Raw genomic sequence first — 143567 nt, forward strand, 5'->3', positions numbered from 1 at the left:
GAGGAGAGCGACCGTTTTAATGACATTTCAAAAGACAATCTAAACGACACCGGGGTGGGTTGTCGGGGGAATTTTCGCGACCGTTATTACCCGTTAATTTCGGAACGGTCTGGACCAGGCCGCTCTCTATCATTCTGGCCATTATCAAGCGCGAAGGAGCGCTCGTAACGTAATTAACCGCGGGGGTTACGTCGGGGCTGATTTGTTCCTAGCCGTGGATATACGGCCGGTTCTCGACAAAAGCGCGGCCATAAAAAGAATCTTATCGCGCGGCGAGCCTTATCGCGTGAAAGACGGCACGTTTCGGGAATTCTGCGTCGTCGTACAAAGAGGGGTCGCCAGCCCCTTAAGACCATAACGTTCATGTAGCCGCTGTGTTGTAGCTTTCCGAGGAAAGGGACAACAAAGATACGGCGGTAACGTAACGAGAAAACGGACAGCGTCTACCCAGAAACGTTGACACGATCTTGCACAGTCGATCTGGAGGATGGGGAACATTATTTATTGGTCGAGGGGCCAGCCCCATGCAGATCATCCCCTGAAATGTTATTAGGCTCGACATTGATCCAGTAAAATTTTATTTGAACCATACTGACGAAAATTCGGTAAAATTGTTTCTCATCTGCGTCATTGAGGGTGTATTTATGAGTAACCCTTAAGCGATCGCAGCTGTTGGTTAAAAATCATTCTAATTAAAAAATTAAACGAACTTCGAAAAAACGCACTAAAACGTATGAAATATTTCCATTTAATTTATGTGAATACACACGAACTTAAATACAATACAATCTTTTTCCGGATGCGGCGCAAAATTGAAAATTTTCCAAATGACAAATGTTGCTGATTATGATTTTATTGGAATATGGTGAACTTGGAAATCAGTAGGTGGCAAGAGAAGATACATTAATACATACGTGAAATCATGTAGAAGAATTTAAGGATTTTCGTAATTTCCATTGTCGACAATTTTCATTTTTGCGCCGGCTCCGAAAAGATTGTATTGTACTTAAGTTCGTGTGTATTCACATAAATGAAATGGTAATTATTTCATACCTTTAAGTGCATTTTTTCGAAGTCGGTTTAATTTCTTTTTACAAAATCTGTTTATTTCACACTTTTTAGTGGAACGAGTAGAATTTGTATAACACCGTAGGATGGTTTTTCGGTCTTATTGGTTAATTGCAATAAAAACTGCATAGAATGAAAAAATGCAAAATTTGTTTTCAAGGGACCAATCGGGAGACATACCCTACAAAATGCAGAAGGTTTCGTCCTAATTGGTCAATCAATCTCGGAGTAATCGGTGAACATAAAAGCGAAAAAAAAACAAAAAAGGCACATACAGATCGAATTGAGTAACCTCCTTTTTCGAAGTCGGTTAAAAATTATTCTGTATTAATTGTAAGACATCGAAGATAAAAATAGATTGGAAAGGAAACTATGATGTTCTACTATGTTCACTGTTTTTTTATTTCATATTTCACGTACTCATTTTTATAATAAATGCGTAAAGTGATTATTGCAAGTACTACGTAGTCAAATAGAATAACATGTTGTCTCACCGATTATTTTTCCGATAGTTCATTCGAACGATGTCCAACCCTGCCAAGCTGACATGGTCTTGTGCAGCATGGATTTAGGGGGTCGGATTATTTATTGTCCGAGGCTGAGGCCACGTGCCGGCCATGCAGATACATCCCTTAGCATAACCGTAACTAAATCGACCGCTCGATAAGACTGGATAAAGGTGGCCCACTTGTTACACCCCCCAACCCTCTGACAACGCACCCCGAGACTCGTTTATCCCGAGTCGAAACGTCGAATATCTATTACCCGGCCTGTATCTCTGAGAAGAGACTCTCCACGGGAAATTCGATCCAGATTATCTTCGGTGTTTCCCCCATAGCGAGAGCTGCTCCAGCCGGTTTCCCGCGCCACCCTTTCGCTCGGCTCGAATCAGGGCTGCGAGAAAGTCCGGCCCAGCTGATCGATGAAACACTAGATAGCGTCGGAGATTAATCCTTTTACTAGTATTTCATTGGACGATCGAATTCCTCGCTCCCATGAAGAGGGTGAAGAATTAGGGGTGGGTGGTGGACAAACATACAGCCTCTTCAGCCACCGATTTCTAAGCAGTTGATGCTACAGGCAGTAATATTCATTAGTTAATTGCTTCAACTATCAAGAATGGTCAAACTTTGTAACTACTTTAAAAATACAATACGATTATCACCTATTAGTTGTTCAGCGATTACGAATTGCTGTTTTATCAGCCAGAAGATTTACCCTCGCCAAAATTGACGATGCAGCAGGTACAAAGGAAGGTCGTGAAAGGCGCAGCCCGCGGTATCGATCGCTATCACGACAGACTCGCGAATTATCGGTGCGGACGTGTGCACGCGAGAGGGGTTGATCGAATGAACGAGCGTGTCACGTAGCTCGGTCGTGTCACGAGTCTGCAATCCTAACGAGATTCACCCTCTCTGGATCGGTATTGAGCAATTGTTATTCAAAATAACAAATAAATCCCAAAGAGTCATAACTTCTATCGAAATAGTAACAAACACTAAAGCTCTCAGTTCCTCTCACTCCGTCTCTGTTGTCCCTCCTGTTCCCCGTGAACTTGCCCGGTAACGGTGAAAGCGGCCTAGGTATAGTCTGTGGGGGCGCCACGCGGCTCGACGCGGTTCTCTCTCTCGAGGGTGGCAGTGTGCCGGGGGTGGTAGCGTGCCGGGGGGTGGCAGAGAGCGTTCGTTTCTGGAGCAGACGAATCGATGCTCGTTGCCCGTCCTCCCTTGCAACGAGTTCAATGTCTCGCCCGGGCCGGCCGTAGCCCCCGCGGTCGTGGCCGTGGCCGTCGGACGGCGCCCAACCACCCCACGCCCGACAACCCTGCCTCATGCCGCACCTCCAACCCCTCTCAACCAACCCCCGACCAACCCCCGACCACCTTTCCGTCTCAGTCAGCCCGCCGCCGCCCGCGCGCTCTTTTCTGTCTACCTTTCGGGCGCGGTTCCGCCGGTTTTTGTTTTCCCGCAGCCGGGAAAAATTCATGCGTCCGTGCTCTCGTGCGTACTCCTTCGATCCCCTCACGCTACCAGCGGATGTTTGTTCCAGGCTGCCGTCCGCTGATAGTTATTCAAAATGACGTATAAAGCAGCGACGAATCCATTCAATCTAGTCGCGAGACGCCGACTACGCATATTAACACGTTCCCTACACACGTCACCCCTTCGTGACCATCGAGATTTTGTATTTTATGTCGAGCTAATGAAATTAATTTAGTACGTGCCGTTAGATGAGATTTTCACTCGTAACATTCAGTTCAGGTCAGGTCACAATGCATGAACAATTTTTTCCAGGTTCTAGATTAAATCTAGATCGGATCCAAATGCAGAAAGTATTTCTTAAGTTTTCAGCACGCGAAGCGTGTCTGCAAACGTGTAATTCTTAAGGCGCTGTGGAACAGATGTTGCGGAAGCTCGCGGAATAACAGTGACTTCTCTGTTATTTCGACGTCTACCTCGTTGTCATTAATGCGTCTGTGTTTGTATTACGTTTCATCTCCAACCTACCCCGTAGAAGGACCAGGGGGGAGGGTGTTCGGTACTTTTAGATTGCACGAGGCTCTCTCTCTCTCTCTCTCTCTGTTTGTCTATAATATACTTCGGGATCATTCCTCTGTCCGGGCCTTCATTTTTCTACCCGGCATCTCTCGAGTACACCCTCGTCTCAGCCCCTAACCCGTTTCAACCCTTCCTTCTCCCTCGAACCGATCGCTTTCTCGTGCTCTCGGATGCTGTTCGTCTTTCTCCGACTGGCTTTCTCTCTGCCGAGAGCAATTTCTCTCTCGTCTCGACCTTCCTTTCGCTCTCGTTCCTTAGCCAACCCCGACGCTCACCTTCGCTCGGTTTCCCTTTCACCCCACCCACCGCCTCGTACCCTTCAAACCCCCGCGAGATGGCGCAGCATCTCACTGTTTAACCCTGCGAAGCCGAGTGCCGGCGACCTCGCGATCCACCCCCGCACTCACCCCCGTGTTTGCCGGGAGTTTGTCACCGTCCTGAACAAAGTCTCGCCGATATATACACCCACACCTCAACCCCTCGAACTTTCTCCTGCCACCCACGAAACCCACCCTCTGCCGCGATCTATTTCGCACGACACGCGACTGCTTCACTTTCCCTCGAAAGCTCCCGAGCTTTTTGCATTTTCTTCCGAAAGCACCGGGGAAACGATCTTTAGACGAATCTTTGCTATTTATTGCAGATCCTTGTTCTCGATTACGCAAACAGGCAGAATACTATAACCGTTACAATTATAATTAATTATGCAAGGGTTTAAGAAACACAAGTGACGAGTGAGAGTTCATCGATTACGCATCATAACGGCTACGAATTTCTAGTGGGGGTGGAAAAGGGGTGAGTCAGACAGTCAGCATCTTCTATATTTTCGCGAAAGTATGTTCGCGATTCCGTAGAATTTTGATAACGATACGATCAAAGTTTCGCCATAGAGCACTCGAAGTTCTTTTCCAGGGGATGGGTCGAAAGGTAGGGGATGAGTAAGACCACGGTTCTGGACCTGCAGGAAGTTCGACTCGGTCTATCGATGTGAATAATACATACCATTACGACGGACAGAATTGCCTTGGTTTCGTCTCCCCGGGAATCGCGGGACACATATTATTACGATTTCGACGGACTCGTTTCGGACGAGAACTTCTTCACGCAAAATAGACTCTCTCACGCTGCTCCACATCGTCCCCCATCCTCCATATGGAGCATCAGGTTCTATGAAATTGATTATTTCCTGCGTCCCTGTAACCGTGTCTCGCAGCAGCAGATGTTCCGAGACATAACAACACCATATTTCCATCACCCCTTCGCGTAAATGGAACTGATTCGGATGATTGATTGAAAATATCACGGTATTACCTTGTTCATCCGTAGAAGAAAGTAATCAACACAAATTCGCGAAGATTTGTAATTTTCTCTTCCCTAAGAAACTTTTATTGCATCAAGTTTTTAATACTAAGATACGAGTAATTGAGACTGCTTGCAATATCAGAAATATTTTCCCGGAAGAAGCAAACGAGACAAGGAATATAAGTATTGTTTGCGACGAGAAAGGGGGCGTAGCCAGCCGCAAAAATGACAAAATAAATACTCCATGCAAGATTAACGCCTTCGCCTCGATATTTTCTTCGCCATGCCGCTAATAAATTCACAAAGAGCCCGATACAGTCTTCTCTCGCACTTCCAAAGTTCATTCGTTCCACGCCGAGCAAACAGCTCTGGCAAGGAGGTGCCCGTTTTTGCAAAATTTCCCGGGCTACCAATTTGCATAAATAACCGAGAGAACGCCGGCTGCGCTACGGAACAGGGCGGAACGAGCGTCTCGTGAACCACGCGCGTCTCGATCTTCATTAGATCTTAATCACTGACTTCGTTAGGCGTCAAAGCAGTCGATCCTTGCACCCCCCACCACTGCGACCTCTTCTCCGATACTTCCTTCACGTTCTACGGTGGCCTCTTCAATATTAAATTCACCTCTGTAAACCCTTTACCTTGTTTTCGCGAAATTGCACAACAAAAAACATTTAAACAGCTTCCTGAAATGTTGCCTCTTGAAATCTCCTTAGAATAATCCGGAAATTCTTTGAAGTTTATAGACTTAAAAGAAAATAATTTTCTTCCACTATATCTTGACTTCAAAAAGTCCGTGAATAAAATAAAGGCAACGCAATCGATAGAAATGGGCATTTTCTGTATCATGGTTCCCAGTTCGATCACAAATTACCCTGTACAACCCCGGACTTTAACTAGAGCTGTCTCGAAAGCGAGAACAGGCAGCTCCTCCGCACAATCACAGATTTAATGTCTATCAAAAAGAAAAGAGGAAAACGGGCCTCGATGGAAGGTAGACTCTCTCTCGCCCCGTTATTTCCCGCCCTCCCCTGGGACCAGGCTACAATTTCGCCGGTGAATCCACAGGACGCCATTTGTCTCGTGAATTAAGTTTACTCTCTTCTTTTCCCATATTCAACGAGGCCGTCAGCCTCAACCCCGTCGCGCCTTCTTTGACAGGAGCCGAAGGGGTGGCAGAGGCTGAACAGAGACGAATTGATATCGGCCGCTTTTTTCGAGGCTGCTCGAACCACTTTTTTCCGTGGAGCTAGTCGAACGAATTATCTTTCCGAATCGTTAATCTCTCCGCCTGGAACGAGACGACGTAGACAGTTCCTGCGCCCCTGTTCCCTCCTTCGCTGATAAAAATGTCGCGCCCACCCCCACCGTTTAATTATTTCGTGTGGCAAGCCTGCGGTAACTTCATCGACTAGTCAATACAATTCTATCCAGTATTCTGGATTTTTTTAACTCGAACAGATTTTTAGACAACACTTTTCTCAAGACAAAAAGCTTTACACGAACGGAAGATTGAAATTCCAGCAGAAATACTTAGGCAATTGTGCCGAGTACAGCTTCCAGAAAAAGCAGCGGCGGCTGTTTACGAAATTTGATTCAATTCGATTCAAATTGAATTCAGTCTCGGTTTAGTGCGGTTTTCACCGTCCGCCAAGTAGATGCAGACGTCGGTGGTCAGACCGGGGCGAATCTCCGGCAAATATATTAGGAAAACTTTGTCCGCGCAAACATCGCGAATATGAATACTCGGGAAGGGATTGTTATTGCGCGCAGGGACAAGTAAATATTATTAAAATATTCATGACAAGTGCGAGATGAAAACCGCGGACCTCGGGATAAAACCGGGGGCAGTTTCGTCGACTTGAAATTTTCCCTGGCCGTTCTCCCCCTTCCTCTCATCCTCTGTCTCTCCTTCTTTTTCTCTCTCACACGCGTAAGCTCTCCTCTTCGTTTTTCTTTATTTCCGTTTTCAAACATACCGGTGTACATTCTATCGCGCAACGAACTTCTTTATTTTCCTGCCGAGCCCCCCCGGTATACAGCTGCTGCAGCAACGTTTTATCTGCAGTACCTTTACGGCCGGTTTTACGATACTTCTTTGTTTCGTCGAGCGTTCTACCCCCCGGGCTGGATAATAAAAAAACAAACGCAGAAGCCTCGGAAGGGGGCAATAAGAGGGGGAGGCCAAGGATTCGCCGGTGTCTTTGCGACTGCATATTCGCCTGATATCGCTATAATCGATGTGTTAATGCGTTTACGACCACCAAAATGCCACGCAGTTAACCTACTGAGGACAGACGTCGCCATTTTTTTTTTAATTTTAGCATTTCATATCTCAACTGAGATCTATTTCTGCTGCACTGAAGTAAATTACAGTAACGTCGACATTTTGACATCAAGATCATGCATCTAACTCTGGAACGTTTCCCTAACATTTGTTGAATTTTCATGATTTTTAAACTGCATAGCAAAGAGACAAAGAATGATTTTTCGGGACCGTTTAGGCAAAGAAACGATCGAAAAGCGGTCTCATTCTACATCGATGTTCACTATTGTCAAGACGGTCGCATCTCCCGCGGGAGCCCAGCAATAAAAACGTCCGCTCCAGGACTTCAATAACTAGATCCAGGACGTAGGATCCAGGAGAAAGAGAGAGAGAGAGAGGCCACTCCCTTATCGGTGGCGGCGGCCGGGCCGTTCCTTGTGTGTGCTCGCCTCTAATCACTTCCAGTGATATTAATAAATTGTCCCCCGAGGGCTGTATTTTCTTTCGTTTTCTCCCCGAGGCTCGGCGACGATGTTATTATTGTTTGCTTACTACGAGATTGGGGGCTGCACGGAAACAGTATTTCCATCGAGAGGAACCCGTGACGAAAGAAACGAGGGATGCCACCCCCGCAACCACCCCCGAGGTTTGCGAATGTATTAAGTCGCCGCGAAAATTCTGTCCGACGCAATTCCTCCGCAAATTCCATCCTCGAAGCGTTCTTCTTCATTGACTAATTTTTTTCAACACCCCGGTGATCATTTCCGAACAACTTCAAACATTAAGCTTATGTACGATTTCTGTTTTTGTTGATTACATTTCAGAAAATTAACAAAGAGTAACGCACATTGGTGTACTTCATTAGAGCTGGAAATAATACAACTGTTTTCGTTAAATCATTTATGAATATTCCCAACGGTGTGGGGATCGGTTCGTTTGAGAAAATGATTACGAAGAAACAGTTATGGAGATGGGATTGTTCTTCGAGCAAATGGTTTGTGTATTCAGAGGATTATGAGAACGAAGAGCTGGCCTCTCAATTTGCGGTTCCAGCAGAGCAGTCGTCGGCAGCATAAATCGGGATCGATGGTTTCCGTGGTTCGCTGATGGACTCTTTACACGAACGAGAGTCGCAAGATCGGGACAGAAGTTCCGCGGCGCCACGGAATACTTCTGCTAGTTTTCGTGGGCCGTGGAATAACGTCGACACGATTTACGGCTAGGTTTGCTCGACGTAATAACCGATTTAAGCCCGGCCCCGCACGCCCTAATCCCGAGTTACGAGGACCCGGCCCGACGATTTAGTCAATCGTACCGCCATAATAATGTCGTAATATCGCGTCCTGCACCACGCCGGAGAGATACGACGGTAAGCCAATAATAAACGAGTTTATTGTTCGAAACAGTGCCGCTACAACCGCCGTTTTGTGGGGACGAATGCCGAGATGAAAAGGGTTGCTGCCCGATACCTCGAACTTTCCAGAAGCCCATCCTTCTTTTTGATAACTAAATATTCGGAAAAAATTCGTTGATAGTTGTTCAACCAAATTCTTTGTATTTTACGATCCGATACATTCACGAGATTGAATAAAACCGTGGATAACTACTGAAAAAACTGAAAAATTGGATACGAGGACTAACTCACGATCTCCAGCGATCCGAAATGTTGTAGGCGAAATTCACATTGAGAAGGCCTGCGAATCGGCTCAAATTCGCGAAGAGGGTGGCTTTGAAGCGTCTCGTGCGGAGCTGGCGTGTTTCGAAGCTCGTTAATTGGGTGATCGGCAAGGAAGGGTTATAATCACTTTAGTTTCGCAGCGATCGGTGTTTCCGCAGGGTGCTGCCGAGTGTCTAGCTCGTGTGGCTTACAATAAACTTTCCCTTAGCGTTCGTATTGAAGCTCTGTGGAAGGGAGAAACGAAAGAAGAGAGGTAAGCAGTAGAGAGACCATTATTAGATCTATGTTTCGAGCGTTCGCGTGGCTCTCCCGAGGTTTACGATATATTTAACCGACTTGGGGCCTTGGCGAGAAAGATCGTTCACGGCTAATTGCTTCGTCGGTTCCTCTTCGTTTCGGCGGTGGTCTCGGCGGGCACGAAACTCTCGTAAAAACCTCGAAGGCTCGAAGGGAAAGAACCCGAGGCACGAGGACAAGCTGCGCGATAAAAATTCGCCGTGTCGATGGGGCAGACGGGGCACGCACGATAATGGCCACTAAAGTTGAAGCAAAACGCTCGCGGGACGCGCGGCCCGCTAATTGCCCTCGTAAATCCCTCCTTTTCTTACCGATCCAAGCGGTTTTCCCGGGGAAAAGTTTCCTCGATCGACTCCTCCGGCACCTGCGGTTTTTAACTTGCACCCCTTTGTCGCGGGGTGGTGCGTCGTAAACGATGAAATTTATTAAGTGCGTTAATTAGCCTCCGTGGCGCGAATAAAACCGTAATTCGAAGATGAGCCTGTGCTGTAAAATGTATAGAAAATGGCAGGCGAGTTGCTTAACACTAAACCTACCATCACCGGTCAACATAACCGGTTCCAGATTTTCTGTTTCACGATTATTGATATAATAAAAATAATTTCATAAGAAATGATTGTATAGATATGTTTAATGGAGCACATATTACAGTAGGAGCTGCATAAAGTCTAAATAAAATCAATCTTGCCATTTTTATAAGGGAACACGTACCAGCTACTTTTAAAGCTCGGTAGGTTTAGTGTGCATCATTTTTCAGATCGTATACAGTGCATACTCTGTGGTGGGAATTAATTGGTAATTCGAGGTCAGACCTTGAAAAATATATTACAAAAGAGCAAAAAAGATGAAAATAAAAAATAGAGGGCAAGGAATTCAAAAGTTGACTTACCAGCGAGTAACGAAAGGAAGTTCCTGAGTAACAAAAGAAAGTTTCCAGGTAACAAAGGGAAGTTTCCGGTTCGAAATTAATTCCGCAGACTCCGCTACAGGATACAGGATACACATTCAACCGAATATCATGTTCCTCATCAGCAGTATTCGCTAAAAAAATTCGTTGAATGGCTAAAGAAGGGAAAGAGAGCCGAATCTCTATTTTCGCAGGCTCGCAGCCTTTGAATAGACGCGATAAGGATCTTATAACCATAGGGGGAGGCCAGGATGGATGGCAGGGTGTTGTGAAATATAAAGTAAACTACCTGACATTGTCGCGATACGAAGAGGCGCATCGCCGCTTGAATATTGATGCACCGGCTTCCGAAGAGAAGATGAAAGGGGGCTGGCCGTCGCTTTCGCTCGGGCTTTTTAATAATGAATTCGAGCCCGGATTTTCCCGGGAACGCTTCATCCCCCGTTTCCTTTTCTCTTTGAAATCGGGAACCCAGGAAGATTGATTATCCCTACGAAAACAGGTACAATTCACTGATAAATCAAATACTTTTAACCCTTCGCGTTTTGAAACCCAGTCAGCAACTTGAATGTGAAGAGAACATCAATTTAAGATGTGACAAGATTGCTGAGCATTATGATAAAGTCCTAGGAATTTACAGTGGGTGTAAAAAGCATTCGTATGCCCTTTAAAATAGAATAACTTTTTTGTAATTGTACCAAACGAGCTGATTTTATGTAATCAATTAGAAGCATTGGCTTACGAAATGATATGCAAAAAAGATTTTCCAAATAATTATAATTAACAAGGTTACATGCAAAAATATTATAAAAGAATATTTAATATATGTGTTTTGTAGATCTATAGTAGTTACACACATGCTGAAAATTTCATTGAAATCGATTTACATACACACGAGCTACAAGCAGTTAAAAATGGTGAAAAATCGTAGTTTTACACGACTTTTGATCAGTGTCTGCTTAAAATCCACAGAATCGTACATCTTTCGATGCGTGTCGTTTTTTCCTGCGTCAACCGATTGATGAGGGCCAAAATAAAAAAGTTTTAAAAATGCCTTTTTTATTTTTGCATGTAACCTTGTAAATTATAATTATTTGGAAAATCTTTCTTGCATATCATTTCTAATCTTATTCTATTTTAAAGGGCGTACGAATACTTTTTACACTCACTGTATGTTTCAGAAAATATATATCAAGACCGGATGAATCTAGGGCCAGAAAGGGTTGAACAGAGTGATTATTTCCGTAAATAATAAATAAGCAAATATATACAGATCTCTGGAAGGTGATCCGATAGAAGATAAAATTGTTGTCAGGTGTCGCGACGCCGACGTACACCTAAAATGGACATAATCGCGTCACGGGCTTACACCGCCGATCCTAGAACCACACTTCCAACCCCAGATAAGACTGCTGGGCTTCGTTGTCCGGTTAACGTGATTTCATGTCGTCGACCTGACGGTCACTGACGGTCTTCAGCGATGGGCAGCCTTCCTAGAATTTAGGCTAATCAATGGGCCTGCCTGAGAAAGTCGAAACTGTACTCTGTCACGCGATTTTTCAAACGGGGATGAATGAGGTGGTTGGGAGTGTGAGCTGGGTAGTGGAATAATGGGGATTTTATGATTTACTATCGTAGAGCATTTGTCTGATAGGTTAACCCCTTGCTTTACAATATCGAGTCAGATAGAGCGAATAGAGTCTAATAAATATGTATGCTATTCATTTCCTTTAAGTCGAAGTGAAATTCTATTTTGGTTTTGTTAATGTAAAGCTATTGGAGAACATATATACAGATAATTTAATAAAAAATAAGATATCGGAAATATCATGTAACGCACTGAAATTACGAAAAAATTTGTTTACAAAAATTATTTGGTATGAAGGGTACAATCATATAGTCTAATTTTTTTAGGACTAGAATGGTGGGGAGGAGGGATTTCAAAGTCAAATTAAGTTTTTAAATGGAATGTCCTATTTTTTATACCATAGATCGATAGAGTATCAAATTCTGAGTATAATAGTGTTGACCTTCGTATGTCCTAAACCTAATAGTTAACGAGATATTATCCAAAGAAGAAAGAAAATTGTTTCGATAATATCTCGTTAACTATTAAGATTAGGACATATGAAGGTCAACCCTATTATACTCAGAATTTGATACTCTATCGATCTGTGATATAAAAAATAGGACATTTCATTTAAAAAACTTAATTTGACTTTGAAATCCCCCCTCCCCACCATTCTAGTCTTAAGAAAAATTAGACTATATGATTGTACCCTTCATATCGAACAATTTTTGTAAACATATTTTTTTCGTAACTTCAGTGCGTCACATGATATTTCCGTTATCAGATAAACGATACACCCTGTAGGCGTACAATAGATACAAAGTTTCTCCTTTTTTAGGGAATTAAGAATTACAAGAAAAGTTTTAATAACTAAAATTGTAAAATAAATCGTAGGGCAAGGGATTAAATGTAATTTATGCAGGTGGTGAGACCTGTTAGTGAATGCTGAAACTGTGAAAGGCAGCTCTGGATCGATGCTACCGACGATGGTAATGGAAAGGCACTGGGGTTCTGGTCTTGACTGCCTGGAGACTGTACCACATTCATCGAGTTCGAGACTTTTCAGATTCGTCGGGTTCCATAGACAAATATTATGGTCGGAATTATAATTATAATCCGATTTATGTCGTGTTTGGGCTTATCTTCATCAAGAAGACAATTTCAATTGATAACTGGTGATATTATTACGATTACGTTAATAATACAATGTTGCCTCTGATGCTAAATCACCACTATATCGAACGTCGTAATCAAAAATGTGGGAGTTGGAGGATTAAGTATAATATTCCATGCCATTGCCACGGTCCACAGGAAATGACTGACTGCATCTCGTGCACCGGAGAAATCGAGAACAAAAAGTTCAGTCTGTAATCTCTCAATTGCCTTCGTATAAATCCGTTCCGTTTTTGTTCACCGCTTCTGTTTGTAAACAATTATAATCGCATTTATTTTAATTTAACCTTAATTACTGCAACGTTTCGCAACTTATATACTGCATTTTCCAATGTATAAAAATCTACGTCAAAATTATTTGTTTGTTTTCTTACCGTCGAATGATCGCAAAGCGAAACGAACTTTCCGTTCGACTCGATATTGAAAAAGGTACAGAAAAATGTGGCAAACGGGGAATAATTGGTTTGTCGGCGTAAGTCAGCATAATACATGAAATATTTAGGTATCGAGGTATAAAATGCGTCGTTAATTTTCGCGTGAAAAAACATGTAGGTTGTCGAGCTGTCACGTCGCCCGGAAAGGTCCTGTCGGTATTTTCATCAGACCGGCTCTCATGGTCCAGTGGCGAAGTAGGTTCGCGGTTCACGCCGGTCCACGTGCGATTAATTTCATTACGTAACACGAAAATGATACTCGGACAGCGAGAAAATAACAAGTTCCGCGTGATAAGCGACGTATTTAACCGCGTGGGATTTGCGAATATCGATCCGCGATTCAGGGTTTCGGAATTAGCTAATTAAGCTTGCGAAACACCCTCGCTTCCAGCACCTAAATACCTACATATTTCATGTTCACGCTTGTTTACAACCGCGAGGTAATTACTATAATTTTTCCTCATTCTCCCATAAATATTTAACTAATATTGCGTTAGAAGAGAATGCTTCGCTATTAAATGAAAAAAAGAAAAAATACATTAGTGTTCTTAGCGGTCCAACCAGCAATTTCGTGGGAGCACAAATTCGCAGTACAGGTGGGAATCGAGTCTGCGAAAACGCGAGAGTTTAATTAGCGATCTGCTTGGCTACGTACCGTGGCTATTATTACGGTGACCGGTCAGATTGGCTCATTCCCGGTGGAATATCTAATCCCGATTACGTTACCGGCGCACTAATTATCGCAATAAACTGTGTCTCATTAAAATAATTACTTTCCTACTTCTACACCTTGCAGAATTCTCTGATCTAATCTTTTTGGCCAGAAGGATCAATCTTTTCTGGAAACGGGTTCCAATCGATCTTTGATAAAACGTTCACAGTCGCAAATAAGTTAAAGATTTCTAATTTAATTTTTCCTATTAGAATAGTTGCATTTCTGTAATCTAATTCCTACTGGAGAAAAATAATTGAATAGTTGGAAAAATTAGAGATTTTTATGAAAGGTGGAGTGGGGTAAGTGCGTCAACGGGGCAAGTGCATTAATTGGTTATCTTTATTATAATTTGAATGAAATTTCTCTAGCTTGTATTTATTAATGTAGTATAAGCTAGTAGGAATTCTTCTACATAGATGTCGACCAAGAATAAAGGTGTATACAATGCGCATCTACGCACTGAGAGATACGTCGATATTCACTTTGACAGCCTACGGTTTCCAGAAATGCTCAAATAATGCGATCAAATGGAACGACGTAACTTCCGGAAGAGCCTGATAAAAAGCATGAATGCGTAATTGAAGGCAGCAAAATGGACGTCGCTCAAGTGCCACAGAACATCGTCGACCGTCGCATAATCCGATCACCAAAGTTTCCCCATACCGAACCAGGGTGTTTACTTATTCGCCGGGCTTCCGATAAACTCGTTTCGGTGGAAACCAGCGAAATGCACGGGCCGGATGATCGATTGGCCGTTTGTTCGGCAGACTGGAAGTTCGCGATACCGATTTGCGCGAATACCATGGGATCTTCAGGTTTGTGTGAAGCTCTCGAGTCTCTCGTCGAATCATGCGGGTTTTTACAGTCGGGACACGAACCGGCGTCTGTGATTGCCGATTGTTGCTTTCCCTCCGTATCTTCCCGTTATTAACCGCTTTGCCGTCCCTGGCTCGCAATTACGTCGATTCGCGGTAATTGTATCGACTCTGCTTCCGGTCTATTGTGCCCTGGACCCTCTCGTGAGATCTTCTCCGAGATAGAAACGAAGATCACTAGCCAGCTGAGGCCTGAGAGAAATCCTTGGTGAAGTTCGAACTTGGGCGAGAGGAAACTTGAACACTTGTTTCATTTTGAGGAAATGTTCGGGTGAGAACGTTAAGAGGAACCTAGGATTTGTTCAATTTTGAAGATAATCTAAACTACAAAATTGTTAGGAAAATTCGTTTAAATGTTTTATTTACCTGCAGCGATAAATAAAGATAAATAATTGTGAATAAAAATCGAATGGAATGGTTTGGATAGTGCCGTGTTCAATTTCTTTAATTTCCCATCGAAACAGGCGACGGGGAATTAGAAAGCGCTGTCAGAAGCGATTCGAGATCGCAAGTAGATACAGACGACTGTGGCCAGACAAAGGCTCGCGCTCCCTCGAAAGAAAGGCATTCATAATTAAAGCGGTGGTGTTTCGAGCCGGACAAAGTGGGTCCCGAAGATCTTAATGATCTAATGGACGTCTCGTTAATCATTTACCGTAGAGATTAGCGAGGCTGACTCAGCCGTAGGAGTTTTCCGAGTCGCTGAACGCTGTCGATGCCATTTCCCATGGGGCCGAAACGTCGTATTATCCTTCCGGCTTTGCTATCAAATGTCTATTTGAGTCTTCAAACGTGTAACCTACCGAATCCCACGTGGTCAAGAACAAAACCACGGCGAGGACCACAGTTTCACTTTTTGTTTTTGTTAAAACACTGTATTCTCAAGAATACGTCCTGGATCAGCATGATCAAGATTTACGGTCTGCTTTCCAAAAAAAAAAACGATTACAAACAATAGAAACCATCAAGATCCCGCAGGGAGCCGATTCGATTTCCAGTCGAGGACCCTCGCAACAATGTATTACAAGCAAATCGAATTACAAAACTGAAAGCAGTTGAGACTTGAAAGAGGCGCTCACGTGACGGAGTTGCTAATATCGATTAGCATAAAAATGCGCTTAATAATTGCAAGAAATCGTTGCCCATTAGTCGAACCGCGTATCATCGCGCGATCTAACCAGGGAATCGGCGTCGAACATGATCACGGATCGTTTACCAACGAATCACGAACGATCCCAACGTTCGATAGCGATTTTCCCGCGGTTCGTCGATCGACCCACTTCCGGGCTGAATCGGTTTTCGAGCGATCATCACGCTTGGATCGTGATTTTGAAATCAATTTCCTGCGATGGATCCTTACAGCGAGATAATCCGCGCAATTACGCTAACGAGACCGTTGGATTCGTTCGATAGCCGGTGGCAATTACCTAATCGCGCAAGATGGACGCTAGTTACTTGCATAGTTTTACCACTGGTGCAAATCGAACTTTCGCAAGCGCTGAAAAGCAGGGCTGATCTCACTGTTGATCCCCCATGAATTTTTCAACTCAGCCAGACGTTCGAATGTTATAGTAATCGCGTTTTCAGTGCACCTGCGATCTCCTTTTCTTGTTACACGCTGTTCATTACACACCACTGCTTTCATCGGTCTCTAACACGCTGTGAAATTCGATTCTCCATGGATTAGGTAACGCTGATTGCAGAATTTATTTGTGCAGCGGCTATAGTGATGAAAAAGAGAGTATGTACGTGGCTTAGTCTGACGATTATGCGGAGTGACGTTCGTTTTTGCTGGACTCCGACGAAAAGATCGGTGTTGGTGGTTTGCGTGTAGTCTGACCATAGAATAAGTGGAAGTGGTGTGCGACGGACAGACAAGATGGAACTCAAATGTGTTTCATGATCTAACAGTGAGTGTAATATGATAATCAAAATGGTAGAATTGAGGTACTCCTTTGTCAAGAACGCTTTTCAACAACAATGTGTTTATTGCACCAATATTATGTACAATTACGGAAAACATACTACGCACTAATTAATAGAGATCGGTCCGCGATCGATCCGGATCGTGGAGAACGCAGTATTTTTCACCCGAACCGTCAGTTCAATGGTTTTCAAGTGCATCGATGGTGGCGGCAACGACGCATGATCGCGATCGATCGCGATCCGATATGACAGCCGCGCGCAGGCATGCGTGAAACATTGCTCACGCTTGGGAAATCGCGATCGTGTTACGGAAACGCAGCGAGCCTTCGAAGATATCGTTCGTTTCGTCGCGATCAGGATCGACGGACCGTCTACGCGTATGTACAGCCGATTTTAAACAGATACCGAGAACCGGTGATCGATTATAGATCACAGGTGGTGTTGCGAACGTAATCGACGATCGATTCACTACGTTTAAGATAGCGAATCGCATCTAATCCTCGAAATCGGATTCAATTCGAAACTCACAATTTGGTCAATTTTTTCTTTGATACTGATCGTAATGAATAAAATTTTCGGAAATAACTATAGAAAGAGAGAGAAATTCATTTTTGCTTCGATTAATTTGTATAAATTGAATTCTTTGGTTCGTCGATCGATTATTCTTGCCAGATTGATCGAGGCAACCACGCTCACTGTCCACCGCTAGTTGTATTAATATATTAGAAATCTATTAGCCTGGCCAAGAGTGTCCTCGCGCAATTGGCACTCGTGTCGCACTAAACAGAACAACGTATACAATAATTCTCCCTAAATCCACCCCCTCGTAGACTCCGAGTGGCGATTCTTAATGAAGATTCTTCGAGGAATCTTTGGAATCGTACCCTTTCCCTATTAGCGTCGCAGTGGATGTGACATTCGAGGTTCTGGATCCTATCCCATTCCAGTCCCTCAGCTGCCCGGTTAATAGTAGAAGAACCTGTAAAATGCTGAAACACAGAGGAAGATTAACCAGGTGTCAGTACAAATTATTTCACATAAACAATTTAGAGCCATTTAAAACCAGCTTCGAACAAAGTCCAGTTCCAAGTGAACGAAACAGTCACTGCTCCTCCGAATAAACCGCACGCGATAACACAATCGCGGAGCGCAAAACGCAGGTTTTAAGCGCAAAACGAGGCACGATACCATACTTTTTTTCCAGTCGGAGGACCACGATCCCCTATTCCCGCAGCATTCATGCTCGCCAAAACGAAAAGCCCGAGCTCCCAAACAAACCGAACGCATCCCCAAACAAAAGTTCTCTCATTTCCCGAGGCCCCTTTGCTCTCGGGGGCTCCTTCACCCCGACAGGCTTTCGATCCAACCCTCCCACGAGGGTTTGCAACCCTGCGAGAAGAGAGAGTCGTCCGCCGGCAAATCCCGTGTGATTTTCATCTACGATTGCTCGGCTAACTGGCAAAGTCCCGTTTCTGCTGGTAATCGCCGGGACACCTGACCGCCCGGTAATGAGAACTCAGGCCCGTGCCACTTCAAAGCTGTTAATTAGAGGACCCTCGTCACCTAGCCTCGACGACCCACGCGCCGTGCCGTCTTCTTCTCCCTTTGATTGGTAAGTGCTCGGTTTTCTGGCCGCTGAACCACAACGCGATGCCGACAATAAAGTTAACCAGAGACCGAAACTGGGAGCAGGTCAGGCTCAATTTCTGGTCAGAGGGCTGCATACATGCTCTGATCCTTAGCCTAACTTGTTGAAACACCTCCCTTGCAGTTCTGCAATTTTTATTTCATTTTACAGAATTTTTTCCTCACAGTTCTGCCATTTCATTTATTTGCACGAGGTCGAATGTATCGAATTTTGGGCCTCTTAAGGGTTGTATGATCAGTACACTTCGAAACCACGTTTAGAAATGTTAGCGACCGGAAGCCAGCCGAAAGACACATTGCCGTTCGCTCTCATAATCGACACCTGAGATTTATTTCCGCACCGATCTGTTCGCGGCGATCGCGCGCGAGTACTGACAACGCGAGGCATTGTTCGCGACAACTCGTGCGAAATCAGACGGCCCCGGGAACACAGGTTTTTTCGAAGACTATGCTTTTTGTACGCCCTTATTGTTTGTGGAGCTGGGATTCATGAGAACTGGGTGGCTTCTTTTAATAGACGACGCTGACTTCGAGGCTCCTGTGTCTTGAACAGAGACGGATCGAATTCACTTTTCACTGTCTGATAAATTCCGGACGAATCTACTTAGATTTTTCGAACAAGTTTATCCGGATATACTACGAATCTTATTAAATTTTGGATCGAATAGATCAGATTCAGATGAATCGCATTCAACTCCATAAAATTTTTACCGAACAGGACTGTTGGTAATAGTTGGCTCATAATACACGTTCATATGATGTCATTCCCGTAATAAATCTAAAATGCTCCCCTAGCAATAAAACATATATTTACCGAACGCAACACAGCGCCAACAACAATCTCTCAGACACTTGACAGTTGTCATTCGATACTTGACAACCCAAGAATGCGTACAGAGCATGCGGTAACATCAATTGAACACGTAACGTTCCAACGCAATATGTACTTAAAATTCAAGTAGATTGATTGTTTCGCATGCAACAACTTGTTACGTCGCTCGACTGATTGAAACTGCATTCGTTCTTCGTTTCTCTAACTCGCTTAGTCTTATGGCGTTAAATTGATAGAACGGTAAAATGTGAATATACAAGGAATCCGCGACATTCCAGAGATAGTATACCGCTTCATATTTCGTAAGAGAGATTTTATAGGACGTTATAATTAAGAAGACAGTTACCGAGAAAAAAGCCGATAACAAACACGTTAAAACGAGCAACCATAGTAAGTTTCGATTCCGGAGCAGAGTGATTCGAGCGGATCAACGAACCTGGACGAGCGATTAGCTGGAAGTAGCCGATTCCGTAATTCGATTCGCTGTTATTACACGTAATCACGGTGCACGCTAATGATTCAGGCGAGCGGCTCGTTCCGAGACTATCGGAACCCCTCGGATTATCTGACGAGTGAAACTAAGAGGAGGGGATGTGCGCATGGGGTTTTTCAGAATTATGCGGGCAGCGGCTCTTAAAAATTCATAGGGGATTAAATAACCGTCCGTTACGATTATTTCAAATTACGCCCGGGCCGGTCGTGGTCCTTTCACGCGGCCGGTAATTCGTTAACGGCACCGTGGCTCGCGATAAAGGGAGCGACCGTTGGCCTAATGACGCGCAATCATGCACGCCGCGCGATTATAAATCCTGAAATTACCGGGGACTCTCGGACCGACTCATTAGGCCACTCGTAAAGCTGAGTTTATGGCCGCGGGAGCCACGCTCGATGGAGAAAGAATGCAAATCCAATTCGCTTTTATGAACTATTACGCGTAAATGGACAGCGTCGCCGCGGTTCCGTACAACATGGACGGAAACGGGCGTCTGTCACTGTCCTTTAACATTAACTATGCATTTTTTCATCGGATGATTATGCTTCAAGCGCGTGTACACGTGGATACAGAGACGAATTGTTCACGGGTGGTCTTATTTAAACAATTTCTCACTGAGAAATGGTATGAACAAATTTTTCAATCATTTGTTGCATCTACGATCTGTCAGGAAAATCAGAATTTTTCATACGAAACGATGAGGCAAAGACAGAGAAGCGTTTTCGAGATCGTTCAGAGACCCAAAGCTCGAGACCGCAGAAAGTTGAACTTGACCGTGACAGTTCGAAGCCGTTGATCTTTCTCCATTTTCGGGAACCAGAGACCTTGTCAACGACCCGGCTAACCTCGTAACACCTGTTACGCCACGCGCACAGGCTCACGTAAGGTTACGCGCAAACGAGTTTAAGTCACGAGGCCGACGAAAACACTTTCACTGACCCGGCACAAAGCGGTTTCTCCGGACCGAGTGGATCCCAAGGCTGCCTCTTCCTCGGGGAAACCGGTACTCACATCCTTCTCTTCCGCTACACTCTCTTCCTCCTTCCTAGCATCCCTATTTAAACGCTGGGCAAATTTTTGTAACTAGTCAGGGACGTTCGACCACATTCTGGTTTCCCTAGATCATTTTCTGAGGCAAGAGAATTGTTTAAGTAGATTCTAAGTCTCCTGAAACATTTTTTGGGCAAGAGGAATTGAGAAAAATGTCATTTTCTGTAGTAAGTTTTTCTGCAGATTGAGAATTATGCAAGACTCCGTTGAGAGTAGTAGAATTTTACTTGAAACCTTCTTTAAGTGCATAACGATTGCAGTAACTATGATTAAGGCAGCTCTGTGAAACCGCGGTAAAATGACACCTTGCGGTCGTGGAACCGGAAGTTCTCGAGTCCCCATTTAACACCTGAGCAACGTGCACTCTCATTCTTCCTCATACTTTCGTACAAGCGTATAAATTAATACAGTACCATGAGGTCATACTATCCAGTTGCAATTTCTCTTTCTCTCGATCATATGTCAGAATTCATTCAACTTCATTTACAGAATGTTAATTGAACGATTATCTGTACATTGAAAGTTAAGGGATTACTTCTGGTGTTGTGTTTGTTTTAAGGACGATGAGAATCAGGGATCTTTATTATGTTTGCCTTAGTGAAATGTTATTACAGAGAACGACTTACCTTCTCTTTGTTATATTTACAACGTTTTATTTACAGTATAACTTAGCGGCGCTTTGTACAGCAGCTTGCTCTTAACGAACTACAATGAATTAGCACAGATGTGTACATGAATTAGTGCGTGACTGGTTGACAAGTAGACTGCGGATGTTGATGCGGCTACGAGGTCACGGGGATTGATTTACAACAACAGGAATCAACAATGAATCTTTTCATTCTCCTCAAGGCTCTGTTACCGTGCATAATTTCTTCAACTTTGTCGACCCCAGAAAGATTGAGCCTCGGAGCAGTTCTTTTCGAAAGAGAATAATATCCTCACTAAATCAAACTTGAATAACAATTTTTCGACATGCAAACAACACTGGACGATTTTCTGGATGATTTTCTACTAAAGGAAAACAATTTTCAGAAGCACAAGCGACACCAAACGATTTTCACAAAATATTCTGCACAATGTGAGGACGCTCGAGAGGTCTTCAGTCTCTCCAGGATCGAGTAAACGAAATTCTCGATGGGGAAAATCGCACAAAATCCGCAGTTCAGTGACAAGTTAGCGAGAAAGTGCTGATTGCTGTTCCGTTCACGGCTCGCGGGTCTGGGAACTCTTGCGGAAGAAGGACGTTCAAGCAGCGACAAGGATGAATCTTGATTTGCATACGCCACGATCTTCCGCGTTACAAAGAAGGAGGTGGTGGCATTTGACGTTACTAGCAAAAGAGGAAGAGGTCTCTCGACCTCGACGGGTTCACGATCGCGAGCCGGACGGCGAGTTGTTCGTGGAAACGATCCAAGGTTCGAGCACGACCTCCGTTCAGATCCCGGACGTCGTGCTCGATCGCTGGAGATCGAGTTGGAGAGGATCGGCGATTCTTAAAAATACCGAAGATTTCATTCGTCTGCTGTAAGCTTCCACTCAAGATCAATACACCCAAATTAAATTGATACTTCAATTATGTATTACAAAGCACGACTTTCACTTGGCCGGGCTGTGTAAGAGAGGATCTTTAGATCTAAGTTTGCAGAAAGCTCAGCAATCTACTGATAATTATATTTAACGAAAAACTAAATGAATATTAACTATCTACAATTCTATTAAATCAAGGACTAAATGAATAATATTGTGACGATCCCCCCGGAAGAGACCAAGCGACTATAACTTTAATTCTACCGTAGATAGGGCTAATTCCCACCATAACACGACGTCAAACGAATGAAACCTTGAATAGTGCAACGGTGGAAGAAGGACAGGTGATTTCACGCGAGTGATAACAAATAAATAGCGTTTTATTCACAAGTTAGGTGCACAGGGGTGGCGAGGGGGTGTTCGCACGTTTCCGTGACAGTGCTATTGAATAAGGGGTTAGTTTCCACCCCCTGATCTCCCGCCCCAAAGTTACTCCTCGGCTGGGTGAGTTTTTGGTGGTTCGTGTCAGGAGCAGACACCGTGTTGCGCCCTTGTTGTGTCCTGTTCGCTCACTTCGCCCACACGGTTATGGTAACACAAGCGTGTTTTTGCTTCCTACTGGCTCGCTGTCTCTCTCTCTCTCTCTCTCTCTGATCCTATCCAATTGTATCCGATCACCTATTTACCTTGGTTGGGTGGCACGAATCCGAATCCGCTCGCGCCCGCGACCACTCCGCTCGTGTCGGCGCTGTTCGGCGGGGGTCCAGGTGGGAACAGCACTGGACCTGGGGGCATGGGCAAGCTCTGTTACAAGTTTCGTGAGTGCTGAAATTGTTTGCATATTTTAACATCTCTGCAAACCACCGTACTTTCATCTCTGACCTCCGAAGTAGGTGCTCTCTCATATTTGACTGTTCATTTTTCTGCATGTCGAACTACAGTGCCTGAAATTTCCATGAAGCCACCACGCGCGCGGGTTTTTTTTGGTAATATCTTATAATTATTCGGTACTTATGATAAATTTGAGTATGATTTCATTTTAGGCATATTAAAAACACACATATGTCGATTGAAATAATAGGAATAATGTTTATTTAAAAAAATAAACGTAAATATATAATTTTATATAAAGTAAACTGCGAAATTTCCACAAAGCCACATATTTTTTAAATAAGTAGGTTCAAAATTAACAATAAGTTCTTTTGTATTTGTATGCCATTTCTTCGAATAACTTCGAAAATACGATCCCATATCCATATGAGCATCAATGGATGCCCCTTTTCTTCACTAGTCAACAATTGTCCTGGCATTTTACTAATAAGACATTAAAATATAACATATTACGATTTCAATAAATTTACAGATCTACTTTTATGCAAGTCCTTACTTTTCAATTTCAGTTACACTTCTTTTATTGTACCTAGCTGGACATATTCACTCAGAATCTACGCACAAACTAAGTGGCTTTATAGAAATTTCGCACTTATACTTCGCTTCGTGCAGCAAAAAATGTATACAGACCCAAAAGGTGAACATTTCCGAGCAGATACTCGTTGATTTATGATTAGTATCAACTAAATATAATTGTAGATGAGAAAAAGTAGTAAACTTGACAATATTAAAAAAAAAAATATGTCAAAACATAGGTGGCTTTATGGAAATTTCGGGGACTGTATTATACAACTATAGTGGTACTTTATTTATCTAAATGAAATCTACGTTCACCAGAGTCGGTACAGTGTACAGACGTCGTCCTCGAAGTGTTAAAAAGAACATTCAACGAACTCATAGTAAAACCTGTTTGACAAATGTAAGACGGTGCTTCTGAAACTCTTTTGTGGCTCTCCTCTGTAATTCAGTGGCTTTACGAAAGACTTTGATCGATCCATCTAACGAGCAAATATTTTCAAGCAACGGTTTATTAAATATTTCTCAATTTCCCGACATCTCCGGCGGCGGAGAGATTAATGGAACGCTCGATGCAATGGTTCAAGACACATCAGTCATCGCGGTACATTAAACGTCGTCCATCAGCCACTCCATTAAGCCACCCCGCGTAATCCTGCAGTTTTCATTTCGACCGGATCCCAATCTCCGCTGGAATCTTAATTAGGAACAGAAATTTTCGTTCTTCCCACGGAAAAAGAGCGCGGCAGCGCGGCATTTCATAAAAATTCATAAACCAGATAACGAGCTGTCAAAGGATAATTGGTTGTAATACGGAGCCGCTGTTCCGAAACAGACCGAAGAGTCACGCCGGGTTTCCGCGATCTAGACAGCTTGTCGAGAGCCCCGTAGATCCCCCGTAGATCTTTATCGAGAGCACGCGAGCGAATCGGCGAATCGAGCCGCACGCGACGAATCGTTCGCGAAATCGGTTTGCGCAACGATCGCGGTGGCCTTCACGATCGTTGCCCGAGCTTGATCGCGATCGATCGCCGATCGTTGGACCCCCGCGACGATCCGATGTCTTTTGCGAATATTATATGCTTGCTCGATCACGATCGAGGAGCGCCGGCGGTTCACAACGGTGTTTTCGATGTTCAATAATTTAATTGGTACACGCAAGCGAATTGCACGACGTCGATTTAAGGGCATGTGACTTTTAATTCATTTATTATTATTTGTTATTAACAACGATTTGGAACTACTCAATTCTCCAGCAGTTATTTGATCATTCGGTGATAACAAACAGGAGAAATTAACAAAATTTGTTGCTGGCTCAGAATTTACCGTGGCTTGGAAGATTTCGATTTCTTCAGCGATATCTGAAAGTCCCCAGCAGATGTACGAGTTTGTTGCACGATCTGGGAAGTTATTTACCGATGCATCAAAGGGGAAAGTCTTCAAGGAAAGCCGGTGGAAATCCTTCCCAGCCGGGAAGCGAATCGTGATTATTAATAGAGTCGAGTATAGTCATCGAGATTACGGACAATCGATGCTAATGGTGTAAGCAACACGTAGGAAGCTGTGTTCGTGTGCCAGACCACCATCGATGTTTACCGATTCGTTGCGAAATATTGACTGGATCGATCGATCGGATCGATTAAGGGGAGCCGGTGACCTTTCGGCGATTGCGCGAATTGAAACTTATGTAAAAATTCTGATGCTCAAGTTTTATTTTTAAACAGAATCTTTGGAAAGGGAGAAGTCTATGAGGATTTAGAAATAAATCTACCGTGTGATTGTTACTATCAAATTGCTGATATTTATCGGGAAATGAAATTTTTCTAGTCTGAGATCACAAAGCTGAAGTAAACATGAGCAAAAGACTACATTAAAACAGGTCGGTCTACAGAAATACGGTAGTACCTCAAAACTTTCATTGCAACACTCTATTTTCTCTGTATAACACGTTTCCGCGCAGAAGTTTCATGAAACAAAATTTCCTGTATCGATATACCCGCGGCCGATTAAAAGCAACGCAAATAGGAGCGAAATTCAGTGAAAGTTTCTAGCTGATTCTGTCTGTAAGCTTGATATAATTACAGCACAGAACACCGCAGCCTAATTGTTGCACTCTATAACGCAAAACTTCCGCCAACGGACGAAGCGTAAAACGCAAGAGAGAAATAAAATCGGAGTACATAGCTTTTTTTTCGTTGTTTCTCGCGCGTGTGAAAATGAATTCGGATGCTGCGGAGGCGAGATTCGCGGAAAAGTTCGCACGCTAGCTGCACGTGTTACACAACACAGGATCGACCAGTTTCAGAGTACGGCTCGGCGTTTTGTCAGCGCCACTTTCCCGGCGATATTTATTGTAGGTGAGTTTGAACTTGGCACCCATTCTGGCACGTACACACGCGCTCTCCCGCGTTCCACTCGATCGCAAGGATCGCGTATCCTGGTTACGTGTGGAGTGTGCACTGTGCAGTCTGCATCGACACGTGCCGCAGTAAATGCCAGATCGATTGAGCTGACCTTAGGCGGTCGCGGAAAAAAGGAGACAAAAAGCGGCTGGGGCAATGGAAGGATCAAAACATCCTTTCCATATTTTTGAGAGAGGCGATGTCCGTTCTAATATTTTTTAAAAATTTATAATTTATTTTGAATTCGTCATTTTACGCACCCCTGTTTGATCGAGGATCTCTCATCCCTGCAGTTTGCCTCAGGTATGGGCCGAATCCTGCGAACAGTTGACTATAGTCCTGCGCTGAACATACCGCCAGCACGGCGAACACGAAGACCAGCAAAATTGTCTGAAACAGACGTGCAATAGTTGACTGTATTAAAAATAACTTTTAGTAATAATCGCGAAAGAAGAGGCTGTCACTACGAGTTGTGAAATTCTCTTTTTTTTTTATTTTTGAAACAGCATAGCCGTTCTCCAAGAATGAAGGAATCAATGTCAATGGATCAAAATCCGTCGAGCTCGGTTACATAATACATTTAGCATTAATAAAGTAAAAAGCGCGGAACGGACCATCATCTCTCACACCGATGGCATTAATTAGCACCGTACCACGTGCCACAGATTTCTTCTGCTTCTGAACGCATCAAGGACCGCAGACGTATTATTCAAAAGTCACCAATTACGCATCCTTGATGGGCACCTTTCACTTGGATCTGTTCTTTCTCAATCCGGTGAACAAAAAGCGATTCTCCGTTCGAAATCGCGAACAGAAGAGTCGTCTTCCATTCTGTTCGAATAGGGATTGCTCGTTTTGGTTGGTTTTAATTAAATCCCCCTCTTGGGGACGATTTAACTTCACGGTAGCTCAAATATCCGTGCAAGGAAGCTGCTGTAATTAATCCGGCAAATTCTGGTAACAAGAAAAATTTATCAGCTTTGTTGCTTCGTTAGCCACAGTTGAGAACGATCGTAAAACCGTGGAACTGGTCTATTTCGATGAAATGGCTACCTTTCGATGAAATCGCTACATTGCGTGAGCTACCTTTCGATCAAATTGCTACCTCTCGATCACTGAGCTACCTGAGCTATCTTGCATACAGGGTGTAAGAAAAACGAACTTGGAAAAAATCGAGAAACGACTGGCACATTGTAGGAAAATTTAAAAATTTTGTTGAATTCCTCGTACAAGTTTGTGTGAGAATTTTTCACGTTTCTAATAAGTAAAGAACCGTAGCAGTTCGAGAAGTAATATACTCAGCAAAAATCATTTCTTTGGCTCGGAAAATTAAATCGTAGAATAATACATGATCTCAGAATTTCTCATGAACCTACATTTTGACTGAAAATAATTTTACGACACGATATTTTCACCTGAGAAAGACGAAGCTGTCAGCCTGAGCAAGGAAAGAATTTCTTCAACTTGGAAAACAACACACGCTCTTTTAATTGTCTAATAATTTAGGGATCAATGGACAACAATTCTATACAGAGATTAACGTGTTAGACACACTACACGGTTTTCACTCGACAGAACGGACAGATTTATTCCGCACTGATTGGACACCCGTTAGGCTACCGGGTGCAGCATGCGCGACAATTTTTACGATCGGTTCGTTGGTCGGTTAACAATGCATGAAAATTTATGGGCCAATAGCCGAGGAATAAAATCAGCGGTGTAAGTGCTCATTTGGCGGCCGTTAGTCTCCTCGAACATTTCTATCGTATCGAAAGCAGCGAGTGTCTCACTGGCAGCTCCGAGAGAGCTCCTCGTAAAGCGCGTTACTTAATAAATTAACTCGCGGGGATGAATTACGACGAAACATTCCCGGCGAACGCCGTCCATTACGGCGTAACCGGGCTTGTTTAAACTAAATCCGTTCCGATTGTTAATTGATTATATTCCGTCTAGCGAGTGCTTGTCGTAAACGGTGATTGATGGTCTCGACACAGGACGCTGATAACCAGGCGACTATTTATCGGTGAAAGTATTTCGTGGTGCAATCGACTAACGTTTCCGAGATAGTGAGGCAATTCTCGACGATCGAAGGGAAGCATCGAGATTTCACCGAGCATAATTTCCTACACTTTCAAAGAGTCAGAGAGAGAGAGAGAGAGAGAGAGAGAGAGAGAGAGAGATTCGAAAATTTAATTACCTTGTGGACAAGTCCGTCGTTTCGACACTCTCGAGGAACGGCGAGATGAACATTTTACTTTCAGGTGCTCGTAAAATAGAAAGAGGACTTAAGGAAGACCGGGTCCGCGTCGTAAAAATGACGCAAACACCCCGAAAGACCGAATCGATTCGTCAATCCGATTTCAAGCCGTAAATTTCCCCCGTATTTACGCTCGGAGTTAGGGCGGATTTGAATCCCCATCCCGGTGAAAAGACGATCGTCTTATTTCTTCTTTTCCCCGGGTGTCTCTCGTTACGTAAAATCTGATGAAACCGTTATGCCACTTTACGGTCCGGCTCGTCACGGATTCCATCGACGTTACCGCTTGGGAACGAGCCCCGGGAATAATTGCGCGCTCACATCACGACGATTATCGAGATTTGCACGCACGTTCATACTTCGATCGCCCGATCGAAAGCAAGGTGAGCTGTGCCACGTCATCGCCACGCGATTTCTTTCTCTTGTCACAATGTCAAGGCGATTAATTGCTGCCCCGCCACCGCACCGTCGGGAATGATAAAACGATCGTGACCGATGCTGTAAACCCTTCGAGACCTGCTCGATTGGCTACTGGTCTCCTACGATCTATTCTTGTACTGCAGCTACATCGATCTTTATTTGCACCTGGTGCTACTGGGCGCAGTCCAAGGAAGACAAAAGGATTTTTATAAATTGTACTGAGGAGGTGGTGCAAACTAGTACACTGCAATGAACGTAACGTAAGCAATTAACTGGATTTACTGACCCTATGTACAGTCAGAGTTGGGCAAAAATTTAATCAACGATTGACGACTAAATTTCTACTTCAATCGTTAATCGCAATTAACAATTAATATCCTAGTTTAGTTGTTCACACACACAATGCGGTTAACGACTAAATACTTATTAATACTTAAAAAATACTTATTAAATATTATCGTCAAACGCATAATTGATTAATGATTAACTGCTGAAATTTCGAAATGAAATACGGAATCAAAACTGTATGAATACTGAAAAAAATGTAAACTGAATTTAGGTGTATTCATTTGGTCTATACAAACTCTGTTCACGTGCTTCTATGTCTTTTTTCGACGATTTCTTTTCTTAATCAACGATTGACGACTAACATCATCAATTGATTGAATCAATCGTCGATTTTTCGATGATTTCCTTTTTTAATCGTACACATTAATCAATCAATCATGATTAAAATTTTAATCGATTAATGCCCTACTCTGTGTACAGTGACTCGAATTAATATTCGGATGCTCTAAAAAAGACGGTAACTTTTTTAATATTGTACAATACGATTTGAACATTTTTGGGAAGCTAGAGCAATTAGTTTACTACAGGACGTGAAAAGAAATTTTTTCAAAAATTGCAGTAGATCGGAATTGTAGGAAAAATAATAATGTTGTATTTTACAACTTTTTTATGTGGGCCAACATTGAAAATTTAAAAAATACGTTTTGTAGATCTGTGTCAATTATATGCACTGTGGAAGTTTCATCGAAATCGGTTGATGCGGGAAAAAACGACAGGCATTGAAAGATGTAAGAATCCTTAGATTTATGTATTGCAGTTAGAGGCCAGAAATCGTGAAAATCTGCAATTTTTACCTAAACGTTTGTAGCTCATTGCAACGTCGACCGATTTTGACGAAATTTTCAAAATGTGTTTAATTCACACAGATCTACAAAACGTATTATTTAAATTTTCATTATATGCCCACATAAAAACAATTCCGATCTACTGCAATTTTTCAAAATATTTCTTTTCACATCCTGTAATAAACTAATTGCTCTAGCTTACCAAACCAGTTCAAAACGTATAGTACAATATTAAAAGAATTATTGTCTTTTTAGAGCGTCCGAATATTAATTCGGGTGTATGTTACGTGACCGACATGAGATTAAAATGGGTCGCCTATTGCGAGAATAGTGCCCAGTGAATTTACTTGCAGCAACCGCGGATGATGTTGATTGAACCAAGGAGAAAGACGGCGTAATGATACGTCTACGGGGCTTCGAATCGTACTCTGTCGTTGATTGACACCGGGTTTAATTACCGATCTGGGCAAATAAATTCCCCAGTTGTACAATTTCCGTCACTGTGTACCATAAACACAGAACGGCAAAAGAGCGTGCAACATTCCATCGATTTCCTTGAAACGTGCACTTTGGAAAAATCAACGAGGCAACACCATTACGCTGAATTCCTCAACTGGACTGCACTATCGAGGAGGTTGATTTTTCGTAAAAATTTCCTAGAACCGTGAAAACCATAAGCCACGGATCGGAATAGTTACGCAAGAAAATAGTTAGTAGACAGGAAAGCAAGGTCGAGGCAACGGGGTGAAGGCAAGGACTGGATCTGGGATCCTAGCGCGGGAAAACAGACATAGATCGATCCATCAGCGACGATCGAGTGTAATTTTTCATTCATGTATTCCGCGCCGTGTATTCCATGGAACAAGACTTCTCACGCGTCGATCGGGAATAGAATCAAGATATTCAATGGAGTTTTCGCCGCTCGGGAGCAACGGTGAGACTGTGACTAATCAATTAGGCGAATTACGGAACGGTTCCCAGAGGATGGATTTCAATGAAGCGCCACCTAAAACGCGGCGGAAACTATGGTGAGCTGCAAGGAGAGTCACGCGCTCGTTGTGGGTATACCAAAGGCACGAGGTCGCCCACAAACCGCGGCACACATGTGCGTGCACCGTGACGGCAGATCATGCTGCCGTGATATCTGAGCCAACGCGCGCCGATGATCGCGAGGAAAACTGTTGAGATTATGCCGGGACTATGTTTGTGCCGGCAAACTATGTAATTTATTCCTGGCAGCGTTGCGAAATAATTGTAAACGCTTTTACACACACACAGTCGATCCAAAAAACGTCCAAGCACGCTCCAAATTAGGACAGCCTCTCCAAAAGTAGCCCAAACAACTTCAATTTCTTCTAGAAGTGTCAGATACATTAGTTTATTGCACAACGAGCAGACAGATCTTGAGAAAATTACCATTCGCAGGAATTTCGTAATGAAGATTTAGGTATTAATCGTCAACAGTGTCGGGAAACGTTGGTCTTTAATCTGAACAAACCGACAGGAACTGGTCGAAAAAGAGAAGGTTTGTAACCGGAGAACGCGTGTTTTCCGCTGGCGGATTAATGGGCTTCGCACTCGGATCGATTCGACGAGGGCACAGGTTCCCAGCGAAAGTTTTAGGTGAATGGTTGCACGGTGGTGCATGAGGTATTCGGTAGGTGTGTTTATTTGATGGTTATTAGATCAGATGCTTGGAAATATGTTGGTAGCTTTTAAGTTAGACTCCCTGAATGCTATCCTGAAACGACTGGAATGAATCCTGGATGAATCTGAATATCTGACTGTCTATCGACAACAGTGGCTCAAAAGTAATAAGAAAAACGCAATACACCAAAGAAATTGCATTTTCTCAACAGGGATCGCGACCGAAGTCGCTTACCTTTTCGATCGAAAAACGTGACTCGCATGCAGCACCAACACGACCCACATTAACATTTCCTTACTTCGCGGTATACCTAGAACTATGCTCACTACTTCCTATCGCGAGTAGCTTATCTAGAACCAATTTTAATGACCGTCGGAAGGAATTTCCTCAATAGCCGAATGCCTGTAGCGATCCAGTCGCTGCGAAATTTTACTTTTACTTAAAATAAAGTCTGGCATATTTGCCTAGTGCGCCAATACCGTTCGACATCGAAAGTGCATAACACCCTTTCTTTCTGTATCGCTCTAATCGCGATGGATATCGCCTCAGAACTAACTGAGCGGATCCAGAGGCCGACGTAACGATTACTTTCCCCGATACCGATCTCCGCTGCGATTTATACTTCGATTTATACTGGTCACGTGAGTGTGGCTATCGGAGCGTCATACAGAAACCGTGTACTACAAATTTCAATCGAACACCACCTCCGAAATCAAACGAAATCTTCGTCCATCAATCATCCACTGAAAGCTACTCATGAATGATACATTCGCTCGATAACAAGTCGACAAGTCACTCGACAATGCAATTACGCGATCATAAATCCCACGAAAAAAGCGGAGCAACCAATTTAGATCGTCGATTAAATTATCTCCTCTATTAAATATCGAAAACTTGAACTCATAAGCGAGATAATGACATTGAAGTCATCGATCGAGATCGCCGAACCTGTCGGCACAAGAGAAAGGCCGACTCCTCGTGAAAACAATGATCTCTATTATCGTGGACACAACCGTATGCGTTTTCTCGAGTTTCTCCGTGCATACGCGATGCATCTCGGGTACATAGTAGTTAGATCGGCACATGCAGCTGCACTTCGACAGACGCAACTTCCGCGTCTAACACCAAGAGAAACTGGCTACCTCCACGCACATTCTGCATCATTAATAGTACTCGATGCAACTGGGTTTATTAGCACATGCAAACAGGTTGCACCGGAAAACCGCAGACCGATTGCATAATCAATTCCATGTTTATCGATGAAATTTTCTATTCATTTTCAACAGTACTTTCAAAAAAGAATTTCGCCGAGCAAAAATCAGGTACTTGTGGTTTGCACGACTTATATAAATAGAGAAGCCTCGACCTGCATTATGGATCATTAACATCAACCGATGCAGCTGGGTTGCACCGTTGCACAATCGATTTCGTGTTGTAACAGTACCAAATTTTCCACCAATTTCCAACAGCACTTTCCAAAAAGAATTGCACCGGTAAAAATTCAATCCGCTCCCTGTTCGCGTGATTTAAATAAATAAAGAAGCTTCCACTTATCGACGGCTCGCGAAATTTTCACGCGGCTCATTAAATCGCCGTTGTATTAGTTGACGCGCGAAGTTTCTCTTTTTATGGCCCGAACGCGAATTTTACGAGGATTTCGAAAGCGTGGAGGATTTTAAAGTTGCTTGTCCCTTTCGGCAGACTCGACGTCTCCGATTTTTCTGACCCTCGGGAATGCGCTCCCGAACACCGGACTCATTCTGCCCGGCTGACAATAGCTCGTCGAACAGCTCATTCGCGCCCGTATCTTTGCGCAAGCCGGAATGCACATACGTTACATGCACTTGGCGCACCATTGTCAACACGCCCACATTGTTCCAGCGAAATGTATTATCTCCGTAGAGCTCTTACATTTCGCTCGATCGCCATGGGGGCGGTCATAAACCGACGCAAAATGATTTTCTATTTTTTTACGGCTAATGACGACAGTCGAAATAATTAGGAAACGGTCGAGCCGATTTTCACAATTTTTTTTGCGAAGCGACGCGGATTTTGCAAGCTCGATTTACGACACCTGCGCGTGAAGTTTCTACAGTGAAGATACCACGCGCGCGTTGCGTTGCAGCGATGCACTTGCACTTGCACAAGGCGTCTGATAAAAATTCGTCTGACTTCCACAATGATGCATTCCTGCACGATGATTCCGGCTAGGCAACTGTGGGGTGTTCAGCTGCATTTCAACGTGTTCTAATTTCTACCTTTTTTGCGATTCTGTTCGCATATTTTTGCACATCTGAGGTAATCTATGGAGTGCATTGAAATTTTTCATTTTTACCACGCTTATATTATTAGCTTATCGAGTTATCGTTGTTGTTGTTGTATGCGTCAAATCTTGTAATCGAATTTTAAACCACTTCCTGATGAGTTAGAGACTTGAAACTTTAAACATAGCTCAGAATTGGATGACAACGAAAATTAAAAAAACAAATTTTAAAAAAAATCTGTGCGTTCACACCTCGTCGCGCGACACTCGGTAGTACGTCATCGTGTTCAGCGATCCCCACTCCGCGCGGCAGCGCTCCCTACCGTACTACGCGTTCCCACTCCGAATCATCTCTACTCCACTAACCCATTTCGCACCGAAGGAGCTCAGTCAGTGTGGTGTTCCGTTCATTCAGTTCCATTTCGGACAATTTCGAACTCCATCAAGAGACGTCGTCTCTCGGAGTCATCCCCTCATTCTGTCTTGTGTATTTCCATATCTTGCGTTTCCACATATCTTACTATTTCATACCAGTATTACTATATCTTGCGTTCCATTTAAAAAAGACTAAAAAGTAGAAAATAAAAAATATATAAAAAAAGACCACGCTTATATTAAAATGCACTAAAAAGGAGAAAATAATTTTAATATAGCTAAACTATATTGTTTGGCTCCACGCTTTTATTTATAGTCACTATTGTATAAAAAAATTATTTTCTCCTTTTTAGTGCATTTTAATATAAGCGCGGTCATTAAAAAGTCTTTTTATATATTTTTTTTCTTTTGTTTTGCCAATTTGCACACGACATGAACATACTAGGACCGATTTTATTCGGCAAAATTGTGTCAGGACAGGGCGACAAATGACCAGGGAAACAAACGTTCTCTATTTCACTAGATCAGCCGGAGAATTTCGTTTAAGTACCCCCAGCGTCGAACAATAGCCGGTTCGAACCTCGAACCTCGCTACAATGGGTCTTTGTCTCTGTGTACTCTCTTAATATCCTCGGAAATTGTTACGCGGGCATTATACAATTTTCTCCGGGGAACATAACGAATTTATGCAGGCTCTCGTTTCCCCAAGCAACCAGTTCCGTAACGTCGATCCCGGTTTCTCCTCGTTCCTTCGCCGTCGTTTCGCTCTTTTAAACGCATTCCCTCGAATTTTCTGAACCGCCGACACGTCAATCGCTCGTTACAATCTTGCATCACGATCTTATTCAGGGGATTTCGTTTGTTACACCCGAGAAATTGCTTGTTGACCATTTCTAGCTTCACTTTGCCCATGGAGTAACGAGGTGAGGAAATGACGATCTCACGATCAGTGCCAATTGCCGGAGGATTTGCAAACTTTTGCATTTTCGATGATCGGCTGGTGTCCGAAATGCTGGAGAATTTTTAGAGTGAATATTATAGTGGTACCAGTGGCTCCTTGAAAGTTGTCACTTCACATCATTCAAAATGAAATTCCACTGAGAACTCTCTTTGACGAAACGTGAACAAGTAGATATTACAGGAGCGGGCCATTCTCATACTGAGGGGAATAGTTCGAACAAAACTAGTGAAAGTATCGCATCCCCGATGCAACTTGATGCAACGCATGTGTCGCTATGCAATCCGCGGGGTCTCGTCCTTGGCGTCGGGCCAATTATTGCGGGAAAAGAGGGCCAAAGGTGCTAGAAAACGAACGTCTTCGTAATTAGAAAGTGGAACACCTGGCCTCTCCGCGTTACCATTGAATTTCTGTGTAACAGACACTGCTTCGGATTCTAAACGCGTTTGCTTCTCTTTCCCCGTGCCGTAAATCAACATCTGAAGCAACTTATGGCTTTGATCGGTGCCTTTTGCACCCTGTGGCATCTAAATTACAAGCTTGCGTGCCGTCGCGGCGTGTAATGATATTTCAGACGTCTCGAGACATGGGAAATGGTAACAGTTTGTAGAACTTGCTCATTACATCGAATTTGCTGAAACTGGTCGTTACAGAAATAAATTTCTAGCAAATATAAGACACCGATGGTTTGTCCGAGGGAATTAAAAATTGCACAAATGTGCAAAGTGTAGTACTATGCAGCTCCTTTCCTTTTCCAGGCGTAGTAAAGCCGTTCGAAGGACCGTGTCAGATTCCATCGTCTCCAGTTACTAGATGTTTCATTTAAATTCGCTCGGCTATCAAAAGGAATTTCCGGGCTACGGGCAGGCTAATTGGCAGATCAATCTTGTCCACAGGTGAGTATTTCAGACCCAGTGCACCGGTTGCAGCATTCATTACGTCATCATCCGTGTGAAAGGGGTAAAGCTGATCCCGAGGATCGAGGGAATCGAGAGAGTGGGGAAGGATACTTCCGATCGCACGTGTCGTCACGGTTCGCGGACCATTGGGAAAAGTACCATTTCTCCGAGACGGAACCAGAAAGAAAAAGAAAGAAAGAGAATGGTCCAGAACTCGCCACCATTCACCGAAGATTTTTGCCGACGATAGAACGTTTCAAGAACCTGGACACTGACTTGTCCCTTCTATTCCACTTTATTCGCCGAAGGGCAAAAATTCCGGGGAGTTTTTTTATGCTGGGAGAAGGGTATCGGAGACTGTAATTGGATCCGGGGGATTTTAGTAAAATGTGGATCGGAAAGTTTCACTGCTACGTGGAAACTCTGATCGAAGACTGGAGGACAGTTTGAAATCGTTCTCGGAAATATAATAGAAGACGGGGTTAATTGAATTAATTGTTTCCGGTTAACTATCAGTAATCTCATATGATTAGATCGATTGTCTATGAGGATTTTTGTATGAAACGTTTTTAATTATTCAGTGGAGTTTAAAAGACCTTCAGTGGTTTTTAAAGGAGTCTCAAAACGATTGAAGTATTTAATGTTCATTTTTAACGACTTGGAAAATGAATGTAAATCTTGCTTTATGGGACACGAAACAATAGTAGCGAGATTATAAATGTTTATCTGGATCTTTACATGAATCTCCGTTAAATAGAGAGATTACGTTTGCAACGGCGTGAAAATAAAGTGAAAATAAAGCGATTTCTTCGCTATAGCGAGGAAAGTAGACACAAACGAAGGAGAAAACGCGGAAAACAATGCTCGCACCCCGTCGGGAAACCCCCTGGTGACGCAACCTTGTGATTTACAGCTGGAGGATCGCAGTTACCGTTTTCCCGATGAGGAGAAACAAAAGTATGATAAAACGCCGATGAAATCGGCCTTCCGGCCGTATGAGTAATCGGGATCGGTGCGCTAAGCACGATTTATGTCGACCGATGAATCGTTCACTTCACGCACAACAGGCCCCATTCCGCTTCTCACGAACAGCGGAATCAAACCGCGCGAACGTGTTTCCGCTCGTGATCAACTATTCGACTGTAAGAGTACCTACGAGCAAACACCTCTGGAAACGAAACCACGGTTCTTTTGATCTTTCGCCGGTTATCGATTAATTTCACTTTTAGAATGCAACGTCGTTTTTTTCGCGTTGCAGTGGAGACAGTTATCGCACGCCAGAACGGGGAGAAAAAAACCTGGGTAAAACCACATCCGCAATCGGCGTGTAAAAACGATCGGAGACACTCCGCATGTTCTTCACGCACCAGATCCCCCGAAATCGGTCGGAATTGCTCGCGGATTTCGCATATCGCCGACTGAAATAATAGTGATCGTTACAACGCGAACCAGGTTTAATCATATGCGACGCGAGGGAATGCATTTTTTGTGATTGCCGCGGAGCTATTCGGTAATAGGGGACACTTTTACAGCAACGAACTCAGAAGTACGTAACACACACAATCTCTTTGTAAGTTACTAGAAGAAAATCATGCATCAAAAACTCTCAAATTCCCCTCGCATTTCTATGCTTTTAAATTCCACCCACTCATTCCTGTGACAAATGCATAAAACCTGCAGTCGGACGATGAATCATACCGCACCACAAACATACGTTTCCACAGCCCACCCCTCAGTCACAAATCTTGCCCAACAGCACAAAAAACAAGAGCCCATAATCAAGGTAAAATAGCGAATTCGAGATAATTCTCACCGCAACGTTCATTTTCTTGCAGGTACAGATAAATCTAAGATTCCAGAAAATATTTCTTACCACTCGGTTTATCTTTTTCGAATCGCCGATTGGCTGCAGACAACTGGAGTGACCCCATTCAGGGAATCCCTAAGGTAAAAATTGAAGTGTTCCGCAACGATGCTGCAAACGATATCGTTCGGTTTGTTCTGGCTGTTTTGCCGTTGTTTGTGAAGTCACGCACGAAAAACGCCATCGGCCGACGTCCTGGACCAAGTTGTCAGCCTCCGGTTCTGGTCACGCGATCACAGGATTCGATACCGCGTTGCGAAATGCGCGATCGCGCGGATATTAATCCCCGGGAGCGAGTTAACACTTTACGAGACGCGTCGAAGTGACAGGAATTATACAACAAATTCATTTCTCTGGATATGTATAATACTATCGAGAAATGGTGAAAAATTTAAATAGACACATTTCTATCATTTTTATAAGGTGATGTAAATTAGTGACGTTTAGTGCCAAGTAGATCTAGTGTTAACGACGTCATAGTGTCCAGAGGTTTTTCCGAGACTCGTCCCGCCTCGGATCAACGCGGAACGACGCGAGGACTGGTTATGCAAAACGGTATTAGCGCACGTTTTGCAATATAGCTATGGCATGGCAGCCGGAGAGGCAATTTGGAATGAATAGATTGAATTTATTAGAGAGCCACCGTGCGCGTTAACCACTTTTCCTGCGCCAATCCTGCGCGAACGTCGATATGCCTCGCTTTCTAATGGGAACTCTGCGAATTCTGTGCTCGTATGACAATGAGTGTTCGTTACGGGTGATTGTAGTAGCCTCTCGGACAATCTTGGAACCTCCTTTAAGTAAATAAATTTTTATATTACACTCGTTACTCGTGAATCGTACAGAAAGCTTTTATTTCGCATGGAACGAACATTTTTTAGTGCTGTATTAGGTAAACTAATATACAATGAAAGAATTTGTATTGTTCAGCTCGCAGAAAAAATGAAATTTGCACCTGTTCTGAAACTGATTCATTCAGGCTATAGGTCGACGTTTCGGTTGAATTTATGAGGGAATTTGCGATTAGCTGGGGATAGAGAGGCGAATGATTCACGAGGGAACGTTCTCTAAACGGTCTAGTCGTCAGCTGTGAATCGTCTTCCTGACAGACGGTTTGCTACTCGTTATTTATTGCGCAACAGCAAACGTTGCACCAGCCTGGGGCAAGGACGTGGACCAGTCTCGCCTCTGGCTACGATCCCGTGAATGAACCCGTCGGGTTTGCGGATTTCCTCGCTCGTCCGTTCAACTTCGTCCAATCACCCCCTCCAAACAGCCTCTCCTCATTAATCCGTTTCTTCATCGTGACTATCTAGTAATTGCTTCGTCGCGAGTAATCAGTAATCGTTTTATTTCACAGGAGCTGAATATAACCAGAGAAAGCGTAGAGAAGCATTCGCAAAGGCCTTGAACGATCGATAATTTTACTAACCAGCGGGATAATGAGCTTTCTATCAGAATTGATTAGCTTTTTCATCGGTCGCGGTGATTACACCGTTTAGTTTAATAAAGACGTCTTCAGAAGTGTCGATATTTGTGACCTACATAGGTAGACACATGTTCTGTAGCCACGCTAATAGCACACTTTATTTAAATTTTAAATTATGCTGCGTGATTCTATTCTGAGACCCGGACGACTCGCATGAAATCGCCGGAGGCTGAAGAGATTCCTCGTTGACATACAAAACGAGAGGCGGGCAAACAAACATCATCAGAAGATTTTTGAAATTCGATAAAATCTCAAGAAACAATCGAAAGTTGGCACTCTCACAATCAAAATTATTTAGCGAAACCAAAATTGCACAAAAATTCATTTTTTTATCTTGACAGGTAAAAGCATTAATAAGTAATGAATCTCAAATAGCAGATTTGCAGACTTTGGTGAATTGAATAGTTCGCTGTTAAAGAACCTCGTTTGTAAAATTTTCACTTGTCTCTTTTAATTACACCCTTGACAGTTTCTTCGAGACCATTAATTACGATGCTGAATATAGATGAACAGGTAGATAGAGCAACGTTGATCGCGCGGGCGTAGTTTTCGCGAACCGAGACGAGACTCCAGAAACGAGAATGTAGAAAGTCGCGTCGGAACTGCACACAGGCCCTGCGTTTTGCACGCTTTTACATGTTCGCGGAGGAGAAGACCGAGTGCGATACTGCTCTCGATTTTCTAACGAGCGATTCTATCTTTAGATCGACTAATCTGGTTGGATCAAACCCGATGTTCTACAGACGGGCAACAATTAAGCCACTGATAATTTAGGGCCTGCTGACAATTGAGAAAGTCTACCCAACGTGAAAGGTTTTGCACCATCCTGTCTATACGATAAAGTCTAGCAAAGTAGTCCGTTGCTATTTCCAATATTTAGAAACGATCTGGGCAAATTTTCTTTAAGATTCTCTTATGAAGAGAAATGTATTCTCTTGCAGTAGACTAAATATTTCAAAATTGGTCAATCTTCCCAGTTCAATTTTTATTAATATTGAAGCAACAAGACTGTACTTTCAATTAGGCAGGAAGAATCACACTCCTAAATTCAATTTTTTAGAAATTATTCACTCCCTGTAGATCATGACAATATTCTATCTTTATATTCACAGAAAATTCTCTACTTGGGTAAAATCCCCTGAGGCCGACATTATAACAGCAACGTGACTAAAGCTTCCTACAGAAGACATTTCTAGCAACACAATACGACTGAGAAAAGCCAGCAGAAAGATGCCAACAGTATATAGAATATACTAATAATTCTGATGGATACAGCTTACGTAAAGTCCAGAGCACACAACATCCATACAATACGTCATAGTATCCTCACTTGTAACAGTCTCATCCTGTCCGTTTAGGTATTTCGTAGGCAGCCTCTTCAGGGGTGCCGGCCAGGACACCTCATTTCCCGAACGACCGGCGAGAATGATCTCTCCTCGAGAATCTCCGATCCCGCGTGCACCGATCGGCAATCATATGCGTCGCGGAAACCAAACCAAGTGTTAGACTCTCCGAGCGATCGAAGAGAACCAAGAGCCAGCCGGTGCTCACCTGTGAGCTCTATCTAGTCCCGCGAAAGTCTCCCCCACCGATTTCTCGCTTCGACCGCCCCTTCCAATTAAATCGCGCGATCGCAGGCCCGAAGAGAACCCTTTCTCAACTGTCCGTACACCTCTCTTGCACCTCTTTCAACTTTTTTACACTTTACTTACGATCCTCATGGCGTTCCAATCCGTCAAAACTGTCTGCAGCTCCTAATGGACACTTTGCTGGACACCAGCGATTGCGTTGACAGTCAACTGTCGTCCCACGAGGTTGAAGAAGGATGATGGTGGTGTGGACTTGGTGGAGAGGGGGATGAATGGTGCTTTATGAACCTCCTACCACGACAGACGTTTGGATCTTTGGTGGACAGCAGGTAATGTTGCCGATAAAGGTGGATCGTAGGTGTATCAGCCACGCTTGCCGTACAGGGGCCGTTTGACGATGGGTGGGGGCTGTTCCTGGGACTTATATGTCGCCGCTGGAGGCCACGCGACGCGGCACTTTTTTCTCCAACTCCCTCCCAGACCTTCCTGGATCCTGCAAGCCCCTCTAGACACTATGAGCCCTTGACGATGGTCAAGGTGAGACGAGCACTATCTGCCTCGAGGGGACACCACGCGACCGATCGCCATTTACCGTCAACTCGGCGACAAGGCTGCTTTCTTGGAGCATCTGAATACACGTTTCCTGGCCAGTCTCTCTGTCGATCCCTCGGTAAAGGTACTGTTGCTCGCGTTAATTTTACGACACCGTGCTAGGTGTCTTTGTAGGGTAAACTGTACTATTGCTGGCACTGCAGTAATTATTGGCACTTCTTATTTATATTTCAAAGCAACGTTGTAAGTTTTCATAACAGAGTTCCATATATGACTGTTGACAACGCTGGTACATCCAGTAAGACAGACAGATGACCACAGTGCAATGTAAATAGTGTTTTATTAAAATATTTTCGTTACAAGTAAGTGTACTCTATCACTGTATAACTTATAATTTCGGACTGTACTACAGATGTAATAATTGCGTATATGTTTAATTATAAAACAAATAGCCTGTTTAACGTTTACTTTTTACTGTGCCAATGACTATACTATTTGTCTTATGATTGTTATTCACTGAATATATTTTATAATGAAAGATTTATGACTCGTAAAACTGTTTGATTTTGCTGAAAAATCTCTATTAGTTTATAATGATACCAAATTAAGCTCGTTCAAACATCTCAAAAAAAGATAAAACGCTTTTTACTATGATTTTGGCTTGGGGTGCCAATCATTGTACAGTTTACCCTAATTGCTATACTGCGAATCTTTGTGGAAAATAGAAATCTCCTGCGTAAGCTGCAAGGCCATTTAGACATTTCTTTTGTTTTTCTAATCATTTTAGTAAAGTGAAAAATATATATTGGTACTCTTCAGTTCTTGTAATCTTTTCACTGTTTTGAATAGCACTAGCAATTGGAGATCTTGGTGTAAAGACACCGTGGTTAATTGTTATCAATTTTGTGTTACACGGATAATCAGCACATAAGTTATTGCTGAGCTCAACGAAGTACGTAACATACTCTCACTAAAAACTATTTAAATATTCAGACAACTGCATGAACAAACCCGGAAAAACCTCTGTTCATGACAGCGCCAGTCTCCCGGAGACAATAAAGTGCAGCCTCTCATAAGGAAAATTGTTGCAACTAAATCGATTCAATTTATTCCCGTGAGTCAACGGTAATCACGTACCATAATTTGCCTAATCGAATCCACGCGTAAGATCAACCAGAGCAGTAAAAACCAATGAAAAAGCATCTCCCGTCATCTAGGAACGCGAATTCCTGGATTACGATTGTCATTGCAAAATCAAATTAACGCGGATTACCCACGCGATCCCTATTAAAAGGATCGTTAGCGATGGTGACGCTTCCGAGCGATTATAGTCATCGTGATCACGATAGGAATCCGGATCTGTGAGTGTAATCGATGATGTCATTCCGGTAACAAGAAACTGTGGTCAAATTTTGTTCCTTTTCCTTCTTGAACTCTGCCAAAAATGAACTTACAATTACGATCTCGTGGAGTTCGTCGCTTGCTTACAAATATAGAAATCTCCTGGATGGCATGGTAACAACCACGGATGATAATAATTAAGATAGTTAACGTATGATTAAGATAAGCCATTGTAGAATGTGTACAAAGAATTTTTTACGTTGGAAAATCGTTGGGCTCGAAAAATTTCATTTTCTGTTGTACCTACCATGTAATGTCGTATTTTTTTTGTAAAATTAAAGTATTATAGTAAATCAGTGAAATAGTCACCATCCTCATCAATGACTTTCTGCCACCTAGTAAGTAACTTCTCAATTCCTGATCGGTAGAATATGGATGGTTTGTGATAAAAAAAAATGTAGAAAGTCCAGTTTTTAGCTCTTCTACATTTCGGAATTTTTTCACTTAAAAAATGCTGCATTGACCTGAACAAATAGAGTGAATAAGGTGGGTGTGATAATACTTCCCAACCTAACTCTTTGATTTTGTTTGAGTCTTATTTGCAAATAGCATACATTGCCGAATGTGCACCTCTTCTGGATTTGAATCGGTCATTTCGCACATAACCTCTAAAATAACAATATTTTTGTACAAAACAGCACTAGTCTCCTGAACCTGCAGCCATGTACTCAGCAACGTAGGTGTACAAAGTTAGCTGTTATTATCAGTCAAATGTTGACTTGCGCAAAAACCACATTACGTTCCGGTCCCCCTAGTACATACAACCGCGTGTCGTCGAGCAATTGCAACATACTAGCAATCACACTTCGAGCTACTTTTTGTAGATTTGAGAGCCGCGTGCCACGATCGTCGTTGTCTACAAGGCGATCGGTGATCGTTGATTGAGACTTGTCGCGGTTTCCGCCGACGCAGATTGTTCGCTTCGGCCTGTGGGATCGTCGGATCGGTGTCATCCGACGACGGTTATCGCGAAACCGGCGGCTGAGGATCTCGTCGGACGGAAATCAGTAGAAAAACCGTCGAGCAACGATTTTCCTCTTGGTGGTTTCGCAGAGACCCGAGATCGGCGTGGCAAGGACGCGTCGTTGAATCTGCATGCACGATTCAAGTCGGAAACGCGATCGATTAGTCAAGGGGATCGCAATTTTGGAGCGACGAGGACGCCTGTCTCCTGCGGCGATCGGTTTTACGATTTCTGTCCCTTCGTTGGCATTGAGGGAACCTAGGGTTCGAGCTATGGGCACCTAATGTCGACGATCGATCGAAGAGAGTGACAGAAAAATGTGAAAGAACGAAACGTGTTATAGAACTTTGTGTTCTATACAAAGGATGAATACAAATCCAATATTTCATCCAAAAACAGATGCTTATGAATGCTGAATAAAATTGCGAAAAAGTATGAGAAATCGATGTTGCAATGTTTTTTACAGCCGGAAATGCCAGTTCGAAGAAAGGGCAAGGAAACGGCCGGTGACGTGCTTCTGGTCACATAGCACACTCAACCTTCGTCGAAAATGGAATCGTCGGCCTTAACCCGATAATTAGCTGGCTTTCAGCCGCGACACGGTGCAAGGATACCTCCGATGCTTTCCAATACCATGGGCACCTGTGGAAGGTTAGTCCTTGAACGATCGGCCAGCCTGGAACTCCTAATTTCGGTTGATCTCGGAATATGGATCCCTGATCATCGACCGTGTCGCTGCTGATTTCTCGCTTTTTCTCCACTCTATCCATCCCTTTACACTATTACAGCCATTCACTTTCCCGAAAAAATTCAATTTCGACATTTTGATATTTTGTCAGCTATTAGACACTGAAAGTTTCATCGATGAAAAATAATAAATGAAACATTTGAAACAGTTATTTTCAGAACTGTTTACAGGTGTCGAAGTGTGGATTCGATGCAAGAATTTCGCAGAAAATGCGAAGCACGCGTCTCGCAGAATGTGGACTAGAGACTTGTAAACACTGAGTTACGCTCGGCCAGGAATCTAGATCAATCGGCGAGTCGCGTGAGCAATTATCCCTGAAACCAGTTCCCTAGGACCATTTGCATACATTTGCGTTCGTTTTTCAAGCAGCGCACTTTCGGTAGTCATCGGCCCCGATCGAAACGACGCAGAATGATCGATTAATCGAAATGACCGAAATTCCAGTTCGGTCTACCTATTACTTATAAACCGGTTGCGCAATATCGTCGCCGTATTCACGTAAATCAAACGCTTTACGAGCGTCCGGTCATTACAACGCGACGGACTACCGTTCGCAGAAAGTGTTCGCATGAAATCGGTAACACATTATATGAATATAATCGTGCGTATTATGTAAATGACGAAATAGAGTGCTCGGGGCGGCTTGGTATCTCAACGAAAATTCAACTTCTCTTCTTTCGGTTGCGACAAAATAATGATATCCAGTTTTTGTCACAAATCTATACACTTGATTCTTCTGTTTTATTTTTAAAATTGCACCCAGTCTCGTTCGCAAGTCCCAGACTTGTCTAGAATTATGTAAATATCTTGATTTGTTGATTTCTGTTCGGAGTTTGAAACTTGTATGTAGAAAATTCAGTGAATATAATTTCAAACAATTTATTAACAGCATACAATTCTCTAGAGATTTTATTCAAAACTAAATTAGTTCACGGCTTGTGGAGCGCCCTGTAATATTCTCAGTCGAACCATTTCATTATGATCCATTTGGCATAATCGATCTAAAACAGCAGCTTCTAACTTCTATGAACAATTTCCCTAATGAAAATAGCTCCCGAGTTACATAGAATGATCTACAAAGATTTATGAACGAATGTACGTAATAGATTTTAAAGAGTTATGAACGATCCGTGGAAGGAGAAGAGATTTTTTCTCGAGAAGGGAATCACTGATCGAAATGATATGGGAACCGCTGCTGTAAAGGATCGTTTGCAGCCAATCTCGATCGAAATACTCGCCGATCGATCGAGTAATTTCAATTACGGTTTATCGCGGGTAATAAGCCGCTAAATTGAAAGTTGAATGCGCGCGAAACAGTTCCGTGGGATCCAACGCGTTTAAATCAACTACCAGTCAGCAAGATCTTATCTTCCGAGACCGGAGCCATTGTCTACTCATTTTTGCTAAAAGAAACTTCTTAACCCCTTCAATCTTTATGTCGATATGTCCTTTTTATTTAATGCCAGGTGCACTGGTCATTAAGAAAAGATCGTATACGAATTAATCAAACATTAAATTCTTTAAATGATTACTAAACGCTAGCAGTGGAATATAGAAAAGTGGTCGATACTTTTGGCCTGCGAAAGGCTAAAATATCGAAAGTATTCGCTCGGACCTTGATCATCCTAAGGAGGCGTCCTTCTTTGCATTTTCGATCCTCGCTTCGTTTCACCTGCGCTTATTAAATCGGCACGAATACTGCTGGATCGAGCAGAAGAGAGAAAGAAAGACGAGGAGAGACTCGGTATGAAAAAAAAGACGAAGGCCGACAGTGTACCGTGCAATTACCGAGGGACGTATTGTAAAATTCTGCGACTAATTGTGCGGATGATCGGTAAGGATCCTTATGAAAGTCTAACGACGATCCTACCGATCGAAGGAGACGTCTCCGCGGAGATCTTGTTGTCTCAAGGCTCGCACAAAAATCATTGGAATTATGAAAACGTCGAACGTGCCTCAGAAAATCGATTTCATCGATCGGATTATCTAATCGGCGCTTCAACGATCGGTGAATGGGGCAACGATTAAATAACAACTATTTAAGCACCGTGAACTCTTTTTACGCCGTTGATCACTATTTATACTCGATCTTACGTAATTTCGTCTCGCCGCGACTGAAACTATACTCGCTACGGACGAAAGTGTCCTCCGTACAAAGCAAAGAAAATCATTTTCATAGCGAGTTTTCTTTTTTTAATAGTGTCGTCCTCGTGGCGACATCGCCGGTGTTCTGATTCACTCCGAACATGCTATCATTGAACGCCTTTTTTTGTTTCTGTTCTAAGTGATTAAGTCATCACGTGGCATGTAAATGGTTATCGGTTATCGATTAGGTTTCCATGAGGCCTCCAGAAGTGATTCGTGTTCACGCGGAAGAATTCCGATTGACGTTTTTCTAAGACCAATGCCGCAAATGGTAACCAGGAACACCTTGCGCCCTGATTTCGTACCGTACGCGTTCCAGTTGTCGTTCTAATTGCATCTTCGGACTGCAAACGATCTAATTATCCGCGAATTGGAAGTCCTCCGTGTCACGTCGCGCTCCATTAACCCGCTGCGACAACGTCCTCGGTCATTGCGATCACTCGACTGTGGATCATGCAAATTTGTGGTTTTCGAGCACCTTTCTCAATGACGGACGTCGATCTGACATTGACGAGTCTCATTGAGAACTTCAGTGCATCGCAGATACGCCGGGAAATCACGTGAGCCTCCATCGATACCACTTTTGTCACTGAGTTCCATTTTTTTAATGTCACCAAAACCAAATGGCAGAATCTTTTGACCCTCTAAAAATGGCGCTTTTCTTTCAGAGTTGATTTGATCTCGATTCGGACCTGATCTTGCTAAAAATCTTGTAAAACATCTTTTGACATTTTAGAAGAAATAAATGTATATGTAGCACTGTAATGAATGCAGAGAATTTTTATCTTGCATATAACTCCGCAGTCTAGTTATGATGAATGGAAAGAGTAAAGATCGCGAGACGACTTTAGTTATGATGAATGGACCAGTCATCGGCCGGACACGAGACAATTAAACTGCGACCTCCCTTGAACCACACGGGCAATCCCGTGATCCTTGATCCGTCGCGTAGAAGCGATCTATAGGAACGATTTATAGAAACGTTCACCCACGTTCGAGAGTTGGAGCAGGTAACATTCTGCAGTGCGTAGCCGAATCTGTTCCGGTTGCGAATCCTAGAATGAGTCATTCAGGCTAACAACTTTCTATCCCGGGCAAGCAAATTTCAAAGAGCACGTATCGCGATCGATAAACTGGGAATTTCCGCTTCTGAAATTGCCGTCCGTCATACTTATCTTCGATCTTGAACTGCTTTAGGACAACATAAAACTGTCGAAAAGTATCAGAGATCCTTGCAGACTATGTACTCACAAAAATCCTTTAAATCAGCGATTAATTTTGCTCTTGATTTAATTCTGGATCGTTGAAGTTGGCGATCAAACGGTGTATTTCCGCGAATCGGGGAAGCAAACTGGTTCGATCGGTAAAATTCGCGACCCGGTCTCGCATCACCGCCGGAAGTGGACGTCTCTGGTTTCCGTTGCAGTCGAATTCAGCTCATGGACGCTCGATGTGCGTGACGCAGCGAGTAAATTGCTAGTTTGTTACTCGGAAGGCGGCGCAACCCACCGAAGACGCAATTAGCAATACGAATGCACCTTTTATGAGGTCGCGGCGTTACCTTCGTTGCGCGACGGGCTCGTTAGCCGTGTTTTCCGTCTCTTTACCGCGCCCTCGATCTTCCAGGAAAGCATTCGATCTTTCTCACCTTGAAAAGGAACTTACTCTGCCGCGATTTCGTCTTCGTATCCGGGGACGCACGCAAACTAACGTCCCTGGAGGCTTTAGAAAATTTTTAATGATTCGGATAGCGATCAGTTTGGAGATTCGACTGTGCACAAGGATGATTGAGGTAAGTATCAGATTTAGAAATTACTTTGGTGTCATCTTTAAGGGTTAAACGAGTCACACCTCATTAAAATTTTATCACAGTGAACAATTTACACAAGGTAGACAATTTTTAATGATACGAATAACGTCCTTCTAGCTTAACTTTGAAGGCTCGACTGCGCCGGAGGACGATGAATGGACTGGATATTAGATTTCGAGGCTATTTTTGGGTCATCCTCGAGGGTGTCACACCTGATAGGATTTTATTACGAACAGTTTACACGCGAGGGACGCGAGATCCTGGCACAAGGACGTCGTTCCGTTGTAACAACCTAATTTCCTATTCGTTAGTCGGACGGAACGACGACGCGACGCTGAGAAAAAGATGGCAGAGGTCCTGCCACGACAGTCAATTTCGAGGGGCGAATTTCATTACCCTTAACGTTTTCGCCCGGAATCCCTATATGCAAACCTAATAGTCAATAACAAAGTTTCTGTATCTACAAGTTCGTCTGGTTTTCTGAAGTCAAGAGTATTTCGCTCCTCTGTGCTTAATAAAGTGAGATTAATAAAGATTTTTACATTTTAACGCGTTATTTCTCAAACACCAAAACCTTTTAAAGCCAATAATGATCTGTCACTGTCATTTGTGTGTCGACTAAATAAATACATCGTTTCGAAGAGTATATTGAAACTGTATTACTCAAAGACAGAATTTAGTGTACTATAATAAGGTCCAAGCCACCAGGTAACTGATAAAATGTTACATTGGCTGTGCTTATGATCTAATGATCTCACGGAATAGTCGTTCAGAGCGAAGTTAGAGGATCAACAGCATTCCAAGGTGGATTAATCGAGTGTTTTCAAACAGTACATAGAGCGATCGCAAACCTGATGTAACAACTCAGTCTCGGGCCCACGGGTAGGCCGAGCAGCAAGCGAATTAACCTGATTCCCGCGTGTTATGCGACTGTGTTTTCAGGCCGAGCGCGAACCACGTGCCTGCGCGGAAACCACTTTCGATCAAACCAGCCGCAACGAGCATCTCATTAGGCTATTTCCGTGATTTACACCGAATCCGTTGGACCACTGATTGTGAGACCATTATCTCATAATTCGCCACTTTATAGAAATAGGTCTAAAAATGAAACAAGAGAAGATTACAAAACATCAAATCCTAGTACTGGTCTGTGAATGATTAATAATGCACAATAATTAATGCAGACGCGAATTCCGCCAAGTTTTTCGCGATTCCAGACCACCAATAAATTGATCCTCGGCCTCGAGGCTCCCCGGACCTCTTAGAAAATCCGTGGATTCGTTCCCCGAAAAATTACGACCACGATTTGCGCGTAGAAAGCCGCCAGAGCCGCTGGAAAATCGTTTCAGGAGTTTTCGCTCGAGGCGGCTCGGTTTATGACAGGCAAATTGCGGGCCAGGTCGTAAAGAGGCGGCGAAAAATGGTGACTGCCAATCTGTGGGGAACGTTGAATCAAAGCCCGTTTCGAGGAGGGAGCCACGCAGCTCGTCGAGCTCCTTTGATTGCGATTTATTGAACTACGCCCGACGAAGACGAGTTTAGTCGTCGCTCTCGTTCGAATCAGCATTCCGAGTACTTCCAATGTTCGATTTTTCACGGATTTTGCCGGTGCCAGCCTCGGTTCATTGGAAACTGATAAGATTCTTTAATCTTAATATAATCTTAATATATATTCGTTCGCTTTGAAAAGTTACCTGTTAGACGATTGAAAATCGATCTTTCTTGTTTTCTAACACTTTAAACGAGACGACTGTTAATCGAATCATAAATTGATCAAAAGTAGAAGTAAATTTTTAACTCCTGCCATTCGAAGTTGACGTAGATAATTTTTATTTTGTGTAGAAGTTCGCAGTTTAATACGAGGTCTCGAATTCTTGAATAAAAAGGAAAAGTACAGGTAGGTGAACTGTGAAGTGAAAGAAACTTTGTTGGAAGCTTTCTACTTTATTGAATCAGTTATTCTGTTTTGTATGGAGTATACATGTTTGCGTTGCATCGCCTTGTATAATGTTTCGAATGCCTAAATAAAAAAGAAACCCGCGCGTAGGTGAAGCATTAAATGAAAAAAACGTTGTAGAAAGCTTACTGTTCCATTGAATTTTTTCAGCGAGTTCGCAGGACCGGATCCTTCGTCCCGCGGAAGCGTTGCACAAACGGTGAAATCAGGATTTTAATAAGTTCGATTCGTGTTCGACAATCGGTGAGTTGATTCGAGTTTTTCCTATAGAGTCGAGCGATCAAGGAAGTGGTTAAATAATAGGGCAACGAATGAAAAAGTTGATGATATTGTAATAACAGCGCCGAAACACGTAAGGTACTAGCTGTTCGTCCAGGAAAAACGATTATCGTGCTCGGTCGTCATGGTCGGTGAAATAATGTACTTGAGAAAATCGAGTGGCCAGACCAAGCCATCGAAATTTGTGTAATAGTAAATTCCAATAGGCCTGTTCTCCGCCTATGAATACACGATTGCGAAAATCTTGGCACCGAGCACCGTAAATTACAACAACGGAGACATAGGGGCCGATCATTGCATCACTACTTTCAAATAAACACGTAATTTGTTAGGAATTAATAGTTTTATCATGATTTTTTAAGCTTTTGACAAATTCGTGCCGCTTTTGCCGTAAAACATAATGTATAAAGCGGCACGAATTAACTGCGCCGTGAAATATATATTCAGCGTCGTTACACGTAGTGACAAAACGCTCAAACTGTTAGCCAAAACCATCAATTGATAATTTTTTGGAACACCAGATGGGGCTAGTGTGAAAATACTAAAAATTAAAATGATTTATGTACAATGTACATACAGAACCTGACAGAACCAAGAAAAATTTAATATTATTAGTCCAGATTAGTCCACAGACGAGTCTGTAATTAGTCGGTGTTTCCGCCACCGACGAGATACTATTAAAGACTGCCAGCTCCTGTGTTATTCAGCGGGACCAGTAAGTGGGCGTGAGTGGGCGCGGGGATAACGTGGAACTTACAGTGATCTGAAATACCACATCGCTAAAAGTTCTAAATAGTGCCAAAACATCGTCTGAAATATGGCGGAGAATGTAATATTTAATAATAATCCATATGGTTTCGTGATAATTCGCATTCTCACCGATGCATCGCGACAAGAATCTCCTCAGTGGTCTTCTTCACCGACAAAATGCCGTCGGTGGCCTTCTGTTTCTCTGGATGGAGCTAGAATATATCCTAGAGGGCGTAAGATAGTATCTTGTGGATAGACTAATCATTTGCTGGTAATTTTAGCTAATAGTTTGAGCGTTTTGCCACTACGCGGAATCGCGTTAAACAAATAATTTTTGCCGCTGTTTACATGATACGCTATGGAAAGAACGGCAAGAATCAATTTGCACCATGCTGGTGGTCGGTTTTTATCGATTTTTTATTATGATCTCGCATGTTGTTCTTTTGAAAATAAATGACCTAATCGCAAAGTTTAATCCTTTAATTTAAATCCTTAAAAGTTCTTCAACCCGAATTAATCCTCCCTTACTTTTCACGATCATGTTTGGAACTTGTCCATAGAGGGCACTGCGAAAAAGGGGGGAGGATAAAAACATAAATATTCCTGTTATATACAAGCAGAGTTTTTGACACAAGCCGGGAAGTCCTGAAAACTGGAGTATTCCTTTGAGAAAGCGTAACAACCTTTTGTACGATGATATTCCATATATTCCCATGTTCGTTGAGGACATCTCCATACACTGTTCTTTCGAGGATTACCAAGAGAATCGTATTAAAACAATATCCAAACTTTGGGAGAACTTGTTCCAAAAACGGAGACATCTGCTATCCTTTTATCTCTGACACCGGGAAATAATTCGGAGATACCAATTTATTTCAACAACCTAAGCATCAGTGAGATATACATTAAGAACTCGAATAATTGCCATTATGCTGTATGGGTAAGAATGATCCTTAACATTGCAAATTTCATACAAGGGCTGATAAAAGTTATACCAGAACAAGATATCAATTTATGAAATACAGTGGAATCTTAATAATTCAAAGATTTTTCCTTTTTCTCGAGGCTTGGGTTATCATGGTTCTATGTATAGACAAACTTATATTTCATTTAAAATGTACTATAGAACTATACCATCTCTTTGTCAGGAAAAATACACTGTGTTTAAGGTATATGGTACCTTAACTCTCTTATGGGTTCTGAACACGTGCTAGTAGTCACTAAATAGGTACCTGTACATGATATAGTCGGTACATTGAACATAATGACTTTATTAATTCCAACAGCACGCTCAGAGTACCGTTAGTAAGTGGCTTAAGATCTACTGGAACGTCTGTCTAAATTTTAAAAAGATTTATATACAAATATCATTCTCGGTTTTAGGTATTACCGTACAAAGGGACAAAACAATATATTACAGTCTCAATGGGAGAAAATGAAATGGGAGAAGAAACGTTTGGTACAGGAGGAAGGAGAAAGTTCTGTTGGTAGTAAAAATATATTTTGAATTATACATATATATATGAAAATAGAGTAACATATGTGATTGTACTACACTTATACCATGCAATAAAGCGTCATTTGCCATCTTGTTATTAAAATAATTTGTAGATTTTTTCTGGTAGACTAGATTCTGCCACGTCGTGGTCTATTATTACACCTAGAGCTGAAATGTCCTCTCGCGTTGCAGTATAAGCAGAATGAGTTTATTGCTGGACATATTGATCTATCAGCAGAATGGGACATTCCACAGAAGCGGCATTGCAATATTTGTATGGATTGACATTTCCAATAGAAATGGTTTGGTTTATTACACTTGGTACACATTTCATTGTAAGCGGGACACTGTTTGAATCTGTGCATGCCTCCGCAATATCTGCAGTTGTTCAAGAAGGAAAGTGGACATCTTCTGGTATAATGATCGAATTTATTGCACTTCTTACATTGCTTGCCAATCGCTGGACAGCTATTTGAATCCGTGTGCTCGTTCCCACATTTGCTGCAATTATTTTGTGTGAGGTAAAAATCCCAGAGGAATGCAACCTGCTTCAGGGTCAAGCTCTTATATGCAGATGAAAATTCAAATGTTGGTATAAGCTTCTTCGCAGCATTGGTAAACTCGGACTCGTTGATCTCTACCCAAATTCTATCTTTGATTCGATCTTCTCCATTCGGCAAGTTCTTGTTTCTGACGATTGCCTGAAAAATCAGAACTATAAAACTGCTAGATGCTTGCAGAACACTTTTAGAAAGTTCGAATTCTCTGTACCTGTAAATCATCCATGTATTCATAAATACTTTCACGAGGCAGCCTCCTCTTCGCTGCGAATACAGAATATTCATCGAATTCTTTGAGTAACATGGTCAGGTTCATTCTTTGGTATCGAGACTTGATCACGGTATAAATCTCCTGTCCGATCGGACCCATTAAATTCAAAAGGGTGTTCTCCCAATCTGTTTGAGTGGATCCTTCTATGGATGCTTTGTACTGTAAGAAAGTCTGCTTCCACAAGCGCCAATTTTCAGAAAAGTCGTTCATTGTCAAAAACGGCTGAGGTGGAGCAACGGATGGAACTATAGGAGCAGGACGTCGTGGAGCAATGGATGGAACTATAGGAGCACGACGAAGTGGAGCAATGGATGTAACTATAGGAGAAGGACGTCGTAGAGCCTCCGATTTGGATTGTTTGTTTTCTGCTTTACTGTCGGAATTACCTAAAAGTATGAAGATATTTATGCAAGAACGAACGGAAAGCGCTGCGCTTCTAAAACCGAAGAAAATGTTTACCCATGTTTCCGTCTGGTACTGTAAAATCTATCAGCGATGGAACTACAGGAGAAGGACGTCGTGGAGCCTCCGAATTGGATTCTTTGTTTTCTGCTTTACTGTCGGAATTACCTAAAAGTATGAAGATATTCATGCAAGAACGAACGGAAAGCGCTGCGCTTCTAAAACCGAAGGAAAATGTTTACCCATGTTTCCGTCCGGTACTGTAAAATCTGTCAGCGATAATTAACCACAGGTTACGTAAACACACCATAGAATATTCAATACACAGTATCGAATAGTCTGCACATTACACACGGCAAAATATTCGGAACCGCTTGCAATTCAACTTAGTCGCCTGGTCTCGTGTTACACTCGCTCCGGCAACTAATACATTCAAATGCTAAAGTAATCGCCCGACGCTACAATGATACTCGAAAAGACGAAAGAATAACGTCTCAGCTGATACTGGTTGACTCAGCTACGTCATGACATGTTATCACCTACAGAACGTAAACAATCTTCGCGGCTGAATACATTGAACACTCCAACAGGAAATTAAGTTAATTAATTTTATTTGAAGATATAATTCTATTCTTATCAAAGAAATGGAGTTCTTTGAAAAATCTGTCATGATTTCTGATCGGTCATCGTGGCAGAATGTGCGTTGCGCTTATCGTTTATCAATAAGAGAACGTCATCAGTTTCGCGAGTCGTATAGTATAGTGATTATAATCAGACGAGTTTGCGTCTCAGAGTGGAGCGTTGCCATGCGTCAGGCGTCTCCGTGGAGATTAGTATGATTGTTGACTTGCCAACACCGTGTTCCTTCCCTAAATTAAGTCTCATAATCGGTTCATATTTGTTTTTATTAGTGCACTATGTCGTTGAGGATAGTGGTCGATTTATTGACAATGGAGTGAAGTGTTCGGATAGGAAAGGTGCACTTAAATTAGAGATTATATTTCGTTCGCTTTTGATTCACATATGTATATACGTTCTCGTGTGAATCCAATAAAATTTTCTACGACATTCATATTTCGTATTTCACATTGTTGTGTTTCTATGTCAGTGGACATATATATAGAAAACTAAAATCAGCTCAATTGAGCACGACACTAATAATTTAAATTTGTTCATTGCATGATTGTTCGTTAAACAGAGCCTAAAATAAAATTGGAACTACATAGGTACTAGATGAACGAGGTGAAAATCCCAGGATTAATTGCGGAATAAATTAAGGAAGGGTTAAAGAACGTATAGTAACAATTGTAAGAGGTCTGAATAAATGTAATCTTGTCATTATGATAAAGCAATATACGTCAGTCCTCTCGGTGCTCGGTAGTTATAATAATAAAGATATTATTGAAAATATGCTTGGTTGAACGGAAGATATGCCAGCAGGAGTGTAAAGGGACCAATACCGAGAGGATGATCTGGTGAACTCGATCGTGCACCGGAAGCTGCGGGAACACGTTGGGGGCCGCATGGATAACAATTACAGAGCAAACATCAGCAAGTGGCTGCCACTTCCGGGCGGTGTCCTGGAGAAATGGTTCGCCGAGTCGTCCTCTCTCGACGACAGAATGGGCAACCTCGCGGAATGCATAGCCTTAATCATTCGGGACATTACAGACGTTCAGGCTTGTGATCTGGAGGTGCGAAACTAACTTCCGCCGCGGCAAGTTCCCCGTCGGCGCACAGTTTAGTTTCTCATTATCAAACCGGATCTGCGCGGGCTGCTCGATTGTTAAAATTATCCGGCCCGTCTCTCAACCCGCCCCCTCGATCCGTGAATTATGCTCGTCTCTTCGATTACGCTGTCTCGCTGGAGAATTCAATGCTCCATTCCCTTAAATTTAATAAAATCGTGAGAAAAAATCGCAGATCAATTTTTGAGCGTTCATTGCAAAGAGCAACTTCCTCCACAAGTTCGCATTAAAATCGACGTGTAAACAAATTGTTTAAAGTACCGACAGAGCACAAAGTGTTAAGTCCAGAGGTAGAAGTGTTAAAAATTCTAGTGATAGAAAATATGCAGTTGCTTCAAAATTTAGGCTGATACACTGGTCTGAATAGCCTGATCTCCGTGCAGATCTACAACGGTGTTGCGAACGACGTGGAGGAGGTGACGAACGGGTACAAATCGATTTGTTCGGAGACCCTGAGCTCGCATCCGATATACAAGTACAAGATGCGCTATTTTCTGACGTCGATGAAGCGGAAGCTGAACGTGCTAGCTCGGTTCAGCCGGAATTTGATCAACGAGATCGTCGATTGCAGGAGCGAGGAGCTGCTCAGAGTCGTCTTCAGGTGGGAACATCGGTTTTCATCGTCACTCTAATGCTCTGTTTCGATTACGAAAGAAAACTGTCACTTTCCTTGAAAGTTTTTCATCATTCTAGATTGGTGAACGTTTACAACGACATCCTCGACATGGACATCGACGTGTCGGACCCGTCGACGAATGTCTTCCACAACGACAGCCCGCAGATGCTTGAACCGCTAAAAAAGATGTCTGTTACCCGGATTTTGCAGGTATACACCTGAATGTAAATGTTATATACACCTGAAGTCTGAAATCACTATAGCAAGACTGTTTGTATCTTTTCTGAACCAGACAAATTATTTTATTTACTTCAATAGTGTGGTTTAGCGTACCTGTAATTTCAAATAAATTGGTTCAATACATTGCTCAGAGTAAATTTTCAAAGATTCCTTAATCTTCAGCAGTTCACATCAGGCTCCTATCTTGATGAGCACTTTGGTGTTAACATTTATTAACGGGCTTTCTAATAAGGAAACGTATGAATTTCCTGTGTAACAATAGTCTCTAGAGAAGCACTAATTGACCGCAATGGTTTCAGATCCTAGCGAAAAATAGGGCAGAGGATTCCTGTCACGAACTGATCGACTGTCTCCTGGCGAATTACGAGCCCCGCGAGAACCTGGACGCGGCAACGACGGAAACCGGGGACGGCGACGTCTCCGAGAATTCGAGTATCGAGATCTACCGGTTCGGAGGACCCTGTGAAAGCAATCTTCTTTATTGTTCCTTCGGCATCGAGTCCCGTTGTTCACGAAGAATTGATTTACAGGGCCCTCACGAGACACTTGACGCCACCGATCGAGAGCTCTTCATCGCGAACCGAGATGGAGATGTCGAACGTCGAGAGCATCCAGACTCTGGTCAATACTCAGAACGAGCAGGTCCTCAGGCTGTTGAACGTCGCGCAAGATGTTTCGCCGCGTTTGTTGGGAAACGACGCCCTCAAGACTGTCAAAGGTTCCCCACAGATTTCAGAAATCGTTCCCTTTCTCCTCCATGTAGTACAACCACTGAAAAGTCCATTAACCTCTAGCATCTGCAATGATATGATCCCATAATTTATTGAGATGAATGATTAAACATTGAGATAAATATGCAGGTGAGACGAGACTGAGGGGCAGCGCGATGAAGAAGGTGAAAAGCTACTATCAGGAAGTCGCCTGGGGCGCTTTGTCTGGGATCCTGGACCATGTGATCTTGTGGTGGTCCCCAGAACCGCTTGCTACCCACCACAGTCACGGGGCACAGCACCTTAAGGACTGGTTGAATCTATTTGTCCAGAGAAATCGCGGTAGTGACCTCAGAAATGTTTTTGTGATAGGAGTTCGATACTTAGGAAGATTCCTCTTCAATTTTCAGTGCCGCAAACTGTAAGGCCTGCGCTGCAGAACCTCTGCGACGCTCTAGGCTACCACGCTACCATCACTGCCTGGGACCAACTGTTCAGACTCGCCTACACATCCGCTTTTCAATGTCAGTCCAGAGCTTCACCTGCAGAGGTTGGTCGCGAACTGGAATAAAACGAAATATAGCTAAAGTTACAGTTTTGTACCTCAGGAATGAAACTTAGGAGACGCTTTGCAGGGTACAGACACGGGCCAGAAGTTCGCAGAGTTGTTTCAACTGCTGGTCAGGCTGAGCAACGAATGCGAGGCAGGTGGCGAATGGGTGATCGGTGCCCCGTTGATGGAGCTGCCTCTATCAGAGCAGATCGTGGTCCTCCATCGACTCGATCATTCGGTGCACACTGTTAGATTGTGGATCGTGCAGGAAGCGAAGATCATAGCCCACACATGGGAACTGGACGTGTTCTTCTTACTCGTGAAGGGTGACGTACCGAACTGCCTTGAGGAGCTTTCTTACTTAAAAGTATTCTAATTCGTGCACGCGAATCATTCACGAACTTTTCCTCCACTCACCACAGCCAATGGTCTCTCGTTTTAGCACGCCGATCACACGAACGAACTGTCTACAGACTCTGTCAGCGTTCAGGTGTACGTCTGCGGGAAGATGAGGGCGAAAATCGTGTCCGAAGTCAACGTTAACGTGACTTTGCTACAAGTAAAAATGATGATGAAACTATCTTCATCCTAAGACGTTTCTGTTTACTTTTGTGTTGCATTTGCAGAAGTGTTCCGCCGAGTGCATAGCCACCCTCGCCAAGATCTGTCGCGTAGTTAGCCTGGCAAACCTGCACATGTGCTTCCCAAGGCCCAGCTACTGGCGACGCGGAAGTAGCGTGGCACCAGCAGCAGCCAGCCTCTACGTAGAAACGTATTTCGGTAGGAAAGTCTTTTAAAACTATCCCCTGAAGAGTTTCCCTCCGCTAAAAGGGCGCGTGCGTTCCATAGAAAAGGTTCTGCTCCCAGTGCTGGAGGTTATCGACGACCACGAGACGTCGAACATGATCCTCAGAATTATGTGCGAGGCGTGGCTCGACTACATATACCTACATAGAATTAAATTCAGGTAAATCCCGACGATTTTGTTGGAATCGGGTTTCTCAAAGACGACGATGTAGCGAGATAAATCAAAATGCTTCACGCATCTCAAACTTATTTTTTCTTGAATCAGTCTCAATCCCCTCTTACTCATTTAAGAACATTATTTTCTTTTAAGAACATTAATTACAAATATCTTGAAAAATAATCTCAGGAGCTCTCCATCTGCAAAATGAGTTGTTTCTAGCATCTTCAGGCTTACTATAGCCAGGAGGAGTAGAGCAGATGGATTACCAAGGGCGGAAAAATGATGATGGTGTGAGACCAGCTTGGAAGACGCTGAGAAAGACAGGGTGGTCCCGTTGAAGAGAGAAACATATCCGTTTTGCTTTATCGGCTGATCTCAGAAATTGGCCTGCTCGCGGCAGACAATACTTCGCTACATCGTCAGCCCCGAAGCATAGTCTTCGGCGGAGCGCGATTTATCGGGTGCCATAAGTCACGGAAATATGTTCCAGCGAGTACGGGGCGTTGCAGTTACTCACGGACTTCGCGTACGTGTCGAAATGGGTCACGAGCTGCTCGATAATTTCGCAGGAGGTGAGAAACCATCTTCTGCAGAACGAGGTCCTGCGACGTTGCGAGGGAGTTGGTCGGCTTCTCTTGAGACATCCCGGAGAGGCGATCTCGATGAAAAAACGACTCGGTATGATACGACTAGATCAAGACCTAGCGTCGATCATTTTTTAAGCCGTTGGAAATGGGCATAATATCTTGCGGATATTCTGGCATCGTAATAACGACAAGTTTGCAACTTCTATCAACTATAACTATAAAATATTGTTTACGCTTGCTCCTCTTCATTCGACTTTTCAGTTACCAGAACGAACGAACGTGGATCTCCGGAATCACCTGGATTGGAACGCATGCCTGCGGAAATGTACGTGCCGAACCAGGAACAATGGCTCGAGCTACGCGCTCCCAAAAGATACACGTTCTGCTGCACCGATTGAGGAGGTCTTTCGATCCACAAATAAACCTTTATTATCGAAAGAAATTCGTTGTCTCCTCTTTTCCAATTTTTCCTGTGGCGGGAACGTAGCGAATCAGTTTTCTTTATTTTGTGGGGGTTTCAATCCCCAGGATTGGGATTGCATCATAAGCACAGACCACCTTGGTACGCAAATTTCAGGAATAGAGAGGTTCTTACAGTGCGAATTCGCAGCGATTTATGCGCGAGCGAAGCCCGGTAAGGGTCGGAAGCCCCTTCCCGATCTTGCGTCAGGTATTACGTTACACGCCCGTACGTTATAAGATAAAAAGAGGCAGGCTGTAACACCTGAACGTCGACCCCTGCCACGGCCAGTGAGGTTTTAGCGACGGGATCAGTCGCGTCTCCACAAATCACCATGGAACCGTCGCGATCGACGCGAAGTGTTGCCCGCGTGTCTTCGCTACGGGGGAACCCGTCGCTATCGATTATTCATTAAGGGCACGCACGTGTGACTGAAAATGTGTAACGAGTGCAGTTCACTTTTGCAATTATCGGGGCAGGGTGATCAGCCTATTATCGGGTTGGTCCACGGTGTACACGTTGATTTTCACGTGACGGCTGCGTAACGCACGTGGCGATATCATTTGTGTATCACAGACTTTTCGTGTTGGGTTTTCCGGTATTAGCTTTCCACCAGCCGATGGTGTTAAATTCTGTTCATTGCCGGCAACGTGAGCGAGATCTGCGATTATGCCTCGGGTGTTGAACCGGGCTAGATGGTAATTAATGTGCATTTTTAAATATTTTTATACTGTCGAACTTCCTACATAAAGTACACATACATGGCCTTTTTAAATAATTTTTTGATCGCATTATTATATTATAAATTTGTCTTAGATCGATTATAAGGAATGAAAGCTATTTCTTCTTCCAATAATGTTACCAAGTTGAAAATAATCTAACAACGTTTCAACAAAGTTTTTCACTCATCCATTTGTGCTATTAATGAATAAAATCCACGATATAGTCATTAGTCTATTAAGCCTCGAAAAACATTGAACATTTTCCTAGAAAATCGTGGGTGCTGTTTCCGGACAAGGTGTTCGCAGTTTGTTATATATTATTCGCGCAAAGCCTCAATCCCGTATTGTCATCTCGGAGGTGCTCTCTAGGTCCCCTCGGGATCTCTATCAATCCTGCAGCCGTCTCGAAAGTGTCGATGATCCTCTGTAATAGTCGAAAGCTTCTCGGCGTCGCTCCGGCACCGCAGGATAAAAACGCAAGGCGACGTCTCGTGTTTCATTACCTATCCGGCCGTCGATCCTCGATTCTTCTTATATAACGCGAACCAGTCGGCGATCGAGAATGTAGAGGTGCGATTCAGTCTGGATAACGGCTTGTCAAGGTGTTCGAGACTGCTCGGTGTCCTCGTGTTCCCCATGGGACCGTTGATATAGGCGTAATCCCGCTTTATATGCCGCCATCAACTTATAAACACAATGTATTTATAATTTCAGATTCTTGTAATCTGTCTATTGTTTGAAATTACACCCAGGCATTTTAGCCATGAATGTATAAAATCCGTCCACTAAATAAAATCGCGAAGCTGATTGGATATTTTCTGTCAGAGGTAGCAGAAACAGTTACATAAACTGTCCAGCTGGCAACAATAGTGTCTACGTCGTTTCGGTGATCTGGAGGCCATCTTTGCTAGACTTCCGGTGACACAGAGGAGTCCGGCGACCACAGTACCGGAAATCCTCCGCGATCTGACTCGGTTTCCGGTAGTTTACCTGCAGGTAAGCCGAGTCAGAGTCGAGCAGACGAGGGAGATCGACGCCAGTCGACGATCGACGATCCACGATCTCCGATACGGTTCGCAGATTATCCGCCTCGCAGTTTTGCTTCGACGGTCGAGCGCGTACAATGCCCGGAATAAGACGGGTCACAGAAAGGACCTCGCTCACGAGGCCCTTGGACTCACCCGATTACGTGGAGTTTGCCAGCCTCCTCAGGACCAGGAAGTCCAGGATCAGACAGTTCCAATGCTGCGTTTGCGCCACTTTGATGTGAGTCCCTTGCACTTCATCTTAGAGAGGCTAACACACCCTATTCTCGTAGTAAAACCGAAGACATTTAGCTTAGTTTTAATTTTGTATTTTAGGGGAATGTATCATCGTTCTTGTCTTATTCCTTTTTGAAGCTGAAGAGAAGGTTTTAATATTTCGTAATATTTTTTAAATATTTCTGGCTAGTTATTGTAGTTATGGTGGATTGCCTGTTGGCTGGTGAGCAAGATAAAACATTGTTGTCTAGCGATCGCAAATTTGATATGTGTTCTTCGACGTGGAGAGATACGGTAGCTGAAACGTTTAAATGTTCGCAACAATAGCGCAACGAGATTGGCAATTAAGGAACGCTCGATACGAACGCATTACCTGCAGTAATCCGATTTGCGCCGAGGCGTTGACAAACGGTGTTGTTCTACGGGCGCATTAAAAATATGCGTCTGGGACAAAGCATGTTTATATAATTCCGACTGGAAGGCTTGTTGCGTAGCACTCGCTGGCTGCGGTAGAAACAGACTTTAATAAATCTAGCTGTGTAAAACGACGCATTGATCAAGTCATCGTTAACGGACCGAGCAAACAATATCTGCAATATCTCCCTTCCCTAATTTCTCACTCGTATCTATATCATACATTTCACAATTCGTCATCTACCTAGAAAATCCTAATAGCTAAAAATAGTATTCAATATCTGGCACAATCATATACACCCGTATTTATTAATGAATGTGAGAGGATCAAATAAGTATGTGTTGCACTGTAAATGAAACTTGTCGATGCAAACACAGAGAAGCACTCATTTTCTCACCCTATAAATCGATATAAGGCCCCCGAAGAGTTTTCGGCTCGCAAAATATCATCTAGAAACATTTTCAGAACCAGTACATACAAAGAATTTTGTTTTTTCCCCATAAAAGCACCCATCAGGACCCATCTTCTGACCGTATGAATCACTATGGGGGCTCGTAACAATTCAAGCTTGCAACGTATCATATCGAAAAAACAGATCTAGAACATTTTTAAACCTTTCAGGAAGGTTCGAAGTAGGATTTCCCGGGCCAAAGGATTTTCTTCGGATCGGATCTCGAAGTTCAGGGATCAGGATCCTGTCGATCGCGGCGAACATAGTCGAAGGAAGGCGATCGTGGTTTATAAATACACGTCGAAGATTTCCATGTTATCTGGCTGGAAAAATGCCTGTGTATCCATTCCCCACCGTAAGCGGATACTTACGTAAATTCATCGGCCGGCGTCGAGCGCCGGCCCGGTGATCGCGTCAGTCCATTCGCGGCTAGATCGCGGGCAGGGAAGAAGAGACGAACAAGAAGAAAGAATGCCGTCAACGGAGACGACCTCGTTGACCGGCGACAAGCCAGCCAGGGTGTATTACGTTCGCGACTCTTATCCGTTCTATTCCCATCGGAGAAGGCAGAAATTGCAGCTAAGATGTGTCGCGTACACCGTCGCGACGTGAGTTTTCCTTCCCGTCCGCACCGATCTCCTCGATAATCCGGCTTTTCGCGTAACAAGATCGGTGATTGTTAAGAATGTGATTGCTGGAACAGTGCTAACTAAAAATAAATCTAGTATCGATATTTGACGATTGAACGGGGCTGTAAAAATGGGGATGAGTATTGGGGTTTTTGATATGGGATTGTTGTGATTTCAACTTGTTATATCAATTTATACTTTCAACGAAATTAATGAAAAAAGTGATGCCGACAATTAAGATTATTCCAATGCGCGAAGTCTTTTGTTTTTGACAATTAGTTCTTGATGAAGGGATGCAGAATTTCCTTCTCGTTTCCCGGGGTGCGCCAGTCCAGTTTCGGTCAGTATAAACAACACGAAACAGGTTCTTTTAAAAACCAGAACTGAGGTGTCTAGGGGGGAAACGTGGAGACGTTGCGGTTTCTGAGTTGCGGTCACGTCCGGGCGTTGCTCGCGATGAAATATCAACGAACATCGCGTGCGTGTGGATCGCAACGATCTGTAGATTGACGGGGATCAAGCGAAATCGCATTGCAAATGGCGTTGCAGTCCCAGCGTTTTCGTCGTTCGAGGGTTTCCCGAGTTGTCGGATGACAAGTATTAGGAACAATAGTTCGTTCTTATTGTATTTGCGGGATCGGAGCGTTTCGCTGTAATTCGCTTACAGGTCGCTTAGCCGAACGGTGTATCTGCGTTGTCTCGCGCGTAGGCTGATTACGTGACGCCGGCCTTGATTACACGCGTAATTGTATAGCGGCCGCATGGTTGCCCAACGTTGCGACAGTACCTAAGAAATATTGCCATTTAATCGGAATCCGCGCTCGATTGGCAAAGTCCTTGCCGCGGGGACTTGTTCCTGTCAGAGCGGGATGCATCGGAGAAAGTGGTGGTGCATTGCTGGAAATTGCAATAGTGCACTCGGTCGAGAAGCACTAGTACGAAAAAAATGTACTTCTTAGTTTTAAACGTAAGATTGTTCTCGAAATAATTGCCGAATTTCTGTTGAGAAATTCTATAGTTAATAATTCTTAGATAGATTTTAGTTATTTTTTATTTACAATAATTTTAATGCAAGGAAATTAAATGTGCACATATAGGGAAGGATCACTTCTAGGGATCTAAGGAAATAGGGGAAGAAAGTAAAGGGATCTAGGGAAGGTAGAGGAAGAAGAGAAAGGATAAATGGAATGAATGAAGGGAAAGGAACCTATCGACCATCTCAAACCTTTTGCGCCAATTTTTATCCCCACCTTACACCCCACAATCAAGAGTACGAAAACTCTAATTCTCAACATTCTCTTCTTACAGAGCGGTCTTCACAATGGCGCTGATAGTAGCAGTGAGCTACTCGGTGAACCAGGACGTGATTGACAATCTGAACTCTCTGAACCTAACAACGGCAACATCGCCAAACCTGACCGGGTCTCTAAGACTAGGTTTGGTGCCCAATTCAGGATCCTACAGCCTGTACAACAGTCCATCGTTCCTGTCAAATGCTAACTCGATCCAGGTTAGCCTGAAGAACGGACCTCCTCCTGTCTTAACCGATGATGAGTTTAAAGAAGGCTTGGAAGCTGGTCGCCAGGCAATAAATGAACGACTTTTCGCCGATGCAACTGCATTAACATCCCCGTTGCCATCACCGTCACCAGCTTCGAGACATCGATACGCTGTCAGCACGTGCAGCAGCGTGCGAACCTTGGCTTTAGCTGCCATCGGTGAAATGGCTGCCACCAAGAAGATCGAGAATACAAGATCGATCCTGGGAGAATCGTCAGCAGTTGGCAGCTTCTTTGACGGTGGATGGATGCCACAAGGTGTCTGCAAACATTTGACAGAGCCAGATTGTCCGTTGAATAAATACAGAACGTTCGACGGAAGTTGCAACAGGCAGATGCAGCAAGGTGCAACCATGACACCGTTCAGGCGTGTCCTTCCTCCAAGTTACTCTGATGGCCTAGAAGCTCCTAGGAAGTCTTTGGCTGGCGATGAACTACCTTCTGCCAGGGAAGTCAGTCTGAAGGTCCATAAACCTTCGCCCAGTACCAATCCTCATTTTACCGTGATGATGGCTGTTTATGGACAGTTTTTGGATCATGACATCACCGCCACTGCCATCAGTCAGGGCATTAATGGCAGTTCTATCTCTTGCTGCCCACCCACTGTAGGACATCCTGAGTGCTTTCCGGTTCCTGTCGCTTCCGGGGACCCTGTTTTCGATGTCACTGGGAGAACTTGCATGGAGTTCGTTAGGTCTGCTCCTGCACCGCAGTGCATACTTGGTCCTAGGCAGCAGCTAAACCAGGTATTAATTAGGCAAAAGATGTTCTTGATTGCGTAAATTTCACTTCGTTACTGCCCTTTAAAATATCAAAGACTTCTTCATCCGGACTTCTTTGCTTTGACAAACTGCTGTTAGTCGCAACGTTAAAAGCACATTTCCTGTACAGGCTCTCATTAACTTGGGAATATCACCGACTTTTTCGAATTTCCACGAATCCACGCACAAAGGCCCGCATTTTGATCATTAGAGCGACGAGCAGTCGATTAATTAAGCTCATTAGGGTCGTGATAATATCGACGTAGCCATTGTTATTCGATAGACAGCGATACCATTCGGCGAATCGAGCGAACGTGCAACTTCGAATCAATTTTGCCATTCTTTTATCACTTTGACTGGTAGAAAGCCCCATTAGTGGACATTCCAATAACTTCGAAACCTAATGACTTAATAAAACTGACGCTGAGGAATTAAACGATACCAAAACTAATAAATCACTCGTTCTCACAGGTCACAGCGTTCATCGACGGATCGACGATCTATGGATCCGACATAGGCGTAGCTCGCAGCTTGCGTTCTTTCTCGGGCGGTCTTCTGAGGATGCAAACGACTCCTGACAATCGCACATTGCTACCTCCCAGCAAAAATCCCAACGACGGATGCAATCGTGAAACAGAGAAACTGAGAGGACGTTACTGCTTCGCAGCAGGCGATGCCAGAGCTAACGAGAATCTTCATTTAACAACGATGCACCTCCTCTGGGCGAGGCAGCACAACAAAATCGCAGATCAATTAGCTAAGATCAACCCTACTTGGGACGACGAAAGACTTTATCAAGAGACTCGACGCATAGTCGGTGCACAGATGCAGCACATCACCTACCAGGAGTTCCTACCAATCGTACTGGGAGACACAGAAGTGACCTTGAGAGGCCTGAGACCTCTCAAATCGGGCTACAGAGACTCAAACCCTCAGGATCCTAATGTGGACCCTAGTATAGCGAACAGTTTCGCTTCAGCAGCCTTCAGATTCGCTCACACTTTGCTCCCTGGATTAATGAGAGTGACTGATGAGCAACGAAGCACTTCATCCTACATAGAACTCCACAGAATGCTGTTCAATCCCTATAGTCTGTACGCTGAGGGTGGAGTGAAGAGTTCAGTCACCTCAGCTACTGAGAACGTTATCCAAATGACGTCCACTCATGTCACTTCTCAGCTGACCAATCATCTATTTGAAGACCCCATGAGCAACGTGACTGTGCCCTGTGGGTTGGACCTGGTGTCCTTAAATATTCAGAGAGGCAGGGACCATGGATTGCCTGGGTATACTAAGTGGAGAGAGTATTGTGGTCTAGGGAAGGCGGCGAGTTTCTCTGATCTTGAGGGACATGTGGATCCACAAACCCTGCAGGACATTTCAGGGTTATATAAGTCTGTTCATGATGTGGATCTTTATACTGGGGCTCTGGCTGAGCTGCCTAAGGCTGACGGAATTGTTGGACCTACTTTTAGTTGTCTAATCGCTGATCAGTTTGTTAGATTGCAGAAGGGGGATCGGTTTTGGTACGAGTTGCCTGGGCAGATTCATTCGTTTACCGAAGGTGAGGAGATTCGTTTTTGATTTGGCCTTCATGTTCTAATAATTAATCGTCCACTGGTAGGTGTAATCCGATGATTTTCAATAATCTTGTATGGTTGCAGACCAGCTGCAAGAGCTGCGAAAAACGTCACTGGCCAAGGTGATCTGCGACTGTTCCGACGGTGTGTCCCAGACTCAGGCTGAAGTGATGAGAGCCATAGGTCCCGAGAATCCCATGCTCTCCTGCGAGGACATTCCAACTCCGATATTCGACGCCTGGAAAGAAGACAAGACAAAAACTCCACTTCTAGGAGCAACGTTCACGCCAGTAAACTGGACAGCGTTCAAGGACAGCATCAACAGCACGATCAAAGATGTAGTGACCTACATAAACGACACCAGAGCATCAGCAACCTTGGACACAGATTGGGCAGCCTTCAAGAACTATATAAACAACACATTCTCCGATCTAAGGAACCAAGTATCCACTCTTCACCCCCCTAAACCTGAAACAGATTCCCCAGTACCAAAGGAGAAGTCTTCGATCTACCCAGACAGCTTTATCCTACGAGCATCAGCTCCAATGAACGTTTATCAGGACTGGCTTACTTTCAGGACCAACTTGGTGAAGTCATTGAATGATTCTATATCCTCTATGGGCAGTGGCCCAGCCTCCGCTGCCAAGTGGATCGCATTTAAAAAGGACATTGTCAATCAGTTCGCTGATCTGAAGGCTCAAGTAGCTTCTATGAAGACTGATCTTACTCCGAAGACCTTGCCGAAGATGTCAGAAGGAGGAACAACATCACTGTCTCGAAACAACAGTCTCCAGGACTCATTGATCCCAGCGATCTTTGACTGGAAGAATTTTAAAGATGACATAACGTCTTCCATAGATGACGCCATCATGGACATTGGAAAGAATATGCCTCCGCCAGGTGATCCAGCTTGGGCAACCTATGGAGCTGACATCAAGGATCGATTCTCTGCTTTTAGAGACAAAGTAGACACACAGAAGCTTCCGAAGGAGTCAACAACTGGACCAGGAGACGCCGACGAAGATTGGGTTAGCTACAAAGCTGATATCATCAAGACTGTCGACGATGCTGTGAAGAAGATAAAGGATAGGATGCCTCCTCCAGGTGATCCTGCTTGGGCTACCTACAGGGACGAAGTCATGAAGAGTTTCTCAGCTTTCAGGACCACTCAATCTCCAATGGAGTTAGCTACACTATCTTCCGCAAATAAATCTGAACGTCCCAATCTTGGAGCAGCTAAATTCGACAATAATCAGCTGGCTAACTTAACCAACGATTGGCTGGACTTCAAGGCTCAGATCAACGACTCCCTGACTAAAATCATCCAAGATATTCAGAGCAAGAAGCCTGTTACTCCTGATCCTGTTGGCTGGACAGCATTTAAAGACTCTACCGCCAACGATTTCGCGAAGCTCAAGGATGAAATCGCTAGTATGAAGGCAGAATGGGCTGCGGAGATCGATAAAATGAAGACCACCAATCTTCAGCCTAATCTTCAAGCTGCTTCGAAGAACGGAGACCCGACTAAATTTGATTATACCAAGTTCATCAAGCCTTTTGTTCCACCTGATGAATGGGTCGCTTTTAAAAAGCAGATCAACGACACATTAACGAACCTGCTGAACCAAGCAAATTCTACTGACAAAATGAACCTCGACGAGGTTCACGAGATGTTCAACAAGTCTTTCGCGGACCTGAGGAACGAGATCGAGTCCCTGAAGAGTATGATTGCTCAGAGTGGATTAAATGGAACGACGGATTGGAGCAGTTATCAGAAACGGTTCAATCTGACGGTCCAGGAGCTTGTTGAAAGTGTCAGGAACGAGAGCAAGGCTTCTGCTGCGAACATGCTGAGAGCCCTGTTCCAGACCAAGGATAAACTATCAATTTTGGAGCCTCCAGCTGGCGTCCCGCCTAAGGAATGGGAAAAGTTCTCGTCGAATATGAATAAGACTCTTTCGGACTCGCTGAAAGTGATCAGCGACAAGAAAATCTCGGCTCTGATGCTGAAGGCTGAGGTCCCAGATGCCTCGTCCTCTGATAAATCGAGACCCATTCCCCAGTGGCTGATGGTCCCTTGCCTCGCGAGCATCTTCCTGTCGAAAGTCGGGATGTTAGTTTGTTAAGACACAAAGAGACACACTCTTTTTTTTACAATACAACTTGTATATATGTTATTTATACATAAACTTTTACACGCTAATTGTGTACAGGGTGTTCTTGTGACCCTCGGAGGGCGGACCTAGCTGTAAACTTTTTAAAACATATTTTTGAGCAATTGTCAATTTAAATTGGAAATCGAGATGTGAACGTCAGAAACTGAGTAGGTGGATGACGATTTTTGTACTCTGGGTCAAGTTGGACCCTGGAACCGCCGTCCTAGGGATAACTAAGTCAACATACTAATGGCTAGACTGCGGATCTTTGTAGAATTAATATTTTTCGCTTCTTTCAGGAACTCATTTAAAGAGGTTCTAATTGTTATAGTAACGAAGAAAATCGTGCCGAGGAAGGTGTTAATAATTAAAAAGGAAAAGAGATCAGGGATGCTATGAGAGACTTCTTAAATTCTTCCAGTGCTTTTACTGTGTTTTCGTTTGTTGTTGGGAACGCAGAAAATCCGCAGTCTACCAATCGCAGTAACGGAAACGCGAAGCTTAAACTAGTTTAATGTTAACTCATTTTTATAACTGAAAGGGAGTTTGTTCTTGTAATTGTTTTGGAACGGCCTGTACACGCCGCAGAACACAAACGAATCTGTTCCTCTGTTGGAGACATTACGCTTAACGAGTCTAAGTCGCGAGACTCAGCAGGAGAGCGGTGCCCCGTTTTATCCAGAAATCTGATCCCTCGGGACCGATGTTCAGGTCGACGGCGACGACAAACGACGCGCGTCCTTGGTCCCCGCTCCTTTGAGGATAATAGTAGCAGGGGCTGTTGTACAGACCTGAAATTGAACAGTGTCGTTCTACCTGCCATGAAGCCATCTTTCTCGATTGTCTGGCGTGTTGTTACTAAACTGTGGACCCTTACACAAGATTATATTGCAATCATTCAATTTTCAAAATTTGCATCTCTCTACAAACGAGTACGATCCACAGTTTAGTAATTTCTACGCTGCAAAAATCGACAAATTTATAGCGTATAGGATCTTCAAAGAATGAGTAAAATAAAAATTGTTATAAAATTCAGTGCAGCTTAATTTTGCCTTGAGCCTTTCGGCATCTGTTAAGCCGGCCGATAAAAGTGTATATCAATTTTGTACAGTTCAAACCTTTGGTTCTCTTTTTAAGTTGCTCCGTGGGCCGGAAATAAATCACAGGCATGTTGCAAACAAGCTGCATGGGCGCTGGTTCAACTAGAACATTGTTCTTCTTGTCCCAGCCAGCACCTTCCAAAAAGACAGATCGTATGTACACGCCATCCTGCATAAGGAAACAAAATCATAGTCATTTCTCACATTTATCCTACGTAATTTATTTCAGATACGAACGATGTTGGAAAGTGTGACAAGCGATAGTAAGCGATTAAAACCGAACGACTGTTGTCTCTTCACTCCCTATTGCAGGTACTGTTCGAATAGCCCACAGAAGTTTAGGGTGTCGTGCAACTTCGTACATATTGGCCGTCACAAAGTCTACTGTAATCTAAGTTTAGAAGTGGTATATTTCGGGTGCGGCGTAATGTGAGTTTTCGACGAGAAAATTAGGGGCGCGAGAGGTCCTGTGTGTGTTTCTGGACCATGGTAGCTTACGCTTCGTACATTGCACGCCTAATCACTTCGAACACTATCATACAGATTGGTTCCATCAATAGAAGTTTTGATTTGACATTTTGCGGAGCAAAGTGGTCCCTCACTCTTATTTCAAAAGTTGTTACATTATAATTCAATCGTATTCCCATATGTAACATTACCGACCCATTTAAAACGATCGAGAAGTGTTAGAATTGTTTCAAATACTTTCAGTATCATATGATCTATACAATTCAGAACAACTTAATCTAACTGAAACTCAAAATTTGGACAGAATTAAAAACTGACATGGGGCGGTTCGATGATGGCGCTCTCGTCAATGGTGAAAACGGAGAACTCCCATGACAGGGAGTCAATGGACACATTCCATAGCCGAGCAGACATCTGTAGAACCGCCGTGAGGAACCCAGTCGGGAACGTAAACGCTGCCAACCAGAAAAGCAGCGGCGGATGAGTAGTTTGAGCCCATTCCACAAAAAGTTCCATTCGGCTGACCAAATCTCTGGTCCAGGCGCCTAACGTCTTCAAAGATGGATAGGCGATCAACCAGACTGATGGGACTCTTCCCTCGTAGACACAGTTGAAAATTTCTTCCAAGTCTGGGGACATTAGCACCAGACCTGTAATGGCTTGTTGCAGATTCGTTAAACTCTTGCGAGTTTTTCTTATGAGGATGTTGTAGCGTTGTATCTCCTGAAGCAACACCACGTCCAATGGTGACTTCTTTGGCCCTATTAGCTTCTGCGCTGTCTCATAATCGATTTTGGCTGGAATCCTTGACAGAATATCCGCAGTCAACTGTGTAACCTAATTGATTGAGGAGCATGATGTTAATTCGAGTTTCTTGGGCTACAGTGGATATTTGATATCTTCAGTTCAAGAATTCGGAAAATTATGAATCTTTTTGGATACATGTGTTGTGTCTACGTGTACGTAAAATAATTTTCGGGATTTCCTGGTTAGAGATATTTCCTTAGTTTGAGTACCATGTCCTCTTTACTGGTCTCCTCCTTGGTGACCGCCTGAACTTGCAAACCCATCAAGGTCTCGAACATGTTTCTGGTCTCCATAATCAGACACGTGATGTCAGCATTCGAATGCTGACCAAAAGCTTCCGGTTTGTCGATGTTCGGTAATACCGAGATGAAATCGCGGTAGGATTCTAAGGAAGCGTCCCTCGGTATGTAATAGGCTGGCAGTGATGACAAACGATAATTGGGCACGTTCAGCGCGTCTTCGTTGAAATAGAATTGGACGTAGGTCATCAGCAACCGGCGGTCCCAGTCATCCGTCACGTGGCCACCATAGCAAACACCTGCTATCAGATATTTCAGCGAATCCCAAGGCGTGATCGGGTATTCGTCCAGATAGACTTGCAGCAGGTTCTCCGACACCTGTCACCGATCATCAAAGAGTCCCATCAACCGAACAGTCGTCGAAAATAATGTTCATCATCGGAAAATCGATAAGTCAGTGGACAAACGCTTACCTGCGTCATTGTATCGTTACTACACATTGTGCTGGGCAAAATATTACCGCAATATTATTCTTACAAAATAATTTACAAAACATATAATCTAAAAAAAATCTGGAATGTCACAAAAACTTCTATGTACCACTATGAACGTATCTAGAAAAGAGTTTGCAACCCAGACGCGGAAGATCTCGGGTAGAATTTTCGGAAGTCGAGATAAAGCAAATATGTTCGACAGTATCGATACTGTGAACGATGCGGATACATATGAAAGTATTTCACGAATCGAAGACCAGCATAAAATGATCGTCGTCGATATCGATTTTTCCGGTTCTGTCCCGCAATCAGCATGGCTGCCGAAGAATTACCACGAAGTCGGAGTCGTTGAAGCTGTAGATGACGTTCCAGCCCAATTGCTGGAACTTTTTACGTTCGAGGAGAACGGCGTGGAAGAATACCAGGGCGAACAGAAGCTTCTTGTACTTGTGCTTCGCAAGGCACAGCTCGAATTGGCTTTCAGTTATTAAGCCGTAAAGACGCTTCATGTTTGCCTTGAGTCCCTTCGGCGGTTCGGTGGTCATCTTTATCCCCGCCTGGAGGATCGATATGGGGAATCGGCGGGTCGGGCTCGAGCTCAGCCACAATCTGTAATTAGCCGGACCCTTTCATTACCGGAGTCAGGAGCCATTTACGTTCCGATATCCGTATGCAGCGCGTGTACTATATGCCGGTCGCACCTGAACTGCGGGTGTAGCGTTTTACTTGATCCCAGAGTCTCCACGATTTTATCCAGCTTCGGCATCCAGCTTAAGGACAAATGGCAGTTCGCTAGGAACACCCACGCACCCTCAATCGCGCCCACCTCGATCATTCTGCAACGTTTGTTTCAGCGATTAACGGAAAAGCTACCTTAACGGCTGGGAAAAAGACTTTTCCCTATTCGTAGTTCGATTCCTATTTACTTGCGCCAAAACAATCTTTTACAATTTTCGGATAATAAAAATAAAAATGTACAAATATTCCTTAAGACTTCCACAATGTAGGACACGTTCAAAATTTTCTTTTAGTTTTACTCCGTTACAAGGAAAAATGGGAGGATATTGGCATGAATTGAGCTGGCTGAGAGAAGCTCGCAAAGGACATTCAACGATCTCGGTGCATTAGGAGATTAGAATCGTATAGACGATAACCTGGTCGCGATTGGGGACTGTCCTTGGCCCAGGGACAGAGTCATAAAATGATTAGTCATTTCCTGGCTGTCGACTAATTGCATCAAAGTGCTCGTAGGATCCACGCCAGGCGAGAGAACAAATATGAGTGGGGTCTGGGCAACGGAATCGTCGAGGACGGCTTTCAGGTCGAGTACCGGAGGCTCCACGAATCTTTGACCGAGATTCAGCACGATGAAGTGCGCGATGCAGAAGGAGATTCTGTCCGGACGGCAGCTGCGTATCACTAGCATCTTTTGGAATAGGTTGCAGTTCGTTTCCCACTCGGCCACCAACGGCTGCATTTCCGGTTCTGTGCTGATGTACCTGTCCGTCGAACTGCCAACTTAAATTCTGCGCACATTGTCTTTACTTCTATGTCAATACCACGGTTCGTGGACTTTAAGATTTTAAGAAAAATGTCTTTTTCATCGCAACGACTACTCTTTAAATCCCAATCATGTTTTTCGAGGTGCGTGACCGGTAAGTGGTACAAATTGTTTAGAAATGTTTAGCTGTGAATAAAACATTATTAAAGAAAAATATGATCACCAGACTGCAGAATTTATGCATTTATGACAAAAACGGGCACGCACAATTTAAAGCAGTGGACATGTTAAAAATATTTAAGGACATCAACGTATTAGTTTCAGCTTAATAGGATAATTAAAAAAACAATACAATTTTTATTTGGCTCCTGTATCCTGCAATCAATGCGAACATTTTTTATTTTGCATAAAGATCCGCAGTGTAATGATCATATTTGAGAGAGTCTATGGAATCGTTCTAGGTAAGACTCGTTCCTGTAACCTTCACGGTTCAGTCAGAAGAAATCGTTAAACTTCAAAATAAAGTCTTAAAAAAAAACGATTCTAAAAAACTAAAACGATTGTACGGAGTGTTATGATCGACGTAGATTGGCAAAAGATGGGTATCGATGAAGATTCGAGCCGGTAACGAGAACGGTCGGTCGCGCACCACAAACTCCAGTCCCTGGGGAACTGCTCGAAGGAGGAAACGATTCCGTGGAATCCGGGAAGGTTGTCCAGCTCCGTGATATTGTCCCAGCTCTCGTCGGGAAGCCAGGGCACGGGCTTGTCCGGTTGGCTTTCTTTATCGAGGACGATCCCTCCGCGAAGCAGGAAGCCGTACTCGATGTGGGAGACTTTCCCCATGGCGTCTAATATCTTAATGCACATGTTGAACGCGAACAGAAGCTTGTGCGTCTCGAACAGTCCTCGACAGGTGTTTCTATGTACACGTAAAAGTACAGGTGACAAAACCATTCGACGCGTGGATCCACCGGAGATAAATCGGGGAAGTACTTGTAGACGGCGTAAGTGTGATACTCGTTCAGGGTCTCGATCCTCTCCAAAAGCTTCAATCTTTTCGGGCTCTTATCGATCGACAGTGTAAACAAGGTAATGTATGCGTCCAGGGAGAACTGGTACATCGGATCGATCAGGCTCATGTCGTTCAGAACGAAGAACAGAATGGCGGCGCGTTGGGCGCACGGTCTGTACTCGTCTCTCGCGAGATCTATCTCTTCTTCTGTTTCCTCAGACACTATCAGGGACTCTGTGATGGAGGTGGCTGTTGCCTTTGACGATTGCAGGGTGCTGAGCAGGTCCAGGTCGTCTAGAAGGCTTTCGCCTGCCACATTCAGCAAGCTGGAACACGCAGATCGTTCGATATACCCTGATTTAGGGGTAACTTCTGCAGTGATAGACAATTTTGGTCTAAAACAAATGTTATGTTATGACTAGACTGCGGATCTTTATGCAAAATAAAAATGTTTCGCATTGTTTGTGGGAAGCAGGAATAACAGAAAAATGTATTTCATTCCTTAACGACTTTGTTACATCCAAAGTAACGTTGCAACTTTCTTGAATTTTCTAAATCTTTTACTGTTTTATATTTCACTCAACCAATTTCTTCATAAATGCATAAAGATCCGCAGTCTAGTTATGACGATTATAATTTTGAAATTGCTTGGTAAAATATTAAGAGTAGCCTGTAAACGATGTGTTGAGTAGGTCAGTTGGTCAGGAAGGTAATAGAATCGTTCCCGGTGCAGTACTGTCTGCCCGAGTATGTTTCACCATACAACTGAAAATCCGGAACTCTAAGTCGAGTGTCTTACTAGAGGATCCTGTCCTCTAGCTCTTTGAGAGTTCGTTTATTGGTGGAGATCGTGAGCACCAGATGGTCCTTCTGTTCCTCGAGCTGCGGCTTCTCTTTTCTGACCACGGTTCCCAAGAGCTGGTCTTCCAGTCCTGCGCACAGGATAATAAGGTTGCAGTCTCTCCTATCATCTCCTTTCATCGCTACCCTTCTTTCATCCAATATATTTCTCTACCCCTTTTCTTACTCTCGGTACTTCTCTCCGTTGCGTCTGTTTCCACCATTTTATAACCGTACGATAAAACAATTAGTTACCCTGCTCCTTAATGGCAAAGTTGCACAGTGTCGTTTTAGTGGATATTTCCGGCGCGTAGTGGGGGTTCGGAAGCTTCGTTGTTATGAACAAACGGAATTGATCGTTATAGCTGATCATCTTCTCGTTGAACTTGATCATCACTTGATTACCTGATTGGATAGGGAAGTGGTTGCGTTATTTGATCGTTGTTATTCTTGGGTGGACAGATTTTTGTACCTATCGTTACGAAGGCTCTTTCCAGGATCGGATTTAGAACTGGATCGATCGTCTCGCCGATATTTTCTAGTAAAACAGGTTTGCCAATTTGCAAGGCTATCTCCAAGGCCTTCGAGTACTCAGGTTGGCCGAAGTCGATCACTTTTAGCGACTGCAAGAACATTTTCGGAATCACATTCAATGAAATATTGTCAAATGGTAAAACTGTGTAAATTTTCGAACATTCTTGGCCTCCATGTTCTTGATCCACTTAACAGCCTGGCACTGTGGATCGATCACGAGCGGCCACCTAGTTCCTCTGGTGACAATGATGCCATTTTCTGTGCTGAAGTCATCTGAGGGCAACCCTTGGATCTGCCACTCTCTGATGACCGCTGGATCGACCAGAAATTCCTTCAACTCGAGATTCGGCGACACTGGAATTTCCTTCTCCGCCACCTACGAAATCAAACTCTCACAAACAAATCACCCAACGTTTTCTTACCCTAGAGAGTACAAAGAACTTTCGTCCAGTTAATTAATGATTTCATCGTGGTGAAGAACTAGAACCTCGCGAATTACGATTATTACATGTAGGATAGCGATCGGCTCCTCACCTCCTTCATCCAGATCCTTATCAGCTCCTCTCTGTAATTGGATACGAAGGGACCCAAATAGGACACAAAGGCGGTGGATATTAGGCAATCACCTGGCAGCCAGTCGAAGTACGTGGCCAGCGATCCGACCGTGTTCTCCCATCGAATCCGTTCGCCGGAAAGCCCGTCGACCAGCATCCCGGCCCGTTCCAGTTTCAGCTTCAATAGTTCCGCCTGAAAACACGCGAAAGTGTAAGGTGGAATCGAGTCAGCACTGTGGGAATTCGAGCGCCGGTAGCGTGTTTCCGAAATAAGCTGGCGTTCGGCAACCCCCCGGCCACCGTTAATCGATTCCGTTTCATCAACTTCCGGCTTGACTCGCCTGCGAAGAATTGGATCTGCGAATACGATACCCTATGCACCGTTCGCGAGACAGAGAAAGTCGATTTTCGAACCTACGAATGGCCCCAGTGAAGCATTCTCTGGTTATAATCTCTTTAAGAGTGGAGAGACAATACGGCTTTTCCCGAAAATTCGCTCGGTTGCATCGCTTTCCGACTTTTCCCACGCATACGCCAGTTCAAACAATCCGCGGCAGAAGTTGCAGCAAAATTGCGCCGGGGTATCGTGGTCATTTCCGAGCAAAAGTGTAAGTCTCTGTCCGGGGTAGACAGAGCGAATCAAACAAAATTGTCCGTAACGCGTAAAAGTCCGGGGCGCACGGCAAACACGTGCCGGCAAACGTAAATAAAACGGGCGCGATTGTCCGTCCAGGCAGAAAAAAAGGTCGGAAAATTCGCGGCGAATACAGCTCGTGTAAATACAACGTACGCCCCCCTGATATCACTGTAGCGATATCCCGCCTATAAACAGCGCGCAAACGAAACTTTCCGCGGCAGCAGAAGCGTGAGTTTATGTAAATAGAAACTGTGCACGCTTCTCTCTCGCCGCACCCCTGCGTTTTCCGCACGCTTCCTTCTCCCCCCCCCCCCTCGCACGTTTTCCGCGAGCGACACCTCCGCGCGACCGTTTCCGGTTCGCGAAGAAGATTGCACACTCGCCAGTTTAATTAACTCCTCCTTCTCGTGCATCTTCCCGTCGTACATTTCCTGCAGCTTCTCGAGTTTCTCTTGCAATTTTTGGAATTGCTGCATCGCCTCCAAGAGCGCGTCCTCCTTCTGCTTCAGCGACGCTAAGGCCACGTATAGTTTCTCCCTCTTCGGTGCAACGATCCTGAAATCACACAGAGATCCGTCGATCGCGCCTTCATCGTCTCCCATAAGCGAATTTTGTAGAATTATTTATGTAAAAACTTTTTGTTTAACGTTTGAACAAAGTATGGAGTCATGGAGACCGATTCGATAATTTTATTTCTTTTCATTAGTTGGTTATACCATTGAATTTTTCAAAGTGTGCGAAAGGAATATATGGTTTTCTGCAAAGAAAATGAATTTTCTTTTGAGCAGCTTCCCAACGCGAATTCCATATGTAACGAAGCGAGTGTCCAGATAGACCAGGCGATTACAGAATTAATTATTTCGTAGGATTGCTTTCTGAATAGTTGGGCGATTCCACTCCATCCTCGAGGGACTGCTCAACATTCCTAGAGCGGAATCGCAAGCTGCCCTCGTTATACGTTCCGGGACATCCCGCAACGAAAGAACCTTCGTACTTTTCCAATGGTCGCGTCAGAGAAATTTACATTCTCGTTTTTTTTTCCCAGGGATATTCATCCTCCATCGAACGATTTTCCGATAGAAAGTTGCGGAATGAGATGACCCAGTGTGCGTTGCAAACAAATTCAATCTTCTGCTTTCTTTAGCAGCGCACAATTTTTTGCAAGCTCCACGTCGATAAAATTTACAAAGTGCGTTTTTGTTGACGGTGTGGATTATTGTTTTGCATATTTATCTTACCTGTAAAGCTTCCCGTATTTCTCCATGGCTATGACCCATATGCAGAGCGACTTGGCGGCGATCGATACGAGGCCAACTTTTTCGGGATCAAATTCGGGATTGGACGTGTACCTGGCGATGGCTCTCAACGTTCTATCGGATATGTGGTCTTTGTCAAAGTCTCGAAGCTGGAAACCGAACGTCGTACGGTCGCAGAGGAAGGAATGGAGAAAGAGAAAAAGAGAGAAATAGTCGTGCGGATACTGCGAGGTTCCGAGCCGGACGTATTTCGTACCGCGTTGAGAAAGTTCACGTCAGCAAGTTGACGCTTCGACTCCGCCCAGGACGGTTCCGAGGTCTTCAGGATCATCACCGCTTCCATTACCATCTCGACTTTCGGCGGAGGACGCGTGAAGGATCTTATTTCGGAGATGTCCTTCTTGCTCAACGCGTCCAGAGCCTGCGACCATTGGAGAACGTTGTGAGAATGCATCGGTAAAAGATCAAACGAAAAATACTTGAACATTAATAAGGGAGGGTATCAACATAACATTCTTGGATCTTGACGAAATCCTTTGAAAAAACCTTATGAAAATATTAAATCCGTATCCTAAAAAATTCCTATATGTAATATCTATGAAAAATTCTGGTAGGAAGTCGGTGCAAAGTGAATCTTTGTGAAAGAATTAAGGAAGAAAAGGCAGCGGAGCAGAGTGGATTCAGTTTGGCTGGCATTGGCGGGCATGTTTGAGAGGCGAATTCTATAAATCCGGCGCACAGTGGCAGCGTGCGATTCGCCGGTCGTTATACTTTAAGATTTCAGAAACTCCGCGAAGTCGAAAGAAGTTGCGGAACGAGCTGCTCGCAGAAATACACGATTCGCCGGCGATAAATTCGCGATCAGGTGTACGTTTTAAATTTTCCTCTGGCCGGGCGAGGCGTACGGGGCGCAACTTTTTAACAAAGTAACGAAAGGCAAATTTATACAACATGCCCGTCTTATTTCCGCGCGTGCGCGCCGTCAAAGTTCCGTCGAGGCAACTTTCCTCCGGTGCTGCATAAAATTTTCGGACCGAAAAACCATAGAGAGAACAGTGGAAAGAGAGAGAGAAAGGGAGAGAGAGAGAGAAGAGGGGAGTGGAGAGGAAGAGGGGACCAGTTAAATAAGTTTTATACGAGGCACAATCGGATCCCCTACTTTACCTATCGATTCCGTGGGAGATACGGCTAGTAGTCGCGAATCCGGAGGAGTGGTGCTCGATCATTAAGACCAAACGAGCTGGAACAGTATTACCGGCGGGAACGATAAGAATTAATGTGGAGGAAGGTACCTTCATGGCCTCGTTTAGAGCTGGTTCGACAGTTTCGAGGTCGGCGCGAGCCAGCTCCTCGAGCTTCTTACACTCCTTTTGTTCCTCAGCGATCTTCTGCGACCGTGCCGTTACCGTTTTCTGCGTCTCGTCGGCGTCGCGTCTTTGGTTCACTATTAAAAAACGATTATTAATCCCTCGTCACACTCCCGCGTCCTATTCGACCCTCCACCGCACAATTTTTCCAAAATTTCAACCTCCAACTTTTGGATTCTAATATTCTATCATAATATTATCAGTTATCTATAAATTAGAATAAAATAGCCACTTTTTAAATGAGCTATATGTACACAATATAAATTATCGTCAGCAGTTCGCGAAAGACTTTACACTGTACTAAGGAAGAATAAATATTTTTTCTTCGCTAATGAAACCTGGGGAATCCTCACAGTTCTTATGAAACTTTTCCACGGTATTAATTGCTTCGGGATCCGTTAATTCTTGTTCCGTGGGGGAATGGTTCGCGGCAGTGGCTCGTCCCCATTGCAATTTCAGTCGGTGGAGGCAAAATTTTCGGAAAGGTTACGAGGGGCGGAAGAGGGGGGGGGGGGAGGGGGCAAGTGAAACGTGGAATGATTATGAAACGGGAGCGTTCTCCCGGGGGCCCGCGAGCGAAACTTTCGGATCGATCCAATTGCAACTAATGATAATACATCAGCGTCAAGAGTGACGTGCACCTATCGTTACCAGGAACTCTTCGCATTCCCTGGTAGATTTATGAACCTGCTCCTGCGTGACTTCGAGCTCCGCCGCCATTTCGTTGACTTTCACCCGCGTGTCGTCGATCTTGGAGAGGCCATTGCGAAGTTTGCTCGCCTGGGCTTCCAGATCCTGCCTTTTCTCCGCTATCATCCTGAAACCGAGGACTATGCTCATACTCGAATCGATGCATAGTGTTCAAACAGTTCGCCGATTCCGGAAACCCCGAAAATTCGAAAGAAGAGTTCTGCGAACTTTCTATTAAGTTAGGTACGAAGTCTGTATCTTTCCTTGTGGTCTATGGCATTGTTTGCTGGAATAATAATTAATATGAAATGTGATATCAAGACTGCTTATAATTCCTGTGGAAAACTACACTAGTGGTGTTCATAAAGTACGTAAGAAATATCAATTTGCTATTTTCTTTCATGGAATTACGAATAACAAAGATGTCCTAATCATTGAACATATAAAAAATAGCAGGGAGTTCAGGAGAGTGTTATCACTTCTCCAGGTTCAATTCCACGTCGAAAACTATAAAAGTGCAGTGTTGTCCAGCCAGTTTCTCTCGCGACGAGCGTCTGTCTCATTATACGGGGTGTTTCGTTAGACTCGAACGTTCTAAGCGCTCGGAACCGGGGAAGCAATGGTAAGGAGAACTTCGTCGGAGGATCTTTACGAGCGGAATATTTTTCTTTTAAGACACGGAAGGCATCCAGGTTGTTTTCGTCCTTTTAAACGATCTTTCCGCCGAGGCGAGCTCAATCGGCCGCGAGCTTAAGCACCGAACTTCCCTGCCACGCCGCGCCGTGGAAAACGGTTCGCCTCCGAGTTCCACAACTGCAGGAAATATTTCGGGCGATAAAGCCTCGCGCCGGGACACCCGGTACATAAGGCGAAACGGACCTGAGAGAAATTGGAATCGGTAAATAGTGGACATAATTTTGATACTTTCGCAGTTTTCCCCCCGGCAGAAATCCGCTCGGGGTTTTCGGCGCGAAGGGTGACAAATCGCGGCGAAACTGCGCTTGACCCGAATCGTGAAGTCGGTCCAAAGCGTTTTATTTATTAAATTTTTGCGGTAACTAGTCGGGCGATCCTTTATCTTTTGACAGTGGAATGTCTTTGGAACTGGTGTAGGTTTTGATTTATCTTGCGTGGTCTCGACTGTCGCTTGGATGTACGGTTAATGTGTATCAATGTGTGTAATGGGTTTTTAGATGATGTGTATTAAGCGATCTGCTAAATTATGAATAAATAAAGTTCGTGAGGCTGCAGTCGAGTCAGATATCCGTTGCTTAAGAAGGTTTCAAGGATTGTAAGAGGCATCTTACGAAAGAAGCGACGTTGCAGGATGAGTAAAGGACTCCGGAGCGAATTCCCCGAAGAATTTCGAATCGTAGGAGCGCGAGGAATTTCAATGGCTGTAACATGGACTCACATTTTATAGCCGGCAACCAGTTCGAGGAAATTCACGGGCGTCACGTAATTGTAGCGCTTCATCTCTACGGCCATTCTGCGTGAAAACTGCGACACGGTCTCATGAATCAGGGAGAAGGTACTCGCGATACCGTCTCTCATACGTTCCTGAAGAGGTGCCAGCGGCAACGCTGTCGCGGATGGTCGTGGTCCCTGCAAACAACCTCGATTAAAAGAAATCTGTACCGTATAAGTTTTCTCTTATTTTAGATATGTTTGAAATCACGTTGAAAAATTGCCCTTTACACCAGCAACTTCGCCATAGAATAAATGTACCCCCGTCTGTGATTACTCTGCAGGCATCTCCGAATCTTTTCCAATCGACTGAAGTTACCCAAAAATTTTGAAATCTGCGCGATTATGTTCGTGGTCCACGGGCGGTGCATTTATTCTAACAAAGAGGCGGCTCTCAGGCTAGATTGATTTTCTACAAGGAAAAGCAGGAGGTTCCGCGCGCACGGAGCCGTGTAGTCTGGCGCTTGGGACAAATTCGAAAATATTAAGCGGTCGGCGGGGAAACGCTCGGACGATTGCGTTCCGGAAGTGAATGCGCTAGAGGGTCGTATGATCCTCGCGCAGGAGCGATGGTGGCGGAGGGTACGGCGAGCCGTGGAGAGGAAAATAATCGGATTCCACGAAATAGAGAGGACCTAGCCCCCCCTCTCTCTCTCTCTCTCTCTCTCTTCTTCTCCGCCTTCTCTCCGGGCTCGGAATCGAATCGAATGGAATCGGTCGCGCGGAACGAGAGGTGGGGGGATAGAAGGCGAGCCGAAGACCAACCACTTTATTTTCGCCGGTGATAGTGAGCGTCAGATTGAGATTCATGAGGAACTTGTTGCCAACTTCGAGGAGGGCTTCCCGCGGCCATTCCAGGAACCAATCGATGGTCGTGCAGTTGATCAGACTCGGGTACTGGCGTAATCTGTTCCGGAACGCGTCCCCGATCGGGCTCATGCACACCACCAGATGCAGATTGCTGCGCACCCTCTCGATCAGCATCGCGTAGATCACCTCCGTGGTTGGGACAAGTCCAGCACGCAACACCTCCTTCATCAGCTGGTTTTTAATCTGCTCCCAACCGGCCAAGAACAACCAAACGATAAACGGAGACGTACTGATGTGGTTCCGCGAGTATAAGATGCATTGGGAAATACTTTAGAGATAGTTTCGAAGTATATGCTGGGCGGATTCGATACGGAAACAAGGAATGGATAAGAAAAGAGCTTGAATCACGAGGAAGATTCGGAGATCTTCTGGAGATCTGCGGGATCGTTCGTGCTTATTGATACACGACGCGATCAGGGTTACTTTATTTATACACTTGTGGTTCACGAAGACAGGGGAAGAGAGGCTAAATATGAATAATTAGACAAAACAAAGAGCTCACGTCCTCCATCTCGTCGCCCTTGAACAAATTGGCCACCTCGCCCGTGCTCAGTATACTGTTCACAATTTCGAGGAACTGCTCCTCGACCACCTGGGTGTCGTTGAAGAGGAACGTGGTAGCTTTCTTGTCCACGCCGGTCTTTGTGTACAGGACTTTTAGGTCCTCGCGGAACTCCTGCACTCTGTAGGTCTTGGTCACAGTGATTTGGAAAGTGCTTAGCTCGCACATGTAGTTGGAGATTCTTGTGAGTGACTGTCTGCCGCTTCCGCCGACTCCGACGAGAAGCATGTTGCCACGAGGCTGTGGGAATTTGATCATTAGCAATTTTTCAGGGTAGAAAACTGCGATATGGTGAGTGTTCACGAACTTGCGAAATGACGCGAACGATTCTGCATATGTGCTCGATTGCGTCGCGGAAGAAGATTAAATCGAGGTGAACCACGCCTGTCGAAGCGTTGTATTCGTCCATCTGAGCCTCGATGTGGGTCCTCACTGCCCCAATGTCTGTCAGGTCCTCGTATATGTCCCATGCATTCATGAAACTACCTGTAAAATATTCACAGTTGAATATCTTAAATTAATTAAAGTAATTGTGCTCAGTTAACAGTTCATAGTTTGCCCAGGTTAGGTAGATTGCCATTTTTACCGAATACAGGAGATGTTTTCTCGGGACAAATATTGCTGAAAGTCATCTCGAAGTATCTCCCTAGCTGTTGACCGAGCTCCTGAAGGAACCACTCCCTGTCTCTGGAAGAACGATACACATTTTGTGTTTATTTTATATCGAGCATTGATACAACACTTCATTTTCGAGAGCGTACTTTTCATCAATGAGCCTATCAGAAAATACCCTGAACGCCTCGTGGACCCATAATCGAAGGAACGTATGCTTAGAATACTGGTAGTCGATGTGACTCCTCAACAAACCTTGGAAAACCTGTTACACAGGAGCAATAAATGAAAAACTAATTACCACCTTCGAATGACAGATTTACCTTCGATATGTCTCTCAGATTAAACAAATAGTGCATCTTTGCCGGAGTAGGTAGCATTGTTTGGATCACATGGTCGTACAGCTCGATGGTAGCCAAAGTCACCTCGTTACCTGTTTCAACAATCTTTCTACTTAAATATTTAACAAAAATCTTTCCGCTCAGATTTGTTCTATCCTTGTATATTTCACTGACTTATTCCCTTGACTTCCGTATGAAAGTCAGCCAAATGTTGATTCAACATCGTTCCATATATCCTGACGATTTGCTTCTCAACAGGGAACGTCATGTTGATAACGTTGAACTTCGTCAGAAGTCTGTTTGTGATACTGCTTCGGCCTCCTCCAGGGGGACCCATGGCGGCCATTAGCTGCACACGCTGCACGTATTTCTTTGTCTGCTTCTGGCGATCGTACCTTGGCAAATTTATTGTGCATTGCATCACGAGTTTTTGTTACCATTCTATCGATCTTTGTACTGTAAGAGAACATTAAAAATCGAATTGTTACCAGAATCCGTATCCTATCAGCTGTCTAACCAGTTCCAGCGGTGGCTGGGAGCCATAAGTCTCTTTCATGGGCATATTAAAATCGTCCATGAAGGCAATCAAGGTTTTCCCACCAACAGGAATATAAATCCCCTTCGTGCGTTTCTCCAATCTACTCTCGACACTGTCCTATAAAGAACCAACCCCCGATAAAATCGATAGACTCCAGTCAAAACGTTCTACAACTGTATTAAATCACCTGGATGTTTCTGGAGGTGGTCTGCGCAGACATGTTCAGCATCAAGACACTATACTTCTCCGGTTTCAAGGACTCCAACACCGATTGGAACATAGAAGTCTTGCCAGTACCCACAGGTCCCATAAGCAGGACAGGGAACTCGTTCCTCAGAAGAGAACCGATGATGTAGTCGTATCGAACAGTGTCGACTGTCGGGACCACGATTTTGTAGAACGGCATCCTGCAATTGGCAACGCGAAAATTCGAGGACTCAAGTAAAAAGAGGACAGGTATTCATTGATGCAAATTCTCGAACGTACTTCGGCTGCATCTTCCACAGCTGAGGCAGTTTCTCTTCCCATGAGACGAACGCGCGCAGACGAGAGTCTACGAAGTACTCGTAGACAGTATCACGAAGAGGAAATGCGCCTTCAATTTCGCGGATGTAGTTGTCCACCTTGAACCGACCCTCTTCGTTCACTGATCCACAGATGGACCATATTAGGCTGCAATCGTTCAACGTTATTGATAAGCAGAGACTTGCGGATTTACGCATTTATGACTAAAATGACTAGATGAAATACAAAACCGTGAGCACATAAGAAACCTAAAAATCCTACTGTAATACTTTAATCTAGGAGTTTTACCAGAAGAAGAACCACATTTTCACGACATTGGCGAACACGTCAGCGTCCCCGGTGAATTCCACACCGTTCTCAGGAGTGGCCAGCACCTGCAGAAGCTTGCACAACGACTGCACGGCGTTCAGCTCGGGCGTGGGGACCAATTCCTCGCATTTTAGCCTCTTAAACTCGAGGGTGCTATTCACGTGTTCCTCGAAAAGCGTCTTCATCTATTCCCCGAAGCAAATATCGCTTGAATCACGAGGGCCAACACAACCAAGGGGCTCGGGCTATGTCGAAAGTTCAGTTACCTCGGACACGAAATTTGGGTTTCCTTGGTACCTCTGCAGCCAGCAGTCCATGTACGGTTTCCAGCCGAGGTCCTTGTAATCGTTGTACACCATCCCCGCTCTGGAGACGGTCGCTGGAGAGGCCACTGCCAGGTCCTGCACCTCGAACAGCAGGGATACTTGGTCCGGCATCGTGATGCGGTCGTTATTTATTAGGGTTAAAACCTGAGACACGTTTTAAAATTCTTTCATATTAATTGAATCAACCACCCTCTAAATTTTCATACATCACTATCAGCAAACTGGATGCGTTTCGGCAATCGTGCAGTCTCACCTTGTTGTCGTCCATGACGCTGTTCATGTTCTCGATCCAGTCGGCGTCCACGGGTCCGTCAAAGAGGATCCATTTCTCGTCAGGCGTATCCTCTGTCAAAAGTAACGAGATTCCGTGTTCGAGTTGTCTCGTTCACACTAGACGGACCGCATCACGATCCTCTCCCGGGGAAACCGGGGTTGTGTAAAAAAAAAAACGCGCTCGCAAAACCGAATCGCCGATATATACCGGAACAGGTTTTCCGCATGATCGAGGATATGACGCCGTCGTGCCACTCGCCGGTGGAAAGATTGTACTCGCCGTACAACTCGCCCAAGCCCAACGCCTTCGGATTAATCGGGTATACGTAGACGGCGTTGTACCCAGGTTTCTTGTCGTTCTTCATAGCAGTCAACGTGCTCTGCAGCACCCGCCAGGTAACCGTTTTACCCGTGTTCGACTCGCCGACCAGCATCGTAGAGTGCCTCGAATTCATCGTCTCGTACACCTCGATAACTTTCGTCAGCATCGAGGGAATAGGCTGTAAACAATGTTAGTCGAGCAAACTCCAGTCGGAAGTTCAACCGGGGGCGGCTCGAATGGGGATGTTAATAGCGTCTGGGAGGGCTGAAATTGGGATTCGAGAGTTACCCAGACACGATTCGTTTCCTACGAAATCATGTCCTAGACCTCTGGCGAAATCGAAATATTGTTCAGGCACAAAACGTTTTTATCTAATCTGACGCTACCTACAAGCTGACGAGCTTGTGTCGAATAAAATCCGCTAATTTTGTAACTTGGAGTAAGGAGTAACTCTCCGTTCGTTACCAATTATTTTCAGCTAATATTTGCCTTCCAGTGGATCTATTAGAATTGTTCTTCCAAAAGAGAACGATATCGGAATTCCGGATGATCCAGACTATTTTTTTGATCGGAAAGGAGGTAGCGAGATACCGAGAGTGCGATATAGGGACGCCGATAAGCATTTCACACCCAGATTCTGGGTGCAAACGGGTCAATCGGACCCGCCCACGCAGCCGGGCGAAATTCGACCGGACGATTATTAACAATTCTCGGTGTCGCGATAATATACTCGATTGAATCTCGCCGGGGTCCCGGATTATCGATATTCAATATACGTGCTCCGGAATTTACAGGCCTGTAATTTCTCGATCGATCGTACCCGGGGGACTCTGTAAAAATCGCTTTTATCTGGGGAGGGATAGGAAGGAACGTTTTCTGGGCAAGGAGAACGTTCTCAGTCCAAGGGACGATTACCAGAAGCTTCAGCTTGACAGCCTCCTTGGTTATATAAGTGGTAATTTCCTCGTAATCCACCGTCGGCACCTCGACGTCCGGGAAGAGGTCGCTGGTGATGCTCAGGAACAGGGGTAGGTCGTCCGAGGTGAGTTTAGCAACGTTCATGTCCTTCATCGCTAGGATGATCACCTGTGTACCACGAGAGACACTCATCAGTTTCCTGTTAGACAGATTTTACAACGACTCGTAACGATAACGGACCAGGGGAGACATAGTATGGTCGACAAAGGGTGACAGTGATGGAGAGGGAATGGGGTGAAATGGTCAGTGTCTTTGGAGAAAATAGGGGTGCTTTCTGCAGTGGTTATCTAGCAGAAGAACTGCGATATTGACTGTACACTATGCTCCATTTTTTACGATATTTGTTAACAGGGGTGTAGTACTAGTAACTTTTTGTTTACTTCGTATAACGATCCTAATTATTACTGTGGGTATATGGATTATGAAGTGGATACCGGCCGTTGCGCGATATCCTGTGATCCTGTGTGACACGCGCCGAAGATCGAGGCGAGCTTTCTTCTCGCCGCCAAAGATCCCGCGATCGACGCTTGTTCGATCGCGACACCTCTGAGTGTGAATGCGTGAAGACGAATAAAAAGACCGAGTGTCCGCCGTTTTGGGGCAGTTGTTCTTTGGTCGCGAGCACGAACTGATCTGTTATATTTGTTGTATCCTACATTACAATTTCTACCTCGTCATCAGGCAAGTTAGGATACTGCCTCTTCTTCTTCCCGGCGTACCTGGTCAACGTAACAATTCCTCTAAGCCCGAAATCATAGTGATACTGTTTGCTGAGTTGCTGCTGCGCCAGCGTGTACAAAGTGAAAACCTGCAACGACAACCGAGAGTGGAACCGTTCTTATTTTTCCCCGAGCGTGGCTCGAGGAAGATAAATGTCTTGATCTGTGGATGTAGGTACAAGCTGGCTGGGTAACCTTTCTGGCGAGGACTCGGGTGTTCTCGAATCCCTCGCCGAACAAATTGATCTCGGCGATCATGCTGCTGTCCGGCACCATCATCGAGATTGGTCGGAACATGGATTTGAGATTATCGGGTAGCTCGGTGCGGCCCGCATATCCGGGGTTCATCGTGATGAAGACGCCGCAGGTATGCACCAAAGATATTTCTATACCCTCGAACACGAACTTGGTCAGCTTCTGCGAGAGGGCTGACAGTATCGAGAGGATTTGTTGCGCCACCACCGACAACACTTCGATGTTTATGCTGTATCGTTAACAGGTGAAAGGAACTCTCGTGAAAATAGCTCCTCGTCGAGAGACCAGGCATTAACCGGGCCGGCTATCAACGATTTGTCGTCTTGTTAACACTGAGCCGTAACGACTGCGTTAAATGGCAAACGGAAAAACTGCGCAGAGTCGTTCGAGAACGCATTAAATCGCGTTACGATGTATTAGATTCGTTCAGAATTATAGCTGCAGTTTTCTACATCTTTACCACGCTTATACATATTAGCTTGCCGAGTTGTTGTTGTATCCGTCAAATCTTGTAATCGAATTTTAAAAGACTTCAAACTTTAAACATAGCTCAGAATTGGATGATAATGCAATATTAAAAAACAAATGTTAAAAAAACTGTGCGTCTAGGACGAAAAAAATTTTTATATCAATCGTCACACCTCGCCGCGCGACGCTCGGTAGTACGTCATCGCGTTCAGCGATTCCCACTCCGCGCGCCAGCACTCCCTACTCCACTACGTGTTCCCACTCCGACTCATCCCCACTCCAAGAGACGTTGTCTCTCGGAGTCATCCCCTCATTCTATCGCGCGTATTTCCATATCTTAGTATTTAATACCAGTATTACTATATCTTGCGTTTCATTTAAAAAAGACTGAAAAGTGGAAAATAAAAATAATATTTTTAAAAACCACTCTTATATTAAAATGCACTAAAAAGGAGAAAATAATTTTTTTAGACATTGATGACTATAAATACAAGCGTGGAGCGCCCACGAAGATTACGTCAATATAGCTTAGCGCTCCACGCTTTTATTTATAGTCATTAATGTCTAAAAAAATTATTTTCTCCTTTTTAGTGCATTTTAATATAAGTGTGGATAAAATAAAATTTTTTTTGTATATTTTTTAAGCCTCGGCTGATCTTTATGTCAGTTTCATGTAAGGAGAGTATTCTTTCGAACTAGTCTCGTTTGATCGTAGTTCTTCATTTTCAAAGTGAGAATTTACAAATTTAATTATATGGCTTTTATCGTATTAATTTTGTATCCTTGGTGAATGAGAGTTAGGAAAAATGTTAAAGAATCTGGCATGTCTTTTTGGGAATTATTTTTTTATGGAGTTGTGTTTCGTTCTTACCGATTGAATTCGTCGAAACAACCCCATGCACCAGTCTGCGCCAGTCCGGAAAACAATCGCCCCATGCTTTTGTAATCGAGCCCTTCGGAACAGTTCACCACGATCACGTTGAATCCCAGGGCTTTTCCTAGATCCTTCACAGTCTCTGTCTTCCCGGTGCCTGCTGGTCCCTTTGGGCTACCTCCACGGTACAAGTGCAGAGCCGTGGTTAGGGTGATGTAGCACCTGTTACCAACATCGAAGCTATACTAATAAGCCACTGATCTACATAGTTATTAGTCGAATATTCAAGCAGCTACGATTTCAATATTGTCACTAAACCCTGATCGAAATTCCTGTCATAATTTTGTAAAAAAAAAATCATAGAACGATAAACCTGAGCTCATTTTAAAGCTTGAAGCTTCTACTATCATAATACACGAGTCAATTGCTTTTGTTGATGTAATTAATTCTTTTTCACGAAGTTACAATAGTTTAAATATTAATTTTAGAACCACTGTACAAGACTCCACGAAACTCCAAAGAAATTTTCTTAATGAAAATAATCTTCAGCCCACTACGAGCATAATGTTCCCAAGACGCAATAATAGATAACTGATTAAACATTAAAAAGCGAGTAGCTTGACAAAGTTCCGAACGTTCACCGATAAAAGGGTCCCAAATCTTTAGCTGGACGGGGGCACGGCGCGATTCGTCGGTTAATCCGTTTTCATCGTAGGGGTGGAACGCACTATGGGGGATTGAGGAAATGGGCGTCGTCGCATTCTTCTTTCCCCAAGACAAATTCTCCCGAGGAACAAATGTATCGAGATGGTTCGGGCCTGTCCATAAATTAGACGCGGCCGGTACCCTTTTATCGCGATTAAATCGATACCGCGTTAAGTATCGTGGATGGCGGGCACCACTATCCGTTTCCTTTGATGTCGCGCCGCGTAAACTACGCTCTCGAAACCGACCACGGGGTTAGTACCCCTGTGTGTCCTGGTCGGGGTGTATTACGTGGCCCATGTTGCCTTGTACGCACTCGACGAGCCAAATTTCGTTTGCCTAACCGAGAACTTTGCACAATGCAAATGCCAGGTCCCTGGTCCCTAAGAATTCTGCATTTATTCGCGTAATTTTTAACTCTTTGCTCTATTTCAACTCCACAGACCAAAATTAAGCCTGTGAAATTAAATAATGGTGCAGGTCTTAAATTTTTAGCAATTCATTGAATAAAAATAAATTTAGTGAAAGTTGTTGTAAATTATGATTTGTTAATGTTTAGTGACGTCCCAAAGTGCAAAGGATTAAAATTGGGGGCGAAAATTCACAAGAACTAGCTATAAATTATTTTCAGCCATCTGGGCGTGGCTTCATCCCTTACAGAATGCATTATATGATACTGTCACTGATATAGTCTAACTAGTTTTTCACAAGTTTTTCTAGCAGACTAGTTCCATTATATAATTGTTATCACACAGCTTGAACAATTTTATTTTTTGAAGGGAGTTAAAATGCGAGGATTATGGACTCGAAACGACTCGAGCTGGCAATAATGGCGCGGTTAATAATTACGCGATTAGTTGCGAGGCTCGTCCCCGAATCAGCGCGAAATCAGCCGGCAAATTCGAGGATTCTGAGCGGCGCCGGCTGCCAGCGGGAAACAGGGTCACGCGTGAAAGCGATTCCCATTACAAACGCGTACCGGTCGAGAGCGAGTTACATGCAGGTCGATAGCGCAATACGAGGTAATTAGGTCGGGGGTCGCGACGATTGCCGATGCCGCATGAGATTACAATTACAAGGCAGTACGCGAGACCGACACCCCCACACCCCCGTCGTCGAAATATTAACTTCGTTATGGTTAATAGAATAAGGCAGGCGCTAGACCCAGTTGCGATTCGCCGTTGAAATTAGCTGGCAAGTTTCGACACGGTCTCGTTTATCGGGAACGCCGTCTTGGGCTCTATTGAGCGTCGTAACGATCCACGGAAGTCGTGGACTCCGAGCTGTCGGCTCTGAGAGCACCTGAATTGGCCCCAGGAGCAAATAGTTAATTGTTAACGAAGACAGAAATGCGAAACTGACAGTAGAACGTTATTTATCTCGCTTTTTCCGTGATATATATTTCGATTTACTGATTCCGCTTTGTTTGTGGGAGTGGCCTAAGTGGGCGTGGTATCCTAGCTCCCGGTGTTTCGAAGGAAAATTTCCGCCCATTGCTTGATCTACAACGACTCAAAGAGCTCGATCAAGGGAACCCACGGTCATCTAATTAACTCAACCCAGCTAATCAGCGCCGGGTGCTAGACGAGATCTTGAAAAATCAGCGCGCTCGACTCAAAGACGGCCTAAGTGACGAGTTTCGGACGCGAAGAGCTGGGGAAAGGCGCAATCAACGTTAATCAACGGTGCTCGAAGTGACGGCTACGGGAATGAGATCGTCGAAACTTCGCGAAGCAACTTCGTTCATCATCGATTCGCGTACCGGAAAATTTTGAGAGAAACACCCGGAGACTCAATTAACGCTTAATCAACAGACTCGACGACGGTTTCGACTGGTTCTACGCCCGGAGAAGATGGAAAAATTTCCATGGGGAAAACAAGGGAACAACTTCGTTTTTACTTACCGATCTGTCAACGGGGTTATCACTAAACGACCGCTGTTCCCGAGGTACTCGTAGCCGTAGATGAAATGCGTGTTCGTCTGCCAGACGATGCAGTCGTCGATGTCCTTGTCCCAGTAGAAACGCAGCTGCGACAGCCATTCGAATGCGGATACGTCTTTGCAATCTGGAATTCGGAACGAATGTTCGAATATCTGTATGCGCAGAGTGTCCTAAGTAAGTTTTGTATTTTACTCTCTGTGGGTGTGGTCTGAGTGGGCGTAGCCTCGTAGCTCTCCGTGTACCAGGTCAGTATTCAGATTGACACTCAGTTTTCATTCGATTTATAATAAATATATTTTGACCAACGAGATGTGTGAACGATGTTTTGTTTTTCATCGAGTCTACAGGATAGTGGATAGTGGATCGAAGGTAGGAAAGAACGAGCCTCTATTCAAACACTCGGGTAACGAGCGGCCCGCATTAGTTTAATCCACGCGATCCTATTAATCCGCGACGCGTTTTCATTCCCGATAAATCGACGGCCGGTTGACACGCCCGTTTGCCAAATATATTACAACTCGCTCGGATCGGTAAATATTGTGCCTGTTCACTTAGCAATGTTTGCCGACGTCCGCGGCAAATTGTTTCCACGGTTGCAAGGATAATACTGGCTTGGTTCCGGGACCTCCCGCCCCGTCTATCCGGTCGTTTATCTATTTTCGACCCAATACCGGGAGATGAATTTACGAGGGATCCTGGGGGATGTTCCGACCAACCTCCAGCCCTCTCTGGAACACGCGTTCCACGTCGTCGGGACGTCATACCGTGGGGAACGTCTGGCCAAATCCCGTAAAACCTGTAATTTGTTGTCGGCAGTTGTTTTCGCGGGAAAAAGGGCGCAACACATAACGATGATAAAGCGGGAAGGGACTGTGAACAACTCGACGGGAGCTCGTTGATTAGGCACAAGTTATTTCATAATAACCAAACGGAGCATTGTCCTGATTCCACGAAAATGGAGGGAGCATCGAGACCACGCCTGCTCAGGCTCCTCCCACATATACATTCTAGTTGACGCCCACAGCAAGTCATATTTTTACGGATTAAAAATAATTGACCACTTACTGTTCCTGTACATCTTCTCGATGACATCCCTGGCGTGAATCTCGATCACCACGATGGCCTTGAACTTCAGTCGATCCAATTTGCTAAGATCGCTCCTGATAGCCTCCGAATATTTGCTCAGAGCCTGATTTTGCTTTCTCCGTAGCTTCTTCAGTGGTTTCTTCGAGTCAGCCAACCTTCCGCAAGCAAATCACAATTAGTCAGTAATGTAGAGCAATTTATCACTTTACTAAATATATCTAACCCAAAAAGCACCGAGAACTTTTCAGCTTCCTAATCCTGAAGGAGAAGCTCCCTCAGCCCGGGGCGCGAGCATTTAGCTCGTTCCACGTCCGGGGCGTAACAGAGGAATTTTTACCCGGCAATTCTCCTTCAACAGCATAATCAGCCTTTTTGCCCGACACTTCTATACATCCTTTTATTTCTTTCGGCCTCGGGATCTCTCTACATCCTCGTTTGAGGGGGTAAGAGGAAGAGAGACGCTCGGGGTGCACAGTTAACCACCCCCCAGGCGCCCACATTATGGTTACACGGACGTTAGAACAGGGTCCCGGGACGGAGGGATTTTCTCCGGCTAGCTACGGATGTACAGGGTGTCCCCTAATATTGCGAAAAGCCTTCGATAGCCCGCTGATCAAGCCAGTAGAGAAATGTTCATGTAAACATGGATCCTAATTGATCCACTTTTCGAATTTACTAAGAAAAACCCTCAGAAAACTATTTCAGCATGAAACGAGTGCCTACTTAACGCACGCATAACTCAAACCCAGTACAAAGTACGATTCGTAAAGAAGGCGTTGTAAGGCCCACGATTGCAACAACTTTTTCCACTCTTTTCGCACATATGCTTCTCCATTTGTCAAATGGTTACGAAGCAGAAGGACACCCCGTAGACAGCGATGGCGCGGGTTAAATTATTCGCAGTACGGCTAGTATATGCAAACGAGGGAGGAAGGGTGCGCGGCCCGGTCTGGATCGCAGCACGAGAGCTAGAATATGCAAAATTCCCCTTATTAGAGTTACCGTGTCCCTCTATCCGCGATCCCGGTGCCCCGTCTCCCTTGTGTCTCTCACTTTCTCCTTCGGGGGTGGCCGAGCATCGTTCCCTCTCATCCCCTCGCGTCTTCTCCGGTGTTCTTCCCGTGTGGCCGTCTCCGGCAGTCTTCGGTGGGTGGTGTGTCCTAGACTAGATTCAGTTTTCCCTATCCCCGTCGCCCCTTATCCGCAGAGAAAGAGGCGCAAGAGAAGATAGAAAGAGAGAGAGAGAGAGAGGGGAAGAGGAGAGACCCGTCCTTTGTAACCAACGTCGCTAAATTTTGCGGGGGCGGCACTCACTTGCAGTGCAGAAGGGTGCGGGTGCAGTCGGCCGTCCACTGGATCTGAGTGGACGTAATTCCCGGCTGGCTCGGCCACTCTTTCACCCACCTGTCGCGTTTCCCGGTCATTTTTCGCAGCGCGGCTCGACACTGCTTCAGCACGTCGCGCAGGCTCGTCCTCATCGCGGTTTCTGCAATTGCAAGCCCAGCTTTTTTCCCTCGTTCTTTTTCTCTTTCTCCTTTTTTTCCCACTCTCGTTTTGCTACGCCTCCCTTTTCTACTCTCTACCCCGTCCGGTTTCCGCAACCGTTTTCTCGGTTCATCTGTGCTCGATGCAACCCGCTCCTTTTATTTTTGCACCCGGCGGCCCACCGAGAGGGAATTGTGTCCGCGTCAAAAATAGTCGCACCGGAATGGCACCTTTACACCGGGGGATGAAAGGCCGATGGAATGAAACGCGGGGTTAATCTCCATGCCCGGTCCAGATAGGCGTTCTTTTTTATTCGCGAGGGGTTCAAGCGGATTTTTCTATGCTATTGCTGGGAGATAGTCGCGTTTGCGGATTCGTGAACGTGGAATAGAAATTTCGGTAACCCTTCGGCATTTTCGAGAATATGCTTGGACGTTGCAGAAGTGTAATAAGAGATTTGTAACTGATCTCACCGATATCGCACAACCATCTTTCCACCTGTCCCTCGAGCAACACTTGATTGCAGAACAAGACAAATTCACCCTCCATAGAATACATTCCATTAGCTATCTGCTTTCCTGCGGGTGTCTAGAATACACAAAAAAAGATAAAATCTAATAATCTGTGAATTTATGAAGCTGGTAGGTTGACGGATGCAGTCCTACCCTGTCGAAGTTGAGCGTCTTGATGTTCTCGAACAGTTTCTTGATGTGTTGCTGTATCATTTCGGGTTTCCTGGAATTCGCGAGTATCTCGAGCAAGTCGTCGTTCGAGATGAAGTAGAATCTCGGGAACACGTGTCGCTTGGTTTCGAGGTACTGTTCGAGGGCGCGTTGCATCATCTCGATATTGTCGTTGATTTTATTCAGAACTTCGAGGAGGCCAGCTGCGATAGCAAACACGAGAAACGGAAGGGATGAGAGTTGGGCGGAGGGTTACAGGGTTAGGGGGATGGTCGAAGAAAAAATGCAAATGCTTCTGGTAGACCGGATTTACATTATTTTATAGCGGGGTGCCGTAGCGACGCGTCGGCACGCTCAGTTCCTTCTTCTTCTTCTTCTTTTTCCAACCCCTCGGTGCCGACGACGACGCGCTGTACATTTTCTTGCTGCTCTTCCTTTTTTTTTTCTCTCTCTCTCTCTCGCTCTCTATCCTCCCACGCCCAACCCCCCGGAATTGCACGGATATTACAGCGCGAATCCGCCCTCGAATTACAATGTATATCGCGCGTCTTACGGTTCCGCGATTTTCCCCAGTCTTTTGTGTTTACAGAGACGTTACTCCCAGATTATACACAGAGTGTCCCTGAAAAAGACGCGGAAAAAAGTAGAGCGCCGCGAGAAAACCATAACAAAGCTGTATCAAGAGCGGGAGCAAAAGTTCAAGCTTAAAGAAATCGAGGACGCTGTTCGCAATCTTCGGTGTGGACGCTGTCTCACCTTTGTGATGCGTTCAGTAGCAAAATGTAAGAATTTTTTTGAAATTTTATCTTGACGATATTCCACTGCTGTGCCTTCTACAATTTTTAAAAAAAATTCATATTGGCAATATTTAATATATCACATTCCCTTTGTCATTTTATATTCTATATTATCGATATTTCGCGATATTACATTCTACGATTTATTCAAAATTGATCTGGTTAAGTACAGGCTCTCAACGCCATATTTACGGGCCGGTAACAATACGGCCGCTATCTTTCCTTTTATAGTGCGTTCCCTAGCAAAATGTAATAGAGAAGAATTTTTTTAGAACTTTATGTTACCGATAACACCCTATTACACTTTCTAAAATTTCTTTAGAATTTATCTGGTCACATATAAGAGTTCTTTACGTCGTATTTGCGGGATACTTTGTTGAAATCGCCCATTTCAAAGACACTCCGAGTGGCTGCATGAAATTAGCCAACTTCACGAATATTTTTGGATTACTATGGAATTTGAACAAGATTTCCGAGCTTACGTGGATCGTGGGTGGCCGGAAGGGCCAAAGCTCTCTTCGCCATGCGGGACGTAATCCTCCTCCACTGTTTCGTTAGCTTCTCGTATTCGTCGCACTCCCTGGGCAACTGTTTCTTGATGTCATCGGTGGTGAATATGTTGTCCATGTACATGTAACCTCGTTGAATCACTAAAGTCAACTCGAGGACCTCCCCAATCGTGGAAAGGGTGCGTTCCCAGTAATCAACCTGGGCAGCGAAGGGCTCGACGAACCTATATTGCATTTATCCGAACATCTTAATACATTTTTAAAATTTTTCCAGTTAACACAGAATCTAGAATCTATAATGTAAAATACAGAATATATTGTAGAACCTTGTGGCTTTCATAGCAGACAGCTGAACCTGCTGTTCGTCCAAAGTCAGCATCACCTCATCCGTAGTCATCAGCTTATATATTCCCTTTTCCTTATACGGTGCCATTTCTATGGGCATCGTCTCCCACACATGGCTGATGTTATTAAGACCCTAAACATGAAAATAGAAACTGTCGAACTCCCAATAATTTCGCGGTTTTCGTAATAGTATACAGATCTGCATAAACCGAAAGGGTTTCCATTTCGACTCGAATATCCCCGAATCAACCCGCCAAGGATTTATACAAGCGTCGACATCCGCAATCCAGCGATCATTAACACGAGAACAAGTTTGCTCACAACTTCGATGGCCAGTTCCATGGTAGCGGAGTTCGAGATATCGGAAATTTGCTCCGCGAAATTCTGCAGTTGCATCTCGGCGATCAGATCCAGGGTGAACGCCGCCGAAGTCTCGTCGAAGTCACGGCTGACGACCTCTTTCACCTTTCCCCAATGGCGGGGCCTCATCGCTGGGTTCTTCAGGTCCGTGATCAGAGGTAAAGTGCGTCTAAACTTATCCACCAGAGACCTGCAACAATAAATCATTCTCTTAGTTGTACAGTGGTCCATCAAGCTGAAAATTTACACGCAGATTTTGTAGCAAAATGAGTTGTAGGGGCAAACTGTTCAAGATCACCTAGTGTGCTCGATGATCTCCCAGTTCTTGTCCTTGAGCTCTCTGCTAAGGCGATTCAGCTTTCTAAAGAGGACGTTCGCGGTGTTGTCCATCTCTTCCATCTCGATCCTCCAAAAGTTCTCGGTTCTGTACCTCTCCCAAGCCTCCTGCCATTCCCTGGTGAGCTGCCATACTAATTCGATGGCAGCTAGGTCCTGCAAACGAATGCTCGAGTGTCCAGCATGGAAAGTAACGATGCTCATTTACCTTTTCCAGCTGCATCAGCTCCGAGTTGTCCGGGTGGCTGATGCCGAAAATCGACAGCTGCGACCTCAGTTGGCTCTCCCTGTTCTTTACGGTGTCGATCTCCCGATGGAGGTATTCGATCCAGGAAAATGCATCTACGAGGGTCCACGTTAACGATTGATCGATTGGAAAATAATGTATAGGTTGTCCCCCAAAACTCCTGCAGAACGCGGAAATGGGAGGTTCCCGAGGTCACTCGCAGAGCGACATTTTCCTCTACAAAAATGGCGTCCGCGGCTTTGTTTAGGAGTTATTAACGAAAAACACGGACCAATCAGAGCGCGACCTAGACTCGAGTTGGCACAGTCTTCCCGGTGCGCCTAGTCCGTGTTTTTTGTTAATAACTCCTAAACAAAGCCGCGGACGCCATTTTTGCAGAGGAAAATGTCGCTTCAAATGACCTCAGGAACCTCCCATTTCCGGGTTCTGCAGGAGTTTTGGGACACCCTGTATAGAATTGTTTGTTAGATCTGTGCTATTTTTTTTACCTGGAGTCTGCCAGTCGGAGGTGAAGGGACCGTTCAATGTGAACTTTGCTACTAATGTGGTGACCTCGTCTCTCAGCATTAGTGCATCTTGCAGTAAGAGCTGCTTGAAGTCCTCCTAAAATCGATGTGTTACAGTGCTGACACTTTGACGGTCGAAAATCTATCCTACCTTCTTCTCCGCGAGCATGATCTCGGTTTGCGCGAGCAGATTGAGGTACGCAGCCCACGAAGGCTCGATCTGGCCCAATCTCCGTCTGAAGTCGAACGACAACATCACGTCGTACTTGTCTGCAAAGAACAACAATTAACTGACGCCTCTCTTTTTCCAATTCCCGTTCGATTTTATCGACTATCGACTCTTCTATAGTCTTGAATAGCACCACGGCCAGAGAAAGGCGTTTAAAGCTTTACCCAAAGTCTGGTATTGCTCCTGGATCTTCGGGAATTCCTCCTCCTCCCTCGGAATCTCGCTGGTAAGCCTCTCGTACAACTGCAGCGAGTATTGCATACTGATCAGGTCCGTCGGTTCTTTCGTTATTCTACGAACGGATGAATTTGCGTGAAATTCGGAAAGATTCTGCTAAGGGGTGGGACGAGGTTGAGAGAGACAGAGAAAGAGAGGGTGGAATTTATGAAGCGACTGGACGGATGATCTACTCTAGAAAAATTTACACGCAGGATAGATCGATGGAATAGTCGGGAGATCCTTCGAGGAAGAGAGGGTTCTCTTTGAATAATAGCCGAGTGATGGCACAGGTTTTTTTAAAAATGTCGGTACACTGTGAATTTCATCGAGATCTACAAAAGACAGATATATAGAAGACACTAAAATTCTGAAAATTGAGATTCGTTTGTAACAAACACGAGAGCCAAATTATTGGCTCCATCTTTCCAGAGAATTTATTATTAGGGAGTGTTCTGCAGGCCCAGGTGAAATAGGAGAACGAGGGTGTAGCTATCCGATCGGTAATTAATTTGTAACTTAAACGCAATCCAATTTGCGCGTCGTCTCGCCACGGACAGAGGGTAAGCACTGTTTGGTCGAGTGGTTCTGTGATAAATGGCCGCGGGGGGGCCGATTGCTCCTCGAAGAGGCTTGATTGCCGGTTGAAGAGCGTTTAAAACCCAAGGAAACCGTGATTATGTGCTCCAATACGGTTTCAAGGTTTTCAGCGATCTGAACGCTGCTTCAACGTCACTTCTGATCGCGAGCTCGACACTTCAATTCGCGATAAGTGGACCATTTTAACGGATCTACGGACGACAGTGCTCTGGACCATGTAGACAATCTTTCATCAATTCTCTTTAAATATGTTCTTGTCGGTATTTTATCTAGTTAAATTATCGATTTCAACTATTTTTGAACGATTTTGCCCAGAAGAAAATTAAAAATTAGAATTGAAATTGCCCATTAAAAAAAAAAATAGAGGTTTGAGTAACGATAATCACTTCTTCGAATTCTCAGCGATGTAATAGAACACGTGGTTCACCATGTCCTCCGTCTGCTTCTGCAGGAGGTCCATGAACTTCTGCTGCCAGATCGAACACTCCTCGATGATAGTGCCCTTCAAACTGTCAGCGTTCACGTCGAGGAAGTGCACCGTCATCACGGTGTCCTGCATGTAGACGTTGTTAGCGATCAAGCTGTACCTGGAGATGTCCGTGTCGTATGATTCTGCTGTTGGTTTCAATTTTTTATACCTGAAAGAAGATCTCCGTGCATTTTTCGGATGATACGAAACCGATTGTAGTGGTAAAAATTGTTTAAAACCTTTGAAGATACAGATCTCTGTTCACTTCCCAGACACCCTGGAAGGGCTCCCAGGTTCTTAAATAACTCTGCACTTGTGCGAAGCAGTAATTGATCTCTTGAAACAGAAAATTATTCATATTAGCAGAAACTTTTTAAAATGTTTGAAAATCAAAAGTATCTTCATTTCTCCGTCTGTTCTATACAACCAGGTTCTAAATACCATCATTGAGCCTTTGCTGTAGATCCAACAGCTCCGGATCCTTCTCATAGATCCTCCAAAATGGCGGCAATATCACGTCAATCTTAAAAGTGGTCACGAATCTAGAAATACTCTTCAACGGTTCCAGAAGACTATCAAACAGTCCGGACATCAACGAAGCGATCTCCATCAGGTTGGGCATAAAACAGATCTAGAAAAATATCTCAGTCATCGTTCTATTGATCGAAATAATAGCTTTTAAGAAATGGATACTTACCTTGTTGTCGATGAGATCAGCGTGGATCAAAATAAATGGTGATGGGGGAGATGTATCGTCGCCATGAAGAGCGTCGTACATGGCCTCCAGAGACCCTCTTAGGCATAGTCTGAAGGCCTCTTGGATCACTGTGTCTATCCTGTGCAGGTATTCCTTCCATTGTTGCATGGTCTGCCAGAATTTTAATTCATAGGAAGCACATAAAAATTGCAGGAAAATAAAATAAAATTCCCTATTATAGAAATCAATACATATTTTTAAAGTGATTTTCTATTGTTCTTTGACCCACAGGAGTGATTTTGAAGCACTATTATTTTGAATGGGGTCGCGATGCATCGACGGTTAATAAAGGGGAGCCGGATCGATAATAAATTTCGTGTTAAGAGCTGGATCGTATTTAGCCGAGGGTGTGGGTCTCGAGAGAAGCTCGTTTGGAACTGGTTAGCTGCGATTCCCCGATAGCTTCCGTATTAAGGGTGCGGGGACACGTGCTCCTAGCGGCAGTCACGTCACGGAGCGACATATCGTAACGCGGATCGGTCTGGACTACGGTTCCGGTGCTCAGTCGTACGAAAATTGCTCGACGGTGCCTGCGGGGATAACGCGGCCACATTCCGCGGGAATTCTGCGTCGAGAATGCCTGCATTTTCTACCGTTTGTTGTCGATGGGGAGCTAGCAACGAACGAGACAAGGGTTCCAAGCCCCCGGCAGCCGGGGCGGGGACAGGGGCCTGGAAATTGTTGGTGAATATTCCTTACGTTTGACAGAGCTTTGTGGTATTTCAGGAACTTTCGCTCCGGCGATATTTAGTTGACAGAACCACCCTACCCGTGTGTTCGTCAAGAGAAATATCCGCGAGAAAATTAATTAGCGCGCGTGCCCCCTCATCGATTGCCTTTATGTTCTTCGTCAAAGCTTCGGGACCTAACCGATTGTTAGTAATTGGAAAAATGGTCCTCGGACACGTTGCCGACAGTTTTACTCTGTTTTACTCTGATTATTATAAAATACAGAAAATTGAGTAGAAAGAATAAGAACTTACGTCTTCGATCACGCCCTTGAAGCCATCGAAAATGACCAGCATATACTGCATCACGACTTTATGTTTCTCGAGCGTCGACTGGAAAGTCTGGTCCCTGGAGGATCGCACAGTGATTTCGTTTCACCGATTACCTTACGGAATTATTCAAATCCCCGGACGTACCTGTTCCTCCGTATCTCGTCCTCCAGCTCCAGCAACTGGTACGTGTAGTTCGGCCTGATCTTGATCATCGGCGTGTCGCAGATGTTCTCGCAGATTTTCAGGATCTCGAAGTTTGACTCTTTATATACGTCGATGAACTCCTGCAGCTGCCGCGGGAACGAATCGAAAGTTGGATCCGAGGTCGCAGCCGATTATTCATGGGGGAAATCTCGGGGTTAATCGTTGCGTCGAACAGTTTCTCGCTTCTCCATACTACGTATTCAGATTATGAGGAAACTTCGCAGAGTTTTTTCATAAGATCGCGTCACGTTGGACGCATCGATTGGGAGTGGGGAGCTATAACAGCTGGGGGAGGGGGGGCTGAGCCGGTGGGCGGGTATATACTAATAATGAACAGAGTACTCTAAACTGCAAACATTTTTCTAACTGAAGGGTAAAGTTTGTTCCTCGCAGTGTTTTTAATAAAATGGTCTAAGAAACGGAAATTTACCGAAGAATCCGCAGGCTAATAGTTGTTTAGAGAGACGGAGGATTTCGTGGGATTTGACTGTGGTTTAAAAATCGGGATATCGTCGGAAAAGGGTAAATGAAGGTAGCTAACGGAGGTTAGAGGATCCGTGAACGATCTTATCCGTCGAATCGCAGCCCTGTCGTGTCCCTTAAGCATGCAACGTGTCCGGCAACCGGTCTCGGTCCGAATACCGTCGATTTGAACAAGGTAACGAATGGCCGCAGACGCGGCCACCGGATATCCGCTATTGCTATTCCGTTTCGGCGGCACGCGCACTTCTTGCTTAATTAAACAAACAAAGGCTGCGGACGGATCCCACTTGGCTGGGTCAAAATTTAATTTCGCCGGGACAGAACCGGACCCGCTGCATAAATTTCTGCCACGGTGTATACATATAGGCGTTGCCCAGACTCGGTAATACGCCAGAGTGGGGATACAGTCAACGAGAGAAACGAAGAGACAGACAGGGAGCGAGAGAGAATGCGGTGGAGAGAATGGTTAGAGAGAGGGTGGAGCGTACATTTGCCATTTCGTTAAAGCAATCCTCGATGTATGCCTCCACGTATTCCGAGTTCCATGTCAGTCTGCCTAAGCCAGGATTGATCTTCCTGTCTAGCTGCCGAATCAGCTCGCGGAACAGATCGCGCTCGGACACCGACAATGCTGGAAAATAAAATCAACACACCTGTATCCGTCTGTTAATTGATGCGGCAAGGGCTCCGCGAAAGCTTGATAGATTATTTAGAATTTGCAACAATTTGCCATGTTCGGAGCTAACGCGAAAGCTGACAATTTTTACGAATCTACTGCCTCTGAATCGAAATCCTTCTGCGACAAGAATCGACATTTTTATTCAAGCCCGGGTGAAGCAAAAATTTATATTTAAGGTCGACACAGACGTTTAAAGTTGTCAAATTTTGTAAAATAATTTAAGGTGGAGTGGGGTAAGTGCGTGGTTATTTTTATTATAATATGAACGAAATTTCTCTAGCTTGTATTTATTAATGTAGTATAAGTTAGTATTAACTATTCTACATAGATGTCGCCCTAGAATAAAGGTGTTTTACTCGCTTCAATCAACCAATGCCCAACCCCCGTAAATATTACTACACGGGGCAAGTTCGAACTATCATGGTGGGGTAAATCCGTACTCTGTATGGGTAACTATAAAACTAAACAATATATTTAATGCAATAAAAAGCATTTTGTAGCAGGCTTGTTAATCATTCTTTTCTTACCCCGTAGCACTTGAAACAAGGTTCGAAAGTATTTTTAACTCACAGAGACGGACTTGCCCCATTTTCGGGGCAAGTGCGCCCTAGTTGACACTTTGTACAATATCCTATCAAAATTAGAATCCTACATAATACTAATTCGAGTATTCGAGATTCTAAGAGTTTGATACCAAGAACGTTAAGTTTTTACATACCAGACTGCAAATACATCAGTTTAAAGTCCAACTTTGCAAAAACTAGGGCGGACTTACCCCACTCCACCTTAGTGACTTTTCAGAGAAGGGAGATCTAGGGGATTTATCTAACCGCCGATGACTTTGTTGTAGCTGATGACGACGGCCAGGACGCTCTCGTAGACGAAGCACAGTGTGTCCCACTTGTCGTAGACGAGCGTGATTTGAACAGGTATGGGGAACCTGAGGTTGACCCAGTAGTCGGCCTCGCGGCACAGATTCAAGATGTCCGGGTCGATGGTGCACTCGAGACTTCCTGTTCTGTTATCGTGGCGCCGCATCAGGAAACGGTCGAGCTTCGCGCGCGGATTGTCGCCGACCGCGAGCACCCAACTCTGGTGTAAATTCTCGACTAGGTCCTCGATCGATTTCATCAGTATGTCGTGCTGGTGGTAGATCTCAAGGCTCATGCTGCAGTACGGCATCCAAGTTGCGTCCTCGAGTATCTTCCTCGTCAACTGTAGTCGGGCACCTTTCAGACGCAGGTTCAACGCCCTGCCCGCGAAATACGGAGTCATTGAAGAATACTCTTCCCTCTCGTCCAAGACCTCCTGCTTCGTCTGGTGGATCTCGTCGCTGAACAGCTTCCATATCTGCATGGAACCACACTTTCTTTCCTTCTCCTCAACAGCGATGTCATTACCCGACATTTTGTACGTCTTAAAATTAATCTGTGGATCTTATGCGAAATAAACATTTTCATATATAATATTCATAATTCTTCATGTTGTTTTTCCTGTGTTAATTGATCCCACTAATTCTTGTCGTAAATACAGAAAATCCGCAATCTAATGATTGCTATAGTAAATGTTGATTTTTTGGTTTTCCTTTGATTGAGGATAATTGTCAGGAGCGTAAATTTGAAGGGAAAAATCTCGAATTAAACCAGCGTTTCAGCTAATTGGTCGGGCTTCTCGGTACATCGTGTATATAGAAATTAGGAGGACGGTTAATTAGAGGAATACACAAAGGGTTTCTCTTACCTTGTTCGTCTGCGCTTCGAACAACGGCTTCAGCTTCTCGCGGTTCATATAATTGTAGAATCCTTGGAGATCCTCGATTCCCTCCTGCACGTTGTTCATCCCCACAAAAGCTGACGTGACCAGATTCTCGATCATGACTTCTAGATCCTTTAGCTCCAAGCGGAACGCGAACATGTCTTCGTGCCACGTCCCGTGGAGAACCTCGAAGATCTTGTGGGACTTCTGCTTGATTTCCTGCAACGCCTCGTGGAACAGCCTCTCGATCTTCTGGCAGCCCCTCTCGTGCTCGTCACCCTTGGTACCGCTGAACATTGGTCGAAAGACCCCCACTGTTTCGTCCATTCTGTGCCAATAATATGTATAATTACTTACTACCCTCTAAAATCGATCTGACAATTAATTATACTGTTAACTCGTAGAAAATGCTCGTAGATTTTACTGAATTCAAAAGAGGCACACTTTCGACTTTGAGAATTTTTTCTGTTTTAATCGTGAAAGGGGGTTAATTTCGAAATTTTTTTCCGCTTTCTGTGTAGGCAAAAGGATTGTCGAACCGAAAAAACAACTCGAGAAGCGATTTTTCGTGTTTTCGTGCTCTCGACACAGCCCAGTTCAGGGGACAGTGCATCGGGGTGATGATTACCTTGCAAAATCGATCATCGCCTGACAGATCTCAATCATGTCGTGGCACCTGCCGATGAAAATATCAATATGACGGAATATATTGTCCATGTTTAAATCCCACGGTACAGGCGTCAAGGTGTTGTGCGCGTGCGCTACCTAAAAACGAAACGAAGCGGGGGGAGGGTAGTGTATCAGGGGTTGTATGAAAGAGTCGTCGGTGAAATTTATATTACGCGAGGACGAGGCGGTAGTTTAATATCCGGCGCAGTGTGACGAAATCGATCGGAGGAGAACACCCGTCGACTTATAGCTGGATAAATAAAGCTGATTACAACCCCCATTCGTGTTGGTTATTGTCGTCCAGACGATTGTTCATCATTGGTTGGACGGTGGCTGACGCGGGCTCGCTATTACAGAGGTATCGAGAAAGTACAGATCTAAATTCACTCGTTTAAATACATACTTTAAGAGAAAATCGGAAATAGATGCTCTATAAAACTCTAGCATTTGAAATTGTGGCACGGATCAATTTTAATCTAGTTTGTATTAGAAACCACCCCTTCCCTCAAATCGAGTATATGTTTCCAGCTGTGTTAAAACATTTAGCGTATTCTTCTTTTATGAATATTAATTTTAATTCAAACATTGAACAAGGTTTCTGAAGCCTCACATTTCATTCGCAATGTAAATTTTATATTTTTTAAATATTATACCACCTTTAATGGAATTTACTCTAGAATTATAAAATACGTTAACAATTTTTAAAGGTTATTCTATTGTATCTGTTCAAATGTTATACAAGGATCTTGAACCATGATACTTTATTTGCAAATGAATTTACCACCCCTAATGGATTTTTACATTGTAGTTGTGTGAAAAATTATACAACTATTCCTGCGATGAATTTTAATTCTATAGCCGGCACATGGAATTCTTGAACTCTTAAAACGTGTTCACGATAAATATTTGTTGTTTGTTCCATCCGTTTTGCAATTCCATAAAAAAAATCTGTGTATGTTGAATGACCGTTATTTCGTTTGAAATGCCACTTTACATTCTCGCTTTAGCATTTATACTCTTTCCGCGAAATACAGGTGGATAGCAAGCATTATTGCGCTCGAGTAAAAGAACCACCCCCGCAGATTTGTTCGAGAGTCAATCTGCCAATCAATTTTCGGCGCACGTTTCATTCGCTCGGAAAAACAGAGTGGAGCGTTCTACGAAAAATCGAAGCATCGGGAAACGTCATCCCGATATCTTGACAAGCATCTGAACAATTTTTCTGTTTTTTCCTTCCTGACCCCCTGCCTCCCTACATTTTTTGTTGTGCCCCTAGCCCGGTTATCGATAGCCGATCAGACCGAATGTATGTTACGCCGCCGGGTCGCGTTTCATTTTCGAAATAGGGCGAGTTCGTTTCCGGGTAGCGAAGTGTTCTGTCAATAATTGATATACTCCCGAATTCAATTTTATTAGTCCTAGCTGCAAGAACCAGAGCCGCGTATCTCTCTCTCCTGCGTCTTTCTCTCGCGTTCGGATGAACAAACAAAAATTGAAGCTCTCTCTCTCTATCTCTCCTTCTCTGACTCGTTTTTTTAACGAACGTGTTCTGTGGTAACGCGACTCGCGATGTCGAAAAGGCTCGCGTTATTAACTCTGTAGCCGCCACAAGCTATTTTGCAGCGGAATTTTCGGACCATCGACCGAGAGCTCCGCGATCGTCGCGTTTCATTTTTTTAACAGTCAATCGCACCGGTATTTAGCGCTCGTTTCGCCGCGGTTCATTTTTCTCGCGGGCCGACGCTGCAATCTCTTTGAAAGCGATCAAACGGTGCAAACCAGACAACTTAAAAATTCATCTGCACACTTATCTGTAATTTGTCAACGTCCAAGGTCGTGGATACAGAAGTCTCATACATATTCCACACTACAGTAAACGCGCGTTTACTGTCAGGGGTCGCCTGTGCGATCACTGTCAAGTGCCTACCCATTCCACTGCCGGTCAACGCCGTGCCGCGCCGCAGAACGGCGGTGATTGATCTCGGCTCGGGTATATCGGTGTGATCACCACAACATTGACACCATGAATCGAATGTTAAAACTTCTTAATTTCCATTATTTTTTATGGGACTTTCACTAATTTATTTTTGGCATTTTTCTGATTAAAATGATATCAAGTACGATATAATTTCAGTTTTATTTAGTGGTTTAATCGACGGAGAAAGTTTCGGGCGCAAGGAAGGACAGCGACAACGCGGCCCTTGAACTGTGCCAACGACGGCGACTGTCCGCGTCTCTTTTTTTCCCATACGCTGTTCTTCGTTGCGTTCGAAACTTTCATCGTCGATTAAACTACTAAATACAGTTGAAATTATATCGTGTTCGGTGTCATTTTAATCAGAAAAGTGCTAGAAATAAGTTAGTGAAAGTCCCATAAAAAAATATTTAATGAAAAATAAAGTATTTTTAACTGGCATTACATTGTGAGAACACGCGGGCCTTTAAACTGTGTCGGCGACGGCGACACGCTTCGGCCACGCGCGATCCGTATTTCATTCTGTCCTTCTCTATATTCGGCTCTCGATTGAAGTCTCGGCACGGTCGGCGCGGTAGACGCAGTCATAGAAAAATAGTGTCCCTAAACAATCACTATCAATGTGCAGAACTGTCTATTTGACAGTAATCGCGCTTTTACTGTATTTTGGCAACGCTAAAAGTATTCTCATGAAGAAATGTCTGTTTTACTGTGCTTTTTAAATAGTGGAATAAAGAAAAATGAATATGGATGAAGACTGTGGATCTGCTAGCAATGTCAAGAGTGTTCCAAATTTTCACGTCGCAGCAACACTATCCGAAGAATTAATTAATCCGCTTTCCAGCCGGGAGAAAGGCCCCGGCAATTAATTACTGCAGTTCACCAGGCCAGAAGAGGCCGAGGGTATAAATGGACGCCATTCGGGTCGGCCAATTCGCCGGGCATAGGGTTAATAAATACTCGTTACAGCGAAACAAGCGAACCCTCGACGATCCCCCATGGGACTTCGTTTGACCCTCGATCAGCGACTGGTAATACGATTGTTGGGATTTCCCCGCAGAAAAATCGTAGCAGGACCTTAATTCCTTGTATCCGACGACGACCAAAACCGTCGACGAGATTCTCCCCCCCCCTGAAGCCACCCTTAAACCACCCCCCATTCACCCCCTCTGTTCACGCTTATCTGCCTGCACGTGAAACGCTAAAGTCCATGGGGGTCGTTCAGACTTCCGTTTAACGCGAAAACTTGACCTCGTTTCATAACCAACCAACCCCATCCCCCAGAGTACGGAACAACGCACCCTCTTCCCAAGGATAATACGCTAATCCCTCGGTTGACAAATTATTTTCGGAACCATTATCCCTCCTGCGCGACGCCCACGGAACGTTTGACGATTTTTAATCCGCGACAGGCAATTTACTAAACCAGCCTGCGAACGAGAACTAAAAATGCAGCAGGTCAGAATTAAACGGGGTGGTTCCTATCAAAAATTATTTTTGCTTCATTCTAATATTATTCTACAATTTCTATAATGTTGTTACTAATACGTGTTATTAATTTCGAGCGTTTGCGTGTGCTCCGTCGTGTTAATTCATGCCCCACGAGGTTTCGAGGCAAATAATTACAGAAGTGAAAAGGAAAGCACTCCTATTCGTATAATATGCTATTCATTCGGGATGGAACCCCTTCCGACGCTCTCTCAGGGGGGCACGAGGGGTGCCACCAATCTCCGGAATTGTTTTGCAACAATACGCGATTACGGGAAGATAAGATTAATTGCTGTTCGCGCGCTAAGCGGCCCCGCCAGCCATGAGGGGTTGAATATTATTTTAACGGCGGGGGCGCGGGGATCATTGTGAACCGGCCAAAGGAAGGGTACAATTACCGTGACTTCCGCTTAACGGGGGAACTCCTCACTTTGCCTAACGGCTCTTTCCCAAGTATCTAAAGTAACTCCGCTCACGTCGTTTAATAGTCCTTTAATGCACCGGCCCGCGCCCGGAGTGAATTTGTTCGTAATATCGACCAGAAACGCTCCGAACAAAAATTGCGACTAATTCAGCGTTACTCATCAAGTCGGAGAAATTAATTTCCACTGGATTTTCATCCCCTTAGCGTCGTTCTTTAACCCTTTGGACTCGTGCGAATACGTTTATTCGCAATGTAGCGACTAACGATTTATATAAAATTAATGAATTTTCTCTGCTCACCTCCACGTAAAGGGTCTTGTAATTTTCACAAGCGTCCACGCATTCGACAAATTTCTTCATCGATTTTCTCGTTTGCCCCTCGAAAACCTCGTCCAGATTGATATAGTCGCGACACACTATAACAATCTGGTTGCTCAGAGCCTTGAACAGGTTCTCTATCCTCTCCTGGCTATTGTAGTACGGGGAATTCAGCCAGATCGTTCTGAACAGATGCATAAGCTTCATCAGGTGCTGTTCTATCGCCGATGGTTCTGTGCATTTGTTTAACTCGTTTGAATCGGGCATCAAAACGCGCAGGTAATCGATATTCGACTTGGCTTCGTTCACACCGTCCTCGATCTCGTCCTTCAAGGTGAGAAACTGTCGGACGTAGGTCGATAGACTGACAGAGAGGTATTCTGTTATCTTCTTCACCAGGGGACTTTGCAATTGATGGTTCAGACCGCAGAGATTATCGACTGCAACAAAGTGGGCCCATTTGAGAAAATCAGTGGAAACTTCAAAATCTACATCTATGCTAATTTGTCTGAAATATTTTAATAATGTTCAAAGTGTGCGAAACTATCAAAGAATGCACTCGATTTTCGACTTTAAGCTACCAACATCGATAAGTCCAGAACTGGTACTCGTCCTGGAGACACAGTAACTCGGTGGGCGTGGCTTGTTCTTGATCCAAGAGAGCAATCCTGATCTGGGTGGTCCAATGTACCACCACGCCTTCCAGTCTCTTCACCAGCTCCTTATCTGCAGTGGTCGCATCGGTAGATTCGTTACTTATGAGACTGCTGCCCTCCCTAGGCACGTAAATGACGGTCAATCCGAACAGCTTGTATGCTATGTCCGTCAGCTTGCAGAGAAAGGTATCCAGGCTCCTGTAGAAGTCGGCCTTGACGCATGTAGGTCACAAAATTAAGGAATGAAAAAGTCCAAAATTCAAGAAGTCTTTGAATATTTCTTTAAACAGACAATAATATTCTATTCACTGCATGTTTTCTTTAAAAGTGAGGAGGTCGCCCACAACGGGCGTGGCTGGAGCAGACTCCTCCCACATTGTCGGAGAGGGGACGAGTCCCCAGCCAATGAAAGTGGGCATGGTTAGCTCAAACTCCTTCTGGAGTGCCAGAGAGAGACGAGTCACCAGCCAATGAAACAGTGTAGGACACTTCTGCTCTCTGTAATAATAGCATCAGAGTGACGATGGAAAGACAATGTTTTATGAAAATCCGAATGCAGTGTTCCCAATTGTTCCGAAGCAGCGGCCATTGGTCCGCAATTAGACTGTCGCTGCGATCCGGTTAGAATCCCGTGGATCCATTAGAAATAATGAAGCGACTTCCGGTCCGAGCCGAACGGAACCGTTTCTGTCCAGGCCGACCGAGTAATCGTGTTCTCGTACACGAGCAAACATCGCCGTCGAATTCGCCGGGCGGCGCATTTAGCCGAAAATTATGGTAATAATAACTTCGCCCGGCCCTTCCTGTTTCGCTTGCTCCTCCTCCTCCACACCGAATCGGTGGAGAACCGGAAGTTCGTGCAGAGCGTTGCCGTAACGGGATTGCAACCGGGCGAAGTTACAAATTCACTTGGCGAAGTCATCACTTCAGACCGTTGTAACCTTAAGCTGAAGAGACTACAGGTGTAAACTGACGTTAATCGGGACGGAAGATTTCGATCCGTGAACAACGGATCTTCGATACAAGCCTGATTTTCAATCGGGGTTATGAGATGCCAGTATTTATGGCACGGTTTCCATCAAGAATTCTCTCGAGTCCTCTCGGCTCTTCTGTTACAGTAACAAGCGTCTATCTTCGTTGTTTCAAGTTTAATGCCAAGTTGAACGCACTCGCTCTAAACGCGGCCACGATTACTTCAATAATTGATCCCGCCGTGAATTCTCCATCAGCTCGCTTTGACCGCCGCTGAGAATTACGGATCTTGGTTCTGGATTAAATCGGCGAGTTAAAAAGCGAACGAGACCATCTGCAACTCGATGGAATCACTTCTTTCGGAGCGAATGATTACTTTAGCGAGAGGTCGGACCGATTAAATAAATTAGACGGAACGGCTTTTTGAAAGGGTTGAAGCTCGACGTCCTTTTCATTGGACTGCTGGATTGCTGGCTGGTGCAAAAAGACTGGCAGAGTAGTGGTACTTTTGTCTGAATACAATACAGTTACCGAAGGCATCAAAAGACGTCTACGAGCTTCGAAGCTTTAGTGGTTTTTCTGGCTCGTCTGATTTTTCACTGACTTCTACTACGTAAAACCGGGTGATCAATGATCAAATCCTTAAGCAAAATGGTTCGACAATGAACTGTCTGTACAACATTCGAAAATTCGAGAAGCACACTAAAACGCTATCAAAATGAAGTCCTCGCGGAGCTATCGCCGTCAGCTGTTCGATCGACCCGCCGAACTCGCTCTTAAAAGTCGAGCGCGAATTTTAACGGGGACACGCTAATTAAAGTTATCCGGGGGCATTGTTTAACGGGGGGAGAAGGAGCGAGGGAGAAAAAGAACTGTGCGAAACGGGGGCGGAAAAGTTTCACAGCTCGTTCAAGTATCGTTACGGAACGGTTTCGTCGGCTCGTCGTCGCTAAACTTCCACCCACGCTGACCCACGACGGACTAATTAAACACGAGTTTAGCCGGGAAGAGAAGGATACTGTCTGGCCAAGTCTCGATGGGCACGAAGATGGGCGCCAGCACGTTTTGCACCAACGAAAGAACATAACTGTCGGCCCCGCCGTTCACGGAACCGAATAGGATGCGTTCACGGAAGGTGTCCGGCTGCAGGATCTCGTTGGGTTCCCTGATGAAATAGTTCATCTCCTGCACTGGGATCACTGGGAATCCCAGGGACACTCTCAGCCTCTTGTGCATCGCGTACAACGAGAGTACCTGGATGCTTGGGTCCTCGATGAACTCGCGGATCTTCGCTTCGTGATAGTAAAAGAAGCTTTCCTCGTTGACATTGCTCAGAGTCGTCATCTCCTTCACGCAGTTTATCTTGAACGAAAATTATAGGTTAGGCGGTCGGATATGAAAATGATTGTCTAAAACTGCTACACCGGGTGCAGAATTTGAGGCGAGTCATCTGGATTTCTAATAAATAACGGACACATTATACTACACCATCTGAACACCAAAAACATCTAGTGTCATTGTAAAACGAGTCTCCCAGTGTAAACTTCGTTTAGAGAAGTGACACACAGAGCCATCCTTTATCCCCCGATCAGCTCTGTAGTACACCGCGATTTCCCCTAGAGACAAGTAACGAGGGAATCCAGTCTGCTCACCAATTCCGCAAGCTCCTCGACATGATAAACCGGTTTCAGCTCCTCCTTCTTCAATCGTGTCTCTTGCTCTGCACGAGAAAGGAGGAGAAGAGGACGAAATTAATAAAAATCGTTCGATCCTGGCCCGGGGCGGTGGGAAGGGGGTGACGGTAAGAGGATTTCGAAAATAGTTTGCCCGTCGAAACGGAAACAAGTTCGGCCGCGGATCGTTCGTTAGTCGTCGATTGGAAATAGCGAGGGGCCGCGATGGGTCCCCTTAAATCCGGCGGGAGAGTTAAATCGAAGACATTCGTTCCAAGAATCCTCTCCTTCGGTCTCTCTCTCTCTCTATTTCTGTCTTCGTTTTCCAGCGTTTTCCCGTCTTTCTCTTTTCTTGCCGGGTTTCGACGTCGTTTTTCTTTGCCGCAAGCCCCCACCATTTGCTCCTCCACCTACACGATAGTCGCCCCGCTATCCCCTTTGCTACCGGATACGCCTTTGCTCCTGGCAATCTAATAGGAACGATAAATCGCGGCCGGCTACTGAATCGGCGGAAGAGGAAACACGTCTGGTGATCGAGGCGCCGCAGGACGACACGTTCACCCGTAATTTATCGGCCTATGATAGCGAGCATTATGTAGATAGTAACGACGCGAACCCGCCGGGGACTTATTACTGTCACGTACCTTTCCGCGCCGATGGTTTTTCATCGCGAACCACGTCAGACATCACGTCCGACTTGTATGTTTTACCCCCCACCCCCGTTCGTCTAGTCGTAGGGTAAATGCGGTCATGGGCGTTCAAGGTTGTATTCGACCCGTGGTCGGCACGTTCGATCTTTTGCTCAGGTGTAACCATGGGGTTGATGCCCTTCGAGCGACCTTGAAGGGTGCTAGGCGAGCTGCTGATGGCTCGAGGGTTGCGAAGGGATAGCTTCGGATCGTGGATTGTGATTTGTGTGAAAATTCCTGGAAAACGATCATCCCAAAATTGTTCGATTCCCCAGTCACAAGAAGAACCGGTCTGAATAGCTAGCGGGTATTACTTTGCCCGATACGGAAACACAATGCAAAAGGGAAAGGCGAATCCATAAAGAACTTCGCTGCTACCTTCCTGCAATTAAATATTACAATGGAGTACGGGGAATACATTCGCGAGTCATTGTCTCGTCGGCCGTAAATACGCTTCCCAGAACCCAATTTCGTTGGCGCAACGCTCTCTCCGTCCGCATTGTCTCTGCCGGTCGTCATATTCGATTTAAATCCGGTATAGTCCGGTAAAGATTTCGCCGTTCTCCCTTTAACTGTCGAGAAAACGGTGAGCTGAATCGAAGCGTCGTTACAACGACGATGGTCGTAATCGCCGACGACGATGCCAGGCGTTTCCGTTAATACAGCTATATTTGCTGGTAAACATTTCCTAGCGATATTTCCGTGAATTCGATTCCCGCGGCTAGTAAAACACGAGAGGAACACGCAAAGCAATTGGCAAAAATATTTACTACGAGTGTGAGCTTCACGTTTCTGCACGCGACGAAAAAGTAACTATTACTATAACTTTTTAAGCTTCGTGAGACAATTTTCCACATACTATCTCACAGTAAAAAATATCGAGATCACTCTCAAATAGATACATAAATGGACACGCACCTTAACGGTTAATCCGCGGATTTGATTGCGAATCGTTGTCGCGGCGCATCGCTGTCGATCGATGGATACGTTAATGAATTTTAATAAACAGAGAGGGGAAGAGAGAGAGAGGCTCTCTCGAAATCGAAAATTGCGACAGGTAGAACGCTCGGGCAATAATCAACTTTTATGAGACCATGGTCCCCGCTCGCGCGAATAATTCCCCGTGTTTCGAAAGATTATCCAATTTCACCGTGATTTTTAATTTCAAACCCTTCCCCGTCCCCGCGCATGACGAACAATGTCGAGGAATGTCGCGAAAATGTCAGCCGAAACGCGAAACTGTCGCGTCCAGTTTCCATGTCGATGTCCGAGCGACGTGCACCGTCGCGCCGTTCGTTGGAAAATACACACAGCCTCGCCGAAAAAATCTTTCGCGAATCCCCGTGCAACGGATTTCTGCTAAAAGCACGCTCCCCGGAAATCGTTTCCGGCTCGTGGACACTTGGTTGATTGTTTTAGAACCGTGGGAAACGGAGGGATCGAGCAAATTGAGCACTTGGAAGAGATCTGTGATCTAGATAATCGTATCTTGTTTCTGGTTTGTTTTTGTGCGGACCCGGGACTCTTTTAAATCGTTTTCTGAAAAACGGGACTGAACGGGAATTGAGGCTTTTTTCGGAGGAAATGAAAATCCTGTTAACCTTTCACTGAACGCTTTTTCCGGTAAAATTTTTTGACCGGTTACAGAGCGAGAATTAAACGGAGAATATAGTTTATGTTCTTCAGGAGATAAAATACTTGTATAAGTTCCATCGAATCTTTTTGTATTGAAACCAACACTGGCCCCACTTAACTCAGCCTTTGAACACCTTCGCAAGCACAGAAGAAGTCTATCCTTTGATCGAGACCGCTCTAAAAACACCGAGTGATCGATGGGTCCACTTCACGGTGAATCTCTGAGTCTGAATCGGCGCTCTCGATCATTCGCATCTACCGCGTGACACTAATTGTTCGCTGATAGTTTCTCCCGAGGCGTTCACCCCGTACATCCACGATCATGAGTCCTCGAGGAGGATATTTCGGACTGTGCAATCGTGTGCGACACTGTACGTGTACTCTAACCGAGCGGCCACGTGGAACTGCCCAGAGGGAGAGCACGGATGTATTGGTTTATCTAGTTTGCCTACTTTCGGATGGGGGCGGACGAATTAGTCGCGTTTCCCAGGAATCGGTTCCTGGAGAGGTAGCGGGGAACACCAGCTTAAATTACCATAATCCCGGAGACAAATTAGGAACTCGGCAACACCGTGAACGGCCGATTAATCGTCCAACAGTGGCCACCTTAAGCGTCATAATTCAAACCTCTGCCCATTCGTATCGATATCCCCGCAGTTTCCGGCCAATTGGTCGAGCTTCCGGAAATCGAGCTTCCTGTTTTCGAACTGCTGTCCCCAACTTTTCGGTACATTATTATTACCCGGTAAAAGGTGTCAGAATTATTAAAATAAAATTCCACCGGTCTCATGGCGCAAAATCAGCTCGGATTGATTGTACGATTTTTTGAAAGTTGAATATTTTATCGGCAACTTAGCGATTCATTAATTTTGCAAACGACTCTGTTACGTATAAAATAACCTGTGAAAATATGAATTCGCACGGAGATTTAAAACCAAACAAATGTACCAAAAAATGATGACGCGCAATAAAATGGTTGACAATTGTTCGCTATCAAGAATTGATTCGAGCGAAAATTTTTCTAATTTCACAAGAACAAGAAGAACGAACGTGCGAATAATGTTGGAGGTTAGGCGAGGTTCGGGTTACCGCAAGCGAGAATAGGGGGTGTCAGAGGACTGAAACGCGCGGTTTGAGGGTTGTCGGGGGCGGGGGTGTCTTTAATATTTTCCCCGTAAATCTTACTGCCTTGGTCCTCATCGTCGGTGGACGGGGCGTCCAAGTACTCTCTGTGCGGATCCGGGCTCGGCGGATCTTTAGCTGTAACTTTCCCCGTTTGCATTTTATTGACGGGTCGGCCTGCCGGCCTCGACGCCTCCTCTCTCACTCGAGAACTCTCCGGTGCAGCTGATTTATGCGGCCCGTCCGACTGTTACCGTCTCTGCTCCGAACCCTTTTCCGGTTTCCGTCTTCGCCCGTAGATATTGTCAAGTGCCACGAAGTTGCTCGATCCTCGAGGATAGACCGAGACGGACGGGGATCTCGAGTGATCGCCGCTTGTCTCCCGACCGTTCAAGATCGACCTGAGACTGTACCAGCAGCGTCGAGGCGGCGACGCCTGCAGAATCGATTCTTTTACTCTTTCGAAACCCCTCGACGTGGATTTCTTCGGGAACACGATTTCCATGGCCGGGACCTTATGAGGATCAATCTTCGCGACCCTATGCTGAATCTTTCAATATGCTAATCGCCCCCGGCTCGATAAGTTATTAGATCGGTCGGTAATTTACTCTCGCGACTTAACTCTCTATGGGCACGATGACCACAGACGTAATTACATGGAATGCTAGGTATGAGTTTTATTTGCTTAGAACAGAATCATCTTCCTTCTGAAACTCATAGGAACCTGAGCTTGATTTTATTCTAGGCTATTTCCTAGATAAGATATCTCCTTCGAAACCTCCTGCAATGATTGATTTTACACTCACTCCTCATCCAAGGTAGATTTTTGAAAATCGTTCCGTAATCCGGGACTAAATCTTGCAGTATCAGCGAGGCGCTTCTCCAACGATTCTACGGCACACAGCCTGGTGGCCGACCAAAATCCAAAGCAAAGTCGGCGAGCAGCATAGTTCCAGGCATAGCGCGTTACACGGTAGAGAGCGGTAGTCTGCGGAGGCGTTGTACGGAGTACTTGGCGAAACTATGGCGAAAATCTTCCGCCCTTCGTGTCACCCCGGAGCGAGCCGAGTCCATGAATTACGTCAATTAAAGCCCACGGGCGACCAACGGGTGCGCGCGTCGCGAAACTTGCCGACGCGTTACACCGTCGACGACGACGAGTGACGACGCAGTTTGCGCGCGACGGTAAAAGAGAGAAATGAGTTCATCGGACGAGCACAAAAGCTTGTGCATATCATAAACGACAATGCGACACAGCGAACGAAGACCTGGAAACAAAGTGTCGCGTGCGTTTCGATCGTGCGCGTTTCCGGAAATCGTGGAACGTCGACGACGAGCGAAACGAAGAGAACGGAAAGAAGGAGAAACGAGATGAGAGGAGAGAGAGAGAGGATGGAGGGATCGTTCGAGTCCTCTGATCGGTCAATAACGATTTCCTGGGAATATAAATGTCTCCGCGAGCATTCGTCCACGTCGTTCGATTCGGCCCGTGTCCGGCATTGCCTTTTAATCTTGTAGCTTTGCCTCTTTTAATCTCGTTCCATCGACCTCGCCTCTCCCTCCTCACCTCTCCCTTTCGTCCACTCCTTCCGGAGGTTCGCTCGATGCAATTTCTCCTTTCGTTCGGTCCCGTGGACCGGCTGGAAACGTCGCTCATCCGGCCGATCGCAAAAACACGATGCTACCAGCCGTCGACCAGCTGAACCGACCCCGGAACAGATTCATGCTCGAACGATCTCCGGCCAAGGAGATCAGTCGGACTCTCCTAGGATAATGGGAACTATGACCACGGTAATCCACGTGGAGATCGCTAGGAACTCGGCCCGTCCCCGGGGACTCTCAACTATTGGACTTTTAGGCCCTCCTCTCTGAGATCTCCCCGAGGTAATTTGTTTCGTACGAAGTCCCCAGTGATATTTGCGCCATTCTTGGTAGGCATACGGCAATTTCGATCTTTGGAGAAAGACGGGGAACCTTGATGTTACAATATTCTGTAGTTTGTAAGTTTAAGATTTTCAAGCCCCTGCTTGAAAAATAACAGGTCCCCACCAAAAATAACAGCTATTCTAAAATTTTCGAAAATCATTAATAAAACCTTGATTATTATTGAAATTTAAGTTAATCTACACAATATATAAAGAAAAAGATCGAAGAACAAAATGATTACAAAATATCGATTTTTGTACTTTTTGGTTACAAGTAATATTTATTACTGTCCAAAAAATTATCAATGAGAGAAGTTCATTTCGATCACTCATAACAGTAATCAATGAGAGTTTATTTCGATCGCTCATAACAGTCATCGGTGAGAGAAATTTATGTCGATCGCTCATAACAATGATCGACGAGAAATTTTCAGCTCTAAAATTAACGCTAGATGATTTGCGATGTAATTTGTCAGGAGATCATTTGGAAAAACTCATGTTTGTCACATTTATGAATTTATAAAATAATTGATTGTCTAGCATTTGGAAGTTGTACTGTTTAATAATAACTACATATTACAAATTTCCTTCATCAATAACTGTTATTAGCCATCGACATGAACTTCTCTCGTTGATAACTGTTATAAGCGACCGAAATAAACTTCTCCCATCGATAACTGTTATAAGTGATCGAAATGAATTTCTCTCAACGATAACATTTACCAACGAGCTGAAAAAGTTTCGGTTACTTATAATGCATATTTATAACCAATACGATTTTAATCAATGAAATACTTGTTATTCCATGACTTCTTTTCTTTTTGGTTATAACAGTTACGTTCAGTTGTGTTACGTGAAGATTTCAAAGTGATCAGTCTTCCTCAAACTGAACGCGATCATTTCGAACAATCTCGATGTTCATACGATAATTTAACTCTTCGAGAAACAACTGTGGATCTAAAACGAAGATAGCTCCCTGGAACCTTGAGTGCACGTTGCAATGTTGTATTCTGCGACCTTCTGATTCGCCAGACTCAAGAAACAGTATCGTTTCTTGAAGATTCGCGGGAGATCAATCTTCCTTACCCTGACGACAGTCGTCTGGACCGATCTAGATTTCCATACGATAATTTGGCCCTTCGAGAAACAACCGTGGCTCCCCAACCATAACGAAGCTGTATCCCTCGAAGCCTAGCTCGACGATACAACGTTGTTAGTTCCGGATTTGCAAGACTCTGGGAGCTGTATCGCCGCGTGTTATCGTTTCCCAGCGTCCAAACAACCGCTCTGCCACGAATTCATCCGCTCGTCTTGAACGGGGGAAGATCCATAAATCTGTGGTGGAGGCACAAAAGGACAGGGGAAACCAACCACAGGACCCGATAGAGACAACAAAAGTGGTGACACCGTAAACTTCCTTCCACGATTTTATTACTTGGGGTCTGAGGAGTAGGAGGAAGAGTTGGAGAGGAGACGTGAAAGAGAGGATGATTCTCAAATAAGATGCAGACCGGTGCTCGGGGTTTTACCAGCCGACAATACCGATCGATCCTATCGGCTCCTATTCGAGGAAATATAAATCCAGTTTAATGCACCGGCCACCTAAACGACGTGGATTTGCGAGCGAACAGAACGGCCGTTGCGGCCCGATGCGAGATTGATGCGGCACTCACGGACGCTGTAAATATCGGGATCCGTCCACGATGATCCAACGGAGTCCCGCGGCAATGATAAACTTAAATAACCCATGGTTATCGGAGTCGTTAAAGAAATCCACCCCCCCCCCCCTCCATATCCTCTGAGACCTTCATAACTTTACCTCCCATGGAAATCAATGCTTTACAAACCTTTGTCCGACACTGTCATGTTCATTGTAGTGCCGTTGTAGATTCAGAACATTTTTATTTTGCTGGTCTGCAGTCTGGTTATTTTATTAAATCGTTTGAATTTTTCGAGTTAAGAGAAACAAATGGATACAAACAGCCGTAGATGTAGAAACTGTAATGTTCAGCGGTGTTATCTCGAAAATCATTTACTGAATTTTCATGGAAGCATACAGAAGCTTCGCGAGATAGAGAGAGAGAGAGAGAGTCTTTTGAATATTTCATTCTACGTATCAGATGCAGAGCGGCGGAGAATCTGGCCGAAAATTTTTTCAAGTTCTTTTTCGCTCTCGCCCTGGTCTATCGAGTTATCTGATGGGCAGAGGCGGCAGCCCCAAAGTGCCTGTTGCCCCGGTCAGTCTGGAAAAAATAACCCCCGCAGGGGTGGGAAGGGGAGTGAAGCAGAAAAAAAAGAAGATTCGACGGAAGAATTGACCAAGCACACCGGACCGCAATGTATCTGGGATCGTTTTATTTCCTCGGTTTTTCGCTGGTTCTTGGCCGGCAGTGCTGGGGTGGGTTTCCGCGATAAGTCCCCCGAGCATATAGCCGACGGCCGAAAGGCTGATGCATAATTGCGGCCGGGGTTAGCAACAGGTTCTCATTGGCCACGAGGTTACAAAAAGACCAGGGTGAAAAAAACAGAACAGAGTGAGACGAGATTAAACACACGTTTAATACGCGGGAACGCGTGCACGATGGCTCGGGAGCACGAGGGAGATGATCGAGAACGGTTGGCAAAGTTTGCCAACGTTGGATATCCGTGTAACTTACAAGGATTAATGAAGTCTCGCCGTTGATCCACGGTGCCCGAGGTCCACTGGAAAATTCAATAGAACGCCTTGGGTAGCGCGTTTGATCTTTTAAAGGCGGCCAGCTGTAAAAGGACTCTGTTGCGAGTAAAATGGACGACGGAGCAAGATGGAGGATGATAGATCGCGTCCCGGAGCCCTTTGCGCTAACGTATTTCGTCGCGGTGATTAATAACCGAGCAATAAAAATGCGCCGGGGAAATACTGACTGCACGCTATCAGCCGGTGCGCGCGCCGAATGAATGAAAATGTATGCTCTGGAAAACAGAGGGTCGCTACAGACTGGATAATATAGCTTCACGTTGATTCTACCGGGATTCTACCGTATTTGTAAATATATATTATCCCAACTGCGAAGAATTTATCTACAGAACAGTGCTGTCCTACCAGTAGTTGTCTAAAGGTCGTCGCACACTAGACCGCACCGTCCGCACCACCGACGCGACATTGAGTTGACACCGCGCTGGTAGTCTTTGCCGCACACTAGAATTACATTGAATTACTCCAGGAATTATAATTACGAAGTAATTGAATTACATCGTAATTCAGTTATATTGTAATTTATAATTCAGATCTTCATTCAATTAAATTACGATGTAATTCGTAATTGCAATTGCGTAAAATTCTAAAATACATTGTAATTAAATTACAATGTAAGAAGAGGTTGAAAAATCCTACGCCGCACAGGCAGCAAACAAGTATATGAAAGAAAAACATAAAAATATATCGCGTCGGTGCTGTGCCGTTGCCGGTCTAGTGTGCGCATCCCCAATTGAAACTACATAGAAGAACGTCAAAAGTCAGTGCTGGTCAGGCGGCGGTGCGGTCTACTGTGCGACGACCTTTAATTCTACTCAAGTATCATTCGGCTCGAAATTAACCGCAGTGGTCGATGATCGATCGCGATCCACTCACAGACATGTTTCTTTTGCTTTTGCCCGATCTCCCCGTTATTCGTACGCCGGATAAAAAGCTTCTTACCGTTAGAGAGGGGGGAGAACTTTTTGGCATTTCAAAGGGACACAGGCCAGACGTTAGAGGATCCCAAGGAGCATGAAATCTCTCGGACCCAACGCAGCGGAACAACTTTGTATTTCCCTGATAAAAGCGAGCAGCAAATTCCCCGCGAAAGAAACTCTCCGCCGATATGGTCGGACACTTTGAAAATTGCGGTGTCTGGTTTAACGCGACGCTCTTTCGGGTATTAAAGAGCATTCTTTGTGACTTAACGCTCTGCCAAGTAATTAGGAAGGCTCATTGGACGCGGAAAAGTTCCGTGATAGAGGATCCCCCCTCGAAGTCTGGTCGAAAGTTTCACCGCGTGGCATATTATCTCTGGAAGCCATTACCGCCACGGCGAAACAAGCTTGGAGACAGATTATATCGAAAATAATGAAGACGCCGGCGTAATCGTTGGTATTCCTACTTGCCGAAACTCCAGTTCCCCTCGCGAGCCTTCTATGACTAACGAATTCCACGGTATACGAGGTATAGCAATGCCGCGGAAACTTTGGAATGATCAAACACACGCTTTATGTTTGAAATAGCAAAGTGGTCTGATTATTCGCTGTTTGTTCTGCTGGATAAAAGTTAGAAACACTTCAGAAGGAATGTGCCTTATCAAAGACGCAGTTCTTGAATGTTCATAAAGGGTTACACTGTTTTAGAGAAACCCATAGATCAAAAATTCATATTAATGAAGAAATTGTCCAACTAGTCTGATTAATCGTTGATATTTCCACTGATTAAACGAAGAATTGGAAATCTATCTTACCAGACTGAGCTCCGTGCAGCGGTGCATTGCTCCCAAAAGACTTAACCATCGCAGAAAACGTCCGACACGGAAGCTAAATCCGAGATATTAAGAACGTCGGCATAATCGTCGAGTGTTCCACTTCACGAGCGCGAGGCTCGTTTCCTAAGGCGTCTATTATAACGAGAAGAAGGTTTCAGACTTTTCTGACACTGATCTTCGCGGCTGGAACTTCTTAAAACATTTTCCACCCAGTTCATCCGTGGAACAGCTTCGAAAAAAATAATATAAGTAAAGCTCGAGAGTAATCCGTGTTAATCAACATGGAGATAATGCTGGCTAATTCGTCAGGATCTCGGAGGATTATGTTCGTAGTTCTCCGGCGAAGGTGTCTCATTGTTCCAATCGGGATGCGTTTAATAGAAGTCCGGGGATCGATACGTGGGCGTTGTTGCTGTTATTGTTGCTCGAAGGGAAAAGGGTTAGCCAATTAGAAATGCATCCTGCGAGCCAGTCACCGGAGGCGCGGCCCGTATCCGCTCGAACCGATTAAGTTCCATGTAGATTTTCCCCCTTCCGACGTCGTATTTCATAACTCATTCCTGTCCGTGGTTCCTGGTTCATTCAATTTCCGGTTCCGCGGCTGATCCTGCGCATCAAAAGGAGACGAAACTGATTGTTGAGAATAGTTCATTATCTATTCCTTTTATAAACAATAATCCTGAGATTTTGATGAACATTTTCGCCACAATTGCAAATAGAGGAACTCAATTGTCGCAGAGTTGTTCTCCCATGAGCGATTCATAGATCCGAGATTAATAAATCCCGAGAGCAGTCGAATTAATTAACGGACGGAAGACACTTCTGTTTCGGAAGAAACTGGGTCGAAGTCGTGGGCGGGGGTGGGTGTGGGCCGAGGGGGATTGAAGGGGTGGTACAAAAGCAACGGTAGCCATCGTATGTATGCTAATTGAACGAGGGGCAATCTGGAATGGACTCTGGCAGTGGCTTCCAGTTGATTACCATGGCAAGTACTCGGCAGAGAGTTCCTCTACGAACGACAATGTGAAAACAGCTTTAATGTCCCGTCCCGACTCGCCGGCTGAGAGGGAGCACGACAAAATCCTGTTCCGGGATTACAGTGTCATAGGAAATATCAACCCTTTCGTCTAAATTGAAGTCACAGGGAAGTGGCCCGGCCCTGGATCGTAAACGGGACCGTCCCTTTTCGACGTCGATCAATTTTCCGCCCCTGAAGACCACCCTTTACCTTCCAAATTGAATACTAAAGGGTAACCTCTCAACAGTCCCTCAAATTATTCAAATAAGTTCTCTGGAGCATTTTTAATCATTTTATGAATTAAGTTGCATATTAATAATAATGGATATTGTTCTCAACAAAGAAATTATTAAGCGAATGTTTAAAAAAGAATTTTACAATGTTCAGCCTCCATTGTGGTCTCTCGAATTCGCAGCAATTTATTCGGTAGTGAAATTGGAATGAGTAACGTCGGATATTATTTTCATGGAAATGCGGCGAATTTGCAGGATCAATTGAATATTCCATTCGCGGTATCAGTTCTCATCGTTTTCGATGAATGAAATTCCTTGAGGTCCGAGTCGTTCATCTTCGCCGAATCAGTAAATATTAGTCACGCGAATTAAATCGACGACGCCCGCGACGATCTCGGCGAAGTGGCCATCGGGTTTTACGATCAGACCGCGAATAAAACGGGGGATCTATCGAATTAGAGTATTTACCGAAAACGCAATATCGAAATTGGATCGCACACGACCTGCACAACCAGCCACCAGCCAAATATTTAAAAGCCCAATATTGTGCGAGGTGATTGTTAAATAAACTAAGTGTTGTAATGTTCAATATTTGGGGAACGGCGGTATGGTATATGCCGACGCCTCTGGTTACAGTCGTAATAAAGTGAACACTGGAATCAATTGCTTCGAGGTATTTGCACTCCAAGAAATGGCAAATGGAACCTAAACATTTGATCGGGCGCATTCGATGCAATTTGTACCGGTGCCGCCCTATTATTTGATCAAGGATAGCGGCAGTTCCACCATTGATATTCAAACTGTTAACAAAAGCAATGGAGAATCGATTTTTTCGGGCATTTTTCAGCCGGCCCATTGTGCTTCATTGCATTTTCTCGGCGAGAGAAATTTCGGGCAAAACATGAAACATGTATTTTTCGGCTATTTTCTCTTATTCCCTTCCACTCTATTTTCCTATTACTCTATCATCTATTTCCCTATATTTTTTCTATATTCCTATTTTATATACGCCCATTCTTCTCCTTTTTCTATTTTCTATGGCCCTGTCTATATTCCAATTTTCTTTTTTACTCTATTTTTATTTTCCACACGGGGCCTATTGTTGTATATTCCTATTTTCCTATTACTCTATCATCTATTTCCCTATATTTTTTCTATATTCCTATTTTATATACCCCTATCCTTCGCCTTTTTCTATTTTCTATGGCCCTATGTCTACTTTCCAATTCTCTTTTCTACTCTATTTTTATTTTCCACACGAGGCCTATTTGTTCATATTCCTATTTTTCTATTACTCGATCATTTATTTCCCTATATTTTTCTATATTTCTTTTGTATGCACCCATTCTTCTACTTTGCTATTTTCCATGCCCCAATGTCTACTTTTTCAATTTTCTGTGTGTGTGTGTGTGTGTGTGTGTGTGTGTGTGTGTGTATTCCTATTTTCCTATATATGCTCCTATTTCTCTACATTTCCTATATTCTACATCACCATATACCTACCTCACTCCCATCTCTACTTCCCAAAAACAACACTATTCATCGATCTTTTCCAACCGCCATCCTCGAAAGAATCCCTCCATTCGAAAAAGATAGACGGTCCCGCTAGGTTCAATATTTGGTCCCCTAATTCTTTGCAGCAACAACAGCATGGGAGAGGGAATAAAACCGGTCGAGATAAAACGGCGAGTAAACGCGGGAGCTCGTGGAAGGTGACGGTGTGCCGGGCACCCAGCCCTTCTCACGGACTCGAGTTTCAATTTAGCGGGTTCGACGAGGGGTGCAGACGGTTTCCAGGCGTGTGCAGAGTGTGTGTGGGGGTGCCGGTCGTCGAGGTCCGCGGTTGTTTGTCGACGGGTAACCGTTGCCGGGAACGCTTTTCTTCGGCCATCGATTGCCGGAACGTAGAGCGAGGGATTTCCTCGAGTGCTTCCGCTGTCTCGTGCAAGCGTCCGGAGCCCTACTCGAATCGGCCACCAGAATGGGGACTAACTGCTTTCTCGATCGTACGCGCCTCTGCTACGGCCAACCTGATCGAATCCAACGGAAACAATGGCCGGATCGGTATAGCTTCAGCGGAGATGCAGCCTGGACCTGGAAAAAGTCGTTCTAGTTCTAAGCTTGAAATTATACTGGACGTTTCGTAATGTGTGCTACTCATTTCAGAAGTCGGTAGAAGACACGAAAGTGATGCCTATTCGGTATGTTTCAAAGTTCTAGTCAATTCTGTGCTTTAGAGTTTATACATGTAGGAAAACACAGAGCAGCTTGTTTCGCAAATGAAGCTAATGAACTGTCCTTTTGAGAAAAGCATCGAGAATTTATTTCTAATCGATACACAACAGACGAAGTTGATTAATTATCAATCGCACGGCTGCAGAGTATTAAAACGTCCAAGGTCCCAATGAAACAAACAGAGGAATTATTAAACATATTTTCCCATCAGAAAGGATAAATTTCACGTGGCGGATAACTCGATTAGCCATTCGACAAGCTTGGAGCAGTAACGAATGAGTCTGTCCGAGGCCGGTGCTGGGTAATTTTTTAATTCCGCCGCTTTCGCAATCTTCCTGTGTAACGAATCCAGTATTATCGTGACTGCGAGTGACGACTTCATGAATACTGTAACACGCCGAGAAGCCGCTGCGAAAATTGCACGGCAGATAGAACCCTAATGAGATATTCAAACTTTGTTCGTCTGAGGGCTTCTGGCTTTCCGAAGCCAAAAACCGAATCGATCCTTTGGGCTCAAGAATCTAAATGGATACTATCAACCAATAGTAATGGATAGTAACATTGAACAAAGCTATCTGAAAAGAAGAAAAGACTTTACAGTCGTCCACGTTCGCACGGTGTCGCCGCCGGCGAAAAATGGAATAATGGCGAATTCGCGTCCCTGTCCAGCGACTTTCGAGCAGTCCGCAATTTCCAGCGCGTCCAAAACGAAGTCCTGTTGGCCTCCTCTGTTCCCTATTCACCGTAAACCGACCGGTTTTACGCGTTCTTCGCCATATTGGACGCGAACAGGCGTGTGTACCACCGATTCGGTCCGTCGAAAGCTGCTGCCGACGTTGGAAGCCTGTTTTCCAAGCCCCCTCCTCTCCGTGGCCCCTTTGTCCGCCCCTATGCACCTGGTAAATACGTGAATTTGCTTCGTTTTTCCCTCGGATTCAATAACCCGAGCTTTCTTCTCCGTTTTCGAGTTCGCCCGATCCCCGAGATCTTTCGTTCCTCGGATTCGGTAATCAGAGTGTTTCCCTACGTACGAGCCGACGACCAGAGTTTGCTCCTTCCATCCACCTCGGCTTCTTTAGACTTGAAAATCAGTCCCTCGGCTTTCATCTTGCACCCCCACCCAACACCCTCCGCCCGCTCATCTCACCCATACTCTTTCAAGAGTTTCGGGGCATTAAAGACACTCGGCGATCTTCGAGTTCGTTAAAGCTCCGCGGGATCCTTGGACTAGAGATGAAACTGGACACCAAAAGCTCCTGGAACAACAACTTTCTTTATCTTAATATTTTTTTCTCTTTCAATTCATAAAATAATTGTTTGAACTTCGTGGAGTCATTTTTATATCCATAAAACTCCAACAAATTTTTAATCGTCCTTAGATATTTAAAAATCAAAAAGCCATCTTTCAAGTTTGTGGGACAATTGTTATTTGTGGCTGTTACTACTCACGACTAACATTCAAAAGAGCCCGTATTTCCGGAGAAGTATGAAAGAGAGAACGAGAAATAACATTGCCACGGTATCCAGTTTGAAGCCTCGTTTCATAGTTCCATCTGAAGGGCGCTAGAATGAGGGTCAAAGGCAGTGATGTGATTAAGCGAGCGCCAGAGTAAAAACTAAATGGTGTACTTCTATACACTTTGCCTTATTTTCGACTGCATTCTAGAATGCGAAAAACTGCAGCCAGTTTTAAAAATGCAGGCCGCACTTCACTACACTTTGAAATAAGTTTAAGCACGCTTATAAGGAACAAAGGATCGCGATAATGGCTACATTATGCCTTAAAACGCAAAAATATTCTCCGCGTATTTGCCGTTCTTCTATTTTGCAGTGGCCACGTGTGAGGCATTCTTAAAGTTCTCTGGATAATTTAAAAAATGAAACAATGTTGGCAGCAGAAAATGAGAAATTTTCAGATCGAATTTTCAAATTTATTTTATGCAGAGTTCGCAGGATATCACGACAGGGTCGCTACCGAATTAAACAAGTTCAAGAGCGGAATTAAATTTAAATATACATCCCTGGCGCATCTAATGAAGGGCTCCATTAAATAAGCCGAGTTGAAAATACATTTCTCGACTTGGTTTTCAAATATCATAATAAAAGTCGAGTTGAATTAAACCAATTAATGTTCACAGTCTTCATTTTTGTTTCCAACTCCCGAGGCGACGGCGAGTTAACAAATTAAAGAGACCGTTTACCCTTGGATTAATTTTCGAATTTAACTCACTAAATAAACTTAACGCCTTAATAAAATTAACGACAAATAAACAACCTAAGTCGCGAACACTGTCGGACAACTTCAAACTGAAATAAAATTTTGCAGCAGATCGAAATATCGAAATTGTGATCCACGATTATTCTACGATCCATACGTTCATTTTCCCCATTTTTGCTGTACAAGATGAAGAAAAAACTTTTGGTGTGCGTAAAAATGTATACTAGGCACCAGCAACAAAAAATTCCATTCTGTGCTACATATATGTAGATCTGTAGCGAGGTCTAGGCTTGATCACCGAGTCTTTTTGTTTCACTTTATGTCGTTGGGTTGAGCTGACAGCAACGCGATTATATTTCTTTCTGCAGTGATAACTTCTTCTGTGGATTTTCGGAAACGAAGAAGGTTGACGAGGGTGAAATTATGTCTGTTGGATAATCCTGGTCAGTATTTATCAGAGGATATAATTTGGGATTATGTTCGGTGAATATCGTGGGTGGTTTTTGGAAGATTAGAGTGTTAAAGAAGCATTAGCGGACTCCGTATCTTCTCGTAAATCCCTGTCCTCTTGGAAAATTGTTTTCAATCGTTTGGCCTTGATTAATCTACATATACAAAAGTATAATTTATCTCTTAACTTCAATACTACACGTTTCACAAATGCGAAAGAAATTCACATGTCAGTGTACTGCGGATATTTGTGTAGACGTGAGATTTTTAAAATTTTCGCAACAATTTTTCCTGTACCAAGAAAAAAATCTTCATTTTCCCACCAAACCATCAAGTAAACCACAATATTCCTGTTTCCCACAGAGAAGAGTCAGAGCCAGAGGGATGGGAAAAAAGGGAGAGAACTCGCAGCGAAGGAGAAGAGAAGAAAACAAAGAGAGAACCCGATAAAATAAAACAAACTTACCGAATACCGTTAACGTGGCTTTTTGTCATTGTTCGAGAGAGCAAGAGAGAGAGAGAGAGAGAGTTAGTGAAAGGGGGAGAGAGTCCTCCGCGTTGGAGATTTCCCCGCAGCCCGTTGTCCGTTCCACGGTCCAGTTGCCAATCGATCGGTCGATTCGATACCGGAGTAAAACGAGCGATTTAGTGGCGCGACTCGATTAACCGGCTCCAGTAATCATAGTGAAAGCTATCGTCGGATCTCGGCGACGGACTACCGGGAGGGAAAAGAAATTCGACCGAGTCTTATCTTATCGTTTCCAACCCTCTCGCCCCCTTTTTCCTCCCCGCGTCGTTTCTCTCCTCGATCTCTCCTGGATCTCTCTCTTCTCGGAGGGCTTGTTTGTTCCACTGGCAGGCCGTTTCGAGTGTATCGCGGCCGATGATCGATTAATCCCCGCGGAAACTCGACCGAGGGTTACCTCGTTAAACGCGTTCCAACCCCTCTCGATGGCTTTTCATTTCGATAAAAGCCTTCGAAAACGACGGCAGCCTCTGTAGCCGATTTTTACGATCGACCCACCGACACGATCGATTATAACGATTTTTCGGCAGCCCCGGCTATTAGTTCGAGGATCGACTCGATGGTTTTTCAACGGATTCGGAGGCTCGAGATGCTGTGGAGCACTGCACCATTTTTATTTTGAGAGAGTGGTCCTTCGAGTTAGTGGATCTTCGGCTATGGGGATTGATTATTCGATTTGGCGATTGCGAGTGGTGGTTCTGCGGGGAATTGAGAGGTTTCTGGGATGATTATGGGCTTCTCGGGTGGAGGAAAATTTAATTGCAGTGTGGGAGGGCAGGGAATATTTTCTTTAACATCGAATCCACTGTTAGCCTGTGAGCACTTTAATGGTCGGCTTAGCAAGTTCAAAGATTTTCGAAAACCAATATAATTTATATAATGAAATAAAAATTGAACGACATTTACGGAAACAATCAAATATCATATTAATATATTTTATTTAACAATGAAACGCAATAAAAACTTGAAAGATGATTAATCTATTTTGATTCACATGAATGGCGACGCAAAAACCGATTAATTATACTGTTTTCAACGAAAGCAGCTTTCAAGGAAGTTCCAGGTACTGTTTCCACTGATTTGCAGACTTGCCTGATAAAAAATTGAGCCGCTAAGTACTTATCTTCCGCAAATCCTTCCAACGTTGAATTAAACTGCTCCAAGACGAACAGGTCTGTTCTTCACGACGATATTATTATTAACAGCTTCAGAAATTCCATATGAACGATTGGATACGAAAGTATGATTGTCCTCGGTTATGTCCGTGATCGTTCCCCGCGATTTTATTCCGTGTCGGTGGAATAAACAAGTGGCCTGAGGTCGATCATCGAGTCGCCTTGTCCGCTGTTCTTCTACGAAAGTTTGTGAAACGGAAAGCCGTATCAAAGGGAAGTATCTTTCGACGGTGGAATCGCTTGCCAAGTTATAAATACGAAGAAAAGTTTTAATACGAAGGAGAAGTTCGCGTTTAACTATCGCCGCAAGTTTTTTTTAAAGATTAATTCTTTATCGATCGTGGAGAGCATTGAATTCCATCGTTATATTGTTTTATACGATTCCTCGTACACCTGAGCCAAACTGGAGATGACCAAAACGAGAAAGAAAAATTTTATGTATTTTTCATACTTGATTTGAGAAGATTTCACTATCTCCAGGATCAAAATAAATGGTTCTTCCGCCATCTACTAGAGCTAAACAAAAATTTATTTATTAAAGAATAGATTGGGTGATTTGTCTGCTCCTATAGCTCGTCTGTGATAAAAATACAGAGATACATGGTCTTATTTCACTGTGGCGGATACGCTCGGGGCAACTTAATAAGAAACGAGATTTGAGATTATAAAAATAAATTCAGTAAACGCGCTGGTCGTTGCAGCGAAAGTTTTTAAACTTTTCTTCATCGCGTCCCCTAATAAAAGCTGCACGAATCGTGACTCTCTGCTTCTCTCTGACTCTCTCCCGCGTCCTCTCTTCTTTTGCCTCTCTGCTTTTCTTGCCGGTTTTATTCTAACTGGAAGAAATTAGAGCGTTCAACAAATAAACCCACCGCCGGTGCTCGAGCGAAGTGTTATTCCGCGAGCGGCGCGGAACTTCATTCTGCAAATATTTCTCGCGAAGTTAGGAACTTGCTGGCAGCTTCCCTTCAACTCTTTTCGCCAGGCAAGAGTTCCTAGCTACACATGTACAGTTTGAAAATTAGCGAGTCGGGAGCGGAAGGCAGGAGAGAATGCATCTCCCTGTCTGCAGACGAGAAACTGACGCTACAATCGCTGGTGGAATGTTTATGTCTATTGCATAATTAGCACATTTTTACACCTCGGGTAGGGTCCAACCTGTTATCACTGCTGGCTCTCGTATTTCCGCATTTTTATGTGCGAACGAATTAGATTACCTGCAAAAAGGTTTCATACTGTATTTATGAGATTTATACCACGTTAAATATAATTTGGACACAGCATCATCCTAAACAAAATTGTTTCAATGAAATATTTTAGAGATTAGCCTGTTCGCTACCACCGTCATAAATATGTGACATCCATAATCTGACTGTTCACTTAAAAACAGTAAAATTAATTTTATACACTCTTCGTTGTTTAAAGTCCTAGAAGAATGCATAATTTTCAGAGAATCTGCGACTTCCTTCTGCTAAACTGTTTTAATAATTCAAAATTGGGTTCGTTGCATTTAATAAAACTTTCGAACAAGGAAGGTAAGCAACGAAACAAATGCTGGTAGCGAACGTGTTAAGGATAATCCTATGCCTTCAGTGCTAGATTTATTAAGAATTAAAATAAAAAATTCTTGTTCTTTAGATGTTTATTCTAGAGGGATATTAGCACTTTTAATGAAATTTGGATAATTAATATTGCTATGATGGAAAATTCTTGATTGGATCTTCAAGAAATTAAAGATTCTTAGTATCTCTTAAGCATTTTATTTCTTAAGAATCTTTCATGGAGATTCGTTAGGGAACAGTCCTTATTTATGGAGAATTTATTCTGCGAGACTATTATCTTTTAATAATTCATTAAGGATTTTCTGTAGTAGAAAATGTTATTTATAATTTATGAAGGATTTAGTGGAAAAGCATTATATTTTCATTATTCATGAAGAATGTTAGAATGTTAGAGTGAAGAATGTTGCTGATTATGATTTCATTGGAATATGGTGAAATTGGAAATCAGTAGGTGGGAAGAGAAGATACATTAATATGTAAAAGCATGTAGAAGAACTTAAGGATTTTCGTAATTTCCATTATCAAAAATTTTCAATTTTGCGCCGCCTCCGAAAAGATTGTATTGTATTTAAGTTCATACGTATTCACATAAATTAAATGGAAATTATTTCATACTTTTTAGTGCATTTTTTTTTAGTGCGTTTTGTCGAAGTCGGTTTAATTTTTTTCATTAAAGAACTCTTAGGTACGTATTCATGCTACAAGAATGTTAAAGAGTTTAAGCAGCCGGAGCAAAATGGCCTAAGATCAGGAGTATCTGGTGGACTAACCCGATCGATCTGGCAGAGATTAGGTCCAGAGGCGTTGCCGAAATCGAGTCGGCCGTAGAGCCATCCTGGGGCGGCCCTGCACCGGTCACCGAGTGCAACTGCATTTCTCGCGGCAGTAAAGTCGAGCCTCGACAACACGGTCACGCCGACCTGGAAACGTTCCGGCCGTTATCTCATACGTGACGCCACGTACACAGGATCGCGCGAATAACGCCCCGCCTCGGGAAAGAGGGGGAGGATTTCCACCCCTTACCCCCTCTCTCCACTATCCACCATCTCCCACGCGCTCGATTCCCTACGTTGCAATTTTTTCTACCGCCTCGCGTACCCACTCGTAAAACACTGTTTTTCGTTTTTACGACGCGACTCTCGGGGGCCTCTCCTCTCTTTCTCTCTCTCTCTCTCTCTCCCTCTCGGTAACGCTGAAGGAACTTCTCGTTTCGAGAGGCTTTCCGCTCTATATTCTCCTCTCCATATTCCGGTTTTACGCGGACACTTCCCGTCGCGTCCTGTTTTCGTTCGGCTCGCGCAGATTTGTCCGGCGATTATTGTTTAGCTACCGGAAATCGGATCGATCCCGGGGCACACGGTCATTATTCGAAGCAGCCGGGCTTCAAATGACAAACTCGCATTACAACGACGCGACGCCTGAAACCGGCCCGCAGTAGTTGTTACGATCGCGTTTGCCGAACGTGCTTTGTCGGGTTTGCCGATCGTTAACGAGTCTGCCAATTATTCGACCCTCGCGAACCCCCACCACCAAGGATCGCTCTCAGGCGGCTCGGATGGGAGTGAAATGGTGGGGACGACCTTGAGAGGTGTGATTCGCACGGTGTACAGCGTGACGGTATGCTGTGCTTCCTTCAAGGTTGTCTTGTGCACCTGTTGTTTTTGTGGATTGTATGTTGAACAGGGAGTTGTTGATTTTAATAGAATACGTTTTGTGAATTTCTTGTTGAATTTTAATTTTGTTTTTATGAAAAATGACAGTCTGATACATTTTTATTTTCAAGAGGGCGAGAGTGGCGCAAGAGTTACGATTTCTTTTTGCCGGAGAAAGAAAGCGAAGTGTGCCTTTGACGAACGATTGTCGCGAAGTTTCAGTAGAGTAGTAATTTACTCCGGGCAGTTTATCTGCCGACACATAATTTACCAATCGGCCCCGTTCAGGGAAGTTAAATGTGAATTATTGAATCGTACTCGGGGCGGCGGTGGTGGAATTCGGCGCGAAAAGCGAGCGGTTTCGCCTTAAAATATTACACGTTTCGCAGTTCCGATGACGCACGGTATCATCGTGTCGAGGCAATCAATAATGCCGAATGAATCTGATAATCCTTGCCTATCGGTACCACGGTTCGATCGTGCACTGCCCGTTACCATTATTTATTCGAGAACCCGCCGAGAGAAGCTCTCAGAATAACATTATAAATATTTGTACGCGTCCATTTAGGTTTCGGAACGTTTCATGATATTCACCTTGATTTGATCACCTCTTCCGATCAAAATTTTTGCGTGTTTCCAGACTGATCGAGCTTCCGAATGCAATTTGAATATTCATCTAAAACACTTCCATGATCAATGCGTGACTTTTGCGATCGACGTGTTTAGGGTCGATTCAAAATTACATGTGGAATGTTTTGATATGAATCCCACGTGATTTTAATTCGAATAATAAAGATCAAATAGGAGCCCCTGTGAGTCGTGTCTAAATGAATTTCATTCTTCCCCGGGACACGAATATGCAATATTAAAAGATGAAGAACTATGGTGTTCGTTTAATTAAATTCCTACGCCATCTTTATGGAGTGGAACATAATAAAGTGGGAAAAGGTCCACGAAAATTAATTAAATTAGTTAATTAATTAATAGCCGATATTTTCCGAGACAGTCTGAAGAGATACTACATAAAATTTGGTTATGTCGATTATGGGGTTAAAGAATTAATTATACAGTCACTCGGACTAATATTCGGACGCTCTAAAAAAGACGATAACTTTTTTAATATTATACTATACGATTTGAGCTTTTTTGGGAAGCTAGAGCAATTAGTTTGCTACAGGATGTGAAAAAAATTTTGCAAAAATTGCAGTTGATCGGAATTGTAGAAAAAATACTAAAAGTTTCATTTTACGCTTTTTAATGTGGGCCTATATTGAAAATTTAAAAAATATGTATTGTAGATCTGTGTTTTTTTTACAATTCTTATCAATTGCAATTTTTGCAAAAATTTTGTTTCAGACCCTGTAGTTAATTAATTGCTCTAGCTTTCTAAAAAAGTTCAAATCGTATAGTATAATATTAAAAAAGTTATCGTATTTTTTAGACCGTCCGAATATTAATCGGTGTTACTGTATTATAGTACATCGTATACGTATGTACAGGGTGAACATTATGAAGCGTTACAGACGAATATCTCCAAAAATATCGATTATATGCAGAAATGTTTGAGATGGAAGTTCAGTACCGAGGATGGTGGGATTTTTATTTTTCCCGATGGTAATACACTCCAAGGTAAGGAAAAGGTCACTTTGCTTTTTTAAAATGGAAACACCTAGTTTCTGTATCATGAATCGATAGACTATCGAATTCTGAGTAAAAATGCATTGACCTCCATATGTCCTAAATCCAATAGTTAACGAGATATTATCGAAACAATTTTCTTTCTTCTTTGGATAATATCTCGTTAACTATTAGGTTCAGTACATATGAACACTTTTATATTCAGAATTTGATACTCTATCGATCTATGGTATAAAAAGTAGAACATTCCATTTCAAAAAAGAAAGTTGACCTTGACCTCACCTTGGAGTGTCCACCGGTAAAAATAAAAGCTCCACCGCATGATGCCCCCCTCGGTACTGAACAACTTCCATCTGAAACATTTTTGCGTACAATAGATATTTTTGGAGATATTCGTCTGTAACGCTTTATAATGTTCACCCTGTATACATATTAGGATTATCTTTCACACAGGATGAAGACGAACAACAAATTTTGGGAGAAAAAATATAAGAAGAGCGATAAATTGATTACGAATTTTGATAATTAAAAATCTTCATAAAACGAACGGGGAAGGAGCAAAAAAAATTCTTCATAGAAATCCTTTCCATTGAATAGAGGATCGCCCGTGGTGAAAATAAAATGGGAGGACTTTATTAAATTTTACTGGCGTGCACGATTTTTTGAATTTCACAAATTTGTTCATGCTGTAAGCGTAATTAAACTTTAAAGAAAAATTACAAAAGACAAAATTTCTCTACGATGCAATTGCATTATCAGGATATTATTTTATGTTCAAAAGAGATAATTTTATTACGATATAAAATTGTTTATAAATCGTATACAGTAAGAATTAGAAATGAGTATTGAAGCTTATTGAAGAATAAAAAGTGATTATTGAACCATGTGGCTGTTTTTTTAGAAAGAGAAACAGGGAAGAGGAAAATGAACGATACAACGTTGCGGATCGATCAGGCGCATTCCGCCGGGCAATCAGAAAATATTTTCTTTGTCTAATGAAGCTCGTGTAACGCCGTAACCAAGATAGATTCGAAAATAGGTTGGACAAGAAAGTAACTATCCGAGGGCAGGGAAGCTCGCGTGCCCGAGGCTCGTTTCGCCTCTCCAATTTAATTCCGTTTCCACCATTCTTCGGTGGCCGAGGCACTCGGTGGTGCCTTGATATCATTAAGCCGGCAAATAGTCGCGGTTAATTAAACCTATCCCGCTGGCAAGTTTTTCCTTTATCAAACGATTCATTAATCCGTTTAATTTGAATCCCGCGCATACAGTCGAATTCTCGACAGAAACCTCAAGGAAAACGAGAACTCTTACAATTTTGCTATACAGGATTAGGTTAGGCTAACCTAACGTTATCACCTCAAAGGTCTTTGTTGTTTCCAAAGATACATTAAATGTCTTGAGGACAAAGTTGAATAGCAAAATGGTGCTCATACGATACCAAACTAATTTTTGTTTCATGTAATCTTTTTTAGAGATATCAGGGTCACCTTCATTTTTTTAAATGGAACCACCCTTTTTTAAATATCTACAATGATAGTCCCTTTCATTACGAATTCAGTGACTATAATTACTTAAGGTCATTCAAGGTCACGGACAGAAAGGACGTCCTGCAGACGTTTAATTTATCTTTGAAAACAACAAAGATATATGAGGTGATAACGTTAGGTGACTCACCCTGTCTACATATATTCGCACAACTTGTGCAGAACAGGATGATCCGTAACACCGTTGTCAATTTTATCTATAATATAATGCACGCGACCGTATAGGACACGATAAAACGAAGAGGGATCGTAAACGAATTTTATTCGGGATGCAATATCGTCAGCTTTTAATCGAAGAAGTAAATTTCCAGTTAATTTGGGTTTTCGAGAATAAACCGGTGTGTATAAACATTTACGAGCCATTGTAAAGAATGAACATATCAACGATATAAACTCGGGACAAAAATATCAACCGATACGATAGCGTCGCCGAAACGATATTCTGCTAGCTAGTTTTAACAGAGCGTCACAGAAATTTCCGTTCGCCATAGTATGGCTCGTTATAGTTTCGTCTGAGCACGACGTTTTGTTTATCTCGTTTCCCTAAATATTCTACGATTTTCAATTTTATTTTAATCAGGACTAGCATTATGCAAACAATATTTATTTCGCACGACGATCCGGAGTCAACGAATCGTCGAAGAATTTCAACGAATTAGCTTTCTGCATTGGAACGTATGATAACTCACCGATTTGCTGACAACAAAATATCGAATCAACCGTTGTCCCGATCAAAACCCAACGACCGGTCTCTGTGATCCTCGGTTTTCGACGGACCCACCCCATCAATTCATGTTTCTTGTCGTCGAGAGAGAGAGAGTCCCGAGTCTCTCATCCCCCTTGATTTTCGTTCGAGCCACGGATTTCGGGCGAGAGAGAGAGCGAGAGAGAAAGAGAGAGAGTCGAATGATTGATTCAGCCGATTGTTTGCCGAGCGTTCCCCCGCGTTATTATTGATTTACCTGCAACACAAACAGAAACACGATCAACGGCACCGCGGAATAGAGGGTTCCGTTTAGCACGGTCTTCATGACGATCAGACAGCCCCGGGCGTTCAGGCTTTCGTAAGTGGAATTCTGTTCAGTATTTGGCAGCTGAAGAGGATCGTGATAGCAGGGGCCCTTTACGTCCGATCGACAGCAACTCCATGGCACCACCGGCGGCGTCACGCGACCGTCCAACTCCGCGTACCTGAAACAGGATTCCTACGTGTCACATCCCGTGATCACGTTTCAACTCCCCCACCTCCCTTTCAAACCCCTTCTACAACCAGCCAAACAAACCCCGGGACTTGTTCTAAAGAATCGCAACAATGGAAACATCCTGGAAACTACGCTCGCAGTTTGTTGCGCCCCGGCCACACACTTCATCATCGGACTGTAGATTTTTATACTGTTACAAGCACCGTGGTACGTGTCGCGTTTGAACCGGCTGTGGAGCCTCCATTATCCGAACCTACGATAGCTGAATTCTTTATCTCACTGTCCCCCTGTCGAACAACTCACAATCAGTCGAAAAACAAGTCACATTAAACCCGTGGATCTTCGTGTGGATCTGCATGTGTGACGACGATGTGTGCAGGTCACGTGCAAAAATGGGAGACTACTCGAGCAACCGGAAGTTTCCGTGGGTGCAAAGTGCACCGAGGACAGTTCCGTGGGTCGAAACGCAGCCGAGAGACGGATCACCGATCGGCATTCCGCAAGTTGTTGAACTTGCTAATTCGAACTGGTCCACGAACATGTCCGCGAAGTCTGGAATGAGCTGCGAGGCGTGTCGCGTGTCTCTCCGGCTGCTGGCCGGTTTCTCGACGGTGGCTTTCGGCAAAGTTCTCGCTTCGGTGAAAAGTGACGTAGGTCTGTTCTCGGGTCCGATACGCTGGCTGGTTTCGGGTGATTAAACGCTTCACCATCGATCTATCGTTTCCCCGTTTCATAAAACTGTACCAGCGCCGTCGTAATTTTCATTTAAATCCACTATCATCCATACGAGCACGCTGTTCACGTAGTTAAAGATTGCTTCAACTTAATTTCGATCATAATTGGACATTCTATCGTTCCCGCAAAAATTATTCGTTTGTAATTCCGCACCTTTTGATTGAATCCTATTTCTGTCTTGCCATTTATAAGAAGAAGAAACTTTGGTTTGGTTTCAAGGTGTTATTTGGTGACCACCCGGTATAGTATAATATCTGTTGACTTTATAGGCTCGATGGTGGCGATTGACACTCCGGTATGGCTGCGGTGTCGAGGAGGAGGCGACCGGTGATCGATCCATGCCGAGGTATAATTCTGCAATTAACATAACGAGAAATCGATAACCCACTGCTCTACCTGCGATTACCAGCCGCGACACAAAGGCTTCTGTTCAGAACGCGCTATTAACCCTTTATTATTGAACGTATTACCGCGGGGCCCTGGGAGGATGGAGTATACGGATAGGTGAGGGGCATAATGTGCGCGTACATCAGTATCCAGAAACCTAACTATTAGGCAATTACTGGGTAACTACAGCGAGCAACACGGTACGATCGAAAACTAAACAGGTTTGCAGTAAACAGCGCTTCGGGAGTCAGAGTGTCAAGAAGAGTACAGGGGATGCTGGGACAAGATCGAGTCATTGCATCGATGCTGTCATTGTTTATTTCGCGATGTTGTGCTTCCATATTGTGCAACATAGACTGCTACATTCTGGAGCAATCTTTTCTTAGTCTACAACACCCTCATCTACATTGACACGTACGTTAGGGCTCGCGAAACGTATTTCGATTGCAATTCGGCCGCGAAGTATCAGCGTCCATTAGCACGTTGATTGCTAGCATGGTATTCCATAAAAATTACCAATAAACCGCACACCCGCTTCCCCCATCCACTTGGTAATAAGCAGAAAGTTCGAAATTAACGTTTCCGACGGTGTTCACTTGCCAACGTTATCGAACTTTCGGAAGTTTAATCAAATTTCTGCCCAGCTTTTGAGGTGTACAAAGCAGCGACCTAATATTTTCACTACAGTTCGTTGCTTGCTCCTAAGGTAATCACGAGTTCTGTACACTCTCAATTATAGCGCTTGCCATTGTTCTGGGACCTTGTGCACCTTATTTTTCCAGCAGAGTAGTGGAGGCTGCAGCAAAAGATTATTCAGCTGGAACCCCACAAAATCATAGGATCGTTACAAAAATATGTTTGGAAAAAGTTGTTGTATTTATTATTAAGTTATTAATAAAATAAAGGAACTCTGAAACTTTTGATCGCCAGAACACTGTTTCAACCTCATCTACAAAGGTAATTTACTATAAAAGACTGAAACCTCCAATTTCATCATTAATATTCCATCAACCCCACCCACACCACCCAGCTTTAAGAAAGTGTCTAGCAAATACATTTTAAGACTTCACGACCACTATCAAAATGTTCCAACCCTCTCCATTAAAGTGATCATCATGAAAAAGGAAACAGGAAAGGTAGAGACTAAAAATTCTAATTTTATCACACAAGTTCTACTCGTTCTTACTACAGTCCTCAACACATTGTTTGCGACCCGTTTTTTCATCAGTCCAGTCGCGAAATGATTAATAATATAATTATGACTTACCCGGCGCCTAACTTTTACTGTACAACGCGTTTTAAGAGTCTCCGGCTCTCTACCAACAGTGGTGTGAAAGACGCGTTTTAGCGTCTCCCGCCAACAATTGTGTAATATTAAAATAGCTTAAAAATTAACATTTTAGAGCTCCTCTCACCCTAATGAATCTTTCAACCTCTTGTAGAAGGCTGATTCCAATAAACCACGAGGCAATGTCTCTACCCGGACTCCTAAAAATTTATCAACCCCAACAGGCTACTTAGCAGGTAGAGGGGGTTGAAAAAGTGGGCAAATGGAGCGAAAGGGTCTAGGAATACATCGGGTAACATATCACTGTCCCCGTTATCGTTTCCCAGGTACAAGGAAAATGGAGAACACTTCCAGGTGGGCGTACCCAAAGAGGTGGATCGCGTAAAAGCACGAGCAGCCCCCTTCGCAAACGATCCAAGGGGTCTGGGGACCGGAAGTGGAGGGCCCAAGACTAGACCACGTGGAAATAATCTAGGAGCACTCTGCCTGCAGCGTTTTAAATCCTTTCCCACCGCGGGGAAGGCGTGGACTGTCGGACGGGGGTTGGATTCCGAGGGGAAAGAGAAACGGGGACGCTGCTGTCTCGTTCCAACTCCCTGTGTTCCAAAGGTTGGTTTCCTTTCGGGGATCTTCCCGATAAAATTCTAAGGAGTACCGATCTTGGTATTTTAACGCTTTCGGAAAACCATGCTCGCAAGCATAATTCGAACATCCTTCCTTACCTCCTTCGTCCTGAGCCGCACTCTCTCACGCGTGAAAATTTCGTATCCGGCGAGTGTGTAGTTGTAATTAAAATCCCGGCATACTTTCTGCGCTCCCATTAAAGTTCCTCGGAAATTCGCACGGAGTCGGGGAGCGCGAGATATTGTAATTATTATCGTAGGCTGCAAGATGGCCAACACGTTGCAACTTTCGTTTAATAATTTGGACCAAAAATTGCCTTTGGAATTTTGTTTGTTAGTTAAATTAGTACACCTGGATTATTAAAATGATTGAAATCGTCAACTGAGTAAGGTCAGGTAAAATGTTACAAATTATTCGATGAATGTGCAACAATTAAATTCGTGTCCAGATGAATTTTTTGGGTGATAAATTGGTAATTGGTTGACCATCGACGAGCCGCGTCGATAATTGCATGCGATAAGACGGCCGTCGACTGCGCACAGATGTGGAAATCAAGCGGAACGATAATGGCAGACAAGAACGGCTGGGATATATAGATTTTATGATGTCAATGTCGATGCCGGCACCGATACCAAGCCCCGATTGTCCCCGAATAATTAACTGATAATTACCTCAAGATATCCGGGGAATCTAGCACAAGAAGCTCCCTCCGCAGCCAGTACGTCTTGTGCCAATCGTCGGATGAATCTATTCCGCAGCATCGCATGTGCACCTGCAGACTGTCTATCCTCCGTTTCCACGTCACGTCTGAGAAGTACCTCTTCATGCCTGCTGACAGAATGGCAACCGTCATTTCTGGAATAATTATTTCGATGCTTCGTTCCTGCGCAAAATTTCATTTTACACTGCTCGCGATGCAAATTCGATCAAT

The 143567-nt window shown here is 44.1% G+C and overlaps 7 protein-coding genes across 14 annotated transcripts in view; 2 read left to right on the top strand and 5 right to left on the bottom strand.

Moving 5' to 3' along the window:
* Window positions 1-16747: 16747 nt before the first annotated feature.
* Wat (worker-enriched antennal transcript) lies at window positions 16748-41427 on the bottom strand. Of its 2 annotated transcripts, none has more exons than XM_076439102.1 (4): window positions 41146-41427; window positions 26388-26517; window positions 23005-23103; window positions 16748-17758 (listed from the first exon to the last, which is right to left on the bottom strand). In XM_076439102.1, exons 1-4 carry the CDS (start codon window positions 41152-41154, stop codon window positions 17733-17735), a joined length of 264 nt encoding a protein of 87 aa, XP_076295217.1. In that variant the 5' UTR covers window positions 41155-41427; the 3' UTR covers window positions 16748-17732. The 2 variants fall into 2 exon arrangements, with proteins under 2 accessions (XP_076295217.1, XP_076295216.1); XM_076439101.1 differs by lacking the exon at window positions 41146-41427 and adding an exon at window positions 40764-41034 and having other exon boundaries at window positions 16761-17758.
* Window positions 41428-53107: 11680 nt separating this feature from the next.
* Window positions 53108-54742, bottom strand: LOC143216261 (uncharacterized). Of its 4 annotated transcripts, XM_076439143.1 has the most exons (5): window positions 54602-54742; window positions 54417-54514; window positions 53898-54343; window positions 53572-53827; window positions 53108-53504 (listed from the first exon to the last, which is right to left on the bottom strand). In XM_076439143.1, exons 1-5 carry the CDS (start codon window positions 54667-54669, stop codon window positions 53335-53337), a joined length of 1038 nt encoding a protein of 345 aa, XP_076295258.1. In that variant the 5' UTR covers window positions 54670-54742; the 3' UTR covers window positions 53108-53334. The 4 variants fall into 4 exon arrangements, with proteins under 4 accessions (XP_076295258.1, XP_076295256.1, XP_076295257.1 ...); XM_076439141.1 differs by having other exon boundaries at window positions 53108-53827; XM_076439142.1 differs by having other exon boundaries at window positions 53108-53827; window positions 54417-54527; window positions 54602-54739.
* Window positions 54743-54804: 62 nt separating this feature from the next.
* LOC143216260 (coiled-coil domain-containing protein 142) lies at window positions 54805-60204 on the top strand. The gene is made up of 13 exons (XM_076439140.1): window positions 54805-56053; window positions 56491-56708; window positions 56801-56933; window positions 57263-57411; window positions 57494-57681; window positions 57824-58015; window positions 58084-58223; window positions 58309-58593; window positions 58669-58785; window positions 58853-59006; window positions 59076-59193; window positions 59684-59871; window positions 60042-60204. The coding sequence occupies exons 1-13, from the start codon at window positions 55883-55885 to the stop codon at window positions 60176-60178; spliced, it is 2190 nt and encodes a 729-aa protein (XP_076295255.1). The 5' UTR covers window positions 54805-55882; the 3' UTR covers window positions 60179-60204.
* A 326-nt stretch (window positions 60205-60530) lies between these two features.
* Window positions 60531-70806, top strand: LOC143216263 (uncharacterized). Of its 4 annotated transcripts, none has more exons than XM_076439146.1 (5): window positions 60531-60938; window positions 61788-62228; window positions 65028-66024; window positions 66511-67603; window positions 67704-70806. In XM_076439146.1, exons 2-5 carry the CDS (start codon window positions 62086-62088, stop codon window positions 69743-69745), a joined length of 4275 nt encoding a protein of 1424 aa, XP_076295261.1. In that variant the 5' UTR covers window positions 60531-60938; window positions 61788-62085; the 3' UTR covers window positions 69746-70806. The 4 variants fall into 4 exon arrangements, with proteins under 4 accessions (XP_076295261.1, XP_076295262.1, XP_076295263.1 ...); XM_076439147.1 differs by lacking the exon at window positions 60531-60938 and adding an exon at window positions 61002-61660; XM_076439148.1 differs by lacking the exons at window positions 60531-60938; window positions 61788-62228 and adding an exon at window positions 62301-63698.
* Kl-2 (dynein heavy chain 2, axonemal kl-2) lies at window positions 70412-111954 on the bottom strand. Its single transcript, XM_076439015.1, has 64 exons — window positions 111950-111954; window positions 111570-111838; window positions 110967-111424; window positions 106740-106876; window positions 106097-106439; window positions 105187-105706; window positions 104166-104308; window positions 103135-103280; window positions 102973-103066; window positions 101930-102100; window positions 101674-101863; window positions 101472-101568; window positions 101150-101401; window positions 100112-100239; window positions 99870-99988; window positions 99701-99815; window positions 99174-99307; window positions 98928-99121; window positions 98591-98819; window positions 98251-98402; window positions 97898-98148; window positions 96601-96821; window positions 96409-96523; window positions 95765-95936; window positions 94430-94605; window positions 93326-93488; window positions 90714-90938; window positions 89315-89603; window positions 89071-89208; window positions 88338-88508; window positions 87309-87600; window positions 87081-87172; window positions 86768-86971; window positions 86481-86686; window positions 86154-86339; window positions 85855-86074; window positions 85618-85784; window positions 85304-85524; window positions 85112-85221; window positions 84938-85053; window positions 84763-84863; window positions 84484-84662; window positions 84117-84416; window positions 83510-83797; window positions 82692-82882; window positions 81229-81404; window positions 80513-80664; window positions 79477-79641; window positions 79203-79369; window positions 78348-78519; window positions 77308-77520; window positions 76934-77149; window positions 76712-76862; window positions 76495-76644; window positions 76199-76331; window positions 75381-75725; window positions 75034-75306; window positions 74038-74382; window positions 73585-73719; window positions 73216-73492; window positions 72360-72767; window positions 71662-72180; window positions 70894-71044; window positions 70412-70566 (listed from the first exon to the last, which is right to left on the bottom strand). Exons 1-64 carry the CDS (start codon window positions 111952-111954, stop codon window positions 70412-70414), a joined length of 12993 nt encoding a protein of 4330 aa, XP_076295130.1.
* Window positions 111955-113593: 1639 nt separating this feature from the next.
* On the bottom strand, window positions 113594-114945 carry LOC143216175 (dynein axonemal heavy chain 2). The gene has a single exon (XM_076439016.1). It carries the CDS (start codon window positions 113954-113956, stop codon window positions 113594-113596), a length of 363 nt encoding a protein of 120 aa, XP_076295131.1. The 5' UTR covers window positions 113957-114945.
* Window positions 114946-131075: 16130 nt separating this feature from the next.
* Window positions 131076-143567, bottom strand: part of LOC143216381 (peripherin-2) — a 20347-nt gene continuing 7855 nt past the window's right edge. Inside the window, exons 3-6 of the mRNA XM_076439355.1 lie at window positions 143308-143464; window positions 139363-139591; window positions 134334-134483; window positions 131076-132178 (exon numbers count right to left, since the gene is read on the bottom strand). Of these exons, the coding sequence (XP_076295470.1) occupies window positions 132110-132178; window positions 134334-134483; window positions 139363-139591; window positions 143308-143464 (605 nt within the window). The 3' untranslated portion in view covers window positions 131076-132109. The remainder of the gene's footprint in view (window positions 132179-134333; window positions 134484-139362; window positions 139592-143307; window positions 143465-143567) is intronic.

The sequence above is a fragment of the Lasioglossum baleicum genome, chromosome 15, assembly GCF_051020765.1.
Source record: "Lasioglossum baleicum chromosome 15, iyLasBale1, whole genome shotgun sequence".
In the NCBI taxonomy this organism is placed as follows: domain Eukaryota; kingdom Metazoa; phylum Arthropoda; class Insecta; order Hymenoptera; family Halictidae; genus Lasioglossum; species Lasioglossum baleicum.

Excerpts from the sequence above, each read along its gene's own strand:
- LOC143216260 (XM_076439140.1), top strand. The coding sequence starts at position 55,883 with ATGGATAACAATTACAGAGCAAACATCAGCAAGTGGCTGCCACTTCCG. Across the intron at positions 56,934-57,262 it reads CTGTTACCCGGATTTTGCAG|ATCCTAGCGAAAAATAGGGC; the intron begins GTATACACCTGA and ends CAATGGTTTCAG. Across the intron at positions 59,194-59,683 it reads CTACATAGAATTAAATTCAG|CGAGTACGGGGCGTTGCAGT; the intron begins GTAAATCCCGAC and ends AATATGTTCCAG.
- LOC143216175 (XM_076439016.1), bottom strand. The coding sequence starts at position 113,956 with ATGACGACTCTGAGCAATGTCAACGAGGAAAGCTTCTTTTACTATCAC.
- Wat (XM_076439101.1), bottom strand. Across the intron at positions 23,104-26,387 it reads AGATCCTCGATCAAACAGGG|GTCCAGTGCTGTTCCCACCT; the intron begins GTGCGTAAAATG and ends CCATGCCCCCAG. Across the intron at positions 17,759-23,004 it reads ATTCGTGCCACCCAACCAAG|CATTTTACAGGTTCTTCTAC; the intron begins GTAAATAGGTGA and ends TCTGTGTTTCAG.
- Kl-2 (XM_076439015.1), bottom strand. Across the intron at positions 106,440-106,739 it reads GCGATGATCGATTTTGCAAG|AATGGACGAAACAGTGGGGG; the intron begins GTAATCATCACC and ends TTATTGGCACAG. Across the intron at positions 76,332-76,494 it reads CTTTGCCATTAAGGAGCAGG|GACTGGAAGACCAGCTCTTG; the intron begins GTAACTAATTGT and ends TCCTGTGCGCAG.
- LOC143216263 (XM_076439146.1), top strand. The coding sequence starts at position 62,086 with ATGCCCGGAATAAGACGGGTCACAGAAAGGACCTCGCTCACGAGGCCC. Across the intron at positions 62,229-65,027 it reads TGCGTTTGCGCCACTTTGAT|AGCGGTCTTCACAATGGCGC; the intron begins GTGAGTCCCTTG and ends CTCTTCTTACAG. Across the intron at positions 66,025-66,510 it reads CTAGGCAGCAGCTAAACCAG|GTCACAGCGTTCATCGACGG; the intron begins GTATTAATTAGG and ends TCGTTCTCACAG.
- LOC143216261 (XM_076439141.1), bottom strand. The coding sequence starts at position 54,669 with ATGGTGTGTTTACGTAACCTGTGGTTAATTATCGCTGACAGATTTTAC. Across the intron at positions 54,515-54,601 it reads AGTACCGGACGGAAACATGG|TAAAGCAGAAAACAAAGAAT; the intron begins GTAAACATTTTC and ends TAATTCCGACAG. Across the intron at positions 53,828-53,897 it reads AATACATGGATGATTTACAG|GCAATCGTCAGAAACAAGAA; the intron begins GTACAGAGAATT and ends CTGATTTTTCAG.